Source organism: Diadema antillarum, unplaced genomic scaffold (assembly GCF_040938485.1).
Source record: "Diadema antillarum isolate AM-2024a unplaced genomic scaffold, OU_Dant_1.0 seq00000420_RagTag, whole genome shotgun sequence".
Lineage (NCBI taxonomy): Eukaryota > Metazoa > Echinodermata > Echinoidea > Diadematoida > Diadematidae > Diadema > Diadema antillarum.
Genome location: NW_027271405.1, coordinates 504314 through 648492, shown reverse-complemented (window position 1 = coordinate 648492; position 144179 = coordinate 504314). Strand labels below are relative to the sequence as shown.

Below are 144179 nucleotides of genomic sequence, written 5' to 3'. Positions count from 1 at the left end.
CCTAGAAATGTAGCAGGACTACCGTCCTAATACCGTCCTAAATTCCTGTACTACTAATATATACTGCAGCTCTGGTTGTCTTGTCAACATGTGCTATGAAGTTGTCCATATTAATAGAAGTCATTCACCTTCGTATATAACATGTAAGAATTGGTAACCCGCATAATGACCCCGCTGCATAAATTTGTAATACCGTGTATATAGTCCATGGGCCAAGACCCGAAAAATGGGTTATCGGTACCACCTGAGGTGGCAAAACCATTTTGGTGTCATTTTGTTTGTCGGGCATAGATATGCTTATCAAGCTATGATAGCATTTCCAAATGAGTAGCTTAGTCATAATAAATGAAGTTTTAACCAATTTGGCCTCGTTTTTATATCCCTATACTTCTGAATCGAAACTAACCGCTATACAAAGAAGATCACTGTCTTCTGTATGTCCACAGGTGTTCTGTTGTAAACGCGGTGCTCTTGGTCTTTATTCAAGGCAGCGAAGGAAATATCTAAAGGGTTATGATCAAATACATCAGTTTTAAACAAAAATCACTCTGTTCATTTACAATGTTATTCATCATAATATATTGTAGTATACCGGTACATTGTTTTTTGCATTATCTCTCATTGGTGGATGGAAATAAAGCGACATTGGCGTGGTATTAGTGTTTTCACCGTAGCGTTTTCACCGGAAAATGATAAATAATTGAAAAATACGGTAATATTCACGAGGAATTGCTTTTAAAAGGTTGTTTTTAGATAAAGGGATATACAATATATCATAAGCTTTGGATGTTCCCTTCGCCGTCTTGAATAAAGACTAAGCGCTGTGGACATCATAACCTTTGGATATTCCCTTCGCTACCTTGAAGAAAGACTAAGCGCACCGCGTTTACAACAGAACACCTGTGAACATACAGAAGACAGTGCTCTTATTTGTATAGCGGTTAGTTTCGATTCAGAAGTATAGGGATTTAACAACGTGACCATATTGGTTAAAAATTCATTTATTATGACTAAGCTACTCATTTGGAAATGCTATCATAGCTTGATAAGCATATCTATGTCCGACAAACAAAATGACACCAAATAAGGTTTTGCCACCTCTGGTGGTACCAATATCTGGCCTGGCCCATGGACTAATACAACACTTCACCCGGGTAGCAATGAAGGTCGATTCAATCACGTATTTAGCCAGGGGATATTTGACATCAAGTCGTTTCGATACTATAGTACATCGATACTGTGGGTGTGTTTATTTGATGTGCACACAAAGTACTCTACACTTTTATCATTACGTGCCCGCAAGGCTCATCCCAGGGCGTGTGAAGTGAATTATAGTTATAGTAACTTGGTCAAACATCATTTTCAATGTGGACTAGGTCTATGTATAGAAATGATTTGGTTAAGAGTCATGCATTATACCTTCACAGAATTGAGTAAGCTACTTAATTGCGTTGAAATAATCGACCACAATTTTTACAATCAATTGCAATGGACACGCTCGTGCGAAATGAGGCATATCAAGTAATAAGCACACAAAATGATAATGTAAATAAAACACATCAATGACTTTTCGAATTTGTGAAATCGAACCTTTAACCCAACGGCAAGTCGTATCACACACACACACACACACACACACACACATACACACACGCACGCATTATGTTGCATTCATGTTGCGTCATTCTAAGGTTGGGCATTATACCAACGGATCACAATGTTGCAATTCAGAATCATCTATTTGCATCGCCGATCTTGACACTCTTTGCCCCGTCGGATGACGTCGATCTGAGGTATCGCGATTTTCGGATCGAAGCCGTCTGCAATTACGGAGGCTCGCATAGGTTTTGCCATTCAGAGCAGAAATCATCCCATACGTAATCGATGTAAAGAATCGATCCTCGTGGTACCGATGCACAAAATCCTTTCAAAATTATTGTCGGTTATACCAGCGATGTCTGTTACCAGAGCAATATGTAGCGCTAGTTTTGACCGAGATGTCAAGTTTAGGGGACAACACAAATTACACATAATTGTCTTTGGAAGGTATTTGCTCACACAGCTACTGGCTGATGTAAGGCATATCTTCCGAACATGGTATTTGAGGTACATGTAATTCGCGAAATTACTATTGACATCGTGTAGTAGTTGTTTGAGATTGTAGGCATATATCAAAATGTACGACGAAAACTGACCACTGGTGTTTTTCTCTTTTCTTCACATTGATACCGACAGACAAACGATGAAAACTATTACTGTGAATAGAGATAGACTTCTCGCTCTCTTGCCCTCCCTGGATTTCCGGTTTTCTCTAACTGCTACAACCACAGATCAAATTCCGTGGTAGGGATATTCCCTATCATTGTATTTTGGGACGGTTGCCTAACAGCACAAGGAATGCGTTAGAATTGAGGAAATAAGATAACATTTGCGTAGAGAGGTTATGTCCTTGCATACCGCTAGAGCATTATACGCATAATGTTCAGATCGACCAAAAGATGTGTGTCCTAATGCACAATTGCTCGTGACAGATTAAAGCTAGTATCTCACCAACGGAGACGTCTCCGCGACGTCTCCAACTTATCAGTCGCAGCAGTCGCGGAGACGTCTCCAACATGAAAATTGTCTTGCAGTCTCACCAAGGAGACGTCTCTGAGACGAGTTATGGCTGGTGCGAAAAAAATTCAAATATGAGGGAGCCGTTGCAGGATCACCTGACTTGATCTAGGCAGAATGTCAGCACGCAGATAGGTCACGTGGTTTTTAAAGTAGGTCAAACAGCGTCAAATAGAGTCACGGAGACGTCGCGGAGACGTCTCCGCGACCTCTCACCAGTTTTTCTGGTCTCCAGCAGGTCTCGGCGACGTCTCTGAGACGTCTCTGAGACATCGCGGAGACGTCGCGGAGACGTCTCAGCAGTCGCGGATATGATTAGTCTCCGCGACGTCTCCGCGACTGATGGAGACGTCTCGGAGACGTCGCGGAGACTTAACGAAAAATCGAACATGTTTAAATTTCTTGCGACTAACTGGCAACTAATCGGAGACTCTTTAACTTTCAGGAGACGTCTCTGCAACTAGCAAAATCTAGAGTCGCGAACTAGTCGCGAACTAGTTTCAAGCCCGGCGAGATACCCCCTTAAAGTTTCTGGTTAAGAAGGATGTGGGATGTGGCTTATACACCAAGAGGAAATTGTTTTTTTTTTCCTTTGGAAGAAAGAGTGTCCATCCGCAGATGAGGTCACGATATTTATCATAACTGCATGTGCTTCCAAACTTGCGGAGACATGTGGCAGATCTTATTCTCGTTAACGTGGATGTAGATGCTCACGGAGCAATTCTTGTGCCTTCTTTCGGAACAGACAGTCCCCATCTGCCATGACATCACAGTAGTTACCATAAATTATGTACACCGTACACTGTGCATAATCAATGCAGTTAATTTTTGAAATGCTGTCTTAGAGAAGCAACTATAAATTTTCTGCTACTACGTCGTAGTCAGTTCGCTTAATAAATTTATTCATTTATTTATTAAAATATCTTTACTTAGGATAATTCTTCCATCTCTCTCAAGCACTCTGATTCTTTTCTTAATCTTCAAGTGAATGGCAATTTCCTTTATATTGATATTTGCTGGATACGACGGATGGTCCTCCCACGTTTCGATGAGAGCGGTACATATGCCGTCAACTTTCCTTTCTTCTTTTGTTTGTTTGTTTGTTTGTTTGTTGTTGTTGTTTGCAAAATGCTCTGATTTTTATCAAGCCTTCCTGGAATGACATATGGGACGCCAAATGACGCCCATAAAATTGTATGTTAAGATTGTGATTCGACCGCTGTGACAATCATATGCGGCGCCAAATGAACAAATATTTGAATTAACAATATACCTATTGTTCCTTGATTTTGACATTCATTCGTTCGTAAAGTTTTTTTTTAATTAATCCATCTACTATTTCATCTCCTTTAAAGCAGGGTAGCACAATTTAGTTTTAAGAGAATCTGCTCTCCACGAGGGCCCTGAGTATCAACTTTGTACGTTATGAATATTGTTACTGTGGGAAAAAGGAAGGAACGCAGTTCATTCCGAAGTACACCGTAGTATACTATATATTTGTCCCTTCTGCGTAACGAACATGTCAAGATACAGTAGCCCGCATTGTATACCAGAATGTAAGAATGGACTAAGTTCAAATTTTACTAGCATCATTGGAGACAACTTGCAAAGTAATGCAAATATCACATTAAAGTAACATATCAAGAGTATATCAAGAATTATCAAGAGGGTAAATTAGTAATTGGGTTGTAAGTATAGGTTTGAATAGCATGTTTTGAAATAGGATTTGATGATAGTTGTAATTATGTGTATAGATATGATTTGTATATAATTATAATTGTATGTATATTGTATGGAAGTTTGCATGATTGTATTTGAGTAACAAACTTTTCGTTATTCAAATGTCACCAGTGAAAATCAAATTTCTGTCTCAATGAATGAATAGGCGATAAGTACTCATAATCATCATCATATCATAAGACGATCATATCATATCATATCATATCATATCATATCACATCACATCACATCACATCACATCATATATCATATCATATCATATCATATCATCATGTCATATCATATATCACATCATATCATATCATATCATATCATATATCATATCATATCATATCATATCATATCATATCATCATATCATATCATCACATCATATCATATCATATCATATATCATATCATATCATATCACATCATATCATATCATATCATATCATATCATATCATCATATCATCACATCATATCATATCATATCATATCATATCATATCATATCATATCATATCATATCATATCATATAGGTAATCATTGAAATGACTGTTTTACATTTCAATTTGTATACATAACATCCCCATAACTGAAAACTTGTAAATATTAGAAGAATCTTATGGCCCAGGGACTTGGGGCTTTCGTATATTCAAGTATTCATTTGCTCTAAACAGTGGTTACGTGCCCTTATCTGGTGCGTAAATCGGGCAAGGTTCCGAAAATGTTCTCTCAGTTAAACCAAGGGGATACTGCTTGCATAGTACATTGTACTTATATATTTGGAATTTGGATGCTTTGAGGCGTGGCTACCAATCCTTCCGTGGATACCGCCCCCTTCCGAATCAAATCTACTGTCTCCATTTTACAGGAAGATAGAGATCAGAGATGACACTGGTCGTTTGTTTGTTTGTTTGTTTTTCTCCTTTTTTCCTAACTTTCTGATCTAAATGGAGTACGAAAATTGTCTAAGAAAATCAAGATATGATTGCGGTTTATCCAACACATGCATCTGTTACGGTTCGGGGATAATCCCCATAAATATACTGCAACTGGTTTGGCTGGTTTGTAGGGTTACATTCATTCATTCTCCCTTGGGATATCGTAGCTCGCTAATGAACTGTCCTATCTCTTTATGTTCACGCATGGAAGATGCCCTTGATTGGTTTTTCAGTGAGATAGTGATTAAAATAGCTGAAGCAGGGAAAAGGAATGCACGAGTCCTTGAAAGGTTGATTGATTGCACTTAAAATGGCAGAGCTTTGAATTATCACTTTTTTATCTTCATTCATCAAATGTCGTGGCAAATAGATATATTTCGTATTCACCATCAGGATATGGAAATGTAATCATCGTGTTTGGTGGTGGGAGAATTTTTTGTTTCCCCTGCGCAACAACAAACTTCCATACAAGTTAATCAAACGCGTCCATTATCACTGATTAAAATGAATCAATTTCTGTTAACCGTTGTGACCTTGGAGTGTTTTCACAATATCTAATCAAGATCGTTAGTGCAGTGACATCCAACTTTGTATATATATATATATATATATATATATATATATATATATATATATGTATAATGTATATTATGTGTATGTATGTGTGTGTGTGTGTGCTCATGTATGTGAATGAAATGTTCCTATATTCACGGCACACTACTTTTTTCGTTTCTTTTTTTTTAGCCATCAAATCAGATCTTATCAGCATAAGTGAAGGCATATCGCGTGTTAAATAAGTGAAATTTGTTTTGTGGCTTTCTTGTGTCTGTTTTTACGCATGTTTGTTTCTTCGTGTTAATGTGTGTGCGTGCGTGCGTGCGTGTGTGTGTGTCTGTGTGTCTGTGTGTGGGTGTGTGTGTGTCTGTGTGTCTGTGTTTGCAGAAGATCTTTCGTCAATTAATGATAACATGAAGACCCAAGAATGAGGACGTTCTAGAACCGGTGCGTCTAGCGCCACCTCAGTATCAATCGTGAGTAGTCATGAAGACTGCCTCGGGTGACAGGGGAAAAACACTGAAAGCACTGTTTGTGTACAATATCAATGGTATTGTAAGATGGTGGTCTTGAGAACGTTAATCAAGGGTGCAACAGGAAACTGCGGTGGGAGGCAGTGTTAAAATTCTTCATTATCTAGTCAATGTGTACCTTTCTGGTAGAAAGGGGCACATTCCGACGTACTTTGAAAACCCGCTAAGAAAACAGCTGAGCTAGTGTCAGCTCGTGCATCGATCGTCGATCGTCAGTCGATCGTCAGTATAATGAATCACCCCCCCCCCCCCCATTTTACCTTTAACAGCGCCCCTGGAACAGAAACACACATTCGAAGAGATCATATCTCTTCGCACATATCACACAAAGATGGAATGCACTTTGAGATGCGAAAAGTTCCAGAGGCATTCTTTGTATTGCTGCTCGATCTCGCTGGGGGCCATATTCTGTCATTTAGGGGCCAGATTCTATCATAGTTGGCAGACAAACCCGCGCTGCTTCCAAGTCCAACAGTGCATATCTTTCTCGTATCCGCCCGTCGGGTATAAAAGCTACGCTACCTTGAGAATGACGAAGTGACGGAACTATTAAAAGCGTCAAATAACTGCTCTGCAACATCAATGAATATATATACTAGCCAAAGTCAATCTAACAGAAATTAATCGCGCTGCAGGGTAAGATACAGATATCCTGATGAACTTTCTTGCACAGCAGTTATGTAAGTCTTTTGTGTCTGGTTTTTGTATTGCTCTTATGATTATAGTTGTTCTATATTTCTGTAAGTGTTTTCTGTAATGAAGGATTTAGGTAGGTAAGATTGGATCAACGAGTATGCAGCATTGTTTTCGTAGAAGGGCCGCACAAACCACAGGTGTCAAGTTTTCATACACCATACATTTGATGTTGAAATGGCTATGAACACAGATATAAGGATGTGGAAGGAAGGCATTAGTCTTGTCAGTGAATATCGAGGCCTAATTTTGGCTTACAGAAATGAAATATTAGCATTCTGATCATTTGGATGCTAGTTCTGAAAAAAGCTCACAAAGTTCAACACCCGCTTCTTTGAGTGCACGTCACGAGTTCGACACCCACGAATCATACAGACCACGAGCTATACAGCCCATGAGTTCGACACCAAGCAAATAAGGTCCATGAATCCTCTACACTAGGCAAACAAGGCCCACGAGTTCGACACTAAGCAAACAAGGCCCATGAATCCTATACACGAGGCAAACAAGGCCCACGAGGTTCCACACTGAACAAACAAGGCCCATGAGTTCGACACTAAGCAAACAAGGCTCACAAGACCGTCACATTAAGCCTCTCGATGTAATGTGTGGGTCATGGGTAACTCGTGGGTTGTTTTTACTTAGTGTTGAACTCGGGGCCTTTTTTTTTTTGGTAAATGGCATTTTAACTAAGTGTACAATAGTTACATTTCACAAACCATAATAATGATCCATAGCGGGGCACAGCGGTATAGCGGACAAAACTTTTGACTCGCATTCGAGTCCTACCATGTGCTTATTCGTCTTTGGACGAGATGTTTTTACTCACGATGTTCCCAGGTGTGATAACGGATATTCTTAAATCGGTATAAATAGTATAGATTTCCCGGCCAATTTCATTGTTTTGTCAATCAATGTCATATAAGAAGCATTAATTTTCGTCAAATTTGCTCAGGCATCGAAATATCCTCATTCAAAATCGTTTTTCTTCGAATTGAATAATTTGGCAACCAATTTTGCATTTGCATTTGCGCATTTTAATTCATTGAATGCATTTCTTTTTGACAATAGTTATTCAACTTTGTCTCCAACTATCGCCAGCTCTTTTCGGATATTCAAATCAAGTTCATGAAAGGAGCATTCAAATCAAACCTGTACGATGTCCATTAAAAAGCACATTACTTGCACTGCTTTTTAAATTGAATGATAAAAAGTCTACATGTGAATCACACATAATAATGCAAATAAGTATGTTTATTCTAATGAAGATCACAAATCAGTATAATGATCATAATCAAAGATGTCAAATAAAGGTCTTGACCACAATATGACGATCTAAATCAAAACAAAGATGTAAATTAGAGATAAAGAAAGTCATGTGATGACATGACGAAAGGAGGATTTATACTGAAACTTGCATAACATAATCATAAGCAAAAGAAAAATTTGGATGTCACATAAACAAATGCTGATCATGATGATGATGAATTCTAAGATAAAAGAATAAAAATCACATGCAATGATTAGCTGGATATAATCACTCTTGCTATTTATAAATATACAGGTATGACGAAATTAAATGCTCTATTGTAAAAATCCCTTGCTCAAAAATGAAATTGAAATTGCTTTAAAATGCTTATCAAGCCAATCGCACTAATTTGAATGTTCAAACTTGCGGACCATGCCCAAGCACAAAGTTGAATGCTTACATCCGAATTTGAGCTTGCGACCTCAGATTTGGGTGCCTAAAAACGAATTTGAAAGCACTAAACGTTGAATCGTTTGCCCCAAGTCACTTCACCGATTCAAACATACGAATTTGAATGCACATAAAATGAAATTGAATGACAATTTCACGAAATTGACGGGAAAACATATAATTGTGGGTCCCTTTGGAAGATCAGCGCTAGCATCGAAGATGCCACGCTGGGTTAATACAATCATGTAAGACCATGTTTTTATTGATTTTATACAGTCCTTAGAACGCGAAAGCAAAAATCAGCGGTCGCCTATACAAGGAGCATTGGAAAGCACGTTGTGTAATACCCGTCTTCTATCAGTTTTCTGTATTACGGATGTGTCAGCGATTCTCTTCCCGAGAGATCAAATCCCTCATACATGACAACTATTGTCGTCCATGACCATTGGGACATTATGTCAATGATAGATTGCGCTACCCTTCAAAACACTGCTGTGAGATCAAATGGCAAAGTTATACACTGAAGCGCCAGGGATCAGCGGACATATGGCACTATATAGCTATAAATAAAAAGGTTATATTTTCATGAAAAATACTGTCAATCTTCCCATGATAATTTGCCTTTGCAATATCACATTTCAGGTTTTGGCGTGCTTTGTTACGTACATCAACCAGGAAGGTCGGGATATAGTTTTCACATTTTAATGGCCATATAGCATCACTTTCATGGACACACAGTTGTGATCAGTAAACATATATTTTACTTGAAATGGATCTGACCAGACTTGAAAGTGCATGATATTCAAGCATCCCCAATCATAGCAACACCCAACATTGCAGGTTTTCGAATCAAAGTTTTCCTCCACCTTTTCCTGATTCCAAAAAAAAAAAAAAAAAAAAATGGAGGAGAGTGCAGATATTGTAAAAGCGTGTACATGTAACTCTCTACACAAACTGTCCTTTGTGCTGGAGAAGAAAAAAAATCATCTATGACGATGATTTTGTCCTGATGAATACTCCTCGTGTATAATATGCTTAAGCACACAAGATGAGAGCATTCTGTGTCTGACTGATTTTAGAGAGTATGAGCTCCAGCACTTATCATACGAATATTTCGTTTGCAAAATTTGAATTTGTAATAATATTCAACGATTTATCAGCCCTTAATCACGGTGGTTCGCTTCTGTCGCTTACAGTACACTAAATTGAAGACGCCCCCCCCCCCCACTGTTTTTCGTTTAACTAGTTTTTTTTTTTAAACAACCGGTGCACATGTAATTTTTGATTTACATTTCAATGTTGCCGCTCACCAAGCCTTTTACTTCTACACAGAAAAAAGAAGAAAAAAGTAATCAACAATGATAATGGATTGAAAAGAACACCACAGTAGTCAGTGAAAATAAAGGATGATTGATAGCAAAGAAATGAAAATGAGGGGCTGATTAAGCGGTTGACGACTTTATCGTTCTAAACTCTAGTAGCGCGTGGGCGTTGCAAAAAAAAAAAAATGTTCCAAGATGAGTTTTCAATGCTCACACCATTCTCTGAGAAGCGTACTCGTTACGTCTGCTGATGGCATCCTCTACCCAAGCAAGAACCGCGCACCCTCCTCACTCGCTAGACTCCAGTAACCATGGATACCTAATCATATAATTTGGTATCCTAATAGAGAACTTCACCCAAAGGACTGGGTTGATGAGGGGACGGAGGAGGTGGAAGGGATGATTCACCAGCGTATAAAACGGATCTATTCTACTCATTGTCCTTGATAAAAGGATAGAAAACCACTTTTCTTTTTTTTTTTTTGGGGGGGGGAGGGGGGCACTTCATTCATTCATTCATTTTTTTTTTCATTTTCAACAGCCATGACACCATGGCAGACTTCATCCAACATCTATGCACCATGAACCGATCGTTTTGCCGTCTCGTTCTGTGCGTTTTGACAGCGGCGTAGAAAATTCAACCTTGCGCACTGAGAACAAATTAAAAAAAAATACATACATACATACATTAGCCATGTTAGCTCATAAGCACACGCAGACATAACACACACATACACACACACACACACACACACACACATTTATATATATATATATATATATATATATATATATATATATATATATATATATATACATGTATGTAAGTATACGTAAATGAGCGTCATTTTGTGTGCGCCGTATGATTATCAGTTTCCATGTTAATTTATAAAATTACAATCATATTGTATTGATAATGCTCTTGGTGTTAATTATGTGTTGAAAATGGACGCCATGTTATGAACTCCGTCGATAGCTAAAAGTCGCGAGCAATCCGAGTCCGCTAAAATGAGATTGATTGTGATCATCATTCCCTCATTAAGTCACTCGCTGCACTTGATGAGCTTCTGTATGTTGCAAACAGAATTGATATGCAATTTACGTCTTGCACGCATGAGGACATATGAGGACAGGTTTAGATATTTGCCCTATGTTAAAACTGACACTCACGCTTAGTATAGATGTCTGTTGCTATATAAACTCTAAAAGTAGGACCCAGTCCTGATCCCTACACAATCTGCACAATTTCGTAATCTATATTCATATCTAAAATTCATCTTTGTTCGTTGTTTTTAATTTGTTTCAATCATAGCTGTGCAAAGAATTGACAAGAGCAACGTCAAATTTTCGACAAAGTAACGACAAAGAAAAACAATCAAACAAACACAGCTTTACTCTTGAAACGCGAACCAGAATGACGACTTAATCCTAAGATGCTGGCATTATGATATTGAATGTCTGTATATAGAAATTCAGCCTGCCCTCTCAGTCTCAAGTTATAAGCTCACTCGAAATTTGTCGCCTCCATCCCCCATCCTCTCTCCCTCCCTCCCCCGCTCTCCCCTCCGTTTTTGGGTTACCCTCCTTCACTGCGATCTAAAACCCTTTATGATGTTGATCTCTCGAGTGTTTACTCGTGATGCCCACCGAAGAACCCTTCCCTATACCTTTCTCCATCTCCCTCATCGTCTGACCGATGATGAACCAGTCCCTTGCCTCTTCTTCCCGTTACCACTTCCCTGCTTATCCTTCTTCATCCGCCCTCGTGGAGCTATTTTTGGTCTTCATTTAACCTCTCTCGTCTTTTCCATCATGGACCCCTCTTCCCCCTGGCTCAGCTCCGAGACACGGGGAAATCAGGGACTTGTTAAACATCACAATATGCCCCAATGCACTGCTATTCAACTCTACCGTCTCTGATGTGTACCCTGCCTTTCGCCGACTGCCGCCTTTCTCGTGTGCCCAAGTAATGAAATACGGGATCAACCACAATACCCGCCCGAACACGCGCCGAGATGCTGGTACGGAGCAAGCTCACGACGTTTGTTTTCCCCAGGTCATCTACGAATAAATACTGTAAACTATATATAGTCAGAGAGGAAGTATTACGATTGAAACATATGGTGTGGAGATATCCACAATTACATATTTTGTACATGGGCGCAACGTATGTTTTCTGTTCTCTGCTTCGATCTTACGGCATTCGTTGTCAATTGCAGCTTTAGAAATACCCATGCAGTGTTATCTGTTAACACTTTCAAATGATTTACATAAACAGTCTTGTTACATATCAATCCCTCTGTTAACCTGTAAGTGTGTCTGGCAAGTTTGATTGGATTGTAAGAACTGGATGTATTCTTCGCAGAAAGCGAAAATGGTTAGATCAAGGAGGTACTTGGTGAGCCTGTAGTCCCTCCGTGGTTTAGGGAGTTGAGAAAACTGTGACAAAGACATCGATACTTTGTTTTGACGGATATGTATGATTTCATTAACGTGTCTAATGTCTTACGCACAGGCACTCCACTTCCAGAGTGTCTTTAGTCATGGCGAGGCATAGAGTGTACATTGTGTGTATTTGTGCATTTCCAGTCGTGTCCTATGTATATAGGTAGAGTGTTTTACATGTGTGTGTTGCCTTATAGTGCGTGCTCTTTGCTTTCCCGATTTGTGTGGTGTGGAATGGACAGAGAAATATTGGTAGACTCTTGCTAGCTATCCTACGTCCGGTCACATGACAAGACAGCCCTCGTTAATTTCCGGGATCAACACGTTTATTTCTCGCATTTTAGACAATGACCTATCAGTGATTAAGTGAATGAACTTTCCCACTTGTACAATACAATCATTTTTTTTTTCTTTTGGAGTCTGTACTTTGGTCAGAAAGCATATCGGTATTCTTTTGCTCCATACTGGTGTCAGATAATCATATAATACATTCTTACGGAAGGTCATTGGGTGATGTTATTAAAAAATTGTGGGTAACCTGCCCCTTTATCGAAAAGTCCCTTGTTCATGGTGAGAAGGGTAGACCCATTTTTTTTTCCCCTGTGTGAACGCTTACAGGTCTGGGGCTCGGCGGCGGCTCGGCCCCACAATTCACGTTCATTACGTCATAATGGGCTCTTTAATTAGTTTCCTGCTGTAATCGATCGCGTGCGAGCGAATCTGAGTGTTGTTTGGAAAACATTCTAGCTCTCGTCTTGTAAGTAGGTAAGGTGGTTATCCATTACAGACGCTACCGAATTCGAAAGGAAAGTGAGGAGCATTAACCATCCTCATTACTGTATCCTTTGACGATTTAAGGTGGAGTTTTTGAAGCTTTCCCGGTTACCTGTTGTTTCAGATTCTACTATTGTGTTCATTGCAGCGAGCGTCCCTCTCTCTAAAACAAAAACAGTGGTTTAGTCCATTTCGAGCTCTTTTATATGTAGTATAAGTTTAAACTTCTAACTTAGTTCAGTTCAGTAGATATACATTAACTATGTTTGCCTGGAAAAGTAGCGCGCCACATCGGCTGGTTTAGAACGTCAAACTCTGCAGCGGCCCGATTCCTGGGTGTTAACTCCCAAAATTGCTAGACGGAGCCGCGCAATTTAACCCGGGTGAATCCCTGGCTCCTTCCGGATCTCTGGTGACCGTCCTACATTTATTTTGCACCTCGACCATCAGACGATCATTTTCTGTTGCTATGGCAACGTCTCTTGGCTTCAGTGTGACGACGAGATTTCTGAGGGAGCCCTCGCCTCAGCAGCCGGTGGGAAACAATGATAACGTGGGAGACCTCTTCGAGGTGGTCCTGTCGAGTACTTATGATGATACTTGATCGAACTATTTCTTCGGCTCATTAGGCATGCTTTACCTGTTTCTACTCTCAAGTTAACATTGTTAATGCGTCCAATATTTTGTTTTGCTTCTATATCATATAATACAAATGATAAACTAATAGAATAACTTTTTTTCGGTTAACGGCTGTTTTGTTGTTGTTATTTTGTTTTGTTTTTTTGCTAGGGCCGAAGATTTAAGGCAAGACGTACAACAAAGCGACATATACATTATCGATAGTACACAATAAAAAATCTGAAAATATTAAAACGTATGTAAATATATAAAGAACATGGGGAAGTGGAAAGAGTTATGAGCATAACAAAACACGATAACATTTTTTTTTTTTAGATGTTGGACTCCGAACTTTGAAACAAATTCTTTGTTTACGTCTTGAATGGTACGGATATACCATGCAGAAGAAGTGGATCGAGAGACTGCATGCAGAATATAATCCAATTCATGTGAGAGATTATTATGTTTGGCATATCAAGAGAAAAAAAAATGCCCAGAGATGTTGAGGACGATCCCTCCCCAGGATGTGAATAATATCTAGCCTCTGTATACATGTATTTGAGTTTGAACAATTAAAAAAAAAGAGAGATAGGGAGAGGGAAATTTAAAGCTATAAAGAGAGAGAGAGAGACAGGGACACACACACACACACACACACACACACACACATATCTATATACATATATATTTATATATATTTGATTATATATACATGATTATATATACATGATTATATATATATAATTATATATATATATATATATATATATATATATATATATATATATATATATATATATATATACAAATATTATAATAAAGCAATATATTTCAAAACGCAAATACGAGTCTGTTTGTTTCAGATTTGTACGTCCTTCCCCGGCAAAGGTATGCCGAGCGTGCTGGTTCGTGCATTGAGGTAGTTTGGAGGGGAAAAAAGATCAGCCCTAGTTGTCGAAGCATCGTTAATTTCATGACATTCACTTCTGTGGCATTTCAAGAGCAATCGTGAGTCCAGCCATACTAACTCAAATTAAGGCGCCAGTTCACATTTTCGCCCAATACTGGAATAAGAGCAAATAACGGTTCTAATCCCACCCTGACTTCTTGGTAACCCCGAAGTGATGGTAAGGGAAGGCTATTGCTTTGCCAATGACAAAGATAACTTTACATGCTTTGTTTTTGAAGAGGGGCAGGGGATATATTTCTGTGGCAATGTCTTCTCTATTCAATCTTATTTTGTAGCTGACACATCATTGCACACGGTACAGACTGGAAATGCCTGAACTCAATAACGGCATACACCACGAAACCGAAGTATTCGACAACATGGAATCGAATTACTCTTTGGAGTCTGATTTTCATTATTCTTTCAATGCTCACGTGCTTCACCACCTGCCTCCGACATCAAACCAACGAAATTTGCTTTTATCGTTTGGTTAACTCAATTCCCGTCAACGCTGCTGCTCTGCATGTCGATATCAATGTGGCTGCAACAGCATACTGTTTTTGTTGCTGTTGTTATTGAAAAATGAATCTTCTGAAGATGAGTTCGTTGTCATTCATAAACTTCACTTCTACACAATGAACTTTTATGAATCTATTTAACTCAGCATAACGGAATGGTAAAGATTTTATCAAACTGGAATATGAAAATTACGGAATGGAACGTCAAGAAAAATCGACCCCAAAATAAATAAACTTAAAAAGAAAGAGAAAAATATTCCCTCCAGAGCGATACAAAAATGACAAAAATCCGATAAGAAATAAGGAAGATATGACATTTTGAAATTTCACATTTTCTTTGAAAAAAAAAATCTTTTTCTGTGCACTTCTTATGAATGTTTAAATGAGGGAGTTGATGATGTCATGCCCTCACAATTTTTTATGTATGTCATGTGCAAAATTCTGAAGAAATATATATTTCTTTAATTTTGGGAAGTTTTAAGGCAAGTTTGATATTTATACAGCTGAAATATGAGGTTTTTTTTTTCATTTTTGTATGTGAAATGAATAAGAAATTACGAGAGCATGACATCGTCAACTTTAATCCGATTTTGTCATTTATGTATCGTTCTGTAGGGAATACTTTTCTCTTTCTTTTGAAGTTGATTTATTATTTGGGTGGATTTCCTCTTTAAGTAACCTCGTATTCAAATTGGCTGAGGTAATGACGCTATAATCACCTCACAATTCTCCCATTTATACACAAATCTTCACTTTATAGAGAAATAAATAAACAAGATTGTGTCCTTCGCAGTAATTGATCGTGTTTTTGTTACTATCGGACAAAGATGATTTGTACTTGGGAAAGAAGTTGAAATAGATAAATCAACGAAAAAACACAAGTTTAGTAATTTATGTTTGAGTAAAAAATCGTTGAAAATATGTGAAACTTTAAAGTTAAATAGTTTGTTTGCTATTTTATGTATCATTTCAATGAAACTTCTATCATTCTATGATTGCTCTGTCTATCAAGTAGATTTGAAAGTGGTGTAGAGTTGTAACTTAAGTTCAACAACACAGGAGAGACATTACCCCCCCCCCCCACAAAAAACAACAACAACAACAGTAATGCAAAAAAAATGAAGACAGTAAAATATGCCACACTCACGTGGCAGTCCAGAAAGAGAGACAACATAAGAATTGATTAAAAAACCTGTTTTATAGGCCAGAACGCGTCATGGCTCATCCATTCTGAACGAAACATTTCTTCACTACATTAACTCGAGAACGAGTCCATGTGTAACGAGTATAGACCCAACTTTAATCACCTCTAACGCTAATCATGTTGCATTGCTGTATACATCGCACCTCAGCTGGGTTTTCTAGCTTCAATCTAACAAACGCACAAGGTGCTAGATTCCATTTCACAGCAATCATTTTCACTCTTCAATATGAAAGCGCGTATAACCTTGCCATATCTAATGAAGTTTCTAAAGGATGATTGAGTGCATGGGAAACGTTTTTCGTTTTGTTTTGTTTCGATTTTTTTTGTTAGCAATGTTGCCGTTTTCTTTTTTGACTTCCGTTTCGATATTGTCACAGTTAAGATTAAACTGCCACGGAGTTTGCAGTGAGAGAAAATAAAATAAAATATTTGAACGACAGTTAAAAGGGTGTTTGCTCTATGATATGCGTTATATTATGGCATGTATATATATATCGAAATAATGATGCACTAAAGCACTATAATACATTACCCAAATTCAGATACATTTCAGCTTCCACCTCTTCAGTAAAATTTCAGGCTTAAATTTGGTCTCACATGCTTGTACTCCTCTCTCTCTCTCTCTCTCTCTTTGATAATCCAATGTCGCAAAGCAAAAAAAAAAAAACTTCCACAAAACAAACCTAACTGAAATTCCAAATGGAAGCAATGACTACGATATTGATAATACAGATGATGTATGTGACTGCAAGAAAAAGTTTAACTTCGTTTCGGTGCATATCCTTGAAGGGTGATATCATGTTTGACATTTAAATTCACCGAAAGTCACGTGGTGATTCAACCGCAGTGTCATTGTACTTTCGATGGAAATGACCAATGGTACAAGTGACGGGGGGTTGGCGGTGAGTTCAAACGCCCGAGTGCATTCCAGGTAAGCGCCGCTGAAGTACATTATGATTGATACGGTCACGTGCGACGTAATATTTTGTTTCGTCCACACAAGTTCAACTGTTTTATCTACTTACCTCTCTCTCTCTCTCTCCCTCACACACACACACACACACACACACACACACACACGCACGCACTGTATATCTATTTATCTATCTATCTATCTCTATCTATCTCTTCCTGTCTTTCCTTTCCATTTCGCACATGTATACGCACACATGCTCTTTTTTTTGGCTCTTCCTTTCCACGTGCGTGGCTGTGTTTGTCTGCACAACATGTACCTACTGTGAGTTTGTGTGTGCATTCATATCTGCCTACCGGCATGTTATGGACTCTCTCGCCCATTTCCACACACATACATAAGCACAGAATTTGTCCTAGCATTCAGTATTATTTTCCATCCTTTGTTTGTTTTTGTTTTTCTGCAACGTTGCTTTTGTGTTTATGACAGTTATTTGCAGAACCTCGCTTATTTGCAGAACTTCCATATTTTCTTCTTCATCTTCAGAGAGATTAGACACAATATGCGTTAAAGGAATGGTATACTATTGGTTGAGGTGAGGATTCAGCCTTTAACTTTTTGCGAGATACTTAGAAACCACTTTAAGAAATGTTTAAGAGCATACAATTCTAAGGGGAATTCAAAGTTTATTTGGTGAAAATCAGTTTTGAAATGGCTGAGATATCCACCAAAAACAAAGTAAAGCAAAGAGATCTTAATAAAAGGTGGAACTTTGTTAGGATCGCCATGTTTAGGATGCCTCAGCCATTTCAAACCCAATTTTCATCAAACAAACTACAAATTCCTCTTAGAATGAAATGTGCTCTTCCATATTTCATGAGAGGTTTCTCATTATCTCAAAAATTCATCATAAAAACGTTGGAAACCTAAAACCCCATCTAAACCAAAACTGTACCATCCTTAAATGTATCATTCCTGGCTATGGTACGGAAGTAATGAGTGAAAAGTTATCACACTTCCGGTACGACCCGCTGGTGGTTTACTGCAAAAAGAGCTTTTACCTTTAGTTTTTCGTATACAATGGCTGTTCCAATTAATTCATTAGTCACATGGGAATTTTTTGAAGTAACATTTTAAACAAAGTACACACTCTTTTCTAATCTATGCACCCATATCACTGCGATATCTTTGTGTTGAGCTTGGGTTACCTTTCTCTCTTTTTTCCGTCTTCTTTCCCCCTTAAAGTCTGGTTTCCTTCTTCCATATTGGAAATTTCTCATGCTATGTATACAACAAAACGAAAACTCTTTAGAAAAAAAAGTCGCACGTTAGTGTCAAGCATTTGGTACGATATTGTCATCAAAGAGATAATTCGGCTGGTTTTTTTTTAGGCTTGAATTGTCCATCGCAAGTCATGAACTCCTAAGTAATTTTAAGGCCTTTGTCGTGTGAAAATTTGACAATTGTATTTAGCTCTCATAATCCTTATATTGCTTGGAGAAGTCGCGCTGATGCACTTCAAGGAAAGCCACTGATTTTATGTTGGTCCTTGTGCCATGGTCTAACTTATTGAGCTAGGGTTAAGGCATCGGCACAGCTACCACGGTATACGGCACCGGTCCGTGTTTTGTTTGTTTGTTTGTTTGTTTGTGTTTTATGATGCGCGAAAAGGCGCATGTTTAAAAAATTGTTATTTCAGTACAAAATCACCTCAAATTTTATACTCATTTCAAAATCAAAAGCAACAAAGTCACCAGCTGAAGATTTATTTTGTAACAAAATTAGTAGCGAGGAAGTGATATTGTAACAGAACCAGACATGGTTCCTCTGGCGCTCCATAGCAAAACACCGTTGTCGAACTCGGTATGCCGAGGCCTTTACACAGAATGCGAGATGACGAGAGTCATCGAGGAGTGTGTTAGAAAGGTACAAGATGTCCAACCACGATCCTTATTTTTTACCGCACACTTCTCGAGGAGAGGGGACGGTGCGGTGACGCGGGCGGGCGAGTGTTCCTGGTTATTGATCGGGATCATATGATATTACGCATATTGTGCTGATAACGACACTCATGCGCGAGCCATCCTCTATTAGAATCTCGCGTGTCAGATATGATAGGTTTGGATACTGGTTGATTTCGCGCTTAGCCATGTTTAGCGGGCATGCACGATTGTGGAGTGCACGGGTTTGAAGAGTGCTCGTGGGTCGAATCCCTTCACCATAAGATACGTTCAGACGACAAGCCTTAACCTCGAGGTTAGGAAACCTCGAGGTTAAGCTTGTAATTAGGGACCGTGTAGACGCACTCGTAGTTAGCTAACCTCGAGGTTAGCTCGATGTTAAGAGCCACGAGATATCTTATGGTTAGCGCTTTAACCACGAGCCGCGGGGGGTCCCCACTCGTAGTTCAGCACCGCGTGGACACAAAAATCAACGCACTCAAAGGGGCAGGAGCTTGACCCCGAGGTTAAGCTTCGTCGTGTGGACGCACGTCGAAGTTAGGGGGCAAGAGCTTAACCTCGAGGTTCCCTAACCTCGAGGTTAGGGCTTGTCGTCTGAACGTAACTATTGTTGTTGATACGGGGAACAAAGAATGCCGACTCCTCTATTTATCTACTTCTTTGCCATATAATCTGATTATCAATTGGAGGGAGTAGTGACCTGGAAGAGATGATTATGATTATCCTAGCTGAATGGTTTCATCCTCCAAGACAGTGCTCCCTTTGGTGACGTAAACGTAAAACTTGCCTAAAGTCTGTAACCATTTCATTTGGAATGACTGAAAAATATCGTGAAGTAGATCACTCATCAGTACAACCTCTGCATTGTGACTCCACGATAAACCTGTAACTGTAAAAAGTTATCGCTTTTTCTTGTAACGTTTTCATTTCTTCGCCGCGGAAATAGAAATGGAACTAGGATGGGCCACTTTTATTTCATCATAATTTGAGATCATTCGATGTACTGTGCTTTCGTCTTCTCCAATCCATATTATGTGACTGTTGAGGTGTTTATCAGATTAATCATTTGTTGCGTATGTGTCTTCAACCGGAGAGATTTAATCTCTTGTAAGCCTACAAATTATATCTCATTATACTCTTTGTGACGTTATTTGCGTATGCTATTGAAGAAATTTAACTTTTTTTCATGTCTTACCTACAGATTCAGAGTGCCGGGGATACCGGCATGTTAAAGTGCATCCGGCATTATATACAGTCACCTATGTGTAATGGAGTTACGAAGAACGGAGCGACTTACTCTTGCAGATTTACATCACTGTCAGGAACTAACATCAATATCTCATCTATTAATTCTATTTCAACCGAAGGTGACTAAAAAGAAAAATGAGTAGGCGCCATTACGGGTACCTTATGCAGTGTCACTTTTATTGGCAGCTCGTGTACAAGGTTACCGTGGTCAGCAAGCTACCAAGTAATTTAGCTTATCTGTTGCGTTCTCCTCCCATCGTTTGAATAATTACGCAGTACCCGCTGCATGCTAAAAGGATTAGAGCCAACACTTGCTGTCGAGCGAAAGCTCGGTGGTCTAGTGGAGATGACGCCTGTCCGGTGATCAGGAGGTCGTAGGTTCGAATCCTGCCCGAGTATGTACGCCCATGATTTTTATCATGGCTACTACTAAAACACTGATCAATTCAGTGCTTATTTACGTCGATGTAGGGCAATTTGTCAATCAGTTGCTATATGTACGTGTATGTTGAGCGTTGTTGTTGAGTCAGGAAAAAGAGCACATTCATAACACTACTAACTGATTGTAGTAGTCTTTTGATTCTCCCTTTTCCACCACTTCATTCCATCGATCTTTTTTTCATCTTGATAATTTCTTTATCCTTCACTTCGCTTCCATGGATGTCTCCTCTCTTCTTACTCTTCTTGTCTATACACCTGTCTTTTCTTCATCTTTTCTTATTTCCTTTACTCCCTTTTTTATATCTTCTTTTCCCTCCATAACAGTTTATCTTTATTTCCTCCTATACTCGCTCTCTCTCTTCCCCCTCTCCATCTCTCACTCTCATCCTATATACCATCGTAATCGAATCGACAACCGCGATCCTTGTGCGCGGGTATGAATAATCCATTTCAGTCAAATCATAATTGTGACTCTGGGCGCAAAAATAATTATTCCGATCGTCCTCCCGAAGGAAATGGAGGAGTTGCCAAGTCCGGTGCAAACAGACTTAACCTTTCCTTACCTTGGGGTGTTCTGAGATTGCGACGTTCCGACCTTTAACGAGAGCTGCAAGAAATTTGTTCCTCTAGAAATATTGTGAAAGTGCAGACGAGTTGAAATGGAATGGCTCGTAGGAAAGACACGAAGAGGATAAGATGCGTCATTTATAATATTGTATTATTCTTGCTTTGCGTTTTCATTTGAAGGTGATATCGGCAGGTGTCAAGCTAGATAGCCCGTAATAATGGTTCAATGCTACAGATCACTTTAAGAATGAAAGAGAGGGTTTTATTCTATCTTATAGATTTTAAATTGTATATTTTGATATCTCTTTCAGATAACAAGGGCGGGAATATTTTATTTTCCTCGTTTTTATGAATGATGTTAACAATAGTAATAATGCCACGCAAAATCTCAAATCAGTTTCTTTGGAAATTATCACGGTCCAGAGGAAATTGCACAATTTAGGCATTGCATTGCTCCTTTTTATCTAATCATTTATTGATTTATTTGTTCAGTTTTGTTTCGTGTGGGTGCGTGCTTTTTGTGAATGAGTAAGGAGTGGTGTTGAAATATTGCACACGTCCCCAATTTATAACATAGACGAGCACAGAATCAACACAAGCTTCAAATGAATACATGGTACCATCAAACATTTCACGTCAGCCTTAGATAGTAACATGTTAAAAGTCAAATTCAGCGCTGTGCAACGAACTGCCGGGTACGTACTATACCTGCTTTGTGGTGCTGCCTTTCCTTTAGCAGAAAAAGTAACAGGTGAATGTGTAATATAGGAATAGATGTCGGTGGATAGTGATTACGATACTCTATGCTATGCGGGGTTAGAAATGACCGATAGCGCTGCGTATTAGACGAGCATTACTGATGCTCTGTTGCAAAAGACCAGTGATGATAAATGTTTGATGACTTAGTATGTGTGGGTATGTTGGTGTGTGCGCGCGTGTGTGTGTTTGCGTGTATGTGCGGAAGGGTAGAATGTCATATCTTTTGTTGTCAAACACCTGCTGGTTTGTCACATACACATCCATACGCACAAACGCACACGCACGTCCATATGCATTAGTTCACTATATATGCAAACACACGCGGCCTGCACACACACTAAACAAGCACACGAACACGATCTTTGTTGTTGTGTCAAACAGATTCGTAATGACAATCCACATGCACATAAAAAGTACACCCTTGTAGTATCTTTATTGGAAATGTATCATGATTTTCACAGCATTGGAAAAGGAAAGGAAAATTGACAGAATGGAGAGATAAGTAATTCGTCATAAAGTCATGAATCATAATGAAGTTATAACACTCTTTCATTTGATGAAAAAAGCTGCTCCTTTCAACGTCGAAATGTATTTTATATCCCTCAAATCGGTCATACCAGGAAAATACTATATTTGATGAGGACACACAATCTCATTATTACCTTCGAAGCATCCATCAGATATATTGGCTCTACCACCAGAACAAGAACGGAAATAAATAAAAGGTAGTTTCACACTTCCTAATCAAAGTTTAGTGGAGACACATTTCATAAAATTCAACCCCAGGATAACTACCTTGAAAACCGAAAAGGTGAAAAAAAAAGAGATCAAAACGTCAGGAAACCAAGTCCCTTCCCACAAAAGTCCCGCGAGGTTGAGGGGTAGTAATTAGAAGTTGATTGGGTGGCAGGTGTCAAAAATAATGGCCAGTCTGCTGATCAGAAAATTCATCTATGTGATCGTGTGATAAAGGCCGTCGTGAAGTGGTTCCCGGGAGAATAATTGCATAGAAGGGTACTGTTAGATCAGCTCGCCGGTCTCCTAATGGCTCAATGTCGATATAAACCTGAGTCCTACACCCTCATCCTACCTTTACCCAACGGCGCAATAGCGATCGCCTGTGGGGGATTCGAAGTGTTTACAATACGATGTAGAAACACATTAATGTCGACGAGGAAAACCGCACAACTGTTTGTTTCTTGTCAGGCTTGTCAAACATAATACGAAAGATTGAATGTGAAGACAGTGGAGCTGTAAGTAGAAAATGAAATTAAAATCTAGAAATGTTTTGAAGACGAAGAAAAAGAATAAGAAAGTTTTGAAGTGGAACTGGATTTCGAGAGGGGTAGATTTAGGAGAAATTGGATCAGACGGCGTATCATTAAATAATCGGATATGATAGGATCAGATGAGGTAACTTGGGACGACCAAGGTGTAGATTGGATGTGATGTGATGGGATGGGATGGGGTGAAAAGGCATTGATGGGATTACTTTATTGGGGTAGGGACTGGTTAAGGTAAAAGGGATTTATGGGATTAGATGAAGAAGCATTGTGATGAGATGAGATGAGATGAGACGGGGTGAAATGGGACGAATGCGATTATATTGTACTATTTTGGAAGTAAGAATGTGTATTTTGGAAAGGATGAATGAGATTAAATGGGGTAGGGATGGGTAGGTTGAAGTTAGATGTATGGGATTTGGCGGGAGTTGCATAAGATGGTATAGGGAATGGTAAGTTGAAATGGGATGTATGAGATTATAGATAGGTAAGCATAATACGGTGTAGGGATGGGTAGGTAAGATGACTTTTATATCGGATTAGGTGTAATAGGAAGAAAAAGAGGATAGAGGGATTGGAAGGATGGAATGGCACGTATGGGTTTAAATGGGATTGGGATGGGTTGGGTACATCGAGTACATGGGGAAACATAAGACGGTAAAGGGATGGGAAGGTTTGAATGAGACATATGGGATTAGATGGTTTAGCATAAGATGGTATAGGGATCGAAGGGTAGGCTGGAATGGAATGTATGAGATTATGGGGAAGCATAAGATGGCATAGGGTGTGTAGGTTAGAATGGGATGTACATTGTGTTCGTAATGGATAGGTATATAGGAAAGATGGCATATATCGGATTAGGTGTGGAAGATAAACAGGGTAATGGGATGGGTAGGGTACAAAGGGATGTATGGGACTAAATGGGAAAGCATAAGATGGTATTTAGGGAAGGGTATATAGGATGGAATGGGATGCATGGGATTATAAGAAAGCATAAGATATGGTATAGAGATTAAGGTAGAAATGGGATTGAGGTTACATGGAGGTAGCGTAAGATGGATTCGGGAAGGATGGGTTGAATGGGACGTATGGGATTAGATTATGGGGAAGCATTAGATGGTATAAGGATGTGTGGGTTAGAATGGGATGAATTCATAATGGGATTAGATGCGGTAGGGATAGGTAGGTAAGATGACATACATTGGGTTAGGTGGGTAAAAAAAGAGGATGATGGGATGGGATGGGATGGGATGGGATGAAGGCGAATAGCTTAGTTGGTATGGGTTTGCCAGATTGAGGTAGGGATGCCGTAGATGAGAATGGATGTACAGGAATATATGGGTGGGATGGATAAAGGATAAATGGATAAAAGGGATGACTTGATGGGATAGGGATGGGGTAAGATGGAATGAAATGTACGGGATTAAGCAGGAAGGGTGAAATGGGATCAATGGACCGAGTGAATAGGATGAATGGGTCTACTAAAAAAATGGGATAGTGATGGGATAAGGATGGGATGGGATAATGTAGGATGGATGGGTGTGGTGGTATAGGATAGGGATTAAAATGGATGGGATCGGACCAGGTGTAATTGCACAAACGGGATTAATTACTAGATGATGTAAGGATGGATAGGGTCGGATGGGATAGAATGGGACGAATTAGGTTAGACACTGTTAGATGGCGTGGGATAGGATAGGATAGGGTACCAATGGACGAATGATATTATGTGGGATGGGACCGGTTGGGGTGGGAAGGAGGAGGGTGGAGCTATACAAATGGGATTGATGGGGGACAGGGATGTGATGCATTGTGGTAGTCTTGACACAACTAAGAACATTACTCCCTAAAAGTGCAGCGCCAGCAGTAAATACTATATCCTTTCCCTAATCAGTTTTAATATGCGACATTTATTTTTTTTCAATACAATACGTTTGATTGACAAAACATGCTCTGTGTAGAACATAATGGCAGCGAGTCTCCACATCATTCACTTCTGGAATTCTGCGTTTACTAATTTCCTGTGTACCGTGTTCGCAATGACGATATTACATTTTCTCGAACAAGGTTATACACTCCTGTAACCCAAAGGTTTGCTATAGTGTCTTAGATTACAAAAAAAAAAAGAAAAAGAAAAAGCAAGAGCTACTTTGTGTGTGTGTGTGTGTGTGTGTGTGTGTGTGTGTGTGTGTGTGTGTGTGTGTGGTTTATACTTTACTGAAAGCGTACCAGCAACATCTCTTGAATCTCACGCAGCGTACACTAGAAGTATGGAATAACACGAATCGTTTTTGTTTTGCTTCGCTTCCGATTTCCTCCTGTTAATCTTGCTGGTGTTTGAAGGAAATCAAGTATAGGGCCTACAAGCATGAATAGTATTCGACTTTTATGCTGCCGTAACACGCACAGGAGTTAGCGTATGCCATCTGCTTACAGTCAAACAATATCTTGAAAATGTTAATGTACATACACACACACACACACACACACACGTAATATATATGTTTACATACATGTATACACACATATATTGTATATATATAAATTCTCCTCTCTCTCCGCCTCTTTCTCTCTTTCTCTCCCTATGTATGTACAATTGTATTAACGTGATATAAGTTACTATGTCTATGTATACCTAAATATGTGTAGAATTTTTTGTTTTTGTTTTTGTTTGTTTTTTTTTTGCGGGCAAAAAAAGGGTTTTTCCAAAAGACAGATTACATTGACTGTAACTTCTGGTTTCTTTACCAGGAATTTGAAATTGTATTCATATTTCCTGGTTATTACTCAGGAAACACGTACTTGCCAAAGCAATCAATTTTGTTTGTTGTTTTTTTATCTGAAATGTTATATAATTATTATGAAATATATAACATATAATATATACGCGTATATCTGTTCATTTGTATACTGAGGGGGAGAAAGAGAGAGAGAGACTGATATCTCACCCAGGTACGTGCATGGGTGCCTCTGTATTTGTTTGAGGGCACGCAGAATTCTCATCATAAATACTCAAATTATATTCTACGGAACATCTGGTACACTCGTTAGGAATTTGAGACAACATACACGAATATTCTGGAATACGTGGTAATAGAGGAAATGTAAGCCATCTGCTGTAGATATAGTCTATATCTTGGAAAAGGTAGTAGGCCTACATATTGTATATAAATTTTGATATATCAATACATATTCGTGTGTGTGTGTGTGTGTGTGTGTGTGTTTGTGTGAGTGTGTGCGTGTGTGTGTGTTTCTGTATGCTTGCGTGTTGATTTATCCACGTATTGATATTCACACATCTATTAACGGTTAATGACTTTTTTTCGTCAACAAGTTAAATTGTTCATTTATTGTCAACCAAAACCTTGAAGAAGGTGGAGTCCTCAGAAAATTCGGCAACCAAAATGACTTGTTTGCAAAAATGAATTAATTGTTTTCTTTTGACAATCATATGCATATATACGGATAGATATATATATATAGAGAGAGAGACAGACAGACAGACAGACAGACACACAGACTGATGCAGAGAGGAAAAGAGAGACTGATATACGAATACACCTCCATGTTTTTTTCGCGGCGGTGTTTTGACAAATACTTAGATTAAATTCCGGATAGATTCTTGAGAATTATTGGGAATTTCAAATAATGTCCTCGGATACAATCATATTGTTATCACTCACAGCTGTAAGTTTCTTTCAGGTTCAGAATAAAATGTTCTCGCCAATGCGGAAAATGGTTATCGTTTTCAATAACAAAGATGTGAATCTAATATGGGTGATATGATATCTGCGCTCATCTCTATCTGATTTGATTAGACGTGCGTGCAAATATCTGAGATATAACGACGCAACTCAATATGCCTCCGAGGTATATATTCCAGATCCGAAGCATCAGTATAGATTGTAATATTTCGTGTTTAGAAAACTGCGACAGTGTATATGTGTTTCTGTTAGTGTGTGTTTGTGTGTATGCGTGCACAGTTGTTGTTGTGAAGAGAGAGAGAGAGAGAGGGAGGGGGAGAGATATTTCATAGGCGAAGTTCTACTAGTTGGTGTTGTTTTCAGCAAATTGCACTCCGCTCCTGCTGATTTCCTCCTACTGTTTCAAATGTGGAACGTTGTAATGCTTTATTTAGCATCCAATTTCATTCGCTTAAGTGAAAAAAATAACAACAACGTACAGATTCTCAGTGTGACATTAATAGGCCGGTTTAAGAGGTGAGTAGATCATTAAGTTGTACAATGAGCGCGGATGGGCAATTAATTAGGAACGGTTGGCAACTTCGTTCATTGCATTCATCAATGCGTTAAGTATATAGCTTAACATGACAACAATATGCAACGAGTCGTGAATGAGACACTTGGTGGCCTACCGGCATCTTTGCTGAAAGGACTAAAACATCTGCCTTCTGTGTAGGTCAATTGTTTTGTTTACCATCATTCATAAGGAAAAATGCAGGCTCGGACTTTTCCTTAATGTTGATTATTGATTCACTGATCTTATGACTTCAAATCGCTATAAGAACTGGGTGAAACACCTTGCTATTGGTTAATCTTCCTTAGAAAAATTTGCCTTAAAGATATATATTACTCTTTTTTTTCACTGTTTAACACAGAAGATATATGTTTTTCCAAATCTTGAGGTAAATTGCTTGTGAATTTCATGACAACATGCAACTTGTACCGGAATGCACTTGTATATCATTGGCACCTTGTATCATTTTCCGTATCTCTGTATGATGGTGTGATAATGATGTCGAACAAGTCGATCCAAGTCATAAATGCCATGTTTCAAGAATCCACGGTATAAAAGCCACTAGAGGTAAATTCATCGCCCTGCGTATGGATGCTGCGCAGATGCCTGATCACATTTCAAGCAAATGACCCACTGCTGTTGCCATAACCACAACAACATTAACGTTCGTCTTCCTGCGCTTTTAAGCTCAACTCGTCTGGGGGAGAATTCATTATTTGCACGGAGAATGGACGATCGCCTGCTAATGACTATCACGCATCAATTATCGTCTTAGGTTATTGCCATTTGGTGTGGAATATCGTAAAATATTTGTCTTGTCTCAGAGGGGAAATGGAATGATTTGAAAGACAGGCAGCGGGGAGGACAATGAGTGTAAACGATAGCGAGAGAGGAGAAAATGCGAACGTGGAGGAAGCTCCAATCAGTTACGGAAAAATAATGTAGGCATCTGTGTGGATAGTAAATTTATGCACAGTGGTATATAACACGCTCCCTGTTCCTCTTAGTAGCGGTCGCTTTGAATATGATGTGCGCGGGGGACCGGTATGATATGACGGCTGAGTGAGAGAAGGAAATTACAAGCTTAACTATGTGCCCTCTGCGTACCAACGATCGCTTAAAGGGGGACATGACTCCTTCGCTGGATGCGGCGTCTTACCATCAACCGAAATAACAATCAATAATAAGTTTTGTTTGCCTCTCATGTTTTTACTGTTACGTAGACGTCTGAATAGAGTGATGTTGTGACGAGTTTTGTTTTATTATGTTTTTTTCTCAAGGAATATATAAGCCGTCTCCTCTTACAGCTGAATGCAACAGCGTGTAAACAATCCAAACCGAAACTGTTATGGCGACGGGTAGTTTTTAGAATAGCAGAGTAACTGTTTCCGTTGAGTTACAGACTTTATACCAACTGGAATTTTTTAACTCAGTTGATAATCATTGACACTGATCAGCTGTAAATATCCTACATGGACGTCAATTCATTGTAATAAGCTAAAGTTTAAGGTCCTCGTTCATTGTTTAACAGCTGATCAGATAATGATAATACATGTACTATAATCATAGCTCTCTTTGAATGTGGGTGTGTGCGAGCGCGATATAGATGTTGTGGATGTAACAACAATTAATGAGGAAGCCACTGACTAAAATAATCCAGCCATCTCGACTAACATATGCGAAGAAATGTAATGAACCATGTTACCGATACGGAGTTATGAGTATCTTAATTAACGTGTGATTTTTGTATATCAAATTACTGGCACTCACATCTCAATAAAGGAAGATCAAAATCAGTTTCGCTCTAAAGAGAAAGCGGAGTCATAATTATTGAAAGAGATGAAAGGGATGGGGGTGGGGGAGAGAATAGAAAGAGGGTGAGAGAGAGAGAGAGAGAGAGAGAGGCAGACACGTTCATAGTTACACAGAAGAGGAGACAAAAAAGAATCGTGACTGGTGACTTGTCACTGATCAATGGCGCCGTGCATAACCTGTTACTGTCCACTGAAAATGAATTATTCATCATCACATCATCAAAATGATATATCGCGTGTGGAGACTAATAGAAAAACCCCAATAAAAGGCACGCACATATACATGTATATGTATACGTATGTATATACATATATATGTGTGTGTGTGTGTGTGTGTGCGTGTATGTGTGTTGCGTGTTGTATATTGTTTACATAAATTTAACCCTAACAGGGTGGGGGGGGGGCAGAATCCGCCCCCCCCCCCTCGACGTTTCGCGCTATATTTCTGTAACGCGAGAAGGCCTCGTCGCGAGGCTTCTTGACTTTCTTCGTTCAAGTCTCGCGCAACTTTTGAGACCAAATTTGCAATGTCCGCGCATACTTTTTCGAAGCCACGCCCATTTTTGTAACGGCATGTCTCCCCGAAACGGGCACAATTTTGTGATTTTGTGTACATTTCCTGTGGAAAACAGTGCTGTGTCATAAAAGTCATAAAAACCTGATTATTTTTGTAATCAATCACTTTCATTGATTGATTTTATGCTAATTATGGTAGAAAAGTGGTCAGTGACAATTTCCAATAAAAAACAAACAAAAAACAAAAGTTGAAAAACAAAGAAATACAATAGAAATTCTGAAAACAATAAAATACATAAGAATTGAATTGAGTTTTGGAAGTTTTTGTGATGAACAATTGTTGAATATGCTAAAACATATTTACAGACCAAAAAGTAGACTCTCAATGCTTTTAATTAGGCTAAAATATGATCTTGAGCTTAATTTGCATAATTTATTAATGAAAATTAGAAATTGATTGTTTCAAAAAATCTTATGACACAATCTTGTAGATTATGACGTGGGTGTCACGCATGCCAAATTTCGTCGCGATCGCACCACCGATGGCCGAGATCTCGGGGGAGGGGGAGGGGGGGGGGGGGAGGCGGAATCCGCCGCCCTCCGGTTTTAGCATGGCAAAAAAAGCCCGGCCTGATTAGGATTAAGATGAATGTTTTGTCGTGGTGTAAAATTATAGAAATCAAATAAAGAATTTTGAAAAAACAAAAAAGTGTGTTTGTGTGTGCGTTAGTTTGTGTGTGTGCGTGTGTGTGTGTGTGTGTGTGTGCGTGTGTGTGTGTGTGTGTGTGTGTGTGATAGTAGCTTTATCCTTCTGTCGGAGGAAATTTACAACACTGATCATTATTTAGTTCGCATGTCGGTCTTAAATGAAACTGAGGGTATACTAATAGTTTCCATGTCAATGGGCACTTGGACTCTACTCGCAGCATATACCACGACTTGCCATACAATTGCCATATGTGTCAAATTAGGGCTGGAAAATGATAACACTGTGGTGGAGAAGAGGGTGATGATGGTAAACACCCATCGCTCGAAATGCTAACTATGGGGGACAAAGAGTTCTTGAGTTACAGCAGTCGCCCGTGTACACTCCGCATTATATTACACATTATTTCGCAGCTGTTTTGAGAGGGAGGGTCTTGTTTTATGTTATATATAGTGTTAGCAAGTTTGCAAGCTGCTGCCAGTGCTCTGCCTTAGTAAAAAATATGTCGAATTATGAGTGCAGTGTTTTCCCTGACACAAGCATCCAGTGGCGACAAATGTATAACTTTCATGTTTTATTTTGTTGTTGTTGTTGCTCAAAAAGAGTGGTATACCGCTCTCTTCACTCAATTGATCTTTGCATTTATTCATGACGGAGTGTTGTGGTAAACTTTGATTTAGCAGCCACTCAAGAAATAAACAGAAAATGTGGACCAGAATAGTCTAAACTGTAGCCCCCCCCCCCCCCCCCCCCCATCGCATGTCAGTGCGAGAAGACGCACTCTAAATAACGTGTACACGAGTAAATGACACGATTACACGATGGTGCTGAAATCGAGACAGGTGCGCTGACACAGCCACTCAATGCAAGGTTGTAAATCATAGGGTCGGTGTTTTCGAGCTTTAGGAAAGTAGGATAGATAACTCAAAGCCTCTGGCTTAACTCAGTAGCTTAATTACTCAGTAGTTCCTCTTTCGATCAAATGGTGACCTTTACGCTCCACGTTGTACACCTCACTTTCACTGCTATAAAAGAATGTTTTGATAATAAATTATACTCATGTGTTTTTATGCTAACCCAGCGGTATACCTTCGATACACACCTTCCACTATAAGTGAGGATGTTTAAATGGGCTCACTTGCTGCTAGAAGCAAATCTTACATGCTAAACATAAGTGAGCATTCGATGCAGTCTGAATCATTATGAAACTTTGTCCAGAAAGATGACCGTATACTCTGAAATCTCAGGGCGACTATAGACTTTCTTCCGTAATCCAAGAAAGAGAAAGATGAACTCAACAAGCGTGCATAATCATAACCAAAACCGATATAATGTTACTACACATTGATCTCTCAGACACGATGCTGTTTTTTCATCATAATAATTGCCATGGACAGAAACTGCAAGGGCTCGTTCAAAGCAGTTGCTACCCTTTTTTGCACTTATTGGTTGCTGTTGGTTGGGTTTTTGTTTTTTCATTTGCTTCGCTTTTTGCCTCACAGTTGCCGAACGGCGTTTTTTTTTTCTCACACCGTGTGATATTGAGTTCGTTGCTCCGCCCACACGCTTACAAGGGAGGCCGATAATGCTGTTCATCTGGAGGGTTATTGACCATGACCTATGGCAGAAAGATAAATACACTCGTGTCTTCTGTTAGCGGTCACACTGCTACCATCTCCCGTCCTCGCTCTCTGTCTGTCTATCTGTCTGTCCGTTGTTGTCCCTTCTCTCTTCTTTCTTCCTCGTCGCTTCTGCCTTTGTCTCTGTCTCTTTTTTCTCTCTACAGAACCCTCTCTTTTTCTGACTGTTTATGCAGGTATACGACTGCCTGTGTAGTCATACCTGCGCAAACCTAGCCTCTACTTTTCAGTTCTGTTTAATCGAGCAGGCCACGGAAAGCCATCCGGATACCAAGAAGAGAGAGAAAAAAAAATCCAAGCGTAGGTAATCACATCGTGTTGCTGATATTATGTTTTCTACGAGGAAGGATCTGTGCGAAACCAAGCTAATCGGTAATCAAGCTCTCACTATCAGCGCCGGGTGATGTGATGATTCGCTTATCCTTTTCCTCTTCAGCTCCCATAAATTTTGTGACGGACACAATATCAATCGATGAAGAATCATCGGCCTGTACACTGTTTATTATAGGAAGGGATGTTGATGGGCTCGAGTTCCCACATCCCTGATTCAGTGTAGGCCTACCACTGATACGAGCCCACTTACCAACATCCGCGTGAATGGTCTTTTAGTGAAAACGGTATCAAACAACTTTGCGTTTATCACGTCATCGGGCTGCTTGCTAGTAAATTACGGGGATTGTTTAAGCATGTAATGCGTAACCATACTTTCAGCACATAGTTTGGGTAGTGCCATTGGAAGTGTTTGATATTATTACCATATTGGTATACCATAACGACAAAGGGGGGGGGCTTCAGTGACCTTATGTACCTACAAGTCTTTCAAACAGAGTGATGGTGCCACCATTAAGTGATAGGCCTACCATTGTTTTCACGGCGTTCATTGCTCTTAATTTATGCATGCAGGCAGGACACGTAATTCTACACACTGGAATGTACAAGCAAGAAGTGGGGGCATTTCCACATCCTTGGTACGAATTATAAAAAAAAATCATTTTTTTTTTAATCTTTAGTTTTTTTTTTAAATTCTTTAATTCAGTTTTTATTTTCCACATATTTAAAATAAAACAAATACAAATACAAGTCACATTGGAAAAAAGTGCACTGCTTGACTCAATCAAGGTAGTTGGTGTTCTCTGCATCTCAACTGATATCTACATCATATACTTCTCCTCATCCTCCACATCCTATAGTATTCAACATAAAACATAGTCAAAGTCTATACTCTGGATAGATAACTATAAGAGTGTTTTCCAGTAAACATATCTTTCCACTTTCTCTTGAACTTACTCACTTGCCTATTCTGAATTGCAATTAACTTCTCACTTTTATATATCTTTTCCCATTTCATCAACAACAAAAAACATAAAGGAGGGAAGAATTCCAAGAAACCTGCATATAAAAATCATGTTGCTCAGGTTGAAGACAAAATGATATTCTCGACGCGCCCCTTTGATCCTATAAAGAGTAAGATAGGGTCAATCTCAAATTGTATTCGATTCTTTGTTTGCTTTTATTTGCGTGGGGATTCTTTTTTTCAGCCTGGCAAACGTTGCAGCTTTTTCTTTCACCCTCCCTGAGTAAAACACACGCCCCGCCTATCAGTTGTTGCTACATTAGCCAGCGAAAACTCGTCGTTTTTTTTTTCATAAAAAGTCACATGATTATGCTCTCTCTAGATGAAAGAAAGATGGATACCAAAAAGTATGTCAACCGAATTCCCTCTGCTTTCAACTAGCTGTAACGAATGCTAGCAGAAAGTATCATATTTGTGGGGTACTGTTACGCTCATAATCAAATCATAATGCTCTCTGATATGTATCAGTTTGTCTTTGTTTTCTCGCATAGAACAGAGGCATGGAGCTGTTCATGTACGTTGGGTCGATGTGTTTGTATAAGTGTGGGCCCATCTGCCTCTGTCAGTGGGGTATATGTGCCATTATTAAAAGGTCTGCACTGTGTGAGCTGGTTTTTTTTTTCTCTCTCTTTCTCTCTCTATCTATCTCTCTATATATAACATGTATAAGGCATATATATATATATATATATATATATATATATATATAATATATATAATATGTATATATATATATATATTATATATATGTGTGTGTGTGTGTGTGTGTGTGTGTGTGTGTGTGTCTGTCTGTCTGTCTGTCTGTCTGTCTGTCATTCCTCGCGTCTACTTGGGTTCTCTTTCCGATTGAGGAGCGTCTGAATGCTTGACAAGTATAATAGCGACGCCAATCCTTTTGTTTCGTGAGCACTGCAGGGGTTCGACTGCTAGGCTATGTACAACTGATGCAGCAAAGCTCTTCACTAGATTATGGTTGGAATCAGATACCACTTACGTTTACGCAGGCTTTAGATCGCTATTGAAACTTTAATATTATACACAACCGAAACTTATATCGCAACCCCAGGAGCGTTATGTTTGTATGTAGTGATTGTGTGTCTGTGTGTATGTGTGTAATTGTTTGTGTGTGTGTGTTTATGGGTGTGTGTGTGTGTGTGTTTATGTGTGTGTGTGTGTGTGTATGTGTGTGTGTGTGTGTGTGTTTGTGTATCAACAGGATAAAAAGACAATTACCCAAGAAGGAAATCTGTATCTCATATTAATATCCTCTTATGTAATACAGTATCCTGATATTCGTTGCCGATTGTGTGTGTATCGTGTGTACTTAAATTTCCTTATACACTACAAATACAATATATATATATATATATATATATATATATAATTATATATATACACTGTTGGTGTTGCCCCTGTTATCAACAAGGACCTGCAAATGAAATTGCAAAAGTTAATTTAACCAGAAAAGAACGAGTATCAATGAAATTGCTATGCAGCTTAGAAGAAAAAAAACAGAGTGCGGAAAAATATTTTGCATTTCGATGTTTGACAGTGCGACGCTAAATTGTACCCACACATTGAAAATACATGTATATGTATAGGAAGGGATAGCAGATGACAAGACTTGCCAGTAATTGCAACCTTGAGGATTTTAATGGCTTCTTTTAATACAGCGTGCCCTGTAATTAGCGGGTCAGAGATTTCATGGATATGATTTTTGTCGCCAAGGTTCTATTTTACATGAACGTGTAAGGGTTTGTCCACATCGTGCGATGCAGGCTGGATGTTGACGGCAAGTCTTCAGCGGTATAGAAGATGCAGAGAATTGTATGTAGCATGTTGTATTGAGCACAGAAGCCAACTCATCTTTCTCCCTCTCTCTCTCTCCTGCCGGGCTACTTTCCCCCGTGACGCAAATCCCCCTCACTCCGAGATGAAACGATGAAAGGAATATATGTGATTTGATGGAAAATATGCGAGGAGACGGTGAGTATAACCTAACCTCGTACAGTCACAGCCGCTTTGGGAGCTATAGGAAACAGCGGGGGATGTAAAATGAAATTATCAATTCAGAATATAACGTTCAACTTGGAAACAGTACCGGGCTGCAATGTGTTATAGCGAATAGGGCTTACTTTCAATTCGTTCGGATAGGAGAAACGACATGTTTTTGAAGATGCTGATATCCAGAATATGAGGAAATATAATTTACTTACTGAGTACGTATGCAAGCATCCACTCCGCATTGGTTGTCACGAGACAACTTAATTTTTTTTTCACCCGGCGAATGAAGGTAATGTCACTGCGCTGGAAAAAACAACACACAAACACACCAAAAATAAGAACAGGGGAAAACGGTTGGTGGACCGTCTTTGAACGTGAGTGTTGACTCGTTCATGTATAAAACATAGCCACTTTGCATCCATGCCCAACGCACCACTTTACCGTCACTGTATTTTTGCAGAGCACATTCTGCATTGTGTTAAGACGTCTCGATTCGACGCAAGCGACAATATTATGCGCCATGCACTTTGTACCGTAGAGTGAGTTGTCATTTACTATCGGCTGCGGGGAAATGGAATTCGGTGCTTACTTAGAGAAATAGAGAAATTGTTAATGGCATGTATTTGCGTATCATTAATTACACACAGTGCATATCTATAACCGATGACGATCCAAAGGACAATGGAAATTGTTAAAAATCTCATCTAGAGGCTTGTATTAAATGAATACTGAAGGGAAGGGTATTCTTGCTTTCTAACCCAAATTTTCTCTTCATTTCTACTACTAGTAGTCACGACGATAAGGCCATGATAGAATCGGAAGAGCAACTTCCATAGATGTTGTCAAACCTTCAGCTATTATACTTCTAAGGTCTCTTTATACCCCCTTCAACCTAATTAGTGATACAGTTTACTCCTCTTCCATTCTTTGTATTCGGTGATTCCTTATTTTACCTGTATACAAAACTATATTATGTTTCAGTAGAAAACTGAAACATGTATATATATATATATATATATATATATATATATATATATATATATATATATTGTATGTTTATATATGTTTCAGTAGATAACTGAAACATGTATATATATATATATAAATATATATATATATATTTATATATATGTTTATATATGTTTCAGTAGATAACTGAAACATATATATATATATATATATATATATATATATATAAGTTTTCTACCCAGTTTGAATTTGCCATATCAAAGAGAACGCTATACGCATTGATATTCATTTAATATCTGCATTATATCATAACATCGCGTATCATTTACGACCTTGACTTATAGTCGGTCTGGAAAGTCAGGTCTGTATGTGTGTGTGTGTGTGTGTGTGTGTGTGTGTGTGTGTGTGTGTGTGCGTGTGTGTGTGTGTGTGTGTGTGTTTTATTGGGTGATCTGACAATCAAATCATCCTGGCAAGGTGCAGTGAGACCGGCTTTATATATCCCGTGACAACTCTTCACACGTGTTATAAGAGATGGACTTGCTTCCTTTTGCCCTGAGGCTAATTCAGTGCAAACGGATGCCCAGCCACTTCCTCTATGTAGCGCTAATGTCTTTCCATATACCAACGGGATCAAAGAGTAGCTCCTTATGGGTCAAATAACAACATACTAGTAGCGATTCTTTGTTCTGCGATACGCATGATACGCACAAAATTGTCCTCACTTCCCGTCTAAATAGGATCGAAAGCAATCCGACATACACGCATATGAAGCCTCAAAACCATACCAATAACGCTCACCAGGGGCACATATCTTATATACTAGTTGGCAACAATCGCGTGTGTATAGATATATAGATATATCTGCCTTTTATTTGCAGTACAATATCATTCATAATGTAAGTCATTCCACTCGTAATGAACACGTACAAAATTATCATCAGTTTACAAACAGTGGCAAAAATCACTAGATGAAGGAAAAGAAGGGTACGACTAGGATTTTGTTCATCATAATATAGTCTGAGGAGTGAAGTGCACTATCGACAAGTTCACGTGAGTTTTTGACTCATTTGGTATGATCACATAATTATATCAATGACAATGATTCGCCCGCTTCCCTAACTACTTAACGCAGTCTATTTAAGATTCTTTAGTATTGAGAACTACTGCAATCAGGATCAATTACCAAGCACTGTTATTACTGCAACACTCAATGACAATCAATCAATCAATTCCAGTGTAAAAGAAAACACATTCTCCCTTATTGCGCTTAACGGCAGAGGGGTTACGTAGTGTTCAGTCACCTCTATAACAAAGCAAATAGACTATCTCCTTTAAAACACCCAACATTGTATCCTGAAACCAAGTTTGGAAACATTTTTAGGTTTGTGGTTAGATAAATGACATTTGGTGACAATCGGGCAAAGCAAAATAACAAGAATAAGACAAACTACAATGAGGTCGTCAACGCAGTGAGCTTCATACAAATGACCCAGCACAAGACATTCGACAATGTTTCAAACGAGTAAATTTTGCAAAACCAGAGAGCACATGCACATCTCAGGTGTGCAGTGCGGTATAAAGTGACTTGGCAGGTCCATTAGAGGACCGTTAATGGACGCTTTCTCTATGCCCCACCTGTACACAAGACCATATAGGTTCGCGCTGTAGGATGTCCAGTGATAGCAGTTAAGCCACACTATCAATTTGAGGAAATGGTTCGAACTTCCTGAAAGTGTTTCCTTGTTTGTTCTTCCGTTGAGATTTTTTTTTGCTGTTGAAAATCCTCGGTATCGTCACACACTTGGTTAGAAAAGCGCTTATAACGGAACATACGCACACACACACACACACACACACACACATTCACACACACAATATTGGTATTACATGTGTTGTCATGTCTGTCTTCATCGGGTAACTGTTACAATCCGCGAATAAGCAGAACCAAAGAACAACAACCCAATGTCAAAACAGCTGCTATATTACACAGCTAGGTTAGAGTTGCTGTTTAATTGTTCATACCATTTCTGCTCGCATCTAATAAGAGACAGGAAGAGAATATCTCTATGAGTTAAACAGATTATTCATTTTAATATTGCAATGAGAGAAGCAAGTGAAATATTCGTGACCTATTTCAAAGTGGTTGCTGGCTTCTACACTTATGCCGAATGGTTTGTGTATTTTTGCGTGAGTGATAACAAACATTGTGCGATAGGTCATCAAAGTATGATAACGAATTAGATTTAAAACTGCTTAAATGTTCCTAATTTAAGATAATGAAACAAGAACGAAGATGATAAATTGAGGAGTTGCTGTCTGATGAATATCAGTACACACGGTTTCATTTCTGTGAGCATAACACAATGAAGGGTAACTAATGTCGCTCATACTATATGATCCACACACGAAAGAAAAAAATCCCACTCCAAATGACATTATGCTTCTACACTAATAATCGTAACATAATAATAAGGTCTCCTTTGTCCAGGGTAGCCTCTTCAGTGTTGCCATTGCTCTACCAGAGGGCCCTGTTATTACTATTACCCCAACGTTGTCAGGTACCCATCTATACACCTGGGTCGAGAGGGACGTGATGGGTAAAAACATCTTGTCCAAGGACGTAAGCACTGGGCGGGACTCGAACTCGGGTCTTCCGATTGGGAATCGGATGTTTTATCCAATATGTACATGCCACAGCGCCCCCCCCCCCCCCCCAAAAAAAAAAAAAAAAAAAATGTGTGTGAAATTCTTAAAAACCTCACCACGATCCATCTACACATCATGAGAGCGACGTACCGACGGGCACATTAACTGTTTGTGTTAGATGGGGAGACCCACATAAATATTTGCCGAGGGACTGCGGCTGCCCAGTAATTTATGCATGAATTAGGCATCATGCAACCTCGACGAGGTCTGTAACAGATAACACGTACTCTTTTGATAAGGTGTCTCTCTCCATCAAGGCATAAAATAAAAAGACAAGTAGAAGCTGGAAATGGGCGGACACCATCGGAGAAGGATCGATAATATGCGCGTGGGGAAAAACTGTCTGACAACAGCCGAGTTACACCGTCACGCATAATGTTTCTACCATATGTCTTTCAGTGCCTACAATGTGCGTGTGTGCATTTGTCCTATGTTGCTTAAATTGGTCCCACTGTGGAATGTTCTATGATTAACAAAACTCTTGCTACACGACACATTGGTTTTTAAACCAAAACTCTATCAAGTGTCTTAGTTTTACACTCATTTAGTACAAATAATAATCAAATCGTTACTACATACAAACATGGTGTTCTTCTTGTCATCACTCAAAATACATTAAACATGCTCTCATCACCTCTCTGCAGAATATTTTAAATCAGCCATGGAAAAGTTGAATTTTTCTTATCTTACAAATGTCCCATCGATCATATAACTGACCTATCAGAAAAAAAGAAGCAAATATAGGAAATATCAGGATCTAGGAAACAGAGTGTTCATATAATTATATAAACATGGTTGGACCTTTGGAATATTATTTTGTTGGAATTGTTTGTATCTCACCGCATGAGCTTTATATTCTCAGATATTTGTGCTACGCACAATGTGGGGTGTATTTGTTCAATTACTTTGGCTTCTGTAAAGGAGTAATAACATTTTTCTCAGTTTCAACACTGAACTAAATACCTGGATTGGTCACTGAACTTGGTCCTTCATATGACTGTTAACAATGACTAATAATATAATCTCAGGAATGTGATTTTTTTTCCTTTGAGTATATGCAAAACATACAGCGCGATGACGACCATCGTTCAACGTGCAATATAAATATCATATCTCGTTTCTATATCTCCTAGCACTTTAACAGGCCTTGTTTTTCTGCATAGTGCATGTATCTCCACTACCCTATACATGACCCATCGACATCATCGTACCCCCATTCCACAGAGATTTTCTCTCATCGGAAGCAAAGTTTGTCGCTTCCGGCCACCCATCGAAGTGCACCAGATCACAGTCCGATAAATCCGACTTCTGTTGGTCGACTATCAGGTCAGTGTCAGACATGTAGGGCTGTGATCCGATGACTCAAGATCGTCCTATGCAGATCACGCGTCACACGTCTGACAACAAAGAGATCACACTCATCTGATAGTCGACCAACCAAACCGGATTCATCAGAATGCGATCCGATACACTCCGTAAGCAACAATCTTTGTTCCGATGAGTAACCGATGAGAAAGAATCTCTGCGGAATTTGGGTATTATAGGTTGCTATACGAGCAGAGGTATGCATGATAGTTCCACTCTTCAACACACTCCCCTGACAAAGATGCTCAGTCCATACATTGCTTTGAAAGAGTCCAAAAATAATAACTCCTGGTCAGTTCATCATATCCCGCTGTTTGATTGAGATTGGTATTGTTCCAATGCCATAAAGGACTGTTTGATTGATTTGATGTGGTTGAAGATGTAGTAACAGATAATGGCTGAGAACGATTCCCATCCCAGGTACTTATATGGGCACTTAATATGGGTCGGTCTAGGGGCGTGTAATGAACATTCAATCGATGAAAACCTGGCGTGAAAAATTCCCATGTAGTACATGTAGTATTTCTTTCTTGCGTGTCGACAATGCAAGACAGGAAAGGAAAACACACATAGAAAAGGGGACATTCCTGTAGAGAGAAGGACTGCGATTCTCGCGTCTCCAGAAATCATCATAATTTATTCCCCCGGATCTGCGAATGTACACTCTCCTTAAGGAACAAGCACTCGATATGCGTTAATCATCCAAGACACTAGGGAACCCATGCTGACTGGTCTCGATGAGGAGAAGGGGGGGGGGGGGGGAATCGATGGAGAAAGAAAGTGAGCGAAGGAGGGATGGGAGAGAGACTGATTAACTACTAGTCACAGAGTCGCATTACCAATCTATTCTCAAAAAGGGGGCAATATTTTGACATTTCTTTTCTAACGAGTAGCTTCAAATCTTGGTGCCGCACAAGTAATGACATGGTACAGATCCAATAATGTGTGCGTCATACAGTTATTGTTTCGCACCAGTCAATGCATCAGATTAAACACAAGAAGGCTGTCTGAACAGTCTTGATTGGATGGATAATCCTGATAGAACACATCAAATCCAGCGCCTACGCTTCTCCTTTCGATACAACCAGGTTGAATCACAGTAAAGACGATGTATGAATAGAATATTTCCCTTCGCTGCCTTCTCCGCGTGGATCTTGTGGAAGGTCGTCAACGCTGGATGAGCTCAATGATGGCCAGAGATCATGGGGCGCTAAGAAATACTTGGCTGAAAGGTCAAGTGACCCTCGGCACTCATCAATATCATAGCTAATATTTCAAGATATCAGTACTGCATTGTGTCGTCGTTGTCCGTACTACTCTCCGATCTAAGATCGTTGAAACACGAACTCATTGTAGTGATGCCACTTACTTTCTTCGGTCTCTGGCGGCCCCACCAGGGCGCTCGTGCCGGACGCGCAGCAGCTGATGAAGCGAAAGCCTGTCGCTGCCAACAAGTCGAATGCCTGCTCCAGATAGATGTGTTTCAGATAAAATCTGGCACTGTATCTGCTGCTCTGGCCGCGATCCGGGTCGCGACTCTCATTGAGAGTGTCCCCGAACACCTCCCTGGCCAGCGACACCTTCCCGCTGACCAAAATCCTGTACACCTTCCTGAACTTCACATCTGCAAGTCCATCGCGCCCGAAGGCGAACGTACCGCGGTATCCTATGGTGAGAAACCCAGCCGCCTTTCCCGAAGCCCCGTTAGTTGGGAGAGAATTTGCCGAGGCTGCTGCGTTCGTGTGACCCGAGGAGCCAAGCATGCTCATTAGGCCCGCCAGCCGGTAGAACCTGGCCTCCTCGTACAAGCGAGAAACTTCGGTGAAATCCTCCGGCAGCAGTAATTTATGAGTCCGCAGATAGTCTAGAATATACCGAAATAATTGACCATCACGATCGATGAAATATCTACCTCTCGAGTCTCTATGCAATAGTCCAGACTCGGATCTTCCTGTAAATAGCTCCGCTAGGAGCGAGTCTCTGTCCTTGGTTAGAGTCGATAAAGCTGTTGTGTAGGACTGTCCACCCACATTGAGTTCCACCACAGCGGGGAATGGCTCCAGGTCCGACGACATTTTGGGGATTTTGTGCAGCTCAGTGAATAAATAAGACACATCAACAAAGTCTGCATGGAAGGCCTGAATCCGAAGTGACAAGCGAGTGCACAACCATCTGCTCCCGCTAAATGTTGTGTTGCAAGTACTGCCTCTACTGCGGTGCGACCTGCACTCCGCTTTGTGCTATCCACTCCGAAGCGAGCTCAGTATGCAAGTGACGATATCTGAGCACTGCATGCGACTTTGAGCGTAATGCGCATACTATCGCCACCACGCTGAGCTGCCGACTGCGATGTGCGTCGCAGAGCACGTAGACGGGCGACTCGGCGTCGCGACGAATCAACGCGCTCTGAGCATGCTAAGCATTGTTCGCCATCGTCAGCTGATCGTCTGCATGTATTCCCCGCGACATCTAGCGATGTAATTTTAGCTGCCTGTATATCTTTGCAATAATGTCATTCTGAAAAAAGTGAAATAAAACCAAGCTTAAATCACCACACGTTTCCATCTATTTCTCATTACTTCTGAACAGAATTCCCGACAGCATCAGGTCATAACCGGTAAAGTCTGTTTATGCGCGACGTTGCAATTATCGAATGCCATGTCTGATGAAAACGTTAACCCCTAAGTGTTGTTTTTATTGTACCCATTGGACTTGGCTTTTAAATAGATTAGTGAGGAAACGGTCGCACGGCATCATGGCTCATTCTTAAAACATTTGGAACTGCTACAAAAGCTGTATTATGGGAATACCTTTAAAAAGAAAAAAAGAAAAGTGTTCAAACTGTCCCTAGCACTAACGAATATATATATATATATATATATATATATATATATATATATGTATATATATACATATATATATGTATATATATACATATATATATATATATATAATCATATATATATATACATATATATGTATACATATATATATTATTTATTGCAAAATGAGCTAATAAAGCCCCATTTTTAAACATTTCAAAGTAAGTCCATCATGAGATTAAATTAAACCTTTCCAGTAATATCTCACTGATAACAAGGAGTATTCTAGAAGTTATGATTAAAAATGTCCTGTCTTTTTTTTTATTATTTTCCTTGCTTTTTAGCAGCTTTAATCATAAATATCTCATTTTAACAAGAATGGAGCTAGCTCATTTTGCGATAAAACTCTTCATAAATTTACTTCGATCTACTTACAAGCACTTCTCGTGAGGACTGAAATGTTGACAATTTATGTTTAGTGCTTATTTATAGTTTTCATTAATGCAATAATAGTCTGCTCCGTCAAACACATAAACATTCATGTTACTACATGTCTTTCGCAATCAAAATGATTTTCCCCCGACTGTGGCCCTCCACTTAAACATCTATACCTGAAACCAAGCGTTATCAATTTTCTTTTTTAGAACAAAAACTACTAACATGATTAAGCGTTGTCCAAAAACCCCAAATGCAAGCACTTTATTTTTTCAATCATTCTATTTTTCAAATTGTCTTCCTGCTTGTGCGTCTTCCTTGTTGCGGTTTTGGGATTTAATACCAGTGACGAAAATGTTATCAGAGTTACCGTGACGATTAATCATTGAGCCACGAGGATGTGAAAATATAGCTGACAATATTGATTAAAACTTGCCGGTATTTCCTCCTGTGTAGAAGGAAGCTTTCTTTTGTCTCTATAATTTTTCCCCACTGACAATAGTAAAATGGTGACACAGAAGAAATTTGTTCTATAATTTTGTTCACTAGATAGGAGCGTTCGAATATCGCAGCCTGCCTCTTGAAAAACACGGAAATGGTTGTAGCCCATTCCCGAACATCAGCTTTGTTCTAGCACATGTGGTGATATGTAATAGTGTAAAACGTTGTCTTGTTCAATTGTATGGCCAGCCTTTTATCCACAAGTTTGCTTGTCTGTATTGAAAGGGTTAATTCCTTGGTATAAAACATTATACTCGTAATTAAGGTGTTTTGTGGAAACAAATTAATCAACAAAAAAGACGGTTTGATTGTAGCCATCGGAATCAAAGGATTTTTTTTCTCTTTTTTTTTGCGAATTACATGTCTATCAAACTCATCACTGAGAGCGACTGTGCTTTTGCTAAGGTGCCAGTGCTCGAAATAGATATAAAGTTCTTATCATACGGTAAATTGCCTGATTTACTTCCTTTTGAAGCCTATGTCGTTTAGAGATAGATGTGTGCTGTGTTGTCTTTGTATCTTGATTCTTGGGATAACTGAACGCAAAAGCTCTATAGAGGGCGCGCGTCCATCAATTCGTGCAGTGCTCCAAGGTCGCGCATCGAAGAGAAGTTTGATCATTATTTCAAGTCACAGCTATACCACAAAACACTTGTTCTCTAATATCAGCAAGTGACTGGTTTATGCATATAGCTTTGGTAATATTGATACTGCAGTTTTTTTTTTATTGCAATTATTGTGGACGTCTTCAGAAATGAGGATGGGATAAATGACTTCCCCCTCGGAGTGTTTGAACGTTGTCCGAGACACCTAGTATCTCGCCAGATCAATTGCGATGCGTTACTGATTGTACAAGTTCTTGTCGATACAATCTACAGTATGAAGACAATTTACTTACTAAGATGATAAAACTATTCACTGACATGAAGATATGGAGAATGCAATAGCTTAGTGAGCCCTGTTTTGTAATCTAAATGAATATTACAGCATGATGTGTGGGCCTAAAGGTGACTTTTATTCAGCGGTATTACATAATGACACATGAGTAGATCTTTCAACGTTTTACAACAGTTTATGTAGTTTCGACTTTTTTTTGTTTTCTAGAGTCACATTACATAGCAGATCTAGCTCTGTATCGATACACTCTACTTTGAAAGTAAATATTTCTTTAAAGGAGATGGATGCTTTGTTTGTTGTGTTAAAATGCAATGGGTCTGTCTTCATCATAATGTATATATAATTATATATACGATATATCATGTATATAATATGTACATACGTATATTATGTCGTCTTGAGTTCTGCTTTGAATTGATTCTAAACTTAGAAGAGCTTGCCGTTAACCCTTTCTGTACCAAAGAGTCAAATGCACACAAACTTCACACATGAACCTATGGACTGGTAATAAATGTGGCATGAAAAGGGTTAATATACCAAACATCGGTTTGTAATGTCTGCAGTCAAAGGAAGACTAAAGGACTTTGTGATGGTGATGTGAATGCATCATGTAAAAACAGGTAGAGATGTGAGTCAGCGCTAAGTCCATTCCCTCTTGCTACTTGACAAAGTTGGGGCAGAAGCGATGTGTATTTCCATGATTACTATACTCTGATACAATGGAGACGATGTTGACATATCTTCCAGGGGAACTGAGAAGGGTTTACGTAAGACACAAATGAAATTACACTCTGAGCGAAAGGAAAGTGAACAAATCCTGCGCTTAGAGGAGGTTGAAAAATGAGATAGAAAAAATAAGACTAAGGGAGAAAGAAATAGAGGAAAAACAGATTGACAGAAAGAAAGAAAGAAAGAAAGAAAGGAGAGAGAGAAGGAGAGGAAGATGAATTAAGATAGATGGATAGAAGAGAGGTGGTGGGAGATAGACGGAGAAAGAAGGAGGAGGGGATGGGAACCTTGACTCATTTCGCACACCTGAATCACTCAATGTTGGTTCGGAACAGAGACCTGTTTACCAACGCTTTATGGATAATGCATTTAGTTGTCATCAAGCCGTCGCATCTGTATGGTGGAAATGCTGAAAGCTTAAAACACATGGCGGAAGGTAGTCACTAAGTGGTAATGTGACTCGTGTATATTACTTGTTTAAATTTCTAACACTCATGATGTTTAATCTCCCGGCCGCTTTTTATGTGTGTGTATGTGTGCTATAAGATGAAAAAAAAAATCTGATTCAAAGGAATGGAAAACGATGTCATATTCGAAGCAGTATTGGATGCCGAAGACCAACAATTGAAACTGGGTTAATAGATGGGTTAATAAATTACCTGGGTCCATTAAAAGGACCGGTCGGGATATTACGTAGGAAGCATGCAGAGAAGAAAGAAATATAGTAGGAGGGAAAAGATCAAAAATGGACGGTAATATTACGACACGCCTGATGGGAAAAGAGTAAGAATGAGAGAAAAAGAAATGGGCGAAAGGGGGACGGGGAGGGAGAGGGAGAGATAGATAGATAGATAGATAGATACAGAGTAAGAAAGATATATGTACATATATATATATATATATATATATATATATATATATATATATATATATATATATATTTACAGAGAGAGAGAGAGAGAGAGAGAGAGAGAGAGAGAGAGAGAGAGAGAGGGAGAGAGGGAGGGAGAGAGGGAGAGCGAGAACATCTATTCAGATCCAGAACCAATATTATTGGGTTTAAAGCGTGAGTTCAAGAAGGCAATTATCTTTCAACGCGGTAATGAATTCATAAATTATCAAAATAAAGTTTCTTGAATACATATCACCACCTCCACATTTTTTCAGTCATGAATATGATGATTGAAAATTGTGCTTGAATTCTAACGATACGGACCAGTTATAGCTGGATAGTTCTTCTAATAAATGTCAGTTTGTCAATATGCATTAATGAATGATAGTTTGCGGAATGATTTATATTCTTATGTATAATAACCCCATTTGCTCGGAATACCTGAAGAAGCTGTTACCTTAATCATTTATCATTAGAAGTGACAAAATATGCTTATGCGCAGATGATTATTAAATTCATAACAATAAAGCGCATTATGCAACGGGTAACTTTCGTTATAATCAAGCGATCATCATCAACAACGGAGGCACGTACCCTGACCAAGGGAAGTACTGTACCAAACGTTACATTTGCAAAATTAGATTCTAGGCGGATGGGTTTACCGTTTAAACAAGGAGGTGGGGAAACGATATCGAGTTAATATCTCATCAAAAACTGACTTCGTCTGATCAGCTCATTAGACTTAAAATGACATCATCACGCAACCATGACAACGCAGAGATGAACACACGAAGCACAGCGGAAAGTGAACGACGCAATATTCATCAGACACACCTCACAAGCAGGAGGCATTGATGCCTTTCCCTTCACGTGTCATTTGAGATGCAGGGCAGAGAGAAGAAGCATTTTATTTATTGTCATTTCATCCCGAGTTCTCAAACGGAAGTACTCCAACTTTTTACTAGACTGCGGATACTTCAGAGAGCACCCTATATCCCTGGGCGAACTTCTTGTAGGTCGCTATACAGGGTCAATAACACAGGAGGTCAGCGAAACACTTCAGCCATAGAAGATCTCACGCTGCACCCACTCTGCACTTTAGAGCCGTGAAAATCATTGATTTTTTGCTGCATAAATGGGTCCGATGTCAATTTGAATACAGGAGCCCAAGTAAAAAGAAAGAAAAAAGTTTCACCTCCTTCCTATCTCATCCCTAGACGAGATAAATTAGTTTTGCCGTTATTGTGTCAGCTGCTCTACGGTGGATCCCTGCACAATGTGGCCAGGATGCTCACGACGGTTCAGCTGACGGAGGGATCGTGACCATGATTGGTTGAGTCCGGTCAGACGTGACATCCCAAAATGCGATATGAGGTGACAGTACTTCTCATGGATTGCTTCAGATTTTGTCGGCGGGGACAGTCATCCGAAGTAGATGTAGACATACCGCAGTGACACATTGCTCTTGTATTTGCTCGAAGCAGACTGATAAATCAAATAGAGGAATATTTATGGCAAATCTGCGGAGTGTGGCTTCATCATTCAATCACGCAAAAGCAAACATCAATTTGACGAAGTAACACTTTGCTTTCTCCTTGTCATACTCTGTTTTTTCCCCTTTGCTTTGTCCAGTGTCGGTCACATGAATCTTATAAATCATACAAAACAAAATGCTAAGGAGAATCAGCTGCTGATATCGAGGCACATCAAACACAACCTGCGTCCAGTTTTTTTTTTTTTGCAGACTCTGTTTTGATCACATGTTTCCTCTCGCGATTTTCGTAAGGTGGTTTAACAATGATAATAATAATCTAGGAAAATCCATGGAGATGAGATATCTTTGCTACGTGTGTGGCAGTCGTTTCTGAAAACCTTTAAAAATGATCAGAGAAGACTTGAATGAGTTAGCCTCTTTCCTAAATATCATTACGCGCATGTATCAGCTCAACACATCGAAAATATCGAGATCTTTCTTGATTCCTAGATTTCCGTTAAAAGGTCCAAGACCCCAAGTCAACGATGTTGTCAACACAGATTTTTTTTTTCAAAGTCATGATTTTTTAATGCCAAAAATATCAAACGAATAGAGAAAGGAGTGCCACGAAAACGAAATATATATATATATATATATATATATGTGTCATATCGCTACTAACTTTGAAAGTGAAAACACAAAACACCCCAAAACGCAATTAGTAATTTGTTTTGTGTATGAGTTTGTGTTCTCTGTGTTTTTGTGATCTAACTTTTTATACATTCAAACAGTGAAGTATTTCCTCTTTTCTCTCTAACAATCCTTTTTTTAAAAAAAAAAAACAGAATAGTTTTTCTTAAAGAGGTGCCGCCTAACAACAGATTGTTTCAGATGACAATTTGGTTAACATTGAATGTTCTGTAAGGATTCTGAGACATCACTTCGGGGAAGGCGACATGCTTGTGAAGCTATCCTCATAGCTCAAGGACTCGCAGTAGACCTTGGTGATGTCCTGTTCCGATTCTCGATTTTCGATTGCTTTCGCGTTGAAGTACGAAAGTTATCCTTTCCCCTCAGGTATGTAATCGGAGGTGGGGAGAGAGAGGAGGAGCAGTAGTGGCGAGAGAATGATCTTATTAGGTTTTAGGCTAACCCTTGGGACCTTACTTTTCTGATACAGGGCCGGCGGAAACGAGAGGCGGGAATTTTTTTGCACAAAACATAGGAATACCTTGTTTTTTTTCTTGCTTGTCAGCTGAAGAAACCCGGAGGTGGAATCGGAAAGCAGCACTGAAGGCTCCCTCATTTTTTCTTTTTTTTTTTTTGCTTGTTAGCTGATGAAACCCGAAAGTGGCATCAGAGTCGCCTCCCACATTTAAAAACTTGAGACTTTGTGTATTATATTATGTTGACACACACATACACACACACATACAAATACATATATGATTTTATGAATATATAGATCTACAAATAACATAAATATATGAATATATGAAACATATGAATATATAGATATGTAAAGACATATTGAACGCAGTCTGTTTTTGAACCCAAATCCAATTGTGTAGTTGAAACTTGACTAATGCAAACAACGTGAAATAATTCTCTTGTGATTGCCTCGAGAAAATGAATTACGATCTCCCCCCCCCCCCCAAAAAAAAAAAAGATCACCATGGGAGCTAGAGACGTGCGTCAAAAGCAGACGCACATCAGACATACGGCACGTCCATCGCGAGTCCCAGCGGAAATGGTCATCGATTGGTGATGACCCTGTCGTGATCGATGGTCTCCTGGAATCGAAAGTGATCAATCTCAATAGACATCTACAATTCTTTCACGTCATGTGACGTATATGAACTAGATCGTCGAGCGTCCGTCAAGAGTCGGTAAAACAAAATGATGGTATTTCTCTCTTCAAACGGCATTTGCCATTTCAGCATCGTTCACACTACAGATTAGATCGAACGAGGAAACAAACAAAACAGAGAGCATAGAGCAGAAGGATCTTCATGCTTCATCAGATTATTCTTTTTCGCTCTTTCCTACGAGTATGTTTTGCTTTTTCCTCTCTCCCGCTCTCTCCCGCTTGCTCTCTTTCTTTATCCGTCGACGACGAACAGCAGAGAACGCAGTAATGATCTTCGATTCTTTCATGAACGAAATCTCAAATATTTACCTGGGCACGTGCACTTCCAAGCGAAACATGTATACCAACACTCCATGGCCTCGAATTATGTCAGAAAAGTGCATCTCTCACTTCGGTAAGGGGAACGAGCTCCCTCGTGTCTACGACAACTTGCCAGACCGAGAAAAAAAAATGTTATCTCAAAATGTGATAGAATTCTAACGTGAGAGCAGTGAAATTGCAGCTTCGAGCCAGACAAAACTAAAATTCGGAAATTTAGTAGTGACGCAGACAACTTTCCTAATCACGCGCAATTTTGAAAGAATTGCCAGTGCGTTGTCATGAAAATACGTTGCAAATCATTGTGTTTGTGGATTTATCCAACGCTTTCCTGCAGTAATTCGAAAATGAAAACAAGGTCGTTACTAACGACCCTTCGGAATTACGCATCTTATTTGGTTTGTGGATTAACGAATATGCTTTGGAATGACGAACCTCTTTTTTTCGGATTAACGTACCTTCGGAATAACGAACCTTATTTCATTTTCGGACTAACAAACATTCGGACTAACGAACCTAATTTAATTTTCTGATTGGAAAACCTTCAGAATAACGAACCCTATCTAATCCTTTATTCATTCATTTCATTTGATTCCATTTTCATTTTATAAATCAATGCGGTGATAAAAGGAACTTGCTCAGCTAGTGGCTGTTGCAAGTCCGTGCATACAATATAGCAGAAAAACATGCCACAATAGATTCATTGTACAAAAATGATTAAATAAATCACGCACCACATTATTTCATGTTCTAATTAACGTACCTTTGGAATAGCGAAACTTACACTTCATTTTCGGATTAACGAACTGTCGGAATAACGAAGTGCAACAGAAGAGAAACACTGAAATATTTCGTGATTGAGATTATCATGGTATCGACTTATCCTCATAATTTGATATGATATGCGTTTTTATGGCGGCTGTGAGAGATAAAGTGTGATGTGCATCACTTATTTGTTCGGTTAGGGAATTCCATATATCTGATCCGTGGCGTCGGATAGATCTATGACGGAGAAGTAGCTCGGAGTTGTTAAAATGAAAGCTATTGCAATGATGTGTGGGATACATACGGCAATTCGGGATGATTGTATCACGAAAGAGAGAGTTAAAGTTGTTGATGTGCTTGAACACGATTGGTAGGTTTGAAGGTCGTGTACTCCAGCTGTTTGAAGTTGTTTGAATAAAGGATTGATATGAGCTAAGTATACAGAATGTTCTCTTTTCTCTAAAAGAAATAGCGAATAAATTATGATTTGTTTACATTTTTATGTATATATTTCTTTAAGTTTAAATCTTATTTACTCTTAACAACGTGTTACTTTTTGGCAGGGAGTGGATAGCGTGTTGGTGATCGATTAAGAACGTGTTTCCTGGAATTTGGAAATGATGAAACCCTATGGGCATTTCAGCCAACATTTGGGAAGAGTTTGACAGGTACAAGAACAGTTCACACACCAACAAACAATACTACTTCGTCCTGTCGAATACGTTGTACAATTCCAAATCCATAAGATATAATATGTTGTTGTTGTCGTTTGTTTGTTTGTTTGTTTCTTTGTTTTTTTATGATGACGCAGATACATTCACTGATCTGGGGTTTTCCCTTCCATCAGGTTTCAAGGAGTGACATATTAACCTTAACTGATGATACTGTGCACTTGGGGGTTTGTGAAGAAAACGAGCCATAAGGGAACACGTGAGGTTCACCAACAGATGCAAACATATCAAAAGTGACGTAGCAGTTACGTGAAGGCGACGACTCTTCGAGGTGCCCACATGACGCCAGGATGAAATAATTTCAGACATATTTGCAGCCATGACTTATCATGTCTATCGCAAACTTCTACAGATTCATCGTTTTTTGTTTCAGTCTTTTCATATGTCTGTAATCAATGTATAACCCTTGGGACACATCCCGCTTGATAATCACAATTCCACTCAAGGGCCCCATTTCATAAAAGATGCGAGGATAGTAACTCTTGCTGGAATGGCAACTTTCCATTATGATAGCAACAGCCATTCAGGAAGCTGGATCTTTGTCGTTACCACGACAATTACCATTTCAGTCAAGGGAGTTGCTATCATATTAACCTTTTTATGAAATGGGGCCCAGAAATTTGCTATATGCTCCTGCAAGAGCATGAAGTAAAACCACATACCAATCCTGAAAGGTTAGGTGCACGCATTGCGGAGATACATATACATGGCAAATACTCCGACTTGGTTCGATGCTATTCACACGGCGTAGATAATTCATCGGTGTCGTGGGATCGATAAATATGACACCCGAATCTGCCCACTATGATTTGTGTATCGATGTGTGGTCGAGACTTCGATATCTCAACACGAACGCGCCTTGTATACGTGCTTTGTGAAGCAGTGCATCATAGACACGCACACAATATGGTGCGTTGGCGCCATGCGTGCGACATGGCGGTTTGACGCCACGCTCAAGAAACCATAATAACTGGTTAGGCCTACAGTGAGATCAGTACTCAACTCACACATGACACAATGAGACACCACATTTAAAGTTACTTTTTTTCACTTTATGGAAGTTGTAAGTAAGTGTCATAGTTTTCTAGTTTTCTCGTGTAATGACCTTTTCTATGGAAACTCGTCCTGCAATTCCGCTTTATAAGAAAAATGCCACAACATTCGTTATTAAAAAAAAAAAAAATCCATAGTGTTAATCCATGAGAGATCGAAACTACAGTCCAGCATACTAGAGAACGTTGTATCCGCTTTGTTCAGTTTCCTTAAAACAATGTTGTCATTCTTTGATGATGTCCTGCCTATCAAGGGCGGATTTCGTCAGTCCGAATCTAAAGAAAGATATACAAATTGTATTCATACAGCTTCAAATACGTATAACGAGGAAAATATCGAGGTTTGATGCATGAAAGTGCTTCTTATTTATTGATGTGAGATGTATACATCTGCTTTTCTTTCCCTTTCATTGTCTGACCCCTGACAAGCCGAGTAAACGGATAGAGAATCACAGAGGGTCCCCCATCCCTCCCCCCCCCCCTCCCCCGGCGAAACCTCACTCGAGGGAACCTCTGAACAAAGCAAGGCCCCTTCTCAGAAAATGATTTGTGGCCATAGACAAAATTCATTTTACGCGATATGGGAATAGTTCCTTTGATATGATCCATTGCAGGGGTACGGTCCATGTGATAGATGCAGTCGATCGTATATTCTGCAGCCGCCACCCCCCCCCCCCTCTCTCTTTCTTCTCTTGTGCTCTTATAGTTCATGCTCTGCTTCTTTCTCTGATACTTTATGGACAAAACCCCACACAATTACAAGCAAGACAGAGGGCATGTATAGACAATGAACATAATGATCATTTCGCAGTAGTATTTTCTTTTACCAGTCAAGGCTATACTTTTCCCGCCGATTTCTTTTCTTGATCGTATTATGTTATCCTACATTGTACATAAGTTCCTCGCTGGTCAAACTTTGGAAGAATAGTTTATGTTTTTAGTGCGACTCCCTCCGTTTCGTATGAACGTAAATCTACATCCCTTTGTAGTTATCAGACGATAATTATTGTTGAATACATGATTCATCAAGTGAGATAATTTGAACAAACTTATGAAAAGTCCTCATTTTGTAATATATGTACCCATGAGATTATGTATGTATGTTTTGTATATACGCATGTTTTTAATAGTATGCACATGTTGGGGATTGATGAAAACAAAATTTGATGACAAAAGTGCTTTATGTGACTGGTATTGGCTAATATTGGAATGAATTACAAGCTGCTATCAAAGAATTTCCTAACCCTTTCATCCCTTAGACGTCAATATCTTTTTTTAATCCAAAGCGCAACTGAATAACCTTTGTAAGAGTCTACGTATTTGTGTTTGGTGCGTGTGCGTGTGTGTGTGTGTTTTTTTTTTTTGTCGTCCTTTCTTATATGCTGTTTAGTGTGTATTATTATCACCATGTAGTTGTGTTCTGCAAAAGTATCTCTCGTGTCTCTCTTTTGACTGTAATTTACATCCTATTTGTTTGTAAGAGAATCGGCATTGAAAGCTTTCATAAGGCCTTTGCGAATTCCGTCACGTGCTATTAAGTTATTCTCTCTTTCATTATATGTTCTCCCTATGAATGTGATGTGTAATGTGAGTAGATGAATTTATGTATGTATATTTTTAGCACATGGAATAAATGAATTGAATTGAATGAAATTGAAAATTTCTCTCACGCTTACTTGGGGATCAATAACGGCACATTATTGCATCCCTGGTTCTGTCGATATCTTTTTTTTTCTTTGCTTTTGTTTTTGGAAAATATCTTGTGGTGTATTCATCAGTTGTTCATTGAAGTTAAATATTGTAACCAGAAGCTGACTTGCCAGTTGACCTTCACATGACAAAAAAAAATAATTATGTAAATGATTGTATTGAATGGTGACAATAAGAGCAACATAGAAAAATTATATAAATCCTACACATGCATTACGTTTGAATACAAACACTCATATGAGACATAAGAAACAATCGTTTGGAATTACCATATATATATATATATATATATATATATATATATGTATACATCTATCTATCTATCTATATATATATATACATATATATATATATATATATATATATATATATATATATATATATTATATATATAGATATCAAGAGTAAGAACTGAGGAGTCAAATAAGTTTTTACTCTTGATATTTATTTATTACACACCGACGCAGAACTTTGATATTTTGATTATATAGAGTATATATATATATATATATATATATATATTATGATACATGTACACTCACCTACATACATACACACACATATATATTTATATTACATATACATTATGTGAGTGTGTTTACTATGAATAACCCGATTAAATCAGTAACACAGTATATATAATATAAACAAGATCCAACATTATTCAACAAACTATAGATTGGTATATTGGACAACAAAGCATAACATTAGCATAAATTTCAGTGGATTAATACAATGCATGAAGATTTCTCGTCTTGCAGTAGTTGCTCTTACTGCTTCAAATATTTTAATATCAAATCCTTTACGTTGACTTCTCATTTCGAATCAATCATTATAAGATAGTGGAAGAGCAATTTCGTAAAATAGACGACATACCATCACAGTGAACTCAATCTTGTCGGATAATGGAGGACTACAGCGTTCTAAGAGGAAGGGATTGATCTACATTGCATATTTAAAGATGGTGCATACATTAATTGATATAAATAGCTTAAATAGACATTTCTACCAACGTCATGGTTGCCATAGATAGAGAGGGAGAGAGAGAGAAAAGTGAATAGAATGAGAATAATAGGTTAAGCAATACCGATTCAGTGTGCAAGCACCACGCAGATATAATTACGCCGTAAAGGGCCGCACAGTCACGATTTCTGTCGCGCGTTTGACAATTCCAAGGTCAGCCAGGCCACATTGTGAAATAAGTTTATGCTCAAAGCGATCGCCACTGCAGGCGACAATTCCGTTCTCACTGGGGGATAGCTATTTGAATGTCTGTCCGAATCTAGGTCGCGAGATGTAGCTAGCAAACAGATCGATGAAATAAAACGGAATGGGAAGGGTGAAATACATTTCTGAAGCACTTCGTTACGCAGTCCAGGGACTACCGGCTTTTATTTCCGAACAAGTAGGCATCTTCTACGGACCGGAGCACAATTTGATTTTACTGTTGAAAATGCATCGATTCCCTTTCATTAGCCGTTATTGAACAGAGAAATTCATAGGCGCCGTCTCCGCAGACTAGTTCGAAACTTTGTGTATCGTGTGCATATTGGCGAACCGTCAATATTCCCTGACTATAGCAATCAAATGAAACAGTCTAACATGTGCAATATTAGGAAGCATGTCACGTTTTAAATCATTTTTCAACCCATCGGTTATGTGCAGGCCCATTCAATCAAGTAAAATTCATAGTGATACTTTGCTTACGTCTCTTTTCCTGCCATAGTATCACTTCTTCCCTCCCACGTGCACTTTGTATTATCGATAACATCAAAAGATAAAAGCATAAAACTGTTCAGTTGAAAGGTAGTATGGACTACCAAGGCTCGTACTGTTGAACCCGGTTGGCAACGATTTCTGCTATTATTGCATTAAAAAAGAATTGGTCCAATTCTTCTTACTGTGAAGAAATCGTGTTAAAAAATAAAAAACCCGTCAAGAATCCAAACAAATCGATGCAAATTTGGGTGGTTTGATCGTTGAGTGAACATTATGTCTGACCATGTTTCTAACTTGCATTACTCCCTAAACCTGTACTCTATTATTAAAACTTAATCGCATTTGAACATTGATTATTACAGCTGTCAGAATGATATGAGTCAGATCCCCTATATTACATTATTACATATTTGGGATTCTGGAAAGCGTAATCATGTAAATATGATTCAAAAACTTCAGAATAGAGCTGGAAGAATAATTTTGAACATAAATCCATATTCTCACACGTCTACCCATCAAGTGCACCAAACTCTCCAATGGGATTATCTTGTCTCTCGACGTAAACAGCATCTACTGCAATTAGTTTACAAGGCATTACATAATATGACACCGTCTTATTTGACCGATAAATTTGAACCCAAAGAAAATTCGTATGCATTGCGGTCTAATTTCAATTTACACCTTAATATTCCAAGAACAAATTATTGTAAGAGAATGGTTTCATACAGAGGTAGTAGGGAGTTCAATTCACTCCCTTTGTCAATAAAAAAGGCAACCAGTATAGATATTTTCAAGCGATCACTGCAAGAGCACATCTCTTCTTATGTTTGATATAACTCAGTACATGACAGATTACTAATACATAAATTGATGGGAAATGAATATTTTTCAATTTCTTTTTCCTTTTCTTTTTTTCTTGTTTTTTTTCTTTCTTCTCATTGCATATAATTTGATTTGCTGTTTAATTGAAGAAACTGTATTACTTTAATCTATACTGGACCCTCCTGTAAAACAGCGGGACCATAATGGTCCTCTTCGCTGAGCGAGGCTATCCAGCCGTATTACTTATGAGTTTTTGTATCACATGATTTGTAATGTTGATTTTTATATTTACGGAAATAAATTACCTACCTACCTATACACTTGTATACCCATACAATTCCAGACCATACTATACGACACAGTTAAAGGGGCTGGCTAGTAACTGATCAGTGGGAATTAGTGGGAATGCTGGGGGATGATTGTTCCAATCTTTGTGGGATTCATTTAAGAGTACACTCTATTGTTGTGTGAAAATCGTTTGCTTCAAAACGGTCTCATAGTCAAGTAATGTGCAGTTTAATGTTTCCAGGTTAGCATGCCTGTACAGTGACGGGGCATTAAACTACACATTACTTGAATATGAGACCGTTTTGAAGCAAATAATATTCACACAACTATAGATATGTAATGTACTCTTAGATGAATCCCACAAGAATTGGAACATTAATCCCCCAGCATTCCCACTGATTCCCACTGATCAGTTACTAGCCATCCCCTTTCATTAGGATGACCTACACTTTACCTTCTAAATACTATAATATGAAAAAACAAGGTATAACATGATATGATATAATGTAATACAATATGATATATCATACAATATTATATAGTATGAGATAATACAATAAAACATAACATAACATAAAATAATATGATATGATAGAGACTAATATGCATCATAAGGATAGAATCATACAAAATGATATGACACTGAGCGACTATTGTGTACTATCTCGATCAAAATTATCGATTGCTTGGAGGATAGTCTAACACGTCTAATGAAGACCTTCGTCGACTGCACATCGGTTGCAAATACATTTTTTGGGGGGAGGGGGCGGGGCATTTCGAATTTAAAGAACTTTACAAAGCACTCTTGGAGAGTAGTTTATGCGAGCTTTTCAGATATACCGAGCCTATTTAATCACTGAGCGTACAGCGTAGTGTATGCCAAGAAATCTCATTAATTAATGAGCTGACTATAGCTTTGAAGTAAGCGTCTGGACATGATACTGTCGGATACAGTTCGTCATTCCGAAGGTTCATTATTCTGAAGGTTCGTAATTCCGGGAATTAATTGCGGTCATTCATTATTTCAAAGTTTCTTTCCTCTGAAAATGAAAAAGGTTCGTTTTTCCAAAGGTTCGTGTACCGAAAACGACATAAGGTTCGTGATTCCGAAGGGCCGTTAGTACTTTTTTAAAATTTTCATTGGGAATAGAAAACCTTCGGTATAACATCGCAAATGTTCGGATTTAGGAATACTTATACTTCATCTAATACGACATTTGTGTGTTTCGGAATGACAAACCCTCGGAATAACGAACCCTATTTCATTATCGGATCAACGAACCCTGGAATTAACGAATATCACTCAATACACTTGGCCATTTTGAAAATCTTGACCATCCTTGAAAAGGCCTTTATTTTTGGTAAACGAGCAGTTGGTTACGTTGTGAGGTTTTTGCATTTGCCTATAAGGCTTATCCCTAACATTTCATATTCTCCCTTCGTGTGATAATACTATTAATTAGATCTTTATATGTCATCGTTGTTAACATTATTTTTAACTACTACCATCATAAAAAAAATAACCAATTAGTGTCGCTACAAATCGAGGAAACAGAAAACTAATAGAACTTATGAATGATTATTATCTAGATTTCATGTGTTAAGTCAATTTGTCTCATTGAAAGAGAGTTTGAACACCATGCAGTCACCAACTGAAGATAATAAATTAACTTAATTATGTAATACCCAAAGAAACTCACTAAATCTCACCGTAGTCAGTGACTTCTAACATGATATAGCATGAAACACTAGATGGCGCTATTTACAGCGCCGTGCAACTGTAAAGTCTTATGCTGAAAGCTATCTTCATACTTTTTTGTCTGATGAATTGATATTGGAGTGTTTATCATCATGGATGCACGCAAAAATCAAAATAAAACATAAAATATCAGATAAACGTTCTGACAAATGTATACAGTCACCAAAATAAATCTATAGTGAAAACTGAAGTGAATAATAGCATAATTATGAATTATAACAGAAGCCACAACATACGCGACTCTGACGCACTCCCCGTTTTGTAATCACGTATTTGGCTTTAGAATGGCAGAAAATGGGTGTTAAGTATAATCTTCATGAAATACTTATCATGCTATTTGATTTTATCCTAATTATAAGAAATCTACTTAAGCATGGAGCAAGTTTCAATCTGACACCTTGAAATATACATGACGTTATAACTATTCAGTTTAAAAGATACATGACGTCACGGCTATTCGAATCTCTTATTTGACGAAAGGCCACACAGCCTCCAATATACCGATATTAAACTATAATATCGTTTACCTTACTAGGTGTTCATTTTTCATTCCTGAATTGTGATCGTAAATGTTTATAGAAACACTTACTAGTAACCTAACATGTAGTTTTCAAGCATAATTTTTACCTACGATCACCTCAACACTTTTGATCAACAAAAACGGCAACAATAAAAATCATATTACCTTCATGCTTTCGTCATATCTTGATAGCTGTGTCCATTTAATTCATATCGGGGAAGTATTCTATCAAGGAGCTTCGAAGCTCCTTGATTCTATGGGGGTTATCCCACGAAACCGAAACCCACAAGTCACATGTCCCAAGAGTTCGACTGTGGAAAAGGGCCCATGATTCATACAGCCCACGAGCTCTACACTTCATAGGCAAAATATTAAGACCCATGAGTCCGACAGTAGGCAAAGAAGGCCCACGGGTCCGACACTAGGCAAAAAAGGCCCATAAGTTTGGCATTAGGCAAACAAGGCCCACAAGTTCGACATTAGGTCTCGTGGGCCTTTATTGCTTACTGTCGAACTCGTGGGACTTGTTTGCCTTGTGTCGGACTCATGGACCCTATTTGTCTAGTGTCGAGCTCATGGGCTGTATGACTCGTGGGAGTCGAACGCGTGACGTGCACCCATTTTATAACGCACTATAAGTAAAAACTGTAACTTAACTGCAGTCTATAAAAAAGAAAGAAAATAAAACTTAACTGCAGTCTCAACTGACGCGTGTTTAGAGTACTGACCTATTAAGAGTGTTGTTAGGTGTGTTGGTTTTTATGACATTTTTCATTCATACGTGACTATACATGCCAGTTACTTTCGGAGATTCGGGTTCTAACAGATCATGCCTGCTCTTGTTCCAACGCGTTGGAGCAAGAGCAGGCATGAAAGCCCTCTACGTTGCAACGTAGAAGGCTTTTACTCGCACATCTTACTAACAAACATAACACATTATAATTATCATGGGGAAAAATACTGATCTTGGTAAGCCTTCCCAGTACAGTACTTTCTTTTCTTTCTATCTCCCTCTCAATTTGTGCCCTACCGACATTGGCTTTGGTTTTGATGAGAAGGGTACAAAATATAAAAACAAAAAGGGACAAAAACAACATATAAGCTTTCTGAACTACAGAGAGCTAATGCGTCGTGTGCAGGGCTGTTTTCATACCCGTTATTGTCCTTCAATTGTGTATCAGCTGCATCAGAAACAGTGCCCTCTATTGTCGCGATTTCGCTTTATACCATGAATGAACATACGTACTCCTGGGCAGCCGAGAGCGATCGATATAAGAGCGCGATGTGAATAGCTATAGTGTCGTCTGCCAAGTCATCGTCCAAAGAGTCCTCGAAAAAATGTTTCCTCGCACCTGTCAGATCTCCTCATGTCGCTCATGCTGTGCTTCAACCCCCTTCACAGAACCAGGCAATTGGCTGCTTATCACTGGATGATTTCGTTGCCACGGTAACGACACGACACGTTTCATGTGCTAATGAGCAGATCTCAATTTGATTTTCGTACAGTCGCTCAAGTAGTCGAGAAGGAACGGGCTACATTCTGCTGTTCGACCTTGTTCAGGTGGATCGCGGTTTGCTCTAGCCGTATAAAAAGAAAAGACAAACTTGTGATTACATGGCACTAATACCTCGCGCAAATATTGGTTAATTTGCTGGGCAAGGATCAAGAAATGAATCTTCACCGATTTGACTGAACCCAGTGGCAGAAAGGGAGCGTGTTAGCTCAAGAGGAGCATTGTTGAGACATGAAAAGAGTCAGTGTAGCATTTCACGGCTTTTATTCCATGGAGTTGTCAGCGATACCTGACCGTAAACGTCGCGATAAGTCTGCTTGCCATTAATCACACACGTGTTCCATTAACAAGGAGATACGAGTCAAAACCTGGTTAGTCGTTCGACCATGAATTTCGACTTTGGACTAGACCAAAACATAATGTTGGAGAAGCCAGTGACATACCAATTTTGATCTTCTTTTCGACTTTCTGCTGGCGATATTACCTGTAACTATGGGCGATGGGGATGACAAACGCAGCTGAGCTTGATCATCCAGCAGAATATTCAGAAATTGAGTGTTGCATTGCATCTTGCCTCCAGACAAACTTTGGGAAAACAGCGAGAAAATCATGGACTATATCGGCTTGGCTCTAACCGGAAAATACGACCGGTCTGACATCGTCTTTTGGGTAGCTGCATCATGTTTGGATTGTCCAAGCAGCAAGCAAAGTACAGGAATCTTTTACTGGGACGTACGAGGAACGGTTACAACGGGCTCGAGAGTTTCGATAACATTGGCAGCATACTAGCTCATTGGTGAGTTCCTACAATTTTGACTTAGAGAATACGAAAAAGAAATCCTTACTTAATACGGGTTAATTCTTTTTTCTTTCTTTTTTTGCAATGACGTAGACCTAGACTAGAGTTTAAAAGCAATAGAAAAGATCATAGAATTTAGGAGTCAAAATGGTTAACATGAAGAGATCAATGCAAACAGTAAATTCATGTCGGAAAAATGAATAGTCTACGTAGAATTTGTTTCTCATATGTGATTGCTGATCACGTTTGATCAAGTCAGAATGTTGGTTTTGTGACATCAGTGCAACTTATACGTCAGAATTTGATATCTACGATACGCCAAGTTTGACAAAAAGAGAGAGTGATATGTTATTATTCCAGTGCTGATGTTGTAAAAAAGTACAGTACCTTAAGTCAGACACCTTTAAGTTGTTATTCATAGCTCTTTGTTTTTTAATTTATTTTCATGCCAAGGATCCTTGGAAAAGTCACAAGGGTGATTTGTCCGAATATATACAATGAGTCTTCAAAATCTCCGGGATTCACGAACCTCTCGACAAATTTCAGATTTCACTGATATCCGGTTTGGCAGTTCACCGGCTAATTTCTGAATTTCAAATCCATCTTGTTTTCCTAATAAGTTCGACATACACCGTTTAGGTCTGATTTTCTTTCTACTTTGCACTTTACTCGATCAGTAGATCTATATCAAGCATACTCAAAACATTGTCACTCTAAGAGTTCGATAGTCATTTCCGGCGGTTTACAAAATTGAAAACAGTTTTAATTAGTGCAATTCTGCTTGCAAAATTACCTTGCCTGGCAGTCGAACTTGAATAATATATAAGGTCTCCTTTGTTTGGTTATAGATGCTACTTTATAGTTTTGTGTTACCAGTGTAGTAGCTAGGCTATATATCATCACACCTGTCATCAGTTTAAAGGAAAACACCAGTCCGGTGTTTAAACTGACTCAAAAGGTAGAGTCAACTAGTAGGAACATATAGAGTTTTTCTAAAATCGGGCAAAATTTAGAAAGTTATGGAATTGTAATTTCGCAAAACAGTGCCATAATCGCGTACGGACAGTAAGTGCCTGGTGTAATCACTGTCTGAGAGGTGTATCGACGTGCACATAAGTATTTGCATAATTTCTTCTTAAGTGAGGTTAAAAGGACAAAATTACAGCCTCCTCATTCCAAATTACTGTACTGTTGTAAAGAATTGTTCATGACGATATTTAAGGGGTCGACATATTATTGAATTATAGGCCAAATTATCAAATATGTATGATATGTAATGAACAACCCGTTGCTATGTTTTGTTTTGTTTTGTTTTGTTTGTGTTTTGGGGGAATTATCTAATTTCGTGTCATTGTCTAAACTGCATACATGGTTATGATCAGTGTTACTGTTTTGCTAATACAACACGGATCATACGAGATTTTGTGAATATCATTGTCCGATTTTATTGAAACTTGCTTTGTTCTATCTGTGTGACGTCACTTTTTTTTGCGGGAGCAAACTTTCACTTTGAGCTTCATATGAGACCTATACTCCATTAGATACCTTGCAGATGCTATGTAAATAATGGCATTTGCAATAGTCTAATAAATGGTAGCACTGCCAGATAAAGAAACGTATGTTTACTGATGATTTACGCTTAATTTTTCAAAGACCCCGTAGTTATGCTTTGCATAAAAAAAACGTTTATTGAATAAACACGGGAATGAAAGTTTAATTTGACGCGCATCCACCAATGAATGTCAACTAACGTAAATCGAGGTCGCCAAAGGTGGGCCTGCCCAGTAAACACAGAAGCAAGAAGCACTTCAACCAGGGAGGTGGGGACCACCTCCCTGCTTCAACCTGTTGCATACTGATCGTGAGATTTAAACCGTTACTTATGGGAACTGAGTGTGCAGTGTACAATCTCTGCAAGACATTAAAGTAGCTCGAAATCCAATCACGAGTTTACGATGATACGAGCTAAACGGGAGTACGCTGTACGGAAAACTATACGATGTAACATCATCAAATTCTTTTAAAGGCAATATACAATACAGTGCAATGTATATATCACATTGTATCATGCATGTTGACTTGTACATGTTGTATAGACTCATGATATTTACCCTGATTATCAGTAATCACTCTATGTGACTGAAAGAATATCTATGATATGTGTCATATACAATGTATTTTATAATATACTAAAATTTCTATTATTTTTTCTTCATATTACTTGGATACGCCCACAAAAAAAGAAAACTTCCAAAGCAAGATTCTGTTGATGACATCATCTGTCAATCACTGTTAAAGTTGATAATTAACAAAAACATTGGAATACGGTTTCCCCTATTGGATAGAATGCGCATAACTTGCATGTTTCCTGCAATGCCTATTGTTAATCATATTAGCAACATGAAACATACAAGTTGTACTCAGTCTACGAAAAAGGTGTTTTCTAATTTTTTGTTAATCATATCAGTATTTTCATCTTATAAATAGTTTACCAGTGATTTACAGATGATGTCGTTGACAGAATCTTGGTGTTGAAATTGTTTTTTTTAATGGGCGTATCCAGGTAATTTGAAGAAAAACAATAGAAAAATATTCAACATATCTCAATTCATTTGACCACATAAATCAGCACGAGTCAACATGCATTTGCATTGTTGAAATGCACAGTTCCTCTAAGATTTTCGTGTTTTCTTGTCGAAAGAATTCACAACAATAAAAAAAACTTGATGCAACGCAAAATATCGATCAAAATGGTTATTGTTCAGATGTGATGGATTTTACAGGTGCACCAGCGCGCTTTATTGAGTTTTAATGCAGGTGCTGACGTTGATTCGTATCAGTATTACTCCTATTATCATAAAGGCTTTTGTACTCAAGACAAGATCATGTAATATCACACATTAACCCTTCAAGAACCACTGTCTCAAAATATCCACAGATATCGCAATGTTTCTCTTGCCTTTGGCTATATGAGGATTAACAATCCATGAAAAAAAGCTGGCTTTGACAGCAGATGATATTGTTCTCGAGCCGTCGTCATTGTACAAACGCGCTCAGACCGTAATTTACACCACAGGACTGTCATGAATGCGAGTTTGATGAAGTCTGGGGACAAAGACAGCAGGTGAACGACCGGAACGCCATATTCAGTCTTAAAAGTTCTTTATCATATTTGTCTTCTTTATTGACTAGATGCTTCGCTACGTATTTTCACATTTTGAATCCTGATATTCACTGTATGAATGTAAGAGATTTTTTTCATCACATCTGTACACTAAAGGAAAAAAAAATCAATACACTGTACTGCACCAGTAATTATAGATGACAGAGGTGTTTTTCTTTTTTCATGGACCATTTTGAATAGCCATTTTGAATAGCAATATCTCAGTAAACGTCAGTCCACTTTGTCAAGCACGCCTATGGATATTTATGTGTATCGTTGAGATTGAAGAAGGTTTTGTCGACCACGCCCAAAGAGATTGACAGCTAGCTTGTCTCTGAATGAGACTGTCTCGATAATTCAAACATTAGACATTTATTTAAAAGCACCGACAGTCCAAACAGCAGACATTTATCTAAAAGTACCTCCTCCCTTTTGTGCTCCCGGTCAATTGGTAATTGGCAAAATCATATCAATCTATATCTTTACATCCTTGTTGTTGATTAATCTACAAGAAATTGGTCAAGAATACACAGATCATTGTTACTCAATTTAAAATACTAAATGCGCCTCCAAAACAATCAAAATCGTCTCAATCGCAATCAATTCGTCTCATTGAAAATACCTCTTCCACTCTATGAATAGAAGGTGTGACACGTTTTAGTCGTCGTGTGCTGAGTCTATTCCTGCGTGAAACCCCACAATGCCTCGTTAAACGAAGGCTTCCACGTAGCTCACAAAAGTTGACCGTTGTTAGAATCCGTTTATGCTTCATAAAATAAAGATAATCGACGATTTTATGTGTTTCTTAATATCTTAATATATGTGCTTGTGGACATTGATACTTTCTGTGTGTTTGTGTGTGTATGTGTATGTATGTATGTATGTGTGTGCGTGTGTCGGCGGTGTGATTATTGAAACTTTCAGTAATCAATTTTTGATTTGATGTTGCGTTTACGCAGCAACATAACCAGTGTCTGCAATTTTTACTTGTCAGTATGAATCATATCTATTGGATTTTGGTAAGTGATGTTTTTTACAAAATAGGAGCAGTTATGTGAATGACTATGATGCTTCCAATACATATTCCAATACAGTCTGCGGTGTGAATGATTTTTTTGCCACGCGAGTTTTAAGACAGTGCTTCCTATACGGGCAGCAAAATCCCATCTTGTAAGTACGTCTTAATGAAAGTAAACGGAGACTGAGATTTGAAGAGAACCTCCTTAAGCAGACCATTGCCATTCAGGACATTGTATAATTTGATTGTAAGAAAATCTACACCATCACAAACAAACACTATACTACACAGCATACCAACTTCGATGAGTGTTATTCCATTCATGCCCCAGTTTGTAAGTTAGTAGCAGACAATGAGCTCTTTCACAGCCGGGTGTTTCCAGACACGATCATGATACCTCCGGGCTGTGGTAGCCAGATGACAATCGAGGGAGTAAGGTACCACTTACACACTTACAGCAATTGTAAAACACTCCTAAAAGAGCATTGTCAGGGGTGAGAAAAAGGGGAGTGGTCCATGACTGAGTTCAAGCTGTTATCTCTTGTCGACTACACGGAAAGGACGCAAAATCTCGTCAAAAAATCAAAAGCAGTCTTAAAAAAAACCAGTTAGGTCAGCGTTGATAAACACTTTAAATAATAATTATAACCGTAGATGGATATTACGTGATTGTTATTAAGGATTAAGACGCGAGGGTGTAATTCAAGGTATGATCTGAATACACGGGTTATCACATTGTGCAACAATACTCTTGTAAGAGTATTATACCTAATAAATCGGATTTAATGCACAATTTTTACGTACGATAATATTGTCTGCGAGACTTTAATTGGCTGAAGTATATACCATCGATGTACACGCAAGGGTAGCGCAACCCAGGGAGAACTGACATTGCCAAAGCAGCTATGGTGCCAGAATTTTACGGAAGTAAGGGGGAGAAAATAAGTGCATTATCACCATCCTAAAAAGAAGGGTATCTGCTGATTGCCACCTATATCATTTAAGAAGCACCCTCGAATTCGAATAACTACTAGTAGGCCTATGTAATGGGACATCGGTCAGCCACAAGTCAGCCATGCGCCACGAAATCGAACACCCTTGCTCGGTATGTCCAAGTAAGTTTGTGTCCTCTCATCCGTCCCTTTGCGCTTGTTGTCATTTCGGCGATGTTATCCTTCCTCCTATTGTGAACATTTGGTCAGGGGTGACACGAAATAATTCGGCTTCCGCAAATAATAACACTTACTTCCTTACAAATGCCGATTGTTATTCAGTAAGTTGCAATAGCTCGTTAGCGCCAGTGCGGAGAGTGATCCCAAAAACATCGACTGTCAAGCAGTTGTAGAGTTTATCTGAAAACTAGCAGTGATCCGTTGATAAGGTGTACAACATTTCGTTTTTCTCTTTTGTTTTAATTTATTTTCTGTTTGGACAAACTTCTTTACTCTAATAGTTACGAGGCATTAGTACCAAAAGACCAGAAATATGTAGTAGATGCACATGTCAACGCTGGCACCCCTATACCGTAACCATGGCAACAAACATGCTGGACTATCGTTGTAAAACATTCACAGCAAAGATCATTACCAAGACTGCTTCGCAGAGGAGCATCGCCACAACTTTAATGTGTACATCATGATACAAACATACTCTCTAACGGTATAAAACTGCTACCACCTCCACGCCGTATAGAGCCTTTCAAACACCATGGCGACAATGAGAGCAATGTGTGTCACTGTAACCCTCAATGTAGGCCCTACGGTGTCTCGATCGGTTGTAAGGCATCGACACTCTCCGGGGGTACCAAAAATGGGACACCATTTACTTGTTAGCATTGTCAGTGGTGACTCACCACCAAGTTACATATCACAGTATTGAATGAACGATCGAGTGACTTTTGGCAGATGAAATGACGACACAAACGGTTAGAAAAAATGATGGACGAAAGCTGCTCTGTAATGCCAGGGATGGGCATAACAAAACGAAAGAAAACAAACGCAAAAATAGATCCGCTTCATGTTAAAGTCATGCTAGGTATAGCCCAGCAGAATTACATGCTGTGGACTGTTCAGATGTCACAGAAATACTTTCTACCATTTTCGAAGATTGTGGGTGTAATGTAAAGCTCTGCATATAAATCATACTCGTAAAAGTTTCGTCACTATTCACTCCACACCACTCCATATCTGCCATACGTGATCCATAAAGAGAACAGAATTTCGCGATGAAATGTTTATGACTCTGACGCAGATGACAGTGACCGTATCCTCCCATACAGATTATGGAATGTCCCTATAGGTCTAATGCAGGCCATGCCCTTTATACCATTATAGGCAGTGGTTTAGCTAAGGCGAATTATGAGTCACCTTTGCTATTATTTCTCCGTCCTACTATTCTGTTCCATGGCATTGTTATGTGCTGCAACGATTATCACCAAAATGATTATAATGATAATGATAGAAATTCTGTCACATTTGGGAACCGAAAAGTTGTTCAATGGGAGTGATGGTGTCATACTGTGCTATATATTCGAGCATTTAGACTTTGACATGAACATTTATTATGATCTGTCTTCAGTTGGAATGTCGTGAAATAAAGTGAATAACGCTGAAACTCACACGCACATCACATTAGAGGTTAAATACCTATGCATATCTCAGCTTCCTCTCCTTAAAAAAAAAAAAAATCAGAACCCCTTTTCTGCGAGCATGCTACACCTATGTACCTTCAATCAGTGAGTGTTGAAAAGTTGATTGATTGCCCTCGCCGGCACACCAGTCATTGTATAAAGAGGAACATTTTGGCTAATCTCCGGCTTAGAGTGGATTTAGTTCGGGCCATAATAGCCGGGGGAACTTCATAATTCAATAGCTCGTTCTATTGATAGCAGCCATAGTGGCGCTCCCCAGTGGAGTTGGCTCATTCATTAAGGTTGTGATGAATGCTAAGGGAGCAGGACAATAATGTTTGACGACCAAGTTTAGGCACGCTCCGTTGATGGGGATACTCTCCGTTCTCCGTAAGACAATGTTGCAAATCATGCTATATAAGCAAGAAGACTGACTAGAGAACGATACAGAAGGAGCATTTTCAGAACGAGAAGAGATGTTCGTTGCTGCGACCCCATCCATAAGCTCACGTGGAGAAATCTTAAATGACCTCCTAACAGAAGTATGGAGTCTTGAGTCTTGATGAAGTAATCCCTGCAGCAGCTGCAACACAGCTGGACTAGGATGGGTTGGTGCAGTGGCAGTATGTTATTGTGCACGTGTTAACGTGATGCATGTGAAAGTAAAAGATGCAAGTAATGTAAGTAAATGCTAGTAAAAGATGGTCTTGAATTCCAGCATCTTGTCACCAACGGGAGGCTTCATCCTTCTAATAGCTTGAAGGGCAGCCACATGGAAAGCAGCAAGGGTTTGTGCTGTTAGTGCTCGAGGTGGTAGACAGTTTCATTATACGGATGGCTCGAGGATAAAAAGAAAACTTGTAGGGGTCTATGGTGGAGAAAAGAATGAAAGACGCAGATCACGAAGAGCATGAAGAAAAAAAAATAAGGGAGATTGAGGAATACTTTCTACATGTTCTCATGAGGTACTGGCTCGCGATCTTCTGCAAAGAGTCGTTGCACAAGCCTTCTGAGGACAAACGTTTACTTACTGACGAAGTGCGCGAGGAGGGCTTTGGTCCTCTTTCTCTGCAAATTTCAGCAGTTAATCGTTACATTAGTTAAGAATCATTCTTTTCGGGTGTATGTTCTCTTTAGATTTTTCAGGACCGAGATAACAGGATCGGTTATGAATGTTTAGCCTACAACTTAAAGCTCGTCTCTGTCTTTCGCTACTTACTGCACCCATTCTTTCCGGTGATAGGATTAAACAAAAAATCTGTTGCGTCAGTCTTGCTCTGTAAGTTTTAATAGGATCAGAGGGGATGATGGAGCATAAACTGTATTAGCGGTGATGAAGCGTTAAATGGGACCTCCCCTCAAGACGATCCCTAAGGGGAATAATTGGAGGAAGAGATTTTGAAAAGAGGTATAATATGAACTCTTCCAAATGTTGCCAAAACTAATTCGATAAATTTGGAGGAGATTATCAATAGGGTATAAAGAGGGGAAAAAGCAGGGCCCGCCGAAGACATCATTGTTGTTTACTTTGTCGTTTGGTTTTCTAGCGTTTGTTCGGCTTCGTGGTATTTGGGATCGCCATGCCTGCACGCGGGCTCGATGTATTGTCACTGATTGTGACGTCCATATCAAACCACTGTCTCGTTCCTGCTTGTCATTCATCAATGACATCGCTTGTATGTGTCACTATCCATGTACGATCATCCTAAGACTAGACGAGTAACTGCGCTCTTTTCTTGTTGGTATATCGAAGAGCTTGTTGTCTTGGGGCACTTAGACTGAGCATAGATCTAAATGCCCTACTCATATTCATCGTCAGCGTCCCGTCAAACTGGTAGGATACTTATTCAAAAAAAAAAAAAAAAACAGCGGCTGGAATCCGAAAAAAAAGGTGATGCGGTTCAATTGCACTGATAAAGTGACAAATGTATGCTTTTTTTTTAGTTAGTCCGTGATTCGTCAACAAATTGCAGAGCGTCCCTTGGTTTGGCGTGAAGTTTGATGTAAAATGATGTCACTTATACCTACATCATGGCAGCCCCTTAAGGAGAAAAGCTACCCCCCCCCCCCCCAAAAAAAAAAAAATGGATAAACTCCAAAAGAAAGAGAAACAAATCCCTACAAAATATTTCAAATAATGACAAAAATCGGATATGACAATCTTAAATTTCCCTCTTTTTTTTAGGGTGGGGACATTTCTTGACCAGACCTTTAAATGAATATTCAAAATGACCACTTTGACGATGCCATGCCTTTACGATTGTCCATATACTAGTATGTTATATATGAAATTCGGGGAAAAATGTTATCTGTAGCTAGTACAGGTAAAAGCATACTCCCATACCAAAATATATTAGAGGTAACATTTTTTTTTTTTTTTGATTTTGGTGGTTTAATGCAAGTTTGATATCTATAAAGCTGAAATATCAGATTTTTGTCAATTCTCCCTGTGTATTATTATTACATAATTATATATGCATACATTGAATAAATGGGAGTCAAGACCAGAATGTGTGCATGCATGTTTGCGTGCGTGTGTTCCTGGCCATACCACTTGGTGACCTCGGTCGGCTGGCGACAAATCCTAGGGTCAGAGTATTTTTCTTGCCATTTCCAGGATATTTGGCTGGTTTTTTGCCTCGCAAAAGTTTGTGTAATCGATAGCGCATCCAGGCAGAAAGAAAAGCATCTCGGGCCAAGCAAAATGTCAACTTGCCATGGTATCGTTTGCATCTGACAGTACGTTAATTGACAGGTATTTCTCGTTTTTCAGGTGTCCCCCCAGCTATACAATCTCACACCGCCCACCGAGCCTGGGTTTCTCTCGTCGAAATAACTGGGCAAAGCCAGCAGTTTCGAGATGCACTAACGCTAGTGAAAATACCAAATCGAGCGTCATGGTTTCCATCATAGCGCTTACCCTGAAGCTGAATAAACATTTTGAAAAAAAAAAAAATGAAACCCACTATATTACCAATACTGAACTTGATTCTCTTTGGAGACGTTACTGCTATGGGCAAAGCAAATAACTTATCGTAGCCGAGTCTGTATATATTACTCATGTTGCTCATACAAAATGGCGATATGACCGGTTGGCAATATCATTCATTACTTTTCTGCCTTTTGTGTTGGTTTGGACGTTTTTACTCACCAATATCAGAAGCGTGACAGTAAATCAAATCAGCTTAATGTGAAATATTCATCACAGTTTTGTTTGGTTTGGTTGATTATTCATATCGATATCATAGTTAAAAGATGATCGATGCAACTAAAATGTTAAAGGACAATTTCACCTTCATATACATGTGGTTTGAGTGAAGGCAACAATGTTAGTAGAACACATCAGTGAAAGTTTGGGGAAAATCCGACAATCCGTTCAAAAGTTATGAATTTTTAAAATGTCTGTGCAATCACTGCTGGAGGAGAAGACTACTACAGTGTATGATGTCACATGCGTACAACGATACAAGAAAAATAAAAAGAGAATTTCACAAAACTTGACTTTTTGAATAAAGTGCACATTTCCTGGACTTGTTACTGACTTATGTTAGGGGTAATATTATTCCCCCCGACTTCTGAAAGAGAGAAGTCGAGTGTTCTTTTGTTATTTGAGAAAAGTGAGAATATCTTGAATTTTCTTTATACTTGCTTTATATAGTTGTACTCATATGACATCACAAGCTATAGTAGTCTTCTCATCCAGCCGTGACTGAGCAGAGACTTCAAAAATTCATAACTTTTGAACAGATTGTCCGTTTTCCTCAAACTCTCATTGATGTGTTCTGCTAATATTGCTGCATTCACTCAACCCACATGTCTATGAAGGTGAACTTGTCCTTTAATGTTTCAACATCCGTCGCCTTCTCCAACACTGCCCAACATGCCCACAAACTCATATCCACACATGCAGGATGCACATAGGCACCTACACTTTTAACTGAACTGACCGGGAATCAAAAGACAGAAATATTTCAGCATGCCTTGCATGATATATGGCTGCGACCATAACATTGCACCTGTCAGCGGAATATTCGATTCACTTATCTATCCCAACATAAACAGGTCGTCACATTTCTTCTCGCCCAGATTTGTGTCTTTCATCGCAACCAACTGGGCATGTATCTTCAACTATATCTCTTGAGAGTTTTCATATAGGAGTCAAACTAACCATATTTCGTTTGGCGAAATTATGATATTGGATTCTTGCAATCATTCTGTCACATTTCTTGATGATAAACACACTGCGCACCTTAATCGTTGCCGCATTGGTAATACAACCTCCAAACAACGCTTGACTTTACGCTAGGTTCGGACGAAAAGATAATTACATAACAATAAAACAAAATCCTGACCAATAGCCAAGCTAGTTATTTTGACATTAACTGTCATAAAAGATAGATGCACTGTTTTTGACATACAACTGCTAACATAACGATGATTTCCCAGCTATACCCTCAGACCGACTCTGACCCTAAAGTTTTTATGTTTCAACGAACAAAGAAGCTGCAATATCCCGAGCAAATAGCTCTGTGCCCGAAGCCCCACAGACAGTTTCGACGAATGCTGATATGACAGAAAACGTCAATTTTCTTACTCCTGAAAAATATGTCATGCAGATGCAGTTGGTATAATTTCCCATTTCCAGACAATACTACAAATGGAAATCATCAGTTGCTTATATGGCGTAATCATTCACTGACGTGGATACCACCTACTTCAATTAAGAACAGTTGTAAATGGGGATATTTTCAGTTAATCGTTGAAAAAAAAGACGGACTGGGCTTTTTATGTTTGCATTTCTATGAGACCTTGATAATTACGACCACTTAATTTTAATGTATTCAATGCGAGCCAGCAAGACTGATGATTTTGGACGTGTTGATTACAGCTAAGAAACTTCTATTTATTTGTCTGTGCAGGGAGGTACCTTCCGGGTCTGTCCAAGTCAACTTTTAAAGACAGCTGCCCATATAGATGTAATGAGGTTTATATCTTTACAGATTCAGTAACAATCGATTTTGCAGAATCAAAATTAGATGCAACGTCTTTACGTCGTAATGTTTTAATCTTTACATAATGTTCTTTTGTAGCAGATATGACTGTAAAAGAATCATATGCAAAAATATAAAACTTTTTTTTTAAGGGGGGGGGGGTTATCCCTAGATCGAGAACGCAGTTCAAAAAAATGACTCTAACATTCGTTCGTGAAGGCCTCCTTCCCTTGGGAAAATGTGTCTGGTTCCGACTATTTCATGCGACTCTTTTGTTGACCTAATCATAGAAAATAATTGTCATGACTGCCACGCGACGCACACACACAAAAAGGCAACCAGACGTCTTCATGCAGACCGAAAAAAGTAAGTATACTTTGAACAAATGTGCGAGTGAAACAGCCTGTTTTCAATCTATAATGTGATGATCAATTCAGTGGGGGCAGCGAAAAGCTTGCACGACATTTATGATATGTTTAATGGTTTTATTTATGTTCCTGCATGCAATCAAATCTTGTCTTACCCAGCACGCTTGATCACTCCTGACGACCTCCTCCCCGCGTGGCAAATTGCCGTGATTCGACGACCTCGGTGGCTCATGAACTCTGACTTGCCTTCTCATGACACGATACGACCAATCCACAAATTACGTTGAACTCTCTCAGGAACATGTTTTTCTCGGCAATCACATTCTGTTTATTTTGAATTTGCGATAGACCAATCTTATACATTCGTTTCAAGCAATGTTACAGTTGGCTTTTCATAGTATACTAACAGAGTTGATGCGCTGGGATATTGCCCCCCCCCCCCCCCCAAAGTGTTGATTGTTAGTTATTCCTTTTATTCACTTAAGCTCCGCTTATCGTTTTCTCTCACCTCCCTGTCGTATCATAGCATAGTCCGAAACTGTAGGAGCGATGTAAATAAACATTCTCGATAGCATCGGCTGAAATATGTGTTTGTCGACACCGATTGTATACATACAATGACATGCAATAAAAAGGTAACTATAGATTAGACAAGGCGAATTCAGAAGATTGGCACATCATAAAGCGTAAGTGGAAATGTCGTCAGTTTTAGTGTAAATATAATTTACTTTAGATGCTAACTTTAGATGTTTCAAACTGAAGCGGGCGGAAGATGTGGAAAAGAAGGAGAAGAAGGGAAAAGAAAAACATAAGATGATAGGAAATTTTATGGAGGAGATGGATGAATTACCATGAGGTAAAGAGTAAATACTGTCCTCTCCATGCCACACTGACACGGTATGATCCAACACATTCAATCCTCACAAACAGATGTGATTTGCAGTATACCAAGAAACTTGTTAGATGATACGAACAACATCAGTGTGAAAGCATTGCAGTACTCAGTGTATGCCATTCTGGCACGTACAGTTACAATGTGCGACTTACCGCGCCTGTGTCGATTGATGCTGCGTCAGGCTGACTAAAAACGATGGTAACCCTGCCTCTCACCCATGCCCCCATGCCACTTCATTACAAAGTGGACGAGAAGTGTAAGAAGTGTGAAAATACAGAAGAGGAGGGGAAAATGTAAAGCAATGGAGAAGAGAATGTGACTTTTTTTTTCAAGTAAATGTCTGCATTCTATTTTGAAAAGGGCATGCGCTGCGAGACATTATTGTGTCTTGGTGATTGAAATTTCTGAAACGGAGTTGAATGGCACAGTTCTTGAACTGTACTCCGCTGGGAAGGGGAGGGGCAGACATGGGGTTGAATATGCTTCAAATCTTACCCGTTTGCTCTCCTCTGGGGAATATGTCAGCGAGGTGCATTTTGACAACTCAGGCGACCATAGCGGTTTACTTTAATCATATTTCATTAAGCAAACAAAACTGCCATTTCTAGAATGACCTCAAATCTGTAGCCTTGTCCGAGGGCTGAACGTAGAGATTTTTTTTTTCATGTGTGATTTTTTTTTTCACGAATTTGAGTTCAGCAGGGATACGTTCACAAACAGCGCCGATTGGGAACATATCAAGAAACCGAAGCAACATTAATAGGCGATTCGGACCAGATAAAAGTTAGTTTGAGACAAAAGAGTAAAACGTATAAAATAAGCACAAAAGTGAAAGTTTGATCAGAATTAGAATTAGGGAAGCTATGAATTCGTCAACTTTCGCTAATTTTTGCAAAACAGTTCTCATACAGTCGGTGTGAACATGCGAGTGAGTGAGCTAGTGATGTCGACATTTCTTAATCTTCTATCAATTGATTGTGTACCACCCTCCTCCCCCCCAAAAAAAAAAAAAAAAAAACGCACACACACACACTAACGAGTTGTTTCAATTTTTGCTCTAAATGTTTAAAACATAATGTTATTCTTGGCTGAATAACTTCAAAATAATGATCTGTCAGTCACCTGTAATTGAGACTGGGGCGTAATTGCGTATAGATAAAAAAAAATGGAAATATCAAGATCTTGTGTACAAACTAGGCCTATATGGAAAGTTGTGAGGCGATGACATCATCAACTCATTGATTTGCATATATCCATATTTACTGTTGTTGTGAAAACTAGCGAAACTTCAAAATGTCATAACTCCTAATTTTTATCCGATTTTGAGAGTGCTCACCAATTTTTTTCCGACTAACTTTTAACTGGTCCTGAATTGTCCTTTAAGAGAGACAATTAAGGTGAGGCCGTCATATCAGTTGGAGACGTATTAACTCTGTCACGTGAGGATCGAAAGGTTGGAAAGTATACGCAGACCATGCGCTTCAAAATGAAGCCGGTTGCGCCAAATACAATTATTTAGTTTCGTCGACCACTGAGAAGTAGTTAGGTCAATGGCTTTGGTAGAAATTTTCATCTCAAAGACTGAACCAACCACTGTCGGGGTAACAGCAGTGGAATTACAAGAAAACCGTATGTGGCCCCTGAGACTTTTATGACTCGTTAAAGTGAGGGAATGTCAAGGTTTCCAAGAGACTTTAAAAACTTTTATAAATGAAGCAGCATGTGCACCTCGATAATCAGATGTTCCTTCTACACTACAGTGACTGAGAGGTCGCCAGGGCAGTGACTTGCATGAATGTCAAATCATTTCACGGAATGAATTATCATGATTCCAGTACCGTCGGGAGATGTTGGAAAGTAAAGTGTACAGAGGTGAATATTCCTGTATCACAATATTGCAATCAAAGACATCGCGCTTTCTTCTCAGGAAAGGCGAACCACAAACCCTTGTTTTCTTCCCACTGTGTTTGTCTATTTATCTATATTAATCTCGATAAGGCTGATGGTTTACTTCTGTTTCTCAAACGTCAACAATTACGCTAAAATATAAATCTTAGATGATGTAAATACATGATGGTCTTGTAGGTCATTGAGACTTCGAGACGATTTACAATTGAAGAATTATTTGTAGAAATTGACAGAGCTTGTACAAAAGTGAGGGTCACCTTTCAATCGTAAAATTTGTGAATTGCAAGCAATAAGTGTTTGCTGTGTGTAAGGAAATGAGTTTTATTCCTTTCCCAGCTGCCCAATTAGCATCATCGCACATTTTCTCATTATGATGTAGTGCTTTTTAGAGCTCTTACCATCAAATCTGTAAAATGTTTTAAAAACATACGCACCATTTTATTTTTGTCCTCAGAACTAGGCTTACTACTTCATTCGTAAATACGCACCATTTTTGTTCATCAAGAGATGTCTCAAGCCCCGTGAGTATTGGTGGCTAACACTGAAAAACTGGAGGCTGATGCCGACAGACGTGATGACTTTTGAAACAAAACTATATATCATAATACAGTGTGTCATAAAACTGAATGCATGTCATTTTGCCTCTGACGAAGATTCTGCTAGGATCGAAAGCTCAGGTCCCTTTTGACTCCATTTTACTCCATTGGCTCGCCTTTATTGGATAAGCAGTTCTCAGCAGCTTTTTTTTTGCTACAAAACTGAATGTAAGAAGACATTAATGTCAAGGATCCTACAGGGATATATACCTGGACCGGACCACGTATATCTATGATACATTTTGTGATACGATATACAGCTTTTTTCATAAGCTAATCTAAGTGATTTACTTTTTGTGATTCATCATTTTACCGCCTTCTCCTCGAGATCCAGTGTTGATCGCTGCCATTTTTGTCGCCTCTGTTGTGCATGTTCTGTTAATCCCAGGGGCGGATCTAGCTTTTTTCCAAGGAGGGGGTTTCAGGGGCTGAGCTAAGTATTGCGAGGGAGGGTAGCGACCGAGCCCGAGCGAGCGAAGCGAGCGAGGGGGGGGGGGGGTGGGGGGAGGGAGGGGAGGGTTTGGGAGGGGGATACCCCCTTCCCACAGTAGGGAGATTTTTTCATTTTTAGGGTTGCCAGCTTGCGATTTTAAGCATACTTGCATGCTCTATTTTATCTCTTTTTTCCTTCCCACGGTGGGGACTTTTTGTAAAAACAGAGTGTAAAAGTCGCGTTTATAGAGCATTTAAATCAAATTTCTAGGGAATTGAACATAGTAAAAAAAAACACTGCGAAGGACTATGATCATAACTTATGCAAACTATTCATTTTACTACAAGTACGGACAGAGCGAGCGAGCCACTCTGACTTTGCCATTCGTCTGAAATGTATTCATTAAAAGCTAAAACGTAATCGCATTGTTCTAGCAATAAAAACTATTTTCATAATACTAGAAAGCATAGAAGAAAAGGAAAAATGTAGGGTTTACTAAAGGTATGTTCCACGGGGCACACTCGAGGACGCGAGGCTACCATCTATACACTAAATTTACTCATAAGCAAATGTTAGTGTATAGATATGATAATGTATATTGTTATTGATTATAACTTTCAATTATGAAATTGACAACTTTTAGACAAGAAAAGTGACTTCATTGTTCATTTTGGTCTTAAAATAATTGATTAATTATTCGTTGTTTGTTTGTGTGTTCTTTTTTTTTCTACTTGGCAGCCCAAGGGGGGGGGGGGTGGTTAAGCCCCCGAACCCCCCCCCCCTCCCTCCCGTAGATCTGCCACTGAATCCTGTTCTGTTCATCCTACAATTAGCTTTCTCAGTACATTATATGAGTATACCGATTAAGTTCTCTGTTGTACAAAGTGATCTGTAGAGATAGGAATGTGGGAAAAGATCTGGCAGCAGTATAGTGGTTGAAAGGGCGTATGTCAACACAGTCGGTGCGAAGTTTTGTGCTTGACCAGAAACGTGCCACGGTTGACCGGTAAACCGAATTGTGAGTCTGTGAGATAATAATTTGCTGCTGTATGACGCATTGATTCTAACTATCAGTTCATTTCACAACAGTGACTTCGACTGATCATACGATCTAATGACGTTTGAACTTGCGTCTTGTTCGCATGGCACGCAAAATACATTTCAAATGCTCCTTTTCTGTACTCAGAATGATGAGACTGACAATAGATATTCCAGACTGCTTAAATGACAACCATGTTCCGCAGGAAAGTAAGACTGGTACTGGGAGGTGAGGGAATTCAGCCTAATGAGGTCACATATTGAATGAGTGACAATCATGTATTGACCTATATGCAGATGCGGCGATTATGGATTACTCATTTCAGCGTATCATTGGTCAGTATTGAAAAAAAAAAGTTTCATAAACACGTTTTGACAGAGTAGCAGTGCACAAATCGATTTATAGGACTAACAGTACTAACTACTTGCTCTTCGACGACTTTCAGCTTCACCAGGCATTCATGTTCCAAGTTGACATTGCAGTATTTCCATCTGTGCACGAGAGAAATTGAAACAAGCAATCAAACAAACAAGATCACATTAAATTTTGTGACACGATTACACCACCAGTCGCATTGCTGTATATTTTCATTTTATTGGCTTTACGATACAACTGCTGTTATTGTTGTATTCTTCTCTGTCTTCCTTTGAACTTTGTTCGGCAAGAGAACTAACCAAGTCTTCCTAGTTACTTAGTTTTGGAGGTGACACTGCTGATTATTTAAAACGATAAGATTGAAATATTGGTTCAGTGATAGCCTTTACTCAATGCGCTTCACTCCACGTCTATAACTCAGTCATTGCGAATCACGCTTTTAGCAGAGGCGCGTTCAGCGACGAACATTGACAAACGGATTTATTGAAAGCTTGTTCCACAGGTAGACAGGTATATATCGATTACACGTAACATGTCAAGATAGATAATACCCGCTGATGATCTAATCATCAAACACATAGTACAAGGTTATAATGCCCTAATAGTATTTAGCTCCCCTCCCCTCTTTTTTTTTCTTTTTTTTGGGGGGGGGGGGCATATAACAAGAAATGGATAAGGAGATAAATCAACAGAAATAAATGTTAAATATCTGCTATGTCGTGACTGCTTGCGTTTTAAAGGAAGAATAGTGTCACCTTTTTCGAGAAATATCGATGTCCGTTGACAGGAGTTAGTAATGCATGTAAGCCTTAATAGGGCTATATGCTTACAATACACAGTACATCATATATCAAAACGTACATCATGTAATGTGTCGAAAGATATAGATATCTGCTGTTGCCAAGCCTAAACCATGCATCAAAGATTTTTTTTTAATCTCATTGAAACGAGTAGAAATTATTTCGGAAAATATATAAAGAGTATGCATCCATGTCATGAGTATGGAAAAAAAAGTACAATGTATATATCTATAATTGTAAATTTGGATTTTCAGCTGAAAATACTTAGTGCCGCTGCTTTTGATTCGTTTTGTTTTGTTTCGCTTGTTTTGTTTTGTTTTATTATGGATTTTTTCCCCCAAACAGGTTGCGAGGATCTGTTTTGATAGTCAGTGATTTTTTGTGCGATGCCCTCATTAATTGAGTGGATGGCAGAAGTATTTCGGGGTCCTCGGCATCTTATAATTTCATGCTACAAAAGTGTTGTTAAACATGTCAGCTTGCTGCATTCATGATTAAGTATCCCTCCATAATCTTCGGTTGCATATTGGTTCAGACTCTTTTGTATGTGATTTCAAGTGGAATGTGCAAACCGTTGTCTGAACTGATAGTATTCCTTTACCGCGTGCAAATAGGTCCATCACATTTATCTATTTGGAGAGCGAACACAATGCCTGTATGAAACATGCATGTATATACTCTGTCAAACAATACACGTGTGTGAAATTCAGCATAGGATAGACGACAAGACTTGGAAGACAAGACTGATAAGTGTCAAAGGTCACGGACGCGGAGCTTGATATATCATGTTTAATGCTATGTCATGGTATAACTGCGCTGAAAAGGCGCTGTAAAGCGCACAACAATACGGTATGACGATATTATGCTTTTTGATGGAAGAGCCGGTCAACATTTACTAGCATTTTTATTTGTACCGGCGTGCTATTTTAGTTAGTGCAAAGCAACTTTGGGATAGTTGTACTGAGACAGATTTAAAAGCGACCGGAGCGTCTCAATTAATTAAGGATTGCAAAGAGTTCTGTTTGCTCATTCTGTGGCAGCATCAGCCGCCTAAGCATTTGTTCAAACAGACCACGTTATGAAAAGTAGAGGAAAAATCGATCAGCTCCAGTTTCGATGTATAATAGGCTAAGATTCAACTGATCTGCATGTCGAATGTTTCCAACTCATAACGAATTCCGTGTGGCGTTTATCCGGAAAGCAGCTTTCGTGTTCCCCCGATACCGGGTATAGATCCGACCCACAAACTTTCGTCTTTGAAATTTGTCTTAGCTTTGCTTTATCGGAGGGCTTTTTTGTAATCTTGTATTCAGATATTTAATCATTTTTGCTTTATATACACTGTATTGCATTTGAATAAAACATCTGTTGAGAACAACGGAAACGATGTGATCATTCCCACTTTGGCAGTTTGTTACTATGATCAATGTCTTTCGCCACTTTCGAGGACACTCAAATGTTAATTATAGAACATATTCGTGATACAACAACGTTATCTCGACATATGTGTCTTTTTATTTTTTCCATTCTAATAATCAAAATGTTCCTTGCAGCTGTTGCGGCTTCTTTTCCAGATCAGATTTATAGACATTGAAATAATCATCTGGCTAAAAGCGGATTTTGAAATATGGCTGTATATCCTCGAGTCTTAAAATTCATGTCAACGGTATTAGCGGCACTTAAACTCACACCTGCTAGTATTTTGACGCTCTCTATTTTTTCTCAGTTATGTTACCAATCCATCATACATTTTTCATGTCTTCTGCGTTGTCTTGGAAGTATATGCCTCCCAAGCGAGAATACGCCGTCAAATTGAGCCATATCATTTGTTCCTTTATGGCTGCTTTCACAAACGGAAAATAAAAAAATAAGGAAAGAAAGCAGTTTTATAGCCGCGTAGTCATGGTATGCGTTCTAGGTGACGAAATAGAGATGCAGTAGTCTTGAGAAATTTGGTCTTTCGCTTTTTGCTTGCACCATTCCGACAAATCTCTATTGAAAATAATGAGACTATTGTACATAGAGACACCAAGGGATGGTGTCAATGTATATTTACGCTAGAGATCCTGGGTTGGACCAACAGTGAAGGGGATAAGGAAGGTACATACTTGGGAAGAAAGGGATAAAGATGGTCAGAGACGAGATAGAGAGGGCATAGAGAAAAGGATAGTTCAGGTGCGACGAAAGGTGTATAGTTCATTTCCTTCTCGCCCCACCCCGTGAGACGGAATTAGATTCCCTCTTCAATCGTGCCACTGTCTTACAATCAATACCAGCTCTGAGTAACACAAAAGTGGTGTTTAATCTATGTTTACCCACGTCCTATTGTTGCGCATCCACGTGCAAAGGAAGCTATACGCCTTTCTCACCAGGTCGTCCCGCACGTAATGCTGTATTCTTTTCTAGTGGTCTGCTATCTTGAGGAAATCTTGAGGTAATATCACAAATTCAAAGCTTCCCCCACCCTTCCATCCACCCCTAAAAAAACGACCCCATGATGTCACACATAGAAAGCATCAACAGTAAGGAATGCTATCGATTTCGGTAGCATCGACACATTAATGACGGACTCCTCACATGTCATGTGTCTGTCGTAATAAGAAGAGAAAACAACAGAGCTATACTTCACAAAAAATAGACTAAAAGTAATCAGAATAAAAAAATTGAATAAGAGACACAATTTCTATTAAAAAAAAAACACTTGAAATTCTCACAAAACGATGATAACGGTGATACGATTTTTAGCCATTCTGTTTTGGCTGTTTAGACTCAACATGAATTTCAAATTTGATTGTTAATTTTCAGCTCAATTAACATCGACTAAAGCGAAACAAAATTTTTCATTCGTAATAATACGTATGATCAAATATGAGTGACAGAGATATTTAGAAAACTTGTCATAATCTCTCGGCTAGGCTCAAACATAATATCCCCCAAGATTATGTTTGGTCACTGTCTACATCATATTTGTCATTACACCATCATATTCTTCATGTACAAACATGATTTACGAAGATACAAGAAAAAAAAAAACCCATCTAACATCGTGTAAGCTTTAACCTACACACGCGATGAATTTTTACCTGAGTTTTTCGTGAACACTGAAAAGTTATAATCTCTTCCAGCTGAGGTTTAGACAGTGAAGCTTTAACTTGCATTACAAGGAGCTTATATATTCAGCCTTGTCGGACATAACCTGAAATTTGTTCGTTGACTCAATGTACAGGATGTCTCTTGTCACATGTTACAATTACCCTTCTTTAAATTTAATCAGCAACCCAAGGTGTAAGTTCAGAATCTGATGGAACGCCGCATTGTGTTTTCGCTGGTTAGGATACTGTCGAGAAACGGTCGTTCAATATTTACACCCATGAGCCTGAAAAGAGGATTCTGTTCGTGCTGTTGCTACGATATTATAGAGGTCGTATTCTATATTAGCAAATGTCCCTAATGTTATAACACCGTCATTCTATATACAGTAACAACATGATATTGTGTGGTAGGTCTATATTAATATGTTCGAACGCATTCAACAAAATTGATAAATGGCGTACGTTTCATGATAGGGACGCGTCATATTTTAATGGTAAGTTGCAAAAGAACGCGACATTGGCACTTGACAAATTGTGTTGTGTGTAATAGATGTGGTTTGTTATTGAGAACCTGCTAAGACTTCACTCTTCACATGATTGATGATTTTCGCTCAAATAATTAAATGCTATATAGCATGATATCATCTGCCGATTAGTAGCGTAAAGTCCAGCTTTTATTACACTGGAAGTAGGCAGCTAACTCTGAACACATAGCCTGCCCAGCGGGAATAGAAGGGGGGGGGGGGGGTGGAGGGATGGATCGAGTTAAAGGAACCGAACTGGGTCGCGATGAATTATTCATGGCCAGTCAAAAACAAAATTGGCCCGACAAACATTCTGATCAAAATCACATGGTCCTGTACATCATATACAGTGTATACAGAGAGAGAAAGAGAAAAAGGCATCAAACACGGTAGAGAGAGAGAGGGAGATAAGAGAGCTGGGGGGGGGGGGGTCATACTTGGGACAAAATAGCGTCACCTACGTACGGCTGACGAGGGGGAGGGAGTTATTTTTCGCTAACAATCTAGAATTTATGACGAAGAATGCATGACATGTGAAAAACATATTCGCAAGATGGTTCACGTTGCAATTTTCCGTGACGACAGACGAAGGCGGAGAAAATTGCAGGCCTCTGAAGTCGAGTTCTTGCCGTTTCGCCTCCATTTGTGCATTATGGAACTACAAAGCTCCACGGTTTGTGACAGCTTTTCACATATTCGCTCAGGGGCAAAAATGACACAGACATAAAACCGGAATGGCTTCCCCCTCTCATCGAGCGTGAAAAAAGCCTCCGATCAGCATAAATCATGTCAGACCCAGACGGTAACCTTTATGATCTTATATGACTTCAGGACAATATCTGGCGGAAAAACGTGCCTAAACTGTTGCCAAGTTGAAAAGTAAGCTACAGATTGTTTTCCCCGCGTACTGGTTTGTGGATACTCCACGTCAACAGTCAGAATGTTCTTCGTATCTTTTTTTTCGGGGGGGGGGGGGGGGGGGGAGGGGAGGGTGGGGGATGAAAGAGGAATGTGTTTTGCTTTACGTACACCACCATCGCAAAAGATCTGTCTACGGATGTGTCCCTTTTAATAATGGAAATGACGCCTTGCCTATAGTAGTAGAACTAAAAAAAGAAAAAAGAAAAAAGAGCATTAACGACTAAAATATGAAATGAATTAATCTGATGACCGATCAGCCGACCAAATATGAAAGTGAGCAAATGTTATCATTTTGAAGGCTTTAAAGTGACTAATGATATTCGATCTTATATAATTTGAGAATAAAAGTTCGGTTAATGAGTGTAGCTTACAGTGTCAACCTGTTGTACTTTCGTCTCCAAGACTCTAACCACGGCATACATTGCACTGTTGCATATAAACGTGAACTTTATCTACCCCAATGAGGAAATTCCTTAGCTGCTCTGATAGGTCAAAAGTCGAAACCTCTATAGACACATGGAATTTCCCTATACTCGTCCAGGTACCATTGATAAAACAGTATGGTTTGATCTTCTTCCACTAATACTTGAGAAAACTACAACAACTTCATGCTTGATGATTAGTTTGAACGCTAAAAAACATCGTAACTTAAGAACATCTTAAAACAACTTTGTTCCTATTTTCGGATAAGAGATCCGAACTCATGCCACAAGCTCTCTCCAATTTGAGACAAGTGAAGTAGATGTCATTTTTTTTGAAATGTCAGCTTCCATATGATTATGTTCATCTTACAAACTTCCCTCTTCAGCAGTTTGATTGATAGGAATGCTGTGTCTGAAACTGATTCCGCGAATTCCCAAAAGTGAACGAATCATTTCGGAGACACAGATCAGATTTCAACTACAATTGCAGTCGAGACCAGCGATTATCATCGGAGCATTGCATCTTGTGTTATTCACTGGTTTCCCGCGAGTGTCATTAGAAGCATTCGTTGGCTTACATTTCATTTTATGTCATATACGAGAATCTCGACAGAGCACGGTTGGTAAGATTGAAGAAAACGTTTTATTATAAATAGTTTCATAATGGCGTTGTAAATTTTGTGACAGGCTCTCTTTCCTGACGTTCCAAACGAGCTGTTAAAGGAGAGCAGGTTCACTGATCAGACATATTAAAAACAAATTGAGGAGTATCATACTGTAATATATGGATGTTATATATAAGCGAATATATATGCTTTATTCATTTTCACTCTTTTTATCTTAAAGTGCTTTGAAATTAGCAGAAAGAAAATGAAAAAAAAACTTACACTGCAACAAAAGCATGATGTATGCCCATGCATGTGTTTTTGACAATTAAGAAGATCTTATATCCATCAGAAATGCATTTCAGTTGTCTCCCTTGTGGTGGAAAAGGCTTTAAATATGAGTTCATCGTATAGGGCCTATATAAACAATCCTTGAGGAGAAGATGCTTCAAGAACACTTGTGCTCCTTTTATTACTTTGAGCAGGAAGGATATCTCAAGCACGTTAAGTTAGGACCGCCATGTAGGCCCTATATCATGTAATACGGCAGCATCGGCGACTCGCAATTCGGAACATATTATGAAACACCTTCCTTCATATGTCAGCTATATTTACGGAAAATACCCTCGCTCTCATTTCATTCAATCTGCCATCCCTAAGTAGCACATTTGTTTGCTGGAGTAAAAACTTTAATTTTATTGAATTTTCATATCCGACGTTGTTAGTACAAGGTATCATCAATAGACTATCCTTCCAGAATATGAAAATAAATTCCAGAAAATTTTGCAGCCCTTTCAGTTTATATGTGTGTCTATATACATGCACACGATAATAACATGAAAATACGATCGTTTCTTATTGAACACTTCACAATATTGTATAGAATATCAAGTATCGTGAATGTGTTGTTAATAAGTAGTCGTGACGTAGGAACTCGATACCAGTTCATAAGTTGAAAGTGTTGTCTGTGCACAGAGGTACTGAAATCATACAGTAAAAATATTTTTGCCAAGTGGTTCAGAGGTATATGTAGGCCTATAGATTGTCTTTCAGACAGCGTTCCCGTTTCTTCACTTCTTTCTTATTTCATGAACTTCCCTGTTGACCGGTAATTTGCTGAAACCGAGTTGGGATTGCCTGCACGTTCGCTATGACCTTTGACATCGGCCTTTCACACCAGACGTCGTTCATCATAGGCTACATCTGAACTAGATTTCTCCATTTGTCATTTTCTGTTTGGGCTCTTTTCCCCCTCAGCGAGATCTGCCAGTAAAACGAGAACACAAACAAGGCAGAGTTTGGGGAAAGAAGTTTATTTTAGTGGTCGTGAACGTGAAATCTGACATTTATAATGCAGCACGAAGTGCACGTGAAATGTTACTGTTTTGTCATACCTGAAGATATTGTTCCACAGATTCATGGAAGTGTGCAATAGGGCCTACTTAGTATTATTATCTTAAAAACAAACAACTTCAAACAAACAAACAAACATGCCAAATACTTAGGAAAATACTTAGGAAAATATTTTTCTGCGCAAATCACAAACATGATAATTACGCTGCTTATTTTACCTTCTAAAACATGACTCGGGTTTTTCTTCTTAAAGTTCTCTTAAAATGCCGTATGTGCAGGACTCCTATTCTTCTCAAACATCATGACCATTCGGAGTATATCTGTTACAGGCAAGTAACCAAGTACACCGTGTATGACTATGAGCAAGCAGGGAGCAAGATATCTTTTCACCCAAAATAACAAAGGTGAGCGGTATGTCCCCGTTCCCTGCGGTCGTGAGTTTGATAATGTAAAAGTCGATATGCACAGCACCGATTTCTAACAAATGACTTAGACGCCAACATCACGTACATGACATCTCAATGTCGATCAAAGAGTATAGATTGTTATAGTCGTGAATTTATCTGATTCCTACTGGGTTTGGCGCTTTCTCGCCCCGTCCACTGCCGTCGTCAGGTGTGATAGAACAGTAAAAATGCCGCTTCCATTCGTCGCGTACTTTGGCGCGTGACATTTACGTCGACTGAAGAAGGAAAACACCGTGTGACATCACACATTTACGAGTTCACCTTTGGGAAAAGTGCAGCTACAGACACTAGGAAAAAGTTACCACACTTTTAATGAGAAGAGCAATGTCCCATGGGCGAGAAATCGGGCGATTGGATAAACTTTAACCCCTTCATGGAGGTCCGTGCTTTTGAGTACTGAATATGATTCTCAGCAGCATTTTACTAAAGGTAAAGCAACAGTTGCTTGTCTCTCTTTAGCAGAGAAGCGGAATAACCCACCAAAAATCTGTTGTGAAATAAAAAATGGTGGCATTAGTAGAGCTGATCAGTGTCTATTTGCGTCGAACCGCTGATTGGATTTGTTCTTAATTAAAACACTAACAGCGTTAGCAGTTACGACAAATACCCAAGAAAAATACAACAAAACGAAAAACATGAAAACTAAAGGCAAAATGGTCTGTGCGTGCACTATACATAAACAGGTTTTATTTCATTTCTGGGTCAGGATGTACACTGTATATAAGAACACAAGAATCACTCAGACATATACAAAGATCCTACACCATTGTACACTACAATAATGTAGTGTAGGATCTTTGGACATAACTGAGCAGGATCATCATTGAATCAGGTGATATTTCGTTTGTGAGCAACATGTAAGTTGATACTCCACGAAAGGCATGTCGCAATTATGACCTAACGGCTCTTTTTGCGAGCAGCAGATTGTTTTATCCTGATAACATTCGCAAGATTTTTCCGATTTTGTACATATTTTTGCACTAATCTTGCGTCTCTGAAGTATCGCTGTTCACAGTGAAACATGCATAAGGGAAACACTCTCTGAATGTTCCTTAAAACTTGTCTATAAATTACATCGTAGACATACTCATGGAGTGATATTGAGAGCTGATGTTAATAAAATAATGATAATGATGATGATGATGATGATGATAATAATAATAATAATAATAATAATAATAATAACAACAGCAACAACAACAACAACAACAACAACAACAACAACAACAACAACAACAACAACAACAGGGGATCACAGTTCGATATTCCGAAGGTTCGTTAATCCAAAAATGAAATAAGGGTCGAAATTCTGAAGGCGCGTTATTACACATCTTTTATTTATTGCGGCATTAACGAACCGTTGGAGTAAGGAAGCTCTTCATTTTCGGGTTAACGAATCTTCGGAATTACGAGCCTGATATCATTTTCAATTTGACGAACCTTCGAAATAACGCCATGTGATGTTCGGATTAACGAATCTACTATCAGGTATAGGGAATTTGTGTGATTCGGAATAATGAACCTTAGGAATAGCGAATCTTATGTCATTTCCGGATTGACGGACCTTTCAAATAACGAACATCACTCGTCAATAGGTACTCTCTTGATCACGCTCACTTGACTTTCATCAATGAAAGCATAGCCATCTTTGTGTACAATGCGCGAAGCCTAAGTGTATAAGGCCTACATAGTTATGACTGGTATCTCATCACCTTTGACACATTTGACTCAGGTTTTGAAATTTGCCGAACCTACGGTCGGATCTCATATAGTGAATGCGGAATGAACTGCCTCCTTAAAAAGCTGTTGAATGCACGCAATCTCATATACATATATAATATTATTCGCATCCAATCTTAGAAAGCCGCCAAATATGATTTATGTACGTCACATGCCGTACGCCTGTTCAACCGCCGCCAGCACACCCCACGCAGCGACCGCTACCGTGCCCGCGGGAGCACGTTGTTTAAAGGCGTTGTTACTCATGTTTTCTGATTGCCACTGATGCCGGAACGTGTCTAACCTTCAAATAACAAACATGAGAACAAAAATCACACATTGTTAGACTCATACGTTGTGTCCCTTAAAAAGACGCACCACGGATGTTTCCTAGTGGAAGAGATGAGCGCGTGTATTCCACGTCTAACTGAGGACCCTGAATTCACGGTAATCGCAAGCAGCGAAACTCCTTTAACTAGGAAGATTTGATGCCCAAATATCATCTAACAAATTAGATTCGTTCGTGATTTACCACTTAGGTCAACTATCTTAAAATAGAATGTAACAGTAACAGACATTAAACTGCATTAGACAAACATTTTGATTTACGCTAAATGCCAACGAAAGCTTTCGGAAGAGGGCGGTATGCAAAATAGACATTTGAATCTTACTGTTTCAGTATACTTTCTTTGAGAATTTGTTCGACGACATTTTACCTGATTATCAATTAAAATCTTAGTGGGTTTGTAATTAAGAGGACAACAATTAACAATGACGAATGTGTTAATCTGGAGTAGCTGGATGTAGATAATAGAATATGATGTGTACTAAAACGTACTAAACTGTACTAAAACATGTTTGTACGCTGCGACGGATTTCACGGCCATCTTCTGAGCAGTCCGGAGATTTCAGAATGAAAATCATAGGTAGATCCAAAGAGGGCCCTGTCCCCTCCATGTCGGATAAGCAACGAAAACACCTAAAAACATAAAAACCTTGACGCTAAAAGGCACAAAACGAAGATCCTGTCGGCAAGACGAATATTTTGCGACTATTCCCCCCCCCCCCACCTCTGATCTTCTTGACCATGATGAAACAATACCAGATGAGAGAACGTCGAGAGACTGAGCCTTCACATTAACTTTCTCCTCAACTCTCTCTTCCGTTTTGCCCGGTCTACATCAGCGAGAATCGAGTTCTGGTGATGCGGGCTCCTGCACGTCACAGCTGGCTCGGATCGAGAAAGGTCATCTTTAAGACACATGCATGAATGTGACGACATATCACCGAGAACTCAAGCAGTGGTAGAAACTCCGTTAGTCAATCTGGTTGCCTTGACAACCGCAGTGTATTTATGCCGAACTCTCACACTCTCCGACAAGCTACACTTCAATGCCAATCGGCAAAACATTTAGTTTTTGCTTCTTCTTCTTCTTTTTTTCTTTTGTTCACCTGCGGTAGTGTTCTCTCTCTCTTTCAACTCTTTTCCCGCCCCCTCTCTCTCTTCAGAAAAGTACGCTATAGGCCAGTTTGCTGTGTTAAGTATATATCTTATTTTATTTTTTGTTAAATCATCATTATCTGATAAGACATAATAAATGATAGCATCAAGTTTAGAAGCACATGCCCAGGGGCCTTAAATATGATTTTTACAGACAGAGTAGAATTTATAGATATGCTTTTTTCTGAACAAATTCACAGTAGATAAAATTGTTTTAGCAGAGTCATCTATATAACATTGGCAATTTCGTAAAATGATAAATTGTCAGATATTATCTGTCCCTAAACCGTGGAAAATATGGTTATAGATGATGAAGATATTGGAAAAATCGGGTAAGTGTGATGTGTACGAGACATAATATATCGTTATCATCCTTTTTTTATATAACAACAACTCCTTTCTCTTTTTTAGCTCACCTGAGACGTAGGCTCAAGTGAGCTATTGCGATCGCTCTTCGTCCGGTGTCCGTCGTGCGTCGTGCGTAAACTTTTTGCATTTTCATCTTCTTCTTGAGAACCCCTTGACCGATTTTCACCAAACTTGGCAGGTAGCATCCCTAGGGGGATAGGATCTCAATTTGTTCAAGTGGGCACCATACCCCACCTGGGGGGGGGGGGGAGGGGGGGGGGGGGGGGAGGGGGGAGGGGGAGGGGGGGGGGGGCAGAGGGGGCCCAAACCTCTAAAATTAAGGAATCTTAAAAAATCTTCTTCTCTAGAACCAGAAGGGATAGAGCTAAGTTAATACTATGAATTAGTACATTGATGATTGAAGTTTCAAGTTTGTTCATGGCGGGAATCAGGGGTGCCCCCCCTTGGGGACCCAGGGGAGGGGGGGGTGGGGGAGGGGTCCCTAATGGGGCCCAAATTGTACATTTTCATCTTTTTCTTGAAAATGCCATTATGAATTTTCACCAAAGTTGGCAGGTAGCATCCCTAGGAGGAAAGAATCTCATACCCATCAAACGGGCACCATGCCCCACCTGGGGGGGCCCCAGGGGACCTAAAATTTGGACCGAAATTGTAATTATTCATCTTTTTTCTTGAAAACTCTGTCACAAATTTTCACCAAACTTGGCAGGTAGCATTCCTAGGGGGATAGAATCTCATACCCATCAAATGGGCTCCATGCCCCACCTGGGTGGGGGGGGGGGGGGCAGGGGGGCCTAAATTTGGACCGAAATTGTAAATTTTCATCTTTTTTCTTGAAAACCCTATCACAAATTTTCACCAATCTTGGCAGGTAGCATCCCTAGGGGGATAGAATCTCAATTCTATCAAATGGGCACCATGCCCGCCCTGGGTGGTCCCAGGGGGCCTAAATTTGGACCGAAATTGTAAATTTTCATCTTTTTCTTGAAAACCCTATCACAAATTTTCACCAAACTTGGCAGGTAGTCCCATGGGGATAGGATTTCAAAGTATTTGAATGGGGATAGGATTTCAAAGTATTTGAATGGGCACCATGCTTTCCTTGGGGGTTCCAGGAGGTCCAAACCTCCTAAATCAATGAATATTCAGTAATATTTTTGTCTAGTTCTAATCAAAAGTGATAGGGCTTTAAGTCTTTTTTTGCCCAAGCTGCATAATCCAACATTCTATAAAGTACAGTGTACTTGGTAGGTATTTTTTTACCAGTGTGATGGAATATGTAAATGGACACCATGCCCCCACTCTCAAAACTACCTCCACCATAAGTTTCCAATGTCCTCAGGTAAGAGTCTGCAAGAATGCATGGAAGGTGAAGTTGCGATACTCAGGTGAGCGCGTGACCCCCGGGTCTCTTGTTTCCTTTCAGAATTGATTTATTCTTCATATCTTGTCTATACTTGCTTCCCGATTTTACAGTCTGTACTTATCTGCTTTATCATTTCAATTGCGTAATTGAAACTGGTGTTGTTGGATATATTAGCTCACTGTAGACTCAGTTACATTGCCTCTGTGTGATACACGTCAAGTTTGTTTCATAGAGGAGTTTGAAAAAATACGGCAAACACGCAGTGTAAACATGTGCCGAAATATTGAAACATTTGTAAGTGAAAAACAAAAACAACAACAGAATTTTGTCCTATACGGGTTTTTGTCGTCACACCCGATAGAAAAGTGAATTATATTCTGTCCCTCTAAGAACCACCACATCAAAACGCATTGATGGGCGTATTGTTTACAAACAGATTGTTGATGATGATAACATATTTATAACAAATGCCCGCGAATCTCGCCAGACTCCGAGCCGGTCACGTTGCGATTTGACCTTACCCAGTCGATCGATTCATCACAGCCACAAACGCTATTTGCCAGGTGTCTTTTACGATAATACCAACCTGCTATCCCTCCCCCGCCCCACCCCGTTTCATATTATTTTGAACTGCTACGCAGTGTGGGGTTGGGCGCATGCATGCCTGATTGAACACATTGAAAAATATCCGTTGTTCAAATTATAGATGGGCACAAGTGTCATCGTGAATATAAATATCTCACGAGAAAAAAAAAAACCATAATGGCGCAGACACGAAGAGCACCAGAACAGCATGAAAAGAAATCAATCTTAGACTGTCCCTCATACAGTAAAAGTCCCAACGTTGTATCGTAACTCGCAAAGACACCGTCAATGACGACATCAACAACAACAGTACAAGCAGCAGCAGCAGCAACAACAACAACAAAAACAACATCAACAGCAACAACAAAATGTCTGCTTGTTAAGAGTACCGTCTTTTGAAATCCCACACAAACAAACTTGTAAACAGAAAAGAATTTGAAGAGCGCAGACCTCCGAGAAGCAGCTGCCCATATTTTCCTCCTTCAATGGGATTTCTAAAAAATATAACTTCCATGGCCGAGGTGATTAAGGTCTAACAACAGACAAAATGCAGTATCATCAGGATTATGATAAATCCCGTACGAAGCTTTGAGTTTATTCTGGAAAGAAAAGGCACGTCCGAAGATTATCCATGGATATCATAGGTATAGCCAAACTCAATTAAGAGTGGTGCCGGCAATGCTCTTACTTTTACTCCTTTAAAACTCAAACTGTGGACGAATGCCCAGTAAGAATTATAATTTGTCATAGCAGTGCAAATTATGGATTTTGGCTACCTCCTCAGATCACCACATTCACAATCTGAACAAAACATCAAAACAAACTAAACTTCCTCAGGGGCCGCGGAACCGGGGGGGGGGGGCTGCAGCCCCCCACACGTTTGGCTCGTGAAAAAAAAAGAAAGGGGAAAAAAAGGGGGGGGGGGTAATCGGGGAAAAAAAACACCCGTGAATTTGAATAATATTACCCAAAGATTCCGCCCTTACATAAAGTTCCCGTCTAAGCACCGGCGTAGCAAAAGCGGGGGAGGGAGGGGGGGGGGGGGGGGGGGGGGAGATGGGGGCAGTTACATAATTCTGAGTGCACAAGACTTATCACTTACATTCCGAAAAATCAAAAGTTCCCCTATGTACAAAGGGAATATCCCCTTTTAATCAACCTTTTCCTCTCTCGGTTCCCCCGATCATTTTTTTTTCTGATACTCGCCCAAACCTTGACAAACCAAACCAAGACACACCCCCCCCCCCCGGTCTCGCAGCCCCCCCCCCCCCCCCCCCCACACACACACACACTGAAAAACGTTCCGCGGCACCAAACATTGCGATGCTGACTGAATGTAAAGGGATTTCTGCGAGTCGACTGCTTCATGTTTGTTTTTGGGCATCACGCGTTGTCATTTGACGATGAGGGCGCCCCATAGAAAGGAGCGTGTTGGCAGCATAGCAACACGTCTCCTCGTCTGTCGTTGGCAGCTTTGCCATGAGACACGATAAAAGTTTTGTTGCCAGACGCAAACAAGTTTTCGGGTGGTAGCCAAGAGACTCTTTCACTCACAGGATAAAACGTTCATGAAGCACTAATACTTCCCATAAACATTTCCCACGCTCCCCGACAGTGACAAGGCGCATTATCATGACGATATTTTCATGATTACATCGAACTTTCAACAGCTGTAGTAAAGTAAACCTCTTCCATCGTCTAGGCGCTCGATTCATGATTTCTTTGGGGAAACATTTTCCGATAATTGTTATTTTGATCCTGGCGGCAGTTATCATGATTAAAAGTGATTGTCAAGCATTTAGTTATCTTTACTGTTCATGTTACTATCAAAATATATGATATTGTTTTTTGCCTTATTCAGCAATCCCTCCGTGGTAATTTCATTTTCATTTCGTTTCAATATCAGTCTTTTATTGTCCATATCATGGATATTTGTTTTGTTCACATGCTTTTTACAAAACAAAAAATATACAATACACAATTACATGAACAGCATTCAAATGACATATAAGACATATAAAGAGAGGCATCTTTTTGCCAACATTATAAAACAGAAAAACATCATATAACATTATTTTATATCAACATAGATTTTCAAATATTCAACCTATTAATATTATCTTTAACTGTGAATACAACAAAAACTAATATAAGTGATTTATTTCCGTATACTTTGGGGCAAAATATACAAAATCCTGAAAATCATTCATCTGTAATCACCGGATAAAATGAAAATACAAACAACTTATTCTTACTCTGATCTGATTCAGTCTCCTTTAACTTCTCGACATATTGCATTAATCATGAAATGAATAAACATCATCAGCTACACTAATCCAGAACCTTCCGTACAACCTCCAGCTCAATCTATACATCCTTCAAAACTTCCTAAACCATACATTATCAATCAATCCAATCTATCAATTTAGAAATCCAATCATTATCATAATATTTTTTTTTTGCCTACATATTTTCAAAAAAAATCATCTACTATACAAAAAAAAATGTTAATGTGCATTAATGAATGAGTAGATATAATTGGTGTATAACAAAAGTATATATATATATTAGATATATATACATATATACATATATATATATATATATATATATATATATATATATATATATATATATATATATATATAAACAAGTATGAGGTATTGGTTATTTCAGGTTTTTTCTATTCGAGTTCTTCCATTGATTCTCTGTGTATTGCAGGTACACTATTCTGCCTTGTTTTCTTACAACTGTTTCGAAACCGACATGATATGCACCTGAAAAAAAAAAAAAAAAAAAACTCACAGAAAAAATATGGGTCCGCGGAACGTTTTATCTTTTGGGGGTGGGGTGGGGGATGGGGTCAATTGTCAATGTACCCCCACTATCGTTATACGTTTTGTGTTTTGTGTTTTCTTAATATTTTTTTTTGAAACCGACATGATATGCACCTGAAAAAAAAGAAAAGAAAACCAGCAACTCACTGACAAAAAATTTGGGTCCGCGGAACGTTTTATCTTTTCGGGCTGGGGTCAATACCCCCTCTATCGTTATACGTTTTGTGTGTTCTGTTTTCCTAATAATTTTTTTCTTTTCGAAACCGACATGATATGCACCTGAAAAAAAGAAAAAGAAACCCACATAAAAAAAAAATAATTGGGTCCACGGAACGCTTTATCTTTTGAGGGTGGGAGTGGGGATAGGGTGGGGGTGGGGGTGGGGATTGGGATGGGGTCAATGGTCAGTGTACCTCCACTATCGTTATACATTTTGTGTGTTTTGTTTTCTTATTTTTCCCCCGATTTTTCCGACTTTTATCTTTGGTAGAGCCAAAAAGATGTGTGTGTGTGTGTAGGGGGGGGGGGGTGGGGTGGAGGGAGGGTTGCAGCCCCCATAGTCCGAACACCTGACAAGAGTTTACTCTGTAGTATCGGATTTAATCCACATGCAAATGTGTGGAAGCTGCCTTCATACATTCATCTGATCGTTAATGAGTAAGTAATATGAATATAGACTGTTGAGTAGCTTGTGAAATATAGCCTGTTGAGTAGCTCGTTGAATATGTAGTATGTTCAATAGCTTGTAAAATATGTGCGATGTCATAATTCCATATTCCCAGTGTTGTAGACTTGATAAAGCTCAATGATTATTGTATGATGTTATGCGAAAATGAGCACATGGGTGTAGCACGATATTGCTGAAAGATATGGGTACTGTAATCGTCACGTTCCTTCGCAAGGCCCTTCTATAGTGTCAACACCCCCCTCCCCTCCCATTATCTAGGTGGCTATAGTTATCAGAAAATTATGAAACTGACACCTCATTTAGCAAGGAATCTGTTGCTTTGGGATTTATCTCCTTAAAGATGATGTTAGAGTTATCAGTTCCTCAGCAGATCATGTTTCAGTCGTTGTACAAGGACAAACTCGTTGACTTTTCGATTTCACTGTGGCAATTATGGTAATATTTTGATCATTGTATGTAATCTTTCCTTTGTCAGATATTTCAATATTGCTCAATTCTGCTCTATGTTCGATGACAGATGGCCCCGCTATTTAAAAAGCGATAATTCGTGTATCGTTTACAGGAAAAAACCCCACTGTGTTCCATTTTGCGCGCGTGTGTATGTGTGTGGCATGGCGTCTTGGGATGCATGCCGTGTTATATACCAACAGACATGTATGTGGCCAGATCAGAAAGTGGCTGTGTCAGGTACGAGCTACCGACTGACAGGGCAAATACGTGACGATATGCGGGACCCAGAAATTTCCTCCCCTTTCCTGCTAGGCTTGAATAGCTTAATGTTTACATGGATATGTTACATGTGTTCCTCTACGGATCTTCATAAATCTCGCCAGATTACCAGTGTGACGCAGACCCTCCATAATAGTCATTTCTCCTCAGGGGCCGGCTTGCCCCTTCTACTAGAATCAAATGGTAAAGCTAGAAAATCCCGACAAGTCGGGTGTATCGGAGAGAAAAGCCCGTAAGAATGGAGCCTGGATTCCACCTGTCATATTAAAATGTCCCTCGGCGATCTAACTTCAAAGGTGTGTCACCACACATTGTCATGATGTGTTCCGAGAACTCGTCTTTAGGGAGCTCCGTAATGTATTCACTCTGTCGCTCGTTTGGATAGATCAAACTGATCTCCATGTCGAACAGATTTTCTCGTCCCAGAGAAACAGCGTTCATGCTGAAAGGCCGATCTACGTGGACTTCTAACATGTAGGCAAGATCTCAAGCGGGCTCTTGCTTGTGAGTGAGGGGAGGTTTCTAGAAGTTCACCTTTGATTTAACCCTATGCGTGTCTCATGGAACTAAAAAACGAACAAGTTGTCTATACTGGTTTGTTTGTTTGTTTGTCTGTTTGTGCTTGTAAGATTTCATGGCTCTCGTAGGCATGGGTAATGGTGGGATTTCAGGATAACGTGGTACAGTTGAAAGCCCCAAATAGACTGAAGTCTTAGTAAAAGCTTATAAGAACACACACACACACACACCCACACACACACACACACACACACACACACACACACACACACACACACAAACACACACACACACACACACACACACACAGATTACGTGTGTTCCTCGAAACAATTGTACATTTACAGCATGGTATCAGTGGGTTATCTATGTGAAGCATAATTCATGAGTCTGTGTGTGTATGTGTGTGTGTGTGTGTGTGTGTATGTGTGTGCTTAATTCTATCATTGCTAGTGAAAGCATGGAGACAACTAAATATTCAGACTTATCGACAGTCGATTTTTTTCTCAATATTCATTGAAAGCACTATTATTTTGTATCAAACCTTTGCCCTTTTAGGCAAACACTTTAGATAGAACCATTAAAGCTTCCTCTGCATTTGCCAATTTAATATGATTTCCAGATTTCATGAAAGGACGCTAAAAACATGATTATTGTCTAATGTGGAATTTTGGGCAAAAATGACGCGACGTTTCGCTGTTTTAGACTTATTAAATCTAAAAAGATTTTCTTTTCTTATGTTGATACACGGAGGTTCCAAATTGTTCTTCAGGTTTTTCAGGTATGAATATATTCGTACGTTCATTCACAGTTATATCATGCAGTAAGCAAGCCTTTTTGATTCTACAATCACATCAAGTTTCGACGATAGCATGAGAAGTATGTTGGTGGAAAGTTTTGCACCATCCCTTTGCGATAGTTCACTTAACAAGTCGCGTCACAATGTCATGATCTTATTTTAGTGGTTTGGCTTTCATGTGAATGCTCCGATCTTTCCTTCTTCTTTTTCTATTCCGAATCAAATAACACAAAATGCTGCGATTTGCGTAGATTAGCTTTACCGCCAATAAACCTGCCTTCTATTCGAAATCTGGGCGATGAAACAGCGGACATGCAGGTATGCTTTAAAGGGTGTGTACAGTTCTGGTCGAGGTGAGGATTTAGCTTTTAACGTTTTGCGAGATATTCAGAAACCGTCTATGAGATGTCCAAGAGCATGCAATTCTAAGGGGTATCAAAAGTTTATTTGATGAAAATCGATTTTGAAATGGCTGAGATATCCAAAAACAAGGTGAAACAAAGAGATCCTAATAAAAGGCGTGGCCTGTCGCCTTTTGTTATTATTACTTTTTTTGGATATCTCAGCCATTTGAAAACCAATTTTCATTAAATAAACGTTGAATCCTTCTTGAAATTACATGCTCTTTCATATTTCATAAGAGGTTGCTCATTATCTCACTTTTCAATAGGAATGTTCAAAACATGAATCCCCACCTCAGCCAGGTACTGTACAGTCCCTTTAATCACCTGCACTTGTATTCGATATCCCCGTCCCACAGTGAGACTCCATGTTTGCGTATCATTTCATCATTACAAGTATAATGCCCATCACTTCGTGAACAGAAGAGTACAGTGTGCCGTGCAAAGTGAATGATGACATTATCACTGCGTGTGGTCTACGTATTCTCAAGTTGGTACATCACTGTATCGCACAAATACAGTGGCAATTCAATGTCAATCGTGTCATGTGGAAAGTTTACCATTAACCTTCACCTTCGTAATGGTACATGGTAATAACCAATATGATATTTAATTATACAGCGTTTAATACAACGAACAATCACTTTGGATGAAGTTATAGCAATCGTCTTGCAGTGCTCTCGCACGTACCAAGTTATTATTTTTTAGCAATATAAGTAGTGAAAATCCACCTACAATGGAGGGGAAGGTGGAGCCACAGGCAGGGATACCGTTGGTCTCATTTTCTTATCATCGTCATTATCATCATCACCATCGTTACATTCCGCATCCCGGGGACTCGCAGGTGAGCAACATGACTGCGGATTACATGTCATCGATCCACGGGAGTAAACATGACCCCAAATGTTTGGCGGGGGTCAGAAGGAGAGCAGGGGGCGAGGATTAGGAACCTGTAAGACGATACCGCGAAGAGACATGAGCAAATCCAGCGTAAACACGTTTCCTCCCTCGCTCGCTCCCTCTTGAGGGTGACATTGTCAAAAAAAAAAGACAACAGAAGCAGCCCCCCCCAAAAGAAAGAACTTATACAACATGAAAAACAGATTCGCTAAGACTATTATTCGACATTTCGAAAATCTGGGCATCCGGTTTATTGGGGGAGCATTTCTCGCAAAACATGTTCTTTGTTTGCTCGTAATTTGAAGACAATGATGAGGCAATAATGTTTAGGATAGGATCCTGAAACTATGCAAAACTGTCCATTTTAATCTTCAACCCCCAGGAAAAAAAAAAACCAACAAAACGTACAACATGAAAACCAGATTCGGTAAGTTGGAGAGCCCGGGCCCCCACTTTTTTTTTTTTTTTTTTCAGAAAATGTAAGGTCTGACTTGTTGTTGTTGTTGTTGTTTGTTCGTTTGTTTGTTTTGTTTTGTATTGTTTTTGCTTGTCAGCCGATTTTGGGAGGGAAGCACAACAAAATCTGTCAAGCCTTTTTTTGTTTTGCTTGTCAGCCGCATTGGGTAGAGAAGTGGCAGCAAAATGTCCCCCCCCCCCCCATCGTGAAAACGGATCGATGTCCCTGTTCTCGTGAAGTCGGCCCGCTCACTTGAAAAAAAAAAAAAAAAAAAAAAACGAAACAAAAAATGAAGCGTCGGCCCTGATCAACACAAGAAAATTGGAATCCGTCTATTCTCTACACTTTATTCATGCATGGCACCACTATAGACCCCAAAGGGCCTAGCCAACGAGCGCGTGTCTATCGGGCTATAATACACAAAGAATTTAACCCCTGCTGGAATGTGTTTCGCACAATGGTGATATTTGTCTCCAAAATGTGAACAAGAATTACACACAAAAAAAGAATAAAATGAAATGGAAGAGGAAACACGTAGCAATGAATGGAAGTCCTAAGATCGACAGAGACATGTATACAAGAGCTACCATACATAATTAATGAGTTATTTCACTGTGATGTGATGGGTCGTCGTTGAGAGATTAGAATTTAGGATCTGACTCTGTCACACGTATCGTCATTTTTCCCATTATGATAATAATTAAAGCCAGGATTAGTGAACAATTCTAAAAACATGATTGCAGATATAAATTCTTGGTGAATGAATAGCTTTTGATTTCTAGAGCAGACACTAAAAGCGAATAAAGAGTCTAATCCTATAAAGTACATGACATGGCACCAACGTAAAGCCAAGTAAAATGCCAACCGTTCAATACGCAGAGCAAAAATTGCCATCAATGTTTCGCTTGCGAGGTCAGTGCAATGTCGCCCTCTATTGATGATAAATGAATAATGATGTAAACAAGATGGCGATGTGTCAATGGTGAAAGTCGTTGGAGTTGAAGTCCTTTCTGCATTTTCATCCGTACTTCGAAGACAGACATGATGACAGTACCATCCCAACGCAGGGATTAGATAGGATGCAGTATACAGACGTATTTTTGCTGCAACTATGTCAAGGTTGAAGTATTCAACTCCAGAAATAGTCGTCGATGGAGACAGTGGCCGCGGCGATGCTGACTGGGTTTCCGAAGCCAGCGGCAGCGATAATGTCAGCGGGTGTGTAGACCTATCACTTGACTTGGTTTGGTTAGGTGTATATAGAACCTCTACTCCTACAGGCTACAGTACACTGCGACTTCGACTTAACGATAGGGGCCTACCTAGAAATGTTAAATTAACAGGCTGCTGGCTAGGGATCTAAATTACTGGTAGGATTTTACTGGTTTCTCTATGTCCTGTAGTAAGAATTATGAACTTTTATTACTTCTTGGGATTATCTATTATTCAACTAAACAAATAATACAAAATCTACTGCACCGTGCAATACCGCCGGCCTACCTGACAAAGTGACAGAATAATCGGCATGTTGATTGCGGTCACTCACCAGGAAGAAGAAGAAGAAGAAGCATTGGGTAATTGTGCACTTTACGGCCCTACTACAGTAAATATACAGCTACTAGGCCTAAATTTACTATTACTAGACTTGGACAGTTCTAGAGTAAAATATCCCGTTTGCGGTAGTTTAAGCTTTGTTAAGGGTTTTTCCAACTTGTAAACAAATCAGGCAAATTATTTTCAACCATTTCATATATCATAGTCAGACAAGATTATTCATTAATGCAATTGTTTTCATAAAAGAAATTTACCATTGACCAACGCAGTTTTCATGATTTACCAGGGCAAAACCCGGCACAATTTTCGCCGACAAGGGCGATATGCGACGTAGTATTTCTGCTTGCGGCACGATGTAGGGTTGGGGGGTACCACGTATCGTCACCCTAACTAAGAATCTGTAGCTTGTTTATTCTAAAAATATAACACAAATCCGCCTAATTCTTACCTCAAATACTGTATGCCATAAATACTGCAGTTTTGAATGTCGTGACCGTCTCGTTGATTTTGAATCTCTGTTTTAAAATAGCGCAATTTTAGTGCGTGCGTTCCGTTTTCTTCGCGCAGCTAAAAAGGGAACCTTGCGATCGGCACCCCCTCCCCTCCACAGGTATACACGTGAATTTCACAGCATAGGTAATACACGTGAATTTCACAGGCCATAGGTAATACACGTGAATTTCACAGCCATGCGTCGTTACTGAGCGGATGTGTAATTTTAGCTTGGTTTGTTTGAGTTTGATTTTCGTTTCTTCGTTTTTATTGTCTTTATAGCTAATGACACTTAATCCCGTGCGTACCTTTTTGTTCTATACGCAAACAGCCATGATACGCAGGGTGCCGATGGGAAGGTGCCCTGCCGATAGGTGGTGCCCCAACCATACAATCCCTATGCAATACGCGCGTGCTCCGCGATCTTTAGCTGAACGCCTTCACATGTCTCGCGAACATTGCGTAAGCGCCAATTCCCATTGTGAAAGCACGTGAAAATAGCGGGCGCACATGCATTGGCCGCAAACAAGATCGCAAGTCTTTCTCATGTTTTTCTGAATTTTTTCGATGGTAGCATCCACTTTCCGAACAAAAATGGCGGCCCACATCGGCTCTCGAAAGTTCTATCTTATGTGAGGATATGTTTTCAAAATCCATGAGCAACGGGAAAACGACAAAAAATCAAGTTTCTTGGACCATTATTTCTTAATTGTTATGTTAAGAAGTACCGAAAATTTTATTTTGGATGCGATATGTTGTCATTTAGGTGAGAAAATTTCACTTTCGTCAGAGATCGTGCCCATTTTACCGGTTGGTTTTTGTTGATTGCTCGTGTGTTAGTATATATGTGTAGTGTGCATGTAACAGTGCAATGCTGTGTTTAGCGGTATATTACCGTGTATGTTGTACCTGCCGCGAACGGCTGCACGGCCGCTTACTGCCGCAGTTACTCTATACTAAGAGTCTACTTCTACAGATCTAGGTCTAGTCTAGGTCTAGTTGCGTAGTGTAATGTTAGAGTTAACCGTTAGTAGATCTAGAGGATTATCTGTGCGAGATTTTATTTTACCCTAATCGAGCAGTGCGCGAAGAGGCCCTCTATAGCTCTAACAATGTTACCTATCTATCACTATCAGGCACCGCGGGTCCGGTTCGACAGCATGTGTTCACTTCAGGTACTGTGCTGTCTGCATATGTGTGAGATTTCGCATTGGGATGCAGTGTATTTATGTGTCAAGTGAGTGTGCGTAATGAAAGCACTTACCGACTTACGGTACGCCACATGGTTGCTCTAACGCCCTTCCCTGGCCCTGCGCGGCGTGATTGAGAAGAGACAAACTGGGTGCTGTGCATTGGCACACAACGGAACACAGCCAGTGGTAAATTTTTGTCCTTCATTCATGATTTTAAATGAATGGACACCGCATTTACATCTCATGCGGGGGATCAATAGCTAACCTATCGCAGAGGACATTATGTGTATGTCCACTGCCATGCCTTGACGAAATTATTCTGTGAAATAATGAAAAAAAAAAATCGAAAATCTTATCCCAATTCTTCAGTTTGTTGTGTTTATGGTGTCTATACAGCACTACGGTTTGGATGCCATAGGCCATGTACACAGTTTAAGCAGCACCTCAGTCAACACAGCGCAAGCGCAGATCCCTGACATGCATAATTCATGTCACAACGAACCCACTGAGAATGCCTGCCGCTCCACCACTCAACTCCCGATTGCATACAGAATATCGATATCTCGACTATCAGCTGTGCGATCGCAGCAATGAGAGAGCTAAAAATATCTTGGCCTCTTCTCTCTCTGGCTCTCTCCGCTCCGCAATGCGCTTGCCAGGTCTTACCTCGTTGCTGATTGGCTGAGCCACGTCTGCATTGGCCGTGTGTATTGTGAGCACTGTCTCTCGCTTGCTGCATCGCTAGCATGAACAGCGCGTGTAGTCACTGCACGCTATCCCGCTCTCGTAACCCGTTTGTATGTACCCTAACAGCCTCACAGCGAGGTGTACTGTACATGGTATCAACGTAAAGCTTATCAATGGAGGAAAGCGATGATGTCATTTTCGTAAGGCATTGTGGGAGAGCTAGCCGACCAATGAGGGAAAACCTTTCATAGTTGAAAGCGATAGCAAACCGATCATCAACCGATACTAGCTTGCCGTCGTCTGCTAAGGTAGGGATCAACGGCATGGTGCGTGCAGTGCGCTGAGCAAGACATGACGTCATCGCTAGTGAACGGTGGGAGTGCAAACCGTAGTGTACAGTAATCAATTTAATACATGTAGTACCGTTCGCTTGTGTGGGTGGTTTGCGCGATTTGTGATGGGGTCAGGATGGATGAGGCATGAAAATATTCAAGTAACTGTTGTGGCTGGTAGCTGGGGTGTTCAAAATTGGAAGCTATTGTATCACAGACTTACTGCCAACTTTCTCACATTTTGTGCCATGATCATGGCAATTTTCTGCAATGTAACATTACAAATGTAAAGCTCGATATTCCTGCAGCGGAGAACAAAGGCACGCGATATCGGGATCGCACAGTGTTTGTTGTGTCAGCTATGCAGCTAGAAGCGCAGTGAGTGAAGCGGGCTTTTAGTGACCTTATCACTTGTCAAACGGCGTTCCATGCAGCAAGAGAAGCTCACCAGTTGCTCAGTGCGTGGTGGTTCATGGGATATCACCTTTGCGTACGGGGATGAGGTAACGATAATATAGGGCCGTATAGTGCACAATTGCCAAGCATTGTCCTTTTTCTAACTTACAATGTATGTGATGGCAAAAAATTGGGAAAGAAAGAAAAAAAAAACAGAGACGTAGAGTAGATCTAGTAGGATTAATGCAGAGATGGCAAGTTTCTCAACAGGCTTGGTGCGTTACAGGAGTCGCACTTAACTTTTTTTTAAAGTAGCCAAACGGACTACTTAGAATCAATTTTGACACTGAAGCAATATTTTGGCTTGCCAGACGGACTAGTAACTTCAGAATTTTATGATTTTTAGCTAGTCCAACATGATTTTTGGGTGGCCAATGGCCAGCGGACCATCGCCAATTTCGAACCCGGCGTTATAGTTGGGTGTCCAACACATCAACACCCTAATGTTTTTCTATCAATAGATGTACTTAAAATATCTCACAATTTGCCTGAAATTTTACTCACATAATCTACGGTATCGTTGTTTTTGCTGTTGATCTCGTTTATTATCAGGTTTTTCAGTAATATTTTGACATCTTCAAATCCCCAGTGAAGAATGCAAAACCACTGCATGTAGTCTCATGCGTGAAAAGTTTGTTCTTTACGTGCAGTGTTATAGGGTGTTGGTTTCAATGTACCATGTCGATGTGTTGGACACCTACTATACTACTTACTAGTGGGAGTGAGTAAACTGCAAGAGTGCAAAGCGGGGGTGGGGATGTGGTTGTAAACCCTCTCACACGGTAGGTAGCTTTTTCATTTTGGGATTAAAAATTGTGCAATTTGGTGCAGACTTACAGACTCTAATACAATTTAACTTGCATAATTCTCATCTACAGTTAGCCTGACCAGATGCCATGCGAAGAAGCACAGCGTCAGACAAGTTACAATACACCAATCTACTGAGACCCCTCGAACACAGCTACAAAACTACAAAACTGCTGAATGCAACTGTTGTTGTTGAAAATGTCTGCATTCTTATTACATATTTCACAAATTACTCACGTGAAACGAAATACTTTGACTATAAGCATGGCATATTAGTCCATAGTGAGCTCTCATGCAATGTAAACTGAGCAAAAATTGCAATTTCAAACTGGAAAGCTGACCATCGCAGCATGATTCCAAATACCTAAGCCCCAGCGTTGTAATGCAAATTTTGCTCAAAGATGATAGAACGCCACATAGCGGTGCACATGTATGTCGCAATAGCTCATAGCTAAATTCAAAGCTGGAACCACGGTGCTCTGTGTGCGTGCTGCTTTAGTGTCTCGCCAGCACGGTCGACAGCGCCACCTTTTCCCGATGTTTTTGCTGTGCTGCAACAACATTTCTAATCATTTCGAATCCAATGATGCATTTGCCCAAATTACATTATTTATGAGACTGCTGTCTTTTTTTTTTTCCTGCTGTTTTTATCACTGTTGTCTGTGTGTCATGGCCTGTGTGTACTTGTTGCTGTGGTCATTAGTGGATCATGTGATAACTGTGCATGGTTTAGTGTAATGTCCGCGCACTGGGCTTTATGTTGTGTGGTTTGCATGGACCAATATCAGCCACCACTTAAGCAGGAGCAGTGCTTAAACAGGAGAAGAACTTGTCTCCTGACCCTTCCCGATTAAGCAGTGACCACTGTATCATCAAATGTTATTCTAGTAACTCTGTGAAATGAAATATACATTGTAGGATCTTTTCTTACTAATGAGATGGGACACTTTTGCAAAGAAAGGGACATACATGTTATATACACCAACAGACACTGACATTGTCAGGGACATACATGTTATATACACCAACAGACACTGACATTGTCAGGGACATATATGTTATATGTGACCGTGCACCTCAAAACGAACATAAAATCGCACACACTGATTTTGCGTGAGGACTGAAAATAAGTGAAATGGGTCAACCTAGCCGAACTTGACTCTTTCATATTTTCTGAAAGAGTGGGTCTTCTTTTACATTATACTAAAATTTGGTATCATAAAACGGGCAAGAAAGTGTGTTTTTTCAGCAGTTTGTCTCGAACATTTTTGGTAGAATAGTGTGATTAGGTGTGTCTTTAGAATCCCTTTTTATGCCTCCGCCACGAAGTGGTGCCGGAGGCATTATGTTTTCGGGTTGTCCGTCCGTCCGTCCGTCCGTCCGTCCGTCCTTCCGTCCGTCCTTCTGTCCGTCCGTAATGAATTTTGTGGACAGGGTAACTACCAAAACCTTTTGAGGTATCCTAATGAAACTTGGCATGTATGTGTATTAGGGGGTGAAGTTGTGCCTATCAACTTTTGGGTGCACATGCTCAAGGTCAAAGGTCAAAAGGTCAAGGTCAAATGCTTAAAATTTTACTATTTCCCCCATATCTATGCAATGCCAGAAGATATTTTCTTGAAACTTAGTGTATACATGTACTACCCAATTAAGATTCTCTGGTGAAAGTTTGGGGTCATGAGGTCAAAAGGTCAAAGGTCAAAAGGTCAAGTAAAATGTTAAAATTTCACCTTTTTCTCTGTATCTTGGAAATTGTTCAAGGTATCTTCATGGAACATAGTGTATATGCATCTACTGACTGGCAGTGGTTATCTAGGGAATTTAGGGTTCATGGGGTCAAAGGTCAGGGGTCAAAGGTCAAGGGCAATACTTCAAAATCTTACTATTTTCCTTATATTTATGCAATGCCAGCAGGATATTTTTTTTTAAAACTTGATGTATGCATGTCTAACCCAATAGAGATTCTCTGGGATTTTTTTTTTTTTTGCCAAGAAGGTCAAAGGTCAAAAGGTCAAAGATCAAGTGAAAGTGCTGAACTTACTTTTTTCTCCATATCTCGGAAGTGGCTCAAGTTATCTTGAAACTTAGTACATGCTGAATTTATGTATGTTCTGCCAGACAGTGCTTCTCTTATAAATCAAAGGCCAGATGAAAATGATAACAATTTACTGTTCAATACAGAAATCGCGCTTTTTCTCCATACCTTGAAAATTACTCAGTGCATAAACTTATGAAATGGTCAAAGTCAAGTTAAAGTTCTTAAATCCCCAAATACATGCTCTCCTATTCATCCAATTAAACATAGGTCAAGGAAGGTAAACATTCAATACATTTGTGACAAACATGTCATTTTAATATTTTGCCAATTTTGTGAAAATGTAATCACACATTGTCCACATGTACTATAGACCTATTAGGAGAATCATGCATTATGGCGGAGGCATACCAGTCGCCATAGCGACATTTCTAGTTCATTTCTGAAAAAACCTTGTCCACACTCTTCACTTTCAACTGTAATAACTTTTGAAAGGATAGTGCTACTGCTTTGAAAGTTAACATTAATTATGGACAGAATGTGTTAATGAGGCATGCTTAATTTCAGTTTAATCTGATAATCCCTTCATTGTTGTTACTCTGGTGGTTTACTTCCTGTTTTTGTCCCATTCATCGCACAGCCAGCACGGTTTGGTAAAGATTAAGCGCTTGAATAGACACTGTACTTCAGAGCCTCTTTTCTCAGTTCACACTTTTCCTGAGTTTGTGCTTTCTTTCCAATATATAGATAGGTTAGGAGAGTCCATTTGATTTGAGTTATACATCATTTTAAAGCTTAACGTCTGCTCTTTCAGAATATGGTCTTAACTAAAAATTCATGTCTGGCGACTTTTTGTTTGTTTTGAGGTGCAGGGTCACATATACACTAACAGACATTGACATTGTCAGGGACATACACATGTAAGCATCAACTAACATAACAATAACAATAGGGATATGGGACATAACAGATATGTACTTATGTACAAGGATGTTAATGACATGTTATAGACATTGACAATGTACAGGTAATTGTATTATGGCCCTTCTGATGTTTTGAAATGTGAAGCCTAGATGTATACAAGCACCTGGTAGTTCATTATAGGGCAAGGGATTCCAATTCTGCCAAGTGCACCTTGCTGACACTCCATGTGTACAGCCTGTACACTGTATGTGTTGTGAATGATTTCAAAAGTATATGTTTCCCTCCAAGTGAAAGGTGAAAGAGTGAGATTCTTAAGGGCAGTTTTGCATGCTTTCCTTGATAAAGCCATTTTTTCTCATCGCTCTCTCCTACTCTAGTGGCTTGGAACCAGCCTGGAGCAGCTCTGTGGACAAAGCTTCAGGAGAGCTGTTTTATCTGGAAGCGGGGACGCCAATCCAGTCTCCACGACGACCAGATGAGGGAGTTTCTCCCCAGAAAGATGCGTCCTCGTCTAAAGCAAACAGGAAAGCCATCAGCCAACTGCAGAAGGTGCTGAAAGTGAAGAGCAGGGAATCTTCTCCCCAGTCCTCCCCAAATGGCAGCAGGTTCTTCTCCAGAACCCCACCTGGGAGAACTCACAAGGGTGCGATGCCGTCGTCGAGTCCGCATTCCCCCGCTGGCACGGGCAAGGATGTCACGCTGAAGGTGGGCACTTCTCCAGGCAGTGCCAAGGACAGCATTAGCACTCGCCTAAAAGCGTGGTTGGGGATAGTCCCCGGCAGGGGATCGCCGGAAATGCTGTTGAGGAGCAGTGAAATGAATGGAAGGGCACATCACAATGGAGGACCTGTGAAAGGAGATGATAGACTGATTGTAAAAGGACTCTTGCCAAGTGGGGCTGCCATGAAGTCTGCTGAAATTGAAATAGGTGAGTGCTACGCTTCTTCTTCACTTATATGTGACATTGCCTGTTATGAAGTCACTTACGTATATATTTAATTTTGATAATCAAAATGATGTTCTAATTTATTTCATGAATTTCAAACAAAATATATTTTTGCAGTAGAAGTGCACAACAGAAAACAAAGTGAATCAAAATTCACACAGGTACAGGAAGTCTCGAACACAGTGGCTGGAAGTTGCACTGCCAAGCTGATATTGCGTGAATGTGCTTATGATGCATTGAACTTTACACCATGTTCCCAGCAGCCACGGCAGCCCCATTTGCCTGAAACATGGTGTGCTGTGGATAGATGAGACACTCTCCTGTCTTGTTCATTCCAGTCCTCGCCCGTAGAACATTAGCTATCAGACCCTGTTTTCACGGTGTCTGGTCAGGCTAGACTATCAATTCATGTATTTTCCGCCACGTCCCGCTACGGACTGCCTCCAAGTTTTGTTACGGCCTAGTGCCATCATGTTTTGTTGCATTCACCCATTTTATTACGGCATACAAGGTGCCTCATTAATACCATGACTGCCATGGCAAATTATTTGACAGTTTAAAAATCGGACACGGCACCCACAGCAAGCACGGCCTGTCACGTTTGCCAATCCCCCCATTTCGCCGCATTGTCTCACGTCCACCCCGATTTGTCCACAGTGGTGGCCTGAAACATGACTGCCGTGGCCGCCGGGAACATAATGTAAAGGCAGCATTAGCACATTGCATTTGCAAATATAGAATGAAATATAATGAATGCATGCTTAGACAAGCATATATGTGCAAGATGTATCGTTTGTACATGCAGAGGTCTAGTCCATGAGTTTTACATCATGGATTTGATTCAGACTACCTTTGGGAATGTGTGCCTGTTTGTTGGTATTGTTATCAACATTTTGTATCAAAGTCTGTTTATCACGCGCATCATGAAGCATTTAAAATACCTCTACCATTCATTTTATCACAGTACATGTACACTGCTTACTAATGCTTCATTGGAATAAAAGCATGGTGCCTGAGGGACCAGTAGCAAAAACTGCTCTTTCAGTAGCCACACTGCTCTCCTACTCATCAACATTACAGGAGTATCTTTCTTTGTGTATGAGATCATTGCTTCACTTTTTATTTGTGACAGCGCCTGCAGTTGTAAAGCTTGTATTCATCTTTTGATTCCGAGCTGTTTGTAAGTAGTACACAGATCTTTTAATAGGAACCTGAGTTTTATTATCAGTTTGAACTTTGACCAAATATCTTTTTGGTTGCTAGATCGAAATGAATGCTGAAAAATATGGCAAACTGCAGAGTATGAAGAATGAAAAGGAGATGATACAAAAAAAGTTGATGTAGCCATTTTTAGAGTACAGAACCCAACAAAAGAAGCCTTTTATGATTTGAGTAGCAAATATGTAACTTCAATAATCATTACACATCTGTGAGTAAAGTACAGTGTATTGATTATGGCTTAGGATATCAGAGTTCCCACGATGTTCAGTTGCGCTTCAGTTTGCTCTTGAGCCTCGTGATGAGTAAGCAATAAGGCAAACAATTAAAATCCTGTAATCCTCTTAAACTTCTTATTGAGGGAATTGGGTTAACGATTGGTTGTTTCATTTAGTGATTAATTGCTATTAGAATTCATTTGAAATCAGGCCTCTAAACATTTATCGTTGTTTTAAAGAGGGAAAGAAGAGAGAGAAAAAGAAAAAATTGGGGCCCTATACAAATAATTTGTCCCAGACAATACTAACATACACAAAACAAACATTATGAATTTTGTAAATCTTAGAAATATTAAATGAGAATATTATATATAATATGATATTAAACATATGGTTGTAGAGGAAAAGTCATCCAGCAACAACAGCACCCCTACAAAATGTAAATCTTGTACATTGTATAATGTATGCATTCAACCCCCAACAAAATTTTGTAACTCGAAGTGTGCACAGGGGGCCTTGAGTGGAGCCATTATACCGAACAAAACAGTCATTGCACTATGACTGGAATGTGTTTTGTGATCAAATATCACTTGAAAGCTGGCAGTGCACGATTCTGATGACAGGGTATGGAAAGCACCAAGGGTTAAAGGTTATCCTGTGAGGTGTGAATTAATGTGTAATACGTGTAGACTACCAGGAATGGCCACAATGTGAGCTCAGATGTCAAATCTACAAAGTAGGCCTACAATGTACTTGTAACTAGGGAAGATTTACTGCCTGCATTATTTAGCACATATTTTCAGTTCTGCCTACATGTGCATGTAGTTAGTATTGAAAAAAAAAAAAAAGGATTGTAGTACATGTACATACTATTAATGGTACTTCAGTTGTATTCTGTGAGAAGGAAAACGGCATTGTAGTGTGAAGGAGAAGGAAGAGGAGGAAGTGTGGGTACATACACTTGTACTTGTACAATACAATGTACAGTTGTATGTTTACATACAATTTTCATTTGTATCATGACCTACATGTGTAACTTGATAGACTGGGGTTTTACCCATGGTAGTGTTGACATGTTTATTTATTTTGTATTCTCAAAGTGTTTTGATTGTCCCAAACAAGGCACACTGTATGACTTATTGTGAACATGCATAGAACTGTCAAATTAGACAGTGTAACCAAAAATCTAAGGCTTTACATTGTCCATTCTAACACATGATTACAGACATTGTGCACATACATCAAAAATGTATTTGGAACAAGTGTGAGGAACATACATGTACACCTTAAAAGTGCAGTGGGACACTCACTGTGTTTAGTAGGTACAATAAGCTTGAACTTATAGTGTAAACAGAATCAAACCTTAGAAGACAAAATTGAGCATAGTGCGGAATGGCACTGGAAGTGTTCAATGATGAGATTCCTGATCAATATGTTCCTAAGGTGGAATCTTGATGACTGTTACAATGTCATGTAAATCTAAAAGTCACAGAAGGGAAATATGAAATCCCATGACATTTCATCTCACAGAAGCACTGTACAATACACTCTGTACAATCTGTTTGTATCTTGTTGCAAAACATTGCTGTAGAGTTGAAAATTGGTGCTGACAATTGCAGTGTAAAGTACACTGTGAACAGTCACTGCTTGATTGAATGCCACTCTGTGTGTGTCCATTCAATACAAAAGGCACCAGTAGCTCAGTTTATTCACCACTCTGCCATTTTGAGGTCTAATGCACTGAGCAAACTTAACCCTCTATAGGGTCATATTTGTACAGCCAGAAGGCTTGATTTGTGTCACATAAAAAGCTAGCGAGTCTACATACATTATACACTGTCTACCAGTGAGTCAACTCTTATTTTGGTCTCTCACTGTTGCACAGAATATAAACACACACTTGTATGCAATGTTTTATGGATACAAAATAAGTACAAGAATTTAAGTACATTGATTACAAAATCTACTGGAAAGCTGTAACCAGTGGCCAACAAATAGTTTACATCTGTCTCATTTTCCCCCAATCTTAACCCTAATCAGGCTGGGGGGGGGGCCGCCCGCCCCCTCGACGTTTCGCGCAATGTCTTCGCAGCGCGATAAGCTCCCGCCGCGATGTTTCATGACTTTTTTCTTTCAAGTATCGCGCAACTTTTGAGACCAAAATTGTTGCGCCCATGCGTACCGTTTTGAGGCAATGCCCGTTCGAAAAAAATTTGTCAACCCCAAAATTGCTCCAAAATGTGATTTTGTGTACAAATCCAATGCAAATTGTGTTTTTTCAATTAATTCACATAAAAATTCATATCTTGACTTAGAATGGACAAAATTAATTTATTTTAGCATAATAAAGCCTCGAAAAATGTCTGTGACAAATTTTGGCCAAAAAACAAACAAAAACAAAAGGTCGAAAAACAAAGAAATACATAAGAAATTCAAAAAAACAATCAAATACATAAGAAATTAATTTCGATACAGATTTTTTTTTTATCCTGTGTCTCAGGAGAATGATACAAGAAACATTTTAAAAAAGAAATTAGCTTAATTAGAGCATTAATACGTGATTTAGAGCCCAAAACTGATTTTATGCATAAATTGCAATGATTAATTAATATAAAATTTAAGAAAAATTTTTCGGAGAAAGCAACCATACATTTTGATAGTATACGTCACGGGCGTCGCGTGTGCCGATTTTCGGCGCGATCACGCGTTCCATAGGCGAGATCTGAAGGGGGGGCGGAATCCCCCCCCCCCCCCCCCAGATATAGCATAGCCAAAAAAGCCCAGCCTGATTAGGGTTAATGCTGATTGCACTCTGAGGATACTTTTTGTCATGAATACAGTATTATTTCAATGTGAGCTACAAATGTAATTGGGTTTTTTCCGATCCATATGACATGCACACATCAGAAGGAGTCAAGCCTGTGACACCTGTTTATAACTGAGAGAGTGTTCAGTGCACTCAATATATTATAAATCTGTGCATAACGACATTCTTACATATGAAGACAGTGTATTTAAATCATTACAATTTAGTTTCTTTCCAGTAAAGCTGTACGTACAAATGTTGGTATCCAATGAAAGACCTTCTGTAGTTTCTGTGTGCACTCCACAGTGCAGCTTTAGATAACCTCATGAATTTTCCTGTTTAAATAGTCTTTGTTGAAGAAAGAACAGTGAATATATGAAAATTTTATCAGTCTTGAAACCTTTGACAGTAAATAGAGTAATGCTACATCTCAATATACTCTTAAACTCTCCCTCTATAGGTGATTGTATCTCATCGATCAATGGTGTCCCTGTAACCTACTCCTCAGTGGAGGCTGTTCTAAACTCAATGGAACCAGTCAAACAGGTGAGTGAAATTTGTGACTTCCCATCATGTTTTTGGTTTGTAAACAATTTACTGTAGAACAGAATATATTTGTGGCATGAAAATTTCGCAAATTGGAGCCGACAGCCTTTCTCGCAGCATGACATTTTCGCGAATTGCCACTGGCATCCAATGCATATTGTGTAGGCAAGAACTTTTGCATGCATTTTAATTTCACGAATGTTGGCGCTCGCGAAATTCGCGAAATTAAAATACACGCGAACATTCCTCGCTTTACAGTACATTCATGATATGTGGCCAAAACAAAATACATGTAAAATGGGAACAGTGAAAATGCATCAAAGATATTTAAAGCTGTTTCATCCTTGAAAGATCTGTAACGGATGTCATCAGTTACATTATGTATGTGTACTCTTTTCTTCTGGCTGCTAATCTCCTCTAGAAATGTAACTGACTTGATATGCCTACAGGTAGTTACTAGGAGCAGTTGAACTGTGAATTAATCTTCCCATTGAAAGCTCTGCTGCTTTCTGCATTTGAAGCGCCTATGCTGATGTTTAATATCTGGAGTCCTTCCTGTTAGATTTATAAAGCCCTTTCCTGGCGTCTGAGCTGCAGATGTTATCTGATTAATTGAATTTAAATAGCACCCAACTCCAAAGGGTCTTGCAATTTGCTTTGGAAGGTGGTAAAGTAAGGAGGCAATATGAAATTCAAGTTTAGATAGCTTTGGGTTTTTTTAAATTTTTCATCTCAGGTCAGTGGTAAGAAGTGGTGATGGAATATTGTAAAGTTTGGTAACTTCCACTATGATTGAGCAAATTGCTCCCTTCTCCCGTGCAAAATCCATACCGATACTCGCAAGTGCAGATGTACATGTATGAAACATTGGCTTTCATAGAATAATGGTTTCGCAATTTATGCATGTAGACAGCACACATATCCATGCTCTTGTTCATCTTCAAGTAAAATGACCAATGACTTTGTTGTGTTAACCCGTTGAGGACGAGTCCCGAGTATACTCGGGCAAGTGTCTATGGGAAATGCATGTTGTAGCAAAATCAAACCGTCCTCAACGGGTTAATATCATAGTGCACTGGCAGCTACATGTATTCACTCTGTTGAGTTGTTTGATTCATCACACTTTGTGCAGGTGAGGCTATTTGTGGAGCGAGCCGGCAGCAGGTCTTCTGGCGGCATTCACCCCTCCCCCCTCCCGGCCAGGCCACCCAATGGCACCCTGGTGCGGATGCTCAACAGCATTGCTGATGCAGGAAGCAAGCAGCAGCTGCAGCAGCAACCTGTTCAGGGCTTAGAGGAGAACGTTCCTTCCGCAGTCATGTATCTCACACTGGTGCGCGACTCGGACGATGATGATGCTCAGGTTAGTTTGACACGACTTTAGACAGATGGGATGTGATTGACACCTGTCAAGTAAAAACAAACATTCACTATTCTGATGGAAAAATATGTCTGCCATGTAGCCACAAATTACAGTCAAACATTTCTCAATTTTGATCCTGCAGCTAACATTTAGGGCACACATTGAGTACAATTAAATCATTTTGATCCAAAATAAACATGAAAAAATGAATTGTGAATGTAGTGTATCACATATGATTAGAAAAGAGGAAAGTAGTTACGAGTGTTGAATGTATATTATTTCTGGATGTCATGGTAGATGTTTAAGTTTATCATTAAAAATTGAAGTGGAATAGTGTATGATTTAAAACATTGTAGTATCTAGGAATGGAAATTTAAAGGCTCTGTCAAACTTATCTTGATGTGTTGCGCTGACAAACCTGCTAGTCTGCATGAATCAAGCCATAGCAGTGCTGAGTGTGGTACGTGTTATGTTCAAGTTTTGCTGGTTGGAGATTTGAAACTACTTTCCTCATTACTGTTTAAAATGATGGTTACCATTGTTCCAAACACAAAAAGAAAAATCACAGAGCTCTGTTACATGGTCGATAATCACTCCTGCTTTCATTTTTCATATGTTGTGGAAGGTTTCTTGAAAATAATCATGATCATTAGTTGAGGCATAGTCTATGGAAAGTTCCCAGGCTTTTTACCTCAAGTAGCTTGGTAGAGTACAAGACAAGTTTCTCTCTTTTGTTTCTGTGTCTAGAGCTGAAAAATGTGATGTTGTTCGCATTGTTTCTTCTTGTCTCAGGAGGTGCTGTATGTGTATCCCAAAACATCTGCTTCTTCCAAGCTAAAGGACATCAATGGTCTTTTCATCACCCTGGGAGATATGCTCATGAACATCACCGGCAGTAAGATCACATGGTGAGACGACCATACCATCTTACTGGAGTTTATATCATCTATGAATGGAAGGTTAAGAATGCAGAGACAAGGACAGAACATTATGGAGTTATAGACCTCTGAAACATTGCACTAAATGAAACATTGCACTAAGGCATTAATGCCTCAGACACACGTAATAATGCATCTGGATTTCAGATGTATAGTATTCTTATTGTTCATCTTGTCAACAAGATAATATGAGAACGATGTAAGAGTCCATATTATTGAACTTAGTTTATGTAAGCAGACACCAATAGAGATGAACTGACTAGATAGATGTAGGGTCAGAAGTCTGGTCAATATCAAGGGCCAACTTCATATTTCGAGCAATAGTTTAGAGAGAATTTTATCGAGAGAATAATTCATTGAATATTGGGACAAGAGTGAGACAGATCAGCAGTGTGTGCCTGATAGATTTGAGCATACAACAATTGTGGGCATGGAAGGAATTGATTTGATAAAATTCTTTAACATATAACTGTGTGTGAAAACAATTGGAGGAGTGTGCAGTATCCTTGACAAGGTTTGTTACATTCATGTAGTCTTATATTGCAGTGAATTGATCATGGGCAAAAATTGTTTCACCATAATATCATGCGTTTATACTCGTGAAAATGCATGGGACAGATACATTTTGGTATGTAAAAGTACCAGTAACTGAAATGATACAGAGACTGTTAACATTTGTGACTCCCATATAGTTTTTATCACCTGATGGTGGGAATGATAATACACACATATTCTAGATCTTCATATGAGTATAAAAAAAGATTGACAAACCTGTCCTTGCAACGGCCTGCATAATATATACATGTCTGCAGTAGCAATTTGTATCTCATTGCTACTGTCAAGATTACCTTTACGGTAAACTGCACTATGGCATGTGGCATACATCACTCCACAAAGCCATATCGCCTCAGCTGCATGCAGTCATGCGATTACTCAATACAAAACATGTCATCGGGTTCAATGAGTCGAGGCGAATGTGTGATTGTTTATGCCCATGCTGGAGCCAATTGGACTCCCCTGTTTATATGAACAGCAAGTGAAATTTGATCACTTGAGCATGTTGTATGTGACTGCAATGTATGCCAGTGCAGGCGCTAACATGTAACTTGACTACATGTGAATATTTACAAAGGACACCTGGACAAAGACTAGCAGGGAGGTTTCCAAACATCAAAGCCTCACCAAGATTGTGTAAATGGCATGATGACAGAATACAATTGTAGTTCTGTTTTTCACGTGCTTTTCTCTCTGTCTGTTTTTTTTTTACTTGACTTCCACTTTGTTGTCTTCTCATAGGGAACTTCTCTCATTAGGCGTTTCCACATCAGCCCCGATAAAAATCCAAGCTCGAGATATTTTTCACGATTGCGAATTAGAACCCTATTTCATTTCTTATTCACATCAGCCCGAAGAGAATTAGCCCGCATTTTTTTCGAGCTAATTCGACAGCTGAGTATGTGCAAACAGCATCAGTAATGTGTGTGCCCTCTCAGAAATTCCTCATGATTTGTGTGCAGTTTGCCCCGATTGATCGGGTCACACACGCTAGGCATGATGGGATGTGGGGTTATTTGTAGGAGGTTTTCATCTTCTATCTCTCTTCTCTTTTTCTGTCTCCAGTACATCTCTAGAAGTAGGCCAAGAACTGGTCCATGTTGGCTACTACAAGTGGGGCTCCGAGCTGCTGGTCCTGGCCCTGCCTGCCAGATATGCCTCCAAGCATGTTGTGCAGTGTATGGTACAGCAGCTAGCCCGCCTCCTCAGCTTCATGTTTCTTTATCTCAACAGGTAATGTCTCCAGCAAGCCCAGTTTAATAAATCCATGCTTTGTCTTTATAGGCATTACACTGTTTTGTTCTCACCTTTTTTTTTTTCAACCAAAAATGTAACACTCTCTTTTGAAATCTAGGGTTTTCACTCTGTGGAAGAAAGGTGAAGTTTTATATTACAATAGCATTTGTATACAACCAAAGCCAAATTTATGATAGTGCTAAGTTCATGTGTTAAAAAAAATTGAACAAGAAAGAAGCTTTTTAATCTAATAAGCATTTGAAGTGAAAAGTTTCACATGCAAAACATTATTTGTATACAATGATGTTTAGATTGAGTTTGATGTTGATGGAAGAAAAATTGAAGATAGCAGTGATTGTGATATACTAACAAGTTCACTGTAAAATAAGATTTTGATGAAGAGATCAATGATGTTGATCAATTGTTTTTGCGTCACCAGTAGAGATTTTGATGTGGATAGCAAGGATGATGGATGTTGATATTTAGAAAAGACGATAATGATTATAAAGTAGATGATATGGATGTCAGCAATGTAGTGATCTTTTGAAAGAATGATTTAGAACAAAAGTCTTGATACTCTTTGACTTTCCAGAGCTTTCTCTGAAGAAGCCCACTGCCAGAGGCTAGACCACTTGTTTGCTCTCCTCTTGCACCGTGTCCTTGTGGATCGCAGCCAGCAGGAGGCAAGGAGGAAACACAATGAAGACATCTTTCTTCAGATGCTCCCGGGTGTCAGGTGGCTCAATCTACCAGATCAAGACAAGGTAAGTCGGTTGTTCCGTGTTAGATGGAGGTGATATTTTTCAGTGAAAAACAAATGGTACCAATTCTCACAAAAATCGATTCAGTAAGAAGACAACTGAGGCTCAGTTATTTGGTCAAGATACCAAGTTCAAAATTTGACCATGCCATTTTCAAAATTTTGATGTAAGAAAACAGTGTTTAAAGTGAAAACTGTACACAACAATAAATATTTGAAAACTAATTTAAAAGTGAAAGCTTTGGCAATGACATGTTTCATTGTATAGAACTTTAGTCTTCACTGTATGTTACATTCATGGATTATGCTGATTATCATTACATCATATTTCCCTATTCAGCTCAATGTGGATTGTAGCCTGAGTGAGCTGGAAGCAGCTGACTTTGCAGACCTGGTAAGATTGGTTTTCTCTCAGCCTCCTCTTTTTATTCTTCAGTTCCACTGTATTTGAAATGATAGTTCTTGAGTTATTTGTCCAATGCAGATCATATAAAATACCTCACCTCTCCCCTTTCCAAAATCTGTAACTTTTTGCTGGTGCCTGTTTAGCTCTTACAGATTATTGGAATCAATAAAATACAACAAATGCAAACAGAGGGAAACTGACCAGAAATGAATATAATTTATTATAGGAAAAATGAGCAAAGAAAATGGGATTCCATCGTAGGATTTATCATTGCTTCTATATATTAAAGTGTAAATCATAAGGACTCCTGCATTTCACATGATCAAAGAAATTTATCCTGTTTTCATTTCAGTAGATTGAATACAAGTATGCCTACATCTTGACATACAAAATTAGTTGTTTATTGTCTTTACATGTTATATTGTTACCTAAACAGATAATGCGCCTTTTAAATGTTATGCTGTTTTCATACATTGACTGAATACTGATTGGATATGGAGATTAACTATAATTGTTGTCATTTAAGTAGGAAAGAGGATTTGGAGGGGGAAAAAATGGGTGATTTTGAAGTTTTCATTATGCAGATATTTGTCGTCATCTCGTGCAGCGTATGTACTTAGTGAATGTGACTAAAATTCAGAGGTTTTATCAAATAATACTTGCTTACCCTTCTTTATGTTGTTTCCCACCTCCTGTTAATGTGTAAATGTCAAGAAAGCATATGAATGTATTTCTTGAAATCATTTATTTCATAGATTCATTACTTGTGTGATAATACTCTGTTGTAGAGAGAGCATTGGCTGATTGGAATGTTTATGGGAGGAATCATTTATGTGCCAATTGAAACATGACAGCCAACGTGATACCATGGAAATTGCTTCTTGTGCAAATGTCAAATGTGAACGAGCAAACATAGTGTTTGTCGAGCATGTTTGTATTCTGTTAACATTTTCTGACTCTGATGGAAATGATGCAGTACTCTGAAATTGTATTAGGCATGCATTGATGTAATGTATGATACGATGGAACAATGATTTGTTCTTTCTTTTCTCCCCAACCTCTTCTCTTTGCAGTGTGACAGACACTTTGATTACAGGCGGCCATATGTCATATTAGGATCATGTATATTTTACAAGGTTTGTTTAGACATTTTCTCACAATCTGTATTCCTATCGTAATTTTCTTCTCTCTCTCTTTCAAACAATCATATTGTTGAATTTGATGAAATACTCTTGTATTCTTGACTACCAAGGTTGTCTTTTTGTTTTTGTTTTGTTGCTTTTTATCACCTTTTGATGTGCATCGACAACTGCTGATTTCAATCCATGTTAACTTTACTGTGTGAAAGCTTCTTTGCAACGCGTTATGTGCAATCCTTACAGATGAAGTAAGCCAAGATATATTAATCAGCATGTAATATGTGTCATGTGTTGTGGGTAGGCGCAGCAACTTTCGTGTAGGCCAAGGTTCCTTTCTTATACATGCAGTATGATTCCATTTTCTACTTTCCTATGTACATGTAAGTTTATTTTTAAGGTGTCAATCTGATTTTTAAAAAGATGTTATTTGTATTTAAATGTATTTCAGATTTAAGACTTCTGCAAATTTCTGTGTAACAGATTCTACATTCTGTAGTTTGAAATAATACTCTTTGAAACTTTCTTAAATCTTCATAACTTACCAATGTAACTCTTCTGTGATGATTTCTATCTTAGATTTTACCAGATGTCACTAGTCATTGCTGACACTGTCTCAAACTGTAGCAAAATGCAGCATTTTAGCTTCCATCACTGTCAACTACAGTTACCAGTTGCTTCTTACAATTTACTGAGATAAAGTGTAAAACTCACAGTGACTAGTCAAGTGAAGCCATTGAGGATGAACTGATATTGCTATAATATGCATTTCCCATAGACACTTGCCTCAGTTTACCTGGGACGTCTTCAACAGGTTAATGTTGTAATGTGATCATTCTCTCCCCCCCCCCCCCCCAAACAGGGCTACCTCCTTGCCAATCACTTGCCAGTGGATGACCTGTTGGACGTCCACCTCTACTGTCAGTATTACAGCCTCAGCTCCCTGTCCACCCAGCAGGCTGTGGGTCAGCTGGTCATCTGGAGAGAGGTGTACCCAACGCGCCGTGTCCAGCCAATCACGGCTCCCCACCCCAGCTTCACAGAGCCCCAGGGGAGGTGGTTCCTCCTCATCGTTGGTCTGGTAAGTTAGTACTGCACTGAAATCAGTGGCGAGTAACAGTCTGATTTCTATGACCAGCAAAATTGGCAAATGATGCCAGGTCCTCATGGTTTGTCCCAGGTGTCTAGCATTAGTCAGCAAATGGTATCAACCGGACACATTTTGCCATATGAGAAGAAAAAAAAATGACAGAATGATCAATGTGAAGGTGATCAGAATTTGATAATGGAATGCAGAAAGAAGTCTCTGACAATTCTGCCATTTAGTTTGTCCTATGGTAGAATTACAGGCTAAGTATAATTGATAATGCTCCAAAAGTGACTCCACGTAAGTGACTACCGTTAGATTGTGCAATGCTGGACTGTCATTAGCACTAACAACTCAGTTGCTTTTATATTCTACTGTGATGGCATCCTATTCATATCTCTAGATGAAATTTCAACAAGAACATCATCTCATGTCAAATGGTGGTGGTAGAATATAGGGCAGGGGCGCTGATTTGTTATTCTTTCTGTTTGTTGATAGCCCTATTAAACTATTCATCTAGAAAACAAAATTTGCAACAAAAATATGCATGGAATTTGTACATGTATACAAACTGAAAATTAAAATGGCCAGAGTAGCCTGGGAAACTTGTGATGTGTCCAGCCTAGCAACAACTGAGATTTTAGATACGAGATTATGTTGTGGGAAGCAGTTTCATTGAATTCTGTGGCATTGGCACTGAAACATCCAGGTGTTTGACACTTGACTACATGACGAAAAAGGAAGTACTTAGTCAGTGTCGTGATAATGATCTGATGTATTATCTTTGTTGATCTGCTTCTCCCACCAGAAACATTCTGTTCTCTGTGTACTGCTTGAGGCCGGTGGATGCGCAGCTTCGTAAGTAGTGCTCTTGTAGTAATGATCAGAACGTAGTGGGAATGTTTGCATCCAGTGACAACATATTTGCCATACTCTGTATTAATTGTGTACAATCTGACATTGTGCCCTTTTGTGAAATAGGAAATCTGAATCAGATATAAATACTTTATCCTGGTGTGAAAGTGCAACAACCAAACTAAAGGAAATGAAACTGAACATAATTATATTAACTATTTTGGTGTAAACAAATATTTGGTCACTGCATTTATACAAGATGTGTGTGTTTGCATAAGAAGTTTTGTCATGTGTGACTGTATTGTAATCAAGGCCCCAACACTCGTTTGAGTTCATCATACTCGTTACACAGAAAAGAAAGACCCTACGATACATAGAAATGTACCTCCAGTTCTCAGAATGATAGAACACTTATGTGCAACATTAACGATGAGTAGAACACCATGTTGCAAGTCGAATATTGAGTGATAAAATTTATAACTATTGAAGCTGAAGTACATTCTCAGTTTTGCATATCAATCATTAACCAAATGTTATGATTTTTTTTTTTTAATGAAGCAATTGCATTTTTTGGGGTTTTATGATGAACTGAAAGTCATCTATATAAAGACAGTTTTATGAATATTGTCAGGATTTTATAAATGTTTTGCAAAATGCCACATGTCTTTTCTATGCATCATTTGTAGAGCTGAGGGTGTAGTGTATCCAGATGAGTTCTACGTAGATCAAGCCAGAGCAACTCTCCTCCATCTAGAAACTCTCAATGTCCCTTCAGCCTGTGAGGAAAGGTATGTAGCCATGTAATACTATTCACATCATGGACATCTTGAAATCACTTGATGGGATCATTGAGTCAGTACCACTGCTTTAAATGGGTAATTTTGATGTCAGGGGAATCAGATAAATAGGAATTTAGTTTGATGAAGCTGTTCTACCTACCAAATCAATGCTTATGTATTAAATGCTTTGCGGGATAACAGGGAACAGCGCTTCACACTTACAATATAAAGCTTGAGGAGTGTTTTAGTTAACAGGCCGCTTCTGTGTGTGTACTCCTCTTTTGTTGCAATTGTGTGTTTAGTTTGATAAACTTTGAAGAGAAGGATGAAAATATTTTGCCACTCATTATTTCTTATATGCTGTGATTTTTGAGGCATGTTAAGTCAAAGTTTTTGCCAGTTTCGAATGTAGCAATGTAGAGCACTTTTTTATTTTCCTCTGCCATGTACAGTGTATTATTTTCAGAACTATGCATTAACAAACGCTACTGAATTATTCATTCAAGCTCTCAACTTATACTCTGGCAAGGTTTTTTGCCAGGGCATTTTTTTTAAATTTTTTTTTTATTTGAAAAACTAACATGACTTGTTTTTTCAAGGTTAAAAGTGCCACCCATCCCTGCCCTATCCTGTGCGGATTGGATCTTTCCCTCCCCAAGGAGAGGCAGCTTTGATGGCAGTGTTCCCCCTAGACCTCACCCAGACTCCCCCATGCTGAGCAAGCTTTACAGCCAGTCACAGACGCCGCTAAAGGGTAAGCCAGACTGTAATATTATCTACCTTCTGTATTTTTAAAGGGAGTGTACAGTACTGGTTGAGGTGAGGATTCAGGTTTATAACATCTTTTGGTGAGATAATGAGAAACCTCGTATGAAATACACTGTAAGAAAGAGCGTGTAATTTCAAGAAGGATTCAACATTTATTTGGGGGGGGGGGGGGGGGGCGCAACCGGCACACGCCCCCCCCCCCCTTATTTTTTATTAAAAACAAAAGAAATGAAATGAAACCTGAAAGTGGCACCAGAAATATTACTTCCGCCGCCCCCCCCCCCCCCTTTACAGAATTCCTGGACCCGCCCCTGATGCAGTATAGCCTTCTGAATATTCTAATTTGGTGGTAAGATAAATGAAGCATGTGTGAATATTTGTGCAGTAAGAATGGTGTATTCTTATTTTGTTCCATGGTGCAGGTTCGCCAGGTAAGAAGTCCGAGAGTCCCCACACCTCCCATAGGCGATCCGCCTCCCCTACCCCACCGGTCTCCTTCCTCTCGGTCAGCCCGAATCCGTCACGCAAGCACCCTTCCACCTCCAGCCGCACCGAGTCTGACAACGACAGCGACTCCACCAGCCCCCACAACTCAAGAACCAACAGCACGCAGTCTTCCCCGTCCGTCAGCCGCCGGAGCGAGTCCAGAAAAGAGTCTGATGCGTCGGCAGGCTCAATAGGAAGCAGTGAAATGTATAGGGTGAGTGCAGTACATCGGGCATGGACAGAAGAGCATGAAAGGGCATGTGTGCCAGATCTAGATCAATGTGGCAGAGGAAAACCTAAGCATTTATATGAATCAGGGCAGTAGATTGCCTGACAGGACATATGTTTTGTTAGGAGAAAAAGGAAAGATTACAAGTGTTGGATACAATGGAAGAATGTGTAATTGTAGGAGGAAAAGTAACACTTATTGTCTTTGGTGTTAAAATTTGTCTATTTGCAATAATCTTACAAATAATCTTATCAGTATTCTATTCTTCAGAGATTTGATATATTTTGTTATTGTGACAATCAAATCATGTGCTTCATTTGTATGGCAAACATGTTCTCATCAGTCTTTTCTTATTTGCTGCAGGCTGTCAAAAGAGGGCGCCTGATCCCTGACCCCTATTCCATGGGGGTCATGAAGCGTGCACTGGAGGAAACAGCATCTCCAGATTACTTCACTGCTACCAAGTAAGCAAACCATGCAGTTACCAGGGCTCCATTTCATATTAAAAAGATGTTAGGATAGCAACTCTTGCTGGAATGGCAACTTCCAATAGCAACAGCCAATCAGGAAGCTGGATTCTTGTCATTACCTTGACAATTGCCATTTCAGGAAGAGTTGTTATCGTATCAACTTTTTGTGAAATGGGGCCCAGATCTAACAGCAGATCAACCATTATTGAACGTACTTTACCTTGGTCATGTTTAAGCTGTTTAATTTGTTCAGAAAATGATGCAAGTCAATCAGAGTAGAGTTGAAAGATAAATTTGATATTTTCCCAAGATTTTTGTGAAGAATCATATGTACAAGACAGAGTTTTTCTGTATGAAAGCCTTTCCCCAGAGTTAACTGATGAGTCTGTATGGGTAAAAGAAACACACATAAATATATGGCTTTTAAACATGCCTTTGACTCACTATGTTGTTCATGTGAGGACAGTATCAAACATATGGTGTTGATGTGAACCCTATGACCTGTTTTATGAAGACATTTGCAATTAATGTATTTTTATACAAAAATTGCAGTTACTATGGCAGCAGCTAGGAAAGAACCATTTGTTTCTGAGTATGCATGTTACCATAGCAACAAGTATTGTACTTTTCATTAAGTTACTCACATCTTGCTCAATGGAGTTTGTCAGTTTGTGTATTTTGTTAATTGTTTGTTTTACACAATTATTCAAGCAAGACTTGTCTGTGCCATGCCACACAGTAGAATTTGTTAATCTCATATTCATCTTATTGTGACTTTTCATCATTTTTTTCTTTTTGACAATAAACATAATCAAACATTGTAAATAGATCAGAAATAAGACTGTAGTCATTTTGATTAATGTATAAGCTGTTATTTTCGCGTACAGATATTTTCGCGAATGACGAGGTCATAGATATTTTCGCGAGATGTTGTTTTTGCGAATCGACGCCGACGCGTACGTTAATGCACTATTAACAAAGTGCATTGAGACATTTTCATGTGTTGTTAAATTCGCGATCCAACTGTGATTTGCGAAATTAGTGAAAATTAAACCCTCATGAAAATAACAGCTTATACAGTAACATGTGTGAGGCAATTGTGAAATGAATATTCAAGGGATGGAAACAAAGTAGGTGTGTCAGAGAAATTTGCCGAATGATCATGTGTGGTCCTTTAACCTCAGATTGACATCGGGGCGAGACAACACCCTCTTCCACTACGTCCATCTCAACCCCGCCACGGGGATCATCATCACCCCTACGAGGTCGGACATTGCCTTCCTGGGTGGGGTCACCCACTCCCAGCTCCTCCAGAACTTTCAGCAGTGCTGTAAGGTCATCCGTCAACAGCTGTCCCTGCATGCTCAGCTGAGGGTAAGGCTGCTGCCATGCACTTGAGTGGGGTGTGGGCGTTCACATGAGGTGTTTTAGATACTGTAAGAGTGGAAATTTTTGGGACAAATGATTTTTTCATGCTCAGTCGGTTAAGATGAAATTTGCATGATTTTAATTCTGCAGAATCAAAACGTAAAAAAGGGGTTACATGTAACAAGCATGAAATTTTGCATGCTTTTATTTTCTAGCTTGTTTCTTCTTGTATGAAATATGCAAAAATTTCCACACCGCTACGATTTGCACTTTTACAGTACATTTATTGGAGATCTTCCATGTGATATACCCTTCCCCGAATTGGAGCTTGGGTGGTCCTACTCAGAAGTGTGTATACTGTGCTTGAAAATAATGGCTGGTGTCTACACTTTTGCTCGTGAGAATTACTGTCGTGATGTGATATTATGCAAAAAAAGGGGGAAAAAAAGACCATAATCCCGAACTTCTGAAAGGATACTTTGAGTGTGCTGTAAGGTTAAGGAATGAACAGATATTTTAAAAATATGTGAAACTCTTTTTCCAGGAATGAGGGGTAATGTGCTATCAGAATTTTTTTTTATGTCTACAACTAAGATGCAAACTATGTTTGGCTGAATTCGAGATGGTTTGCAGAAGACGTCAGCTGACATTTCAAAGGGTTAATAATTGCAGGGATTGTATCATGGATAACATGTGCCAAATATGAGTAAGCTTACAGTGTACTGTGGAGAGCTATTGACATGTCAGGAACTCATTTCTGCCAGGAACTTGTTTGCAGCATGAACACTATACTTGGATTCACATATTACAACAGTAGTGTGACAATTACACATCAGAGTCAGATCTCATCTCATTGAGTATCAGTATCTTAAAGGGGAAGTCCAGGCGATTTTCATAATTTCACATCATGTAGTACATAAATTGACAGCTCCATTTTCAGATTTGTGGCATTAAATGTACTTGTAGTTCTTGAGCAGAGAACCAAATACTCTGAAAACCCAAAACAAATTACACTGAACAAGGTAGCAGTTTCACCATGATAATGCATAAGTTAAGGCTCACCATAAGAATGCACAAGTAGGAGGCTCACATATTTCAGAAATGTAGAAATTTAATTCCATTACAATACTGTTTGCTTAACAAGGTCACCCATTTAGAATTTACGCATACTTTCTTCCTTTGTTCTGCATTTATTTATATATGTATATGTACATGAATATACATATTTGTATGTATGTATGTATGTATGTATGTATTTAGATATTCCTATGTGTACGCCCATATGCCAACAAAAAGAATTTCCTGAATGGACAATAAATGGATCTAAATCTGAATCTGAATCTGAATACTTTGAGCCCCAACTCATGCATTCTTATGGTGAAGCTGCTATGTCATCTTCCTTGTTCATTGTGATTTGCTATATATTTTGAAAACATTCTAATTCCTTATTCCAATCACTATAAATTCTGAAACTCCGTACTCAATATGACCAATTTGTAGTTGTGCCGATGTAAAAGTCTGAAAATCAGCTGGAGTTCCCCTTTAAAGTTTTATGTACTTGACACATTTTATTCACAGTCCAGTGATCAGCTGAGTGGAAAGTCCATAACGAGGTGTGATGCACTCACCATCCTGAGAGAGTTTGGGGTCTGCTTCCGGTGCCATCCGGAAAACTGGCCTGAGAAGAAGCAACCCCCAAGCATGAAGTACTGGGTCACAGGGTGAGTTCCATCTATGCCCTTTTATTTTCTTTGTAGCACCAGCAAGTCGTAATGAGATTAGCAGTGAAGGTTTAGGGTGTTTTGTTTTGTTTTGCTTTGTTTTGTTATGTTTGTTTTTGTCGTTGTTTTGAAGAGGATTTCTTCTTCTTTTTTGTGACAGGGAATATTTAAACATTTGGTGTATATGAGACATCAAGGAATATTTGACAACAAACGTTAACATAGATATGTGGTACTATCTAATGTAACTATGGGAAGCAAGATACTTTTGGCCAGTTGATATTCCAGGTTTGTTATTGCTTGGGTTTTGTTTTTAGCTCTTCTCTATAAAGGCTATAGTTACAAGCTTATCCTTCCAAACTGTGTTAGATATTGTGTAATAGACAAGCTGAATGCTGGTGTTCCTAGTGAAATGTAAGTAATATTGTTTCTCTATTTTTTGCTTTCCACTAGTTGTTAAAATGTGACAAAAATGGGCACAGTTGTGTGTTGGAAAGGAAGGGTTCTCAATTATACATACTATGTACAAGTTAATGTAGGTTATTGCCTTGGGTATGCAGCGAATAGACCATATTTGAAATTTCAAGCTAAAATTGTGCATTTTAAATTATGATGGAACATTTGTTTCTGGTTATTTCATATTCAGGAGACTACTGAGGAGGCGGACGGAAACCAAAGAGTGCTACGTTTGTTATCATGACAGCACCACACAAAACGCGGTGGAGCTGGCATTCAAGCTAGCATTCGGTGTTGGTCCCTGAGAGTCAACATTGGCCCTCGACAGTGTAGGCAGGTGATGGTCAACATTATGTCATAACTGTCCATGTGAGCCAGTGACAGGCAGTATAGGCCAGGGTCAGTTTGCATAGGCCAGGAACAGGCGACGCTATATGTTGGTAGTCCCTGTTGGCCATTGACAGTCACCGCTTGCTGCCTCAGTATCAACTCTCGATGATTTTTACCATTCATGTGCCTCAGATCAACTGCACAGCAAGAGTGTGTACCTTGCATTGCCGGACAACACATTTTAAGCGGACCTTTTTATGCAAGCACAGGCGCACATACACGGTGACGGGGACATAGAACTTCCACTTTCAAGACCACGTGTGGATGTGAGCTGTGGTTTTGGAATCCACATATCAGCAATTGCACATTAATGTGTCTAATATGAAAAAGAAAAAGAAAAGCACTTCGTAAAGAGGAGAAAACTTCTGTATTGGTGCTTGGAGTGGTGCTCAATTTCCTTGATTTTCTTCCCCTTTCTCTGTCCGTGTCTGTCTGACATACCATATTGAATGTGAAAGGGTGAGGAAGTGTGTTCATCGCATAAAATGTGTCTCCTGTGAAGTAACGTTTTAATTTCTCCATGATTTGTGGGGGAGAAGTCATAGTCTGATGATTATGATTCATAATAAAAGAAAGAAGTATTTCTTTTTTTATTCTTTAGTTTGTTAATCCCAGAAGTGCTATTGTTAGACACTTGCCACTTACGTCACTTCATAAGGATGACTTGTGGATGTATCACAAAAGATGACGCTATTGTGAATTTGACGGTGTCTGGTTTATTTAACTGATATTATACCAACACGTGATGCACACTTGGTGTATACTAAGGCTGTCATCCAAAATTAAAAAGAGTCACCTGTGATATTAATCACTCAAGTGATGCTTACTGTTACATTTGAAATGTGTACACTCGTATCTTATTGAAACTCGGCAAACCAAGCAAGTGGATGTGTGGTCATTTACATTTAAACCTTACTGAGATTAAATTCTTTAAGGCATTAAATGCAACTCAAGTGAGAAATAAACATGTTTAGCCACAACAGCACTCTCTTGAAACATGTCCGTTAGTCATATAAATCCAGTATTGACTGGTACCTTTTCTGTTGTTGTTTTTGGGGAATTATCTTATTTGTATACCCAGGTAAAACATATTTGATTTAATCAAAAGAAATCCCTCCCCCCCCCCAAAAAAAAAAAAAAAAAAAAAGAATGAAAGACTTAGAAGGAATTGCAATTGCACAATACAAAGACAGAGCTTATGAATTCCCTGAGTGCCAATAGTCTTTATTCTAAATACACATTTGATAAAAGGATATGTTGTTTTATTATTCATTATCTTGATAATGAAGGACTCCACCATACAAAAAGGACAATGGAGAAATTATGGGAGTGTTTATGTCGCAGGAAAATCTTATATATGGTGCTAGAGATATGTTTTAGCTTGCAAATGTAGGCAATAGTTTCCATGGCCAATTTTCGGTGAACATCAAGCTGCAGATGCGTGGAACTTTACCGTTTGTGACTGCATTCATATGCTTTCTTAGAAGAGATAAAGGACTTGACTTTTTTTTGTTTTTGTTTCACAATGACCTTTTATATGTGATAAATTGTTGTTCCTGTTCATTCTGTGGAGAATGTCTGTACACATTTTTCGACTTGAGAGAAGAGCTCTGTTGGCTAGAAATGAAAACAGAAATTGAAATGTTTACCAGGATGAGGAGCAGGTCCAATTCCACATCAACGAGTTGTTTTATTTATGGCACAATGATATAACCCACCAACTATCAAAAAGCATTTAACCTTGGTTTCATTTACTCTGAAAAGTATGTGAGATTTATTTACTTCTGTATGGCTGCTCAGTGCTGTCCTTTATTCATACACAGTGTGGCCTCCGCTTGATTACTTGAAAGCGCCCGCTAATATCTATGGTGTACATTTTACTAGTGGATGCTGTTTGAAAAGTCCACCTTGATTTAGTTTCACTACTACAGTGCTGTAGGAGTGAGCATTGTCAGTGAGGTGTCAATGTTGTAAAGAAAATCAGCTGTCATCCAGATGTCAGGGGCATTTCTTTCAAGAGCATTAAGAACAAAGGTAAAAAAGTGAGATGAGAGATACCTTATTGAATTTTGTTACAAAACATGCTGTCACGCTGTGGATATGTCTTGAAGGTAAAACATAGTTCTCATATGCTTGCAGAAACTCAATTTTTGCTCTAGAATTGACACATATGCATAAGAAATGTATGAAATAACACTATGATAACACAATTTTTGTTGGGAAATGTTAAATATTTGCCAAAAGGGCACACTGATGGTGTTGCTGTCTGAGAACATATCCAATAGCTGTTTCTACATAATGCTCACATTGATAATCATAAAATCGGCCTTAGCAGTATCCATTGAGCTTTGTGCAAGAGTGAATTTGTGCAGCTTGTTGGGAGATACAACTGCTATGGCACAATCAATCATGATGTAATTTTCTACCTACCCACTCCGGGACGGGGAGGGCTCTTCAGATGTAAAAATCAGGTACTCAGATCTAAATTATTTTACACTTATGATCTCAAAATACTCTGAAACAACTCACTATCCTGGCAAATTTCACCAGCCGGACACGTTTCTTGGTATACCCTTTCGATATAAGGTAAACAGATTCCAAGTGGTGGAAGATGAATTTTCAGCCATTCTGAGAACTGTGTTTTGCCTTTAAGCCGATTACTCTGCTTTCTTTCAATCAGTATGATTTAGTCAAGGAACAGTACTTACTTTAGCTCCCATCAGCACTGAGCTCACTTTGTACAACCTTATCATAGACCCATATTTTTGTAAATCCTGTGGCAGAGATAGCTGTTGCAATTCACCAAGTATACTAGCAAGATAGATGGTGTATACAATATATGATTTACAACATGTCTACATTAATATTGTATTGTATGGTGAAATTGATTTATATACATGAACACCTATTTTTTATTACAATGGTATGGGATTATACATTTTGTCCCATTATTCACAGACCCATAGGGGTTGAAATAAACACATGTAGAAATATGTGTTTTCTATGATGGATTGTAGGTCACGACAAGTATTACTTTATCTAGACAAGTAAGAACAAGCAAGAATTAATTTCCCCAAGTTATATGGAAACAGTACTTTGAACACTTGGCAAGTGACATTTGTACATGTAGGGATAAAAGGGTATCACTGATGTGTTTTGACTTTAAAGCCATAATTTTCCATTTGCAGATAAAACAAAATCCCAGCATTAGTGCTTTAAAATAGTTCTAAAATGTGAGCTAGGGATAGAAACAACCACTGTAAAAATCTGAATCGGTAAAATCGATGTTAAGTATTGTTAAATATACAAAATGCGAACAATAGTTATGATAAAAATGTTTCCAGACTAAACTGTCTACAGTTATGGTTTATTGAGAAAAATACAGATATCTCCTTATATTTTAGGCTTTATCGCTAAGATCTAATATGATAGGATGTTTTGTGGTACAACAGACCTACTCATATGCATTAGATGTCATATCTTGAATTTTTTTTAAATCACTGCTCCCAAAGGTAAACAGGACCTTTAATGTGCATGTAGTTGTCTGTACCCATAGGTCATGATAAGACTTGCACTAACCATGGCACAAAACTTGTTGAAGATGAGTCCCTTGGACAGGTGTCTAAAGGGAAATGCGTGTTATAGCAAAATCAGTCCGTCCTCAACGGGCTAAGCAAATGGTTTAAAGCACAAAGAGGTACTCGCAGTAACTGATTGGATAATCATGAATTACCATAGTGCTGTGGTAGTCTGATTCATGTATGGCAGAAATGGTTACCGTATACAGAACTGTTAAACTAAGCACAGTGTAGAAACATGTTTATACACAACACTTGTAATATGATAAAATATATGGCAGATGCTTTCTCTTTACGTCATATGTACATGGACTACAACTGTTATGAGGTAATGTGTGTGATAAGTAATACGGACAAAAGAAACAACTCATTTGTGAGATGATCAGTTTATGCTTACATTTCTGATCATAATATAAGTGAGTTCTGTACAAATCTAATGGGAATATAATTCATCACTTTGAACCTGAATTGGCTCTTCACATTGCACCATTTTGATATTCCTAAAACACATGAATGGAACTAGCATCCTCCCCCACTAACTCTGTCCACTGTACTTGCATGATACATGGTATCTTCCAAGTAATATTCTGTTTCAATTACTGATGTGATACTGAAATGGTACGTGACATACATTGTACTGAATGGCATGCTGTACTTTTTTTTTTGCAATTTGTGTATGCAGTTACTGGTAGTTGATTTTCTTTTTGCCCCCCCCCCCCCCCCCCCCCCGCTTCCTCCTCTAGATAAAAAAAAAAGAAGGGGGATACAACTTCATGTATTGAAAAGCTAATCAAATTTGAGATAGAAGTGAAAACAGAAGTACTGCTTGCTAGACTGCTGTTGCAAACATTCCACTGTTACCAAAGACATAGTGTATCATGATACTTTTGTGATTTTGTTTTAATATATATCTTACCTGAAGAACTTTTTCAGTAGCCCTGTAGCCCAACCCACACGTACGCTTGCATGTGTATATACATACACACACACACACACGCTCACACACACGCTCACACACATGCTCACACACATAACATACAAGCATAATTTTACCCACCCAGACATGGGTTAGGTACATATGAAGACACAATGTATATCATATGTATACCTAATTGTATGTAACTGAAAAGCTCACCAGAACATTATACTGTGGGCAGTGTGTTTCTACCAACGAGAAAGACTTGGGCATTTCCAACTAATCCACTAAATCTACCCCATGGCTAGGGGGAAAAAAACACGTACAAACAAAACAGAATTTTTCTAAACTACTGTATTTCTTGATTTGTACTTTGTTTACGATATATGATAATGATAACAGCAACTAGCAACAACCCTGGACTAGAGCAGTGCTATGTCAGAAGTGCTGAACATACATTGTATATCATATCACTGTCTATCAATCACCAATGGAATACTCTACCTACTGGCATGCATACTGTCTAGAGATTGGAGGTTTTCGTATTGAGTGGGCACCTTATGTACTGTTTGTACTGTTTATTAAATGATATTTCTCATTTTATTTATATCAATAGTACTGATTATGATATATCATGTCACTATATATATGGAGAGAGAGGTATAATGAAAGTCAATATTATGATAAACCACTATATCACTGTGCTGCCTTTATTTTCTTGTGCACTGTTTACTGTGAATGATGCGAGTGTGATGTCATACATGGAGATATTGCGATGAGAATTTGTTTTACAGAAACTGATTCAGTTTGTGTAAGATTACTGTATACGCCATGTATTTAGCAAGCCCATTTTTTTAACGAATTAGAACGTCCAGATAATTTTGTGGTTGTTTAAATTTGCAATCATGGCTTGTATAGTAATAAACTGAGAAATAATACGCATATAGTTGCATTCGTATTGAAATTAGAGTTAATATGGTCATGCATTGTTAATTTCACAAATAGCATCTGACTTGCAAAATTCGCACGAATAAAAACCTTGCAAAATGTAATAGCGTACAACATGTATACAGTGAATCAGTTTCAAAATGGGAATAAGGAATTAAGTCTTTTAAGGATATGTGATGTCTTTGCATGTTGTTTGCGTGTGTGTGTGTGTATTTGTTGGAAACTGTTGAAAGCAGCAATATCATTGGAAATTTGAGGAAAATCGGACAATAGATCCAAAAGTTATTAACCCGTTGAGGATGAGTCCCGAGTATACTCGGGCAGGTGTCTATAGGAAATGCGTGTTGTAGCAAAATCAGTCTGTCCTCAATGGGTTAGTCTTTAAAGTTTTAATGGCATCAATGCTGCATGAGAAGACTATTTTGGACAACAATATAAAGAAAATGTAAGGAGAATTCTGCAAAATCTAATTTTTCATGAAAAGTACACATTCCATTGACTTATTCCTATTATCAATAGTCAAGTACTATTTCATTATGCTAGAAAAGTTAAAATATGTTGATTTTTTATATTTTTTATATTATTGTTTAAAATGATGTCATTAAGTCTGGTAGTCTCCTGACGGCACCTAAACTTTAAAAATTCATAACTTGAATAGGTTGTCCGGTTGTCGTCATACTTTCACTGATGTGCTCTACTAATGTTGCTTTCCCTCAATCCACATATTTGGGCTTTGGTTTCCTCTAAAGCTCAGTAACAACATTGAATTCTTAGAAATAAGACACACACACACACACGCACACACACACAAAAAATCCAATAAGAATGATACCAAAATAATGTAGTTCACTGACGTGAGAGGACCTCAAGCTGGTGGCGTGGGATGCATTTATATCGAGACACAGTACCACATACACGAACAGAATCACAACATAAGCATACACACTGAGCAACAAGTGACTGAGCAGCGTCAAAAGAATACCGCCATCTACGGCAAATGCATGATTACAAGCGTCTTGTGCTGCTTTGGTACAAGCTTGTATTATTTTGATGTGTTTTGCTTAACCCTTTGTGTACTTGGAGTGCCGATTGGCACAGAAGACCCCGCTTATGGCAACCTTCCGAGCAAATGGTGCTTGTGATTAGTGAGGTCGAGGGGGCATTGAATACAAATGAAAAGGATTCCGGTTTAATGACGGCCATTCAGCTGCTTATAGTCTACCCAAACATATTGTGTTGACAACCATTCCGCACCCACTCCCTCTATAAAAAGGCTCTTGAAAAATGAATGCAGTGGAAACCAAGGATCCAGATCACTTGTAGTTTATGTTTATTATTTATATTGTGCGAAATGAATGATACCAAGAAACGTGTGATTACTTGACTACATCAAACCGTGGCGTATTTTACTCTGATATCGCGTTTGTGATGTGACAGAGACATTTTGTTTTGTTGTTGTTTCCGTGCAATCAAGTGACCAAAATTGGGGTTTCCTTAACCCTCTGCCTGCCACAGTAAATTCCTGTCCATAGGTTTGTGTGACAAATTTGTGTGCATTTGACTCATTGGCATTGAAAGGGTTAAATGAGTTTTATGGACTTTACTTTCTCGTAGAGGATGTGCAAAAATGTAATATACCGCGTCGATAAAAAGCAGACATGTTCTTTTTTTTTCAAGTTTCTTCTTCTGCTGCTGTTTCTTCCTCTTCTCCTCCATCTTCTTCCTGTTCTTCTCCGTCTTCTTCCTCCCTCTCCCTCTCAAGCAATCAATCAATCTCTCTCTCTCCTTCTGTTTATAAAGACAGTACGAGTCTTATGTTCACATTCTTGTCATCGAGTCGCGAACGATGCATGCCATACCCGATAACTTAAAAAAAAAATAAGAATTTGGCAACAGCCTCAGACAGCGTGGGTGTAACGGAGAGTGATTTTTTTTTTTTGGTATATGTAGAAGACATGCAGTAGCATATAGATATCTAAAACCATGAAAACAATCGCAAGTTGCTGCGAGTATCTATGATTGCCAGATGCCTCGATAGCAATACATGCAGTGCCATGATAGCTGTTGTAATAAATGCAGTTGGCAGTCTGAAAGTTTTAGTTGATGGAGACCTGTTTGTGCATCTTAAAATTCAATACTACTATTGCTGATTGGCTAATTATCACTTGAGGACAGGGTTCGTGACGAAGTTGTGCTGTTGACCCCCTCCCCTCGATTCCCCCCTCAAAAAAAAAAGTAAATGGAAGCAAGGTTCCATGTTATTTAAGCTATTGAAAAGTTTGTTTGTTTGTTTGTTTGTTTGTTTGTTTGTTTGTTTGCGATATAGGTGATTAAGAAGTTTTAGCTTTATAAATGGACTAATATCCTTCAGTGTAAGTGTAAATTCCTGGAAAATGTTGTTTGGAAATGTCCATTGGTGGCGACTTTAATAACGAGCGAATGACCAAAATGAGGCATTTCTGAACCTTCACATCAGCAGATGTAGTATCTAGTTAACGGACGTCTGCATGAAGAGTCGCCATAAACCAAGAACCAAGAAACCAAGAAAAGGCAAACTTTGTGAAGCTCCTATGTAGTACTCTAACATATCTTTGATTTTGTCCACTTTTTATCCAAACGTCCGCTTTTTTTCTCTGGTGATAGATTCTTCGATCTTGCGTTGCACTAATGTTTCATCTTGGGGATAATTTTTAGCCTATGTTAGGTTTATCAATGTCGAAGTGTAGGCCTTACCGTATTCACATTTCAGAACTTCTCTTCGGCACAGAGGGAAGTACGAAGTGTATGATGACGTTTTTTTTTTTTGGGGGGGGGGGAGGAGGGGAGGGGTACTTAGCAGTCAGCTTTATGGTCTCATGGTCGGCCATGGCGTTAAGCATCATTATGTAGGATATGTTATGCTGTCTCATTCATATTTTTGCCTTTTCCCTTCCTCGATCCGCGGCATTGAGTGCATATTCTTTCTTTTGAGGTGGAGGGGTGTTCAGCAGCCAGCCTTATTGCCCTCAAGGTCGGTCATGCCGTTTCAATGACTCTTGCTGACAATCATTGTGCGAGATGTCTCATGCCGTCTCATTCTTGGTTTTTTTAGCCCCCTCCCCCCCCCCCCCCCTCGTGTCTAACTGCATTCTCCACAACTATCACACAAAAGCACATGGAATACCACGTGCAGTCAAACAGACCCCGACGCTATTCATTTCTTCCCTTTCTAACAGTATTGCTTGCGGCAAGGTATTTCTTCCCTTTCAGCTGCATTATCAACTGATTTTGGCAGAGTCTGCTCTGGATCATTAATCATACTCGACGCTCAAGTGTACTGAACGAGAAAAGAGTGATACAGATAGATACGATCAGGGTAGAAACAATAAATTGAAGCTGAAAATAGAAACTTACTATCGTGTTTCGTGACGTTCAGGAGAAAGCTAGAGAAAAAGATTAAACATACATCACTACATGTGACTGATTGGGAGGAGTAAATGCTAGTAACCAATGGTAACAGAGAAATGACAACAAACCAATTTTCATCAAATAAACTTTGAATTCCTCATAGAATTACATGCTCTTTCATATTTCGTACGAGATTTCTCATTATCTCATCAAAAATGTTAGAAACCTGAAATTAGGTCTCAACCAAAACTATACGATCCCTTAATGAAAGGGATGGTACAGTATTGGTGGAGGTGAGAATTGGGCTTTTAACTTTTTGTGAGATACCAAGAAAACACTTATGGAATAGTACAGAGCATACCATTTTAAGAGGAATTCAAAGTTTATTTGATGAAAATCGGGTTTGGCAAGACTGAAACATCCAAAAACAAAGAAAAACAAAGTGATCGTAAAAAAAGTGTGGGTCCCACACTTATTAGAATCACTCTGTTTTAGGTATCTCAGTCATTTTAAAACCAATTTTCATCAAATAAACTTTGAATTCCTCATAGAATTACATGCTCTTTCATATTTCGTAAGAGGTTTCTCATTATCTCATCAAAAATGTTAGAAACCTGAAATTAGGTCTCAACCAAAACTATACGATCCCTTTAACACCAATAATACTAACATATTACTAATACTACTACAACTCCTCCTCTTCTCCTTCCACATGGCAGTTTTACCGAACCGATGCAGCGATGTTCTCGCAACAAGTCTCGATATGTATGGCTACGTTTTCCTTTGAGGACTTGTATGTGAGTATGTGTGTGCGTGTGTGTGTGTGTGTGTGTGTGTGTGTGTGCGTGTGTGTGTGTGTGTGTGTACGCGTGTGTGTGTGTGTGTGTGTGTGTGTACGTGTGTGTGTGTGTGTGTGTGTGTGGATATGAGTTAGTAGTGTGAGTGTGGGATATGAGTTAGTAGTGTGTAGTGTGGATATGAGTTAGTAGGTGGGCGGGTATTGGTTGATAAATAATATGGTTCCATTATTCATTACTGTATAATTTTGCTGCATAATTCATTTGGATGATTATTAAGATTAATGCTAGAAGAATTGAATTATCACTGTTAAATTTAAGCAATTTTTTTGAGAGCATAGGGGAAGTGACTGTATGTAAATTGATAATTTTCATGAAAGTGTAATTTTTGTTATGTCATTATGTACAGCAATAGCAAATTTGCTATTATGATCACAAATGTATATTTTCGTCATTTCAATTGTAGCAAATGAAAATTGTTATTTTTTTTCTATTACTTTGAATGGAACAGAATAAACATCGTTGAAAAACAAAAAAAAGTGTGTACGTGAGTGTGTGTGTGTGTGTGTGTGTGTATGTGTGTGTGTGTGTGTGTATATATATATATTGTATAGGAAGAATATTTATTTAGTGAAGCAAATTTTGGAAAAAGATCGTATGAGATCAGCAGTATATTTTCACAGGTTAGGATTAGATAGTGAAAATATAGTTAAAGTTTGGGAAATAGGGGAGGTTGTTGTAAGAAGCCAGAAATTTGAGGGAAATATATATGATTTTTATTCTGTTGATAAAGAGGAATATAATATTTCTTTGAAAATTTTTGAGAATGTAATTTTATTGAAAGATGTTTCATTTAGAAAGGTGTATGAACTCTTTGTTACAAATTTACAGCAATTGTATGTTTTACGAATGAAAGATGACCAAAATGATTATTTGTTTTCGAAAAAGGAAATTACACATATATTTTTAAGACCAAGAATGACAACACTTCTAACAAAACTTAGGGAATTTCAGTATAAATTATTACATGGAGTTGTTTATACAAAGGAAAATCTTTTTGAGTTTGGTTTCGTTGCAAATAACCGGTGTTCTTTTTGTGAGCAATAGGTAGAAACATATAAACATTTAGTTTGGGATTGTGTGTATGTTAAGAATTTGTGGCAGGAAGTGATAGATAGGTTTGAGATGGCAGATCTTCGAAATATAGAGTGGAGAGACGTTCATTTTGGTGTTACGGGAAGGGATCCAAAAGTAAAATTTTATAATACAATAATTTTTATTTTGAAATATATCATTTTTAGATCTAGGTCGGAGGGAAAAATTCCTACTTTGGAGGAAATTTGTAAAAGAATAATAAGTTTTCGGGATGAAGAAAAAGAAATTGCTATAAAAAGAAATAAGTTGGGATTACATTTGCTGAAATGGGAAAATGTTTCTGAAACGAGAGCTTAAGAATTGTTTTGTTTTCTTTTTCTTTTTATTATTACAGTGTAGTTATCAGTGGTGAAGGCAATATAATGTGTCATTGGCCGCGCGCGGGGAGGGATAAGTTTTTGGTGGTGTAAAAGTTATAGGATTTTGTCCGCAGCTAGGAGTTTGATGAGTTTTGTTTGGTGAATTTGAATGGGTATTTGGAGCGGTATTTGGGTGCGGGCGGACGATGCTTTTCTGCATACGGCCATTACACGCTTGTATGTTGTATGTATCAATCAACATTTGGAAGTCGTTTTCATTAGGAAGGAAGGTGGTATCGCTTCGGGTGTGTTTTGTGTGTGGGGTGTATGTGTGTATGTGCGTTTTTGGTGTTGGTGTGTATGTGTGTTGGTGTTTGGGGTGTATGTGTGTGGTGGTTGTGGATATATATGTTTGGGGTTGTGGTGGGGGTGTGGGATAGGTTTGAGTGCATCGGGGTTGGTGGGGATGGGGATTTGATTTTCAATGAAATGATTTCATTCTAGTTTTGTATAACGTATTTTCGTTGCTTTTTTATGTATATACCCTTGTATATATATACCCTTACATACTCGATTTATAATCGAGTTGTTATGTTGAAGAGAGATGATTGGCAGTATAAGTATACCATAGTCAAAGATACATATATATATATACATTTTTTTTTGTACATGTCAATACTTTCTCGTGAAGAAATGGTCAATAGGATTGATTTATAATCGAGTTGTTATGTTTGAAGGGAGATGATGGGCAGTATAAGTTGGTAATGGATTTGTCTTTTGAATGGCATTTGTACCGTTTTTATGTTCATGTTACACCCAGAATGGGTTGATTTATGATTGATTTGAATGAAATCAATAAAATATCATTGAAAAAAAAAGTGTGTGTGTGTGTGTGTGTGTGTATCTGCATGTGTAATGGCCCATCTTATATTTTATACACCTAGAGGAGACAAAACTTGCGACAAGATCGATTTCTGTCTTGCACGTGAAACCGAGAATCGCCAGAGATGGATATGAAAATATAATCGACGTTTTCAGCTAAGTTTAGAAAATCCTCATTACAACACAGAGGAAACAATATTGGGGTCACCAGATGTCAAATCGGATTAAGGAAAGGCTACGCGCGCCACTACGGTCTCCTGGTAAGGGGCTTTCGAGTTTGGCAGTGGTCAAGGTTGGTCAGTCGTGGCGTCAGAGACATCTCAGGTACTACCATGCTATTAGTATACACTCAGCAAAAAAAGTAAGTTCCCCCCTAGCATTTTTGGATATATCTCAAAAAGTGTTTCACCGATTTTCATAATTCAAACGGAAATGGATAAGGAATTTTATTACTCATAACATGAGTGGCAAATCATTGCCACCAGATATCATTATTGGTGTGAAAAAATGCATTTTATGTCAAAATGCATGGAAAAAAAGTTGCACTTTAGTGATTTGCAATGACTTTTACACAAAAAATCAAACAATCACTCATGATTCTGAACATTAAAGCATGGTTGATTGCATATTTCTCTATCTCTTTCTTTTCATGAGCATACAGTGAAGTATTTGATAATTGATATGTCCACCATCCGCTTCAATGACCAGCCGGCATCTCTTCCTCATACTGTTAACTAAAGTTTACTTGGCACCGCGCAATGTTGGCCCATGCTCTCTGCAAGATGCGCTTAAATTCTTGCAGTGAAGTGTCATCTTTCACCTTCTTGCTCGCTTTCCACTTAATGACATCCAAAATATTCTCTTCTGGATTACAGTCAGGCTATCTTGCAGGCCACTCCATACGTACGATGCCATTTCCCTCAACAAACTGATCTACAACTTGAGCGCATGATGCAAAATGGCCATAGGCACATTAATGTGATCAACCCAGATTGGAATTACAAATCACATGGCTTCTACCAACATTTTCATATTGAAAAGGCTATTGTTTAAAAAGTATGCATAACATCTGTTTAATAGGGAAGCACATTGTACCTGAAGAAATTCCTGAGAATTGCACAATTTAAAAAGGTCATTTGCTAACTTACATAGGAAATGTATACAATATGCTTCATAATAGCCTGAAGTGCAACCTTTTTTCCCATGCTTTTTGACATAAAATGCGTTTTTTTTATACCAATAATGATATCTGGTGGCAATGATATGCCATTCATATTACGTGTAATGAAATTCCCTATCCATTGCCGTTTGAATTATGAAAATCCGTAAAATACTTTTTGAGATACATCCAAAAATGTTAGGGGGAACTTACTTTTTTTGCTGAGTGTATATCTCTATGGGTACTACATAACTGAGGTTATTCAGCTACAGGCCTTTGACCATCAGCTCTGCAGTTATGAAAACCGTGAGTTTTAGAGGTCTAAAGGCGATATCACGTTTACTCGTATCCTGTAATATTCTGGCCTAATTAGAGGTCGGGCTTGAGACGAAGATCATTTTGATATTGATATTGTTTGGGTTTTTTATTATTCCTTTCGCTTTCACTTGCAAGTAGCAAAATATTTTTTGAAAACAAATATGATCTGCCAGAAAAAAACAAAACAAAACAAAACCGAGAAACATGAGCGCTAAACATATTTGACAGAAAGAATCCAGATTAATTTTGGTGATGATGAATAATCAGGCAGACACATATTTTATTAAACAGACGACGAACGAAAAGTATTTACAATGTACTAATATTATTTGAAAATGTA

General features: G+C 38.9%; 2 protein-coding genes and 1 non-coding gene across 3 annotated transcripts; 2 read left to right on the top strand and 1 right to left on the bottom strand.

Moving 5' to 3' along the window:
- The first annotated feature begins 21039 nt into the window (after positions 1–21039).
- On the top strand, positions 21040–21112 carry Trnat-ggu (transfer RNA threonine (anticodon GGU)). Its single transcript has one exon. It is a non-coding gene; the product is annotated as a tRNA-Thr (tRNA).
- An 18931-nt stretch (positions 21113–40043) lies between these two features.
- LOC139732412 (BTB/POZ domain-containing protein KCTD8-like) lies at positions 40044–43350 on the bottom strand. Its single transcript, XM_071643277.1, has one exon. The coding sequence runs from the start codon at positions 43170–43172 to the stop codon at positions 42423–42425; it is 750 nt and encodes a 249-aa protein (XP_071499378.1). The 5' UTR covers positions 43173–43350; the 3' UTR covers positions 40044–42422.
- Positions 43351–61700: 18350 nt separating this feature from the next.
- Positions 61701–131329, top strand: LOC139732399 (protein inturned-like). Its single transcript, XM_071643264.1, has 18 exons — positions 61701–62711; positions 110041–110591; positions 115312–115397; positions 116530–116760; positions 117553–117668; positions 119319–119486; positions 120082–120253; positions 120590–120643; positions 121729–121791; positions 122654–122872; positions 123687–123736; positions 124420–124521; positions 125112–125266; positions 125703–125980; positions 126359–126459; positions 127650–127839; positions 129412–129554; positions 130201–131329. The coding sequence occupies exons 1-18, from the start codon at positions 62596–62598 to the stop codon at positions 130313–130315; spliced, it is 2910 nt and encodes a 969-aa protein (XP_071499365.1). The 5' UTR covers positions 61701–62595; the 3' UTR covers positions 130316–131329.
- The last annotated feature ends 12850 nt before the right edge of the window (positions 131330–144179 follow it).

Coding starts and splice junctions, on each gene's coding strand:
- LOC139732412 (XM_071643277.1), bottom strand. CDS start 43,172: ATGTCGTCGGACCTGGAGCCATTCCCCGCTGTGGTGGAACTCAATGTG.
- LOC139732399 (XM_071643264.1), top strand. CDS start 62,596: ATGTTTGGATTGTCCAAGCAGCAAGCAAAGTACAGGAATCTTTTACTG. Junction 120,254..120,589: donor ATCTACCAGATCAAGACAAG/GTAAGTCGGTTG, acceptor TTCCCTATTCAG/CTCAATGTGGATTGTAGCCT. Junction 120,644..121,728: donor CAGCTGACTTTGCAGACCTG/GTAAGATTGGTT, acceptor TTCTCTTTGCAG/TGTGACAGACACTTTGATTA.